Source organism: Primulina tabacum, chromosome 5, assembly GCF_025594145.1.
Source record: "Primulina tabacum isolate GXHZ01 chromosome 5, ASM2559414v2, whole genome shotgun sequence".
Taxonomy (NCBI): Eukaryota; Viridiplantae; Streptophyta; class Magnoliopsida; order Lamiales; family Gesneriaceae; genus Primulina; species Primulina tabacum.
This window is the reverse complement of record NC_134554.1, coordinates 3,844,003-3,955,427: the sequence shown is the minus strand read 5'-3', so window position 1 is coordinate 3,955,427 and position 111,425 is coordinate 3,844,003. Positions and strand designations below refer to the sequence as shown.

Here is a 111,425-nt window from a genome sequence, read left to right as displayed (position 1 = left end):
TGTTAAAGTATTTTGGAAATAACATATTTTAATGGGAAAATGTGAATTTAGATAATACAATAAAGTTGACAAGGACTACTTTAACATTCATGAATCAAACAGATGTGAGTGCTGAAATTTGAAGATACATATGAAATATTATATGGTAATTTAAGAGATCTAAAATCTTAAAATGTCATCGATAAGTTAAGTGATTTGGAAATAATATTCTATTTTAATTTGAAAAATGTAATTTAGATTATGCAAGTTTTTCTCATTGCGATTTTAGTACTTTGTGTTGTCAAATTTTAATTTTAGTTCGTTATCTTGAATATTTTGTTTAATTTTTTTCTTCTTCCAATTTTGCTTCTTTCTTGGTCGTAATGCTAACTTGACGCTAATGTGATCGTGACACTCATGTGTACAGTTTTACGTCTACATTACTAATTAAAAAAATTAAAATGGACAAAAGTTTAAAAAAATGGATAAAAACCAATTTTAACAATGTATAAGATCAACATTGCAAATAAACAAATATAAGATGAAATTATAATTTTTCGAACTAATGAAAATAACATATATGGTGATTATATATTATTATAAGATTATTTAACAATCTATTCTAAAATAGTAATCTTGATTCATGTAACTGCAGATCTTATTATATAAATAAACATTTTAATATTTTCTGCTTGAGATAATTTGATGAGTCAATTAAAGACGTGATGTTACATTTATATTAAAAAAATTGAAATTCCATATCCTAAATAAGTTATATATATAAATACAATTATCTCAACATTGGGACTATAATGTAAAATTATCGTGATTGAAGTTTCTAAAACTATATTGCATTGTTTTGATAATATTTACATTTTATTAATCAAAAAATAGTTTTTTTTAACCTAAGTTATATACAGTACGATGCTTTAATATATATTAGTACACAGAAACGTTTAATAGATAATAGTCGAGAATCACCCTTTTGTATCTTTTTTCTTTTTAGTCTAGATTATGAATTTTTTATTATAAAATATTTTAAATTAATCGGTGATATAATTTATTTGTTAAATTAAATATAGAGTATATATAGAGATATAGATAAAATATAAAAAAAGACAAGATTATTTGTATATACCCCCATGTAACTTTGAAGCTAGATTATTTAAATGGTACACACGAGCTAGCTAGATAAATTTCTGATAAGACAAATTACAAAGTTAAATATAAAATTTCTTACTGAAATTATTAATAAATTGAAGTCTCTATATAAAATCTGATATTTTCTGGTATATGCCTATCAAAAAAGAGTTGGCTACCAAGATTTTCCACAGCTGATTAATTTTGGTAAAAAAGAATTCTTTTTTTTTATTGGAATGCTGGATTATAGCGCTATTTATACTTAATATACCAGAAAATATCAGATTTTATATCAGAACCTTCATAATTTGAGTAGAACATTGTTTAACCTTGTATGTATATATATATATATAATTATATATATGTCTGTGTGTTTGTGTTGATATGGACATGTACCTAAATATAGAATATTAGGGGATAACTTTGTCAATGTGTGGAGTCATCAACAACCCTTCTCACGGCTTCTTGGAAATTAGACTCGTCAAATTCATCTCCCTAAGGACAAGAAAATCAAATAAGAAATTCTCAACTTTGATATCTTTATGGTTTCATCTCAATAATATTTTAGCAGTCAAATGATTGAGAAGTTCCAAGTAATTTCTTTCTCGGATTTTATTTTAATGGTGCCGCCGGCTAAGAATTTGTGATAACCCCGGTTGGATTAATTTTTTATCCAAGCCTTTTTAGCAACATGATTTTTAATTATTTGATGTTTATTTAATTTTTTATCCAAGCTTTTTTAGCAACATTATTAATATTTTTTATTTTTTGTATAGTAAAAATGATGTTTATTATAATATGATAAGTAATTTAGTGTTATAATACATTAATCATTACTATTATATATTGCATCACATTTATGAATTATAAGCCATGCAATAAGCCACCAAATTCACAAAATAATAATCGACGTACCTCAATTCTCAGTCTCAGAACCAAGCCATGCACCGAATCTGATTCCGCCATTCTTGCGTTTGATTCAATAGACATCAAGGTAAGATTCCTTTGCTGTTTCAGGAACTCCAGAATCCCACTAACCAAATCCAACATTCTGCATTCTCCTCGTACTGTAACACTCAAATCCAAGATTCTTGCGTCTGATGTCGATTCTGGAACACGATTCATTTCAACATTTACCCTTTCTTGAACTGAAGAAGAAGATGAAGGCCCCTCCACAGATTCTTGTATTATAGGTTCTTTTCGATTCAAAAGCCGCCCCTCCAATATCTGGTTTCTTTCGCTGAGTTCTTCCACTTTAGATTTCAATGAACTTAGATACTCCGTAGTGCTGGTAAGAACAGAAGCTTTATCCTTCTGTAGAGAGGAAAAAACCCTTTCGTTCATATTTGGAGATGGAATCAGAATTTGATGATATGTTAAAAGAAAACAATTCTATTTTACTTGAATCAGACGTACCTTTGCTCCTACAGGGATTAATGATCTTAGAAGTTGAAAGCTTTCATTTAACTTTTCGCGGCGTTTCCTTTCGTTAATCATGTGGTGCAACTGAGCAGGGGTAGGCCGATTTTCTTGAATAGCCAACTCCCGACTTCTTTTTGAATGCAAGCTTCTGTAGAAAACAACAGATCTTCTAAACATGCTACTCTTACGATTTCGAGCTGCAACGGGGGCTAAAGCCATTCGATACCTTTGAAATGGAGTAGCATTTTGGCTTACAGGACTGACTTTGAAATTTGGTGCAATATTCTGAGTGGGCGAAGAAGTTGAAGAAGAAGATAAAACAGCAAGAATGGCTTTTGTCATGGCAGCATCTGCACTCTCTGTCGTAATTGGAAAATTTTGAATTTGGCTTGCATCTTGGATGACTTGATGGTGAGACGATGAAAATGGCAAGCTTGGTGCCAAAAATGGAATCGAATTTAGAGCATTTTCAATGTGGTATTCTTGAATCATTGCTTCTCTTTGCGGTTCTTGAACCAAAGAAGAGGTGGGAATATTGAACATTAAAGGTGAATATCGTTCCGGGCTATCAAACGATAATGACCTTAACGATGACGACGACGACGAGGGTCGGTTTTGATTCACAGCTGGTTGAGGGCCTAGTGCTGATGCTGCTTGTTGCGAGAAATCGATGACCTGGAATATATTATTCATAATTTCCATTTCTAGACCTAGCTGATAAGAAAAAACACTGGTTTTAATTAATTTCATGCACCAAATGTAATGATGACAGACTCGGTCTAGACCAAGAAATTTTACTTGTTTTTCTTACCCGAGGTTCGTTGCGCATTCCTAGTTCAATCTCTCCCTGGACACAACTCATGAATACAACAGTCTATACATACAAAAAGATGAATCAGAACATGAAAATTTTCAGATATACGTACGGAAAATTACCTTTTAACTCATAAATTTTGCTTATGAGTGCATGAATATATGTGAGCACACAAACCTTAATTCCAGCTTCTTGATAGAAATCCAGCTGCGCTTTACTTGATGCCATTCTTTGAAAATCATGCTCCTTTAGCTCCACGTAAGGAACATGGTTCATAAAAGCAAACCCTGGAATTCGCCTAAAGAAAAGATTGTAGTAACTAAAATCGACAATTTGAAGACTAATAAACTATATAAATTGTGCGCACGCCTTCAGTTTCACCATAGTCTCGTACTAGCGTATGCCATACCCGGTATCCATATAATTCATCGACTGAGAATATGCATCGAAAAGCCTCCGGGCTAGGCTTCTAGACGATGAGCTCTGCTGTTGGCTGCTGATTTCTTGATAGATTCCATCCAGGAACGACAAGAAACTGTAATAAAAAATGATACATCAAGATGATCAGTTAGGTGGTTCAGAAATATATATCTGGTCGTAAAACAATTTTATCGATCGACCGACGATCCTTCTCACTTGTATGATTGGGGTGGAAATGACCATAAGCAAATGTAACAACTGCCCACAGATTGAATCATACGTAGAAGGAAAGAGGACCTGTCTCTTTTATCGAAGAGAAAAATGGAGTCCATTGGAATCAGGACTTAGGGTTTAAGGTTGTCTTGTCATACATTTAATCCTTGTACATACACACACACACACACGTATATATATATATATATGCACACAGGTACACTTCTAGTCCATGGTCTTAGAATACAAAACATACAGAATATAGTTAAAACAGACAAGGGGCATGAGGTGTGTGAAGAGGAGAATTGAAAAGTATTGATGAAAAAAGGAGATGGGACTGTCATTATTAACAGAAAAAGCAAGCAAACAAGCAGCTGGAACATGAAAAGTATGCGAGAGAAAGGGTAGTGGTGGGGTGGGGGTGCGTGGAAAAGTATGAGGCAGGTCAAAGTCTTGATTCAAAGTGGGGAGGCAGGGGTTCTTTTGTCATTTCATTAACTTATATATTGTGGAAATTACAAGTGTTTGGATTAATTTCATTTTACTCCTGAATTATGGTTGAATTGCAAAAAGGCTTCTCAACTTTATGAATTTATGTTGGCTACTCTTGGCACATTGGCATTTCCCTATATATGTATTATTATTACCATCTTTAAATATATTTATATAATATATATATATATTTATATATTATCATCATATTTATATTAATTTACTAATATAACATTACTGTATTATTCGTCTCAGTTGTTCTCCTGGTCGGGAAACTAAGTCAAGAGTGTCTCGTGGAGGGCGACCGAGTATACATGTACGTATAAATTTTGTAAGTCGTCATTTCATTATTACACGAACCTTTGACTTTTTGAGAAATGGCTTGATTGCCCTAGTCTACTTTTTGTCATACAATTCCAAATATCGAAAATCGATTTCTTTTTATGCACAATGATTGTCGATTTCATTTCTAGCTCGTCAGTCAAACTGCATGGATTCATAATTAATTTGTTGAATCGGATCGATTTAGGGTTTTTTTGCAACCATTATTGAATAGTAATCATTTTAAAAATCAGTTTTGTGTGTTTCTTAACTATATATTTTTTGTAATCTTCTGTTTAATTTCATCTAAATTTCAAAGTTGGTCATGCTATGATTTTGATTTTTCAAAAATAATTATGATATTTTGATAAACAAATGAAAATTTCTTTGGATATTTTTACCTGCAATACTTTTGAAGAGAGATTTTGTTATACAATTAAGAGAATTTTTACTAGAAAGCTAGTATTATACTCATTTATTTATCAAACAATATAATTTTAAAATTTTGAGCTTTACTTTTATTTTCAAACATTATCATCCACTTTTTTATCTTCCCACTTCTTTACAATCCATATATTTAAAATTTTCTAAAAGTATAATCTTTTTCAAATACTTCCTTAGCATAATTTGTCCAGTTCTCTCATGAGTTAATAAAAATTATATTTTTCGTCATATTTACGATTTTGGTTATCTATATTGTCAATTTTTAATCTTAGTCTGCTATTTTTTGTTTTTTGTTTCTTTTTTAAAAAATTAATCAATTTTCTAGCGTGACAACAATATGATGCTAATCTGGTACCAACATGGTGTTGACGTGTGGGGTTCAACCTCCGCACCTTCTATGTAAACAAATACTAAAATTGCCAAATAATAAAAGATACATTACTAATACTGAAATTTGATAAAAATATATGACAAAAATCATAAACAGACGAACGTATAGAATTAGAAACATAGTTTTCTCTATATATGACTCTGTGTAAAATCGTATGAGTTTGTAATGGTATTTATTTTAGATTTCATGATTGTTTTAAAATTTTATAATTGCAAATACTATTGTAGTTAACTTAGACATAGTTTGGTACACATGATATGATAAACATGTGATATATAATACAATGATAAGTTTAATGATAAATAAGATGTAGGATATCATATTTAATGTTTGGTATGATTTTAATAAGAGTGATTAAATTTATATATTAGATTGTAATGACAAAATTAACATTATCATAAAAAATTTTATAATTTCAAACTTGTTGCTTGAGTTCATATTTCTTATCTGTTCATGTGCCGACAGTGCTTGCATTATTTATTTTTTCTTTACCTAATTTTATATAATATATAATATGATAATTGAGCCCTTAATTTTGTGAGTCAAGTCAAATATAAATTTTTAAGGTTAATCGAGTGATACTAATAATTTTATTGAGATTTATACAAATCATTTATATAATTATCTCGAGTTCATTTATATAATTATAATTTTATATAATATATAAAAATAAATAAAAATATTTATTTGATTTTTATTTCTACCTACAAGTGAAATGAGATAACAATAGGGTTTATGATTTTTATATATTGAGGGCAATTAAGACATTTATGGTGTTTTTATCGTTAGATTAAAATTATCACATCTCATAAAAGGGATATTTTATCTCTATGTAAAATTATTTATCACGGATCCATGATATCATCATTGGGCTTTCTAAAAAAGTACCAAACGTGAGATGAAGAAGATTATTTATCAATCTCTCTCTTATCCCGTATACCAAACTATACCTTAATATATAAAAACAACCATAAATTCAAAGCTGAACTCGTGAACCAACCATCGAATAAATCTCGATGGGGCCACACTAAAGCTTTAGCTTAGTTTTTATTACCCTCGGTGTATACAATAATTTATTTTAAGTATTTTTAAACTTCTAATAAATAAAATGTTTGAAAATTATATATAAAAGCTGTGAATAACTTAAAATAAGTATTTGCAGACACTTCTAAACTCGATGAGCTCGAATTTTACCTTTCCTCGATCTAAAGATCCAGTTCACGAAGTCGAGGGTTTTCTTATTTTGAAATCCAAATTTTGAAAAGTAAATGGCTAATTTGAATAATAATAATAATAATAATAATAATAATGGGTTCTAGGAAGCTTCTAAGACAATTGTAATATAATTTTGTTATATTATAGTTCAATCAAATTACGGAACAAATTACATATAATTGATGTGGGGTCGACGGAACTCTCCACCAAATCAACAAACATCTATTTAACTTAATTTATTTATTCAAAGGTCTTTTGACTTTTCAACACATTGATAGATCGCTCAAGTTAAACATTCAAATCTCGCGCTTGAATTTGAAATATATGAAATTCGATTATATTAAATTCAAATAAAATTTCTAAATTTGCTGTCAAAATTAAATGCAATAATTTTCCTTTAAGATCGTTTTCAAACTCTATTTTAGGAATTAATTAAACAAAAAGAGTAGCGATTGCATTTGGAGTTTGGGTTGGTGCTCCAACCCAACTTCAAATGCAATCTCCATTTTGGAGATTGCAATAGTGATCCTCCATTTTTAGAGAATCACTATTCATATAGAGATTCCATCAAATTACTGAAATGTCATCATAATAATTGCAAAATAGTCCTTTTGTATTTTTATGTATTTGTTTTGCTCCATTTTATATTATTATATTTTAATAATACATAATGTAATTATATAATTATATGTGTGTGTTTTCGAAAATGAAAAAAAAAAAAGAAATGAAGTATTTTGTAATATTTTTAGAGGATATGGGTTGGAGAAGATTTTTAAAAATAGAGATCCGTGATCTCTATTTTAAAAAATAGAGGATGAAAAATAGAAGATATATGTTGGAGATGGCCTAAATGCGTTAGTATGTGTATGGCCCATTGCTCTAATATTAGTCGGACTACTTTTCAATCAAAACTTAATTAGTTGACATGTATTTAATAATTGACCTGGGAAAATGTCATGCGATCACACTCATTTTGCATTCCAATCATATGTTTGATCAATTCCAAAATTAAGCAATTTTTGCTTAATATGATCATTATAATAATTTTTTTGGAGAAATATATGATGTTGCTGAAATCCGGGATGGTAGTTGGGAAGTCGGATATTCACTTGGAGAGCTCGGATCGGACCTTCGAAACCTGAAAACACAAACAAGAACGTTAGAAGGGTGGCCGAAGGCCTGTTCTGACGTAGCCTCTCCGACGCTCAAGTCAGATAATAGGAAACAAAGATAATAGAATGAAATCTAGTATTTATAAGAGAAGAATAAAATCCTGATTTGGCAGATCTAGATTATCAGAATCTCGAACAAGATTAGATTAAACATTTGTGGGTTTTACCTTTTTGTACTTTAATTCTGTGGGATATCCTTTAATGTCTGAGTAGAACCTCCCTATGCAGGAGCCTTTCTATAGTCTGGACCCTGTGGGAGTTTGGCCGAGACATTTCCAATCAACACGTTACCATAATTTAAGAGGTTGGCCACCTCTTTCTGATTGACGAGATTACGGGCGTTTGAGAGGTCGGCCTAGATGACCTCCCAGATGACCTACCACCAGCTTCGTATGAATGAAGTGACCTCATGATGAGCTCTGTCACGAAGATGGCCTTCCTGGACTTTCTGAATACCTTTGTGGGCTTTGTTTTTTTAGGCTTTCGAGAGTGAGCCGAACCTATCCATGGGATATCAATATACCAAACATATATTTTATTAATTCCAAAATTTTCAAAATGTCATTTTCTACTGTAGTTTTAGAATATCGAAAACATGACCAAATAAAGCAATTACTTTTTCATTTGGTTTCAATTTTACACTTAAATAAAAAAATTTAAAGTTGATATAATTAAGATTAATCCTAAGAAGATTAATCTTAAACTGGATATATAACGGTTGAGAATAATTTTTAACAATTAAAAATAATCGTTTATTTTATTTTCTAATTTTACCATTTTTACGCATAAAGTCAACATCCTATCGTTATATAAAAAAATATTACAAATTTTATGTTAAACTGGATTGATAAAACGAAATAAGTACAAATACGACAATAAAAAAATCAACAAAAAAGTATTAAAAAATGCGGGGGTGTGAACAAGACAACTTAATATTTGAAACATTAACAATAGATATAATTTAATTCTATAAAAAAAAATATTGAAAATTAATCTATTTAATCCTTTAAGTTGTCATGTTTTTTTTTTCACTCTATCTTATTAAAGTTGTGTTCAGTCCTCTGTGTTTGATTTTTGTTGGTTTTTAGTTTTATTTCATTGGAGTGCTGACGTGGTGTTGGAAATAACATCATTTCGGATGTCATGTCACCATTTCTCAGTACTAACAAGGTTTTTAGCTTACTTTTTGAGATAAGAGTACTTAATAGCTAATTAATTATTTTTTTTATAGAGAGTTTTGTGCATTGTATGAATTTCACAAATGATTCATAGATTGTGGAAACCCGAGAGTGGCAACAGATGCATGCATGTTTCAATGTCAGGGTGATATCGAAACGAGTATTCAAACTTGAAGGCAAGAAGATACATTCCAAGTAATAATAATGGGATCGCATAGATTTCGCTATAAATAAATAAGAGTATGTCTTTTGTGAGACGGTTTCACGAATCTTTATCTTTGAGACGGGTCAATCCTACCGATATTCACAATCAAAAGTAATACTCTTATCGTAAAAAGTAATATTTTTTCATGGATGACCCAAATAAAAGATCCGTATGACAAAATACGACTCGTGAGACCGTTTTACATAAGTTTTTGTTAATAAATAAACGAGTATTCAAACTTTAAGTCGTTTTTCTTATCGATTATCTTTCTGTTAATATCGATGTATATCGTCTGAGATCAAAAAAGACGTTAGTGTATTTGATTTGGCATAATATAAAATTTTCGAGCTTTGTCGACGAGATTTGAGAGAATAAAACCCTTCCCTGAACATCAAAGCAATCACAATCACATAAAAGACCAAAACATGTAATTTATATCACAATCAAGTTTTTTAAAGACTGAGATATTATTATAAGCACAACGACATTAGATGAAACACAACTGAAATTTCATCTAAAAACAGCTATTCGACGTCGAATCCTTTCTCCTGAAGCTCGGCGATAATCTCATTCTTCATTCTCAACCACAGTTTCAAAGCCTCCTGCTCCAACTTCTTGTCCTGCAACTCTTTCTGGAAATTGTACGAATCTCGATCGTTTTCGATTAACCCTTTCGGACCAATGGTGGTGCCAATCATCCCGCCTCTAGCAATGAAATCATTCATGGCTTCTTCGTCGCCAGGGTAAGGAAACTTGCGGCGCTCGTAGAGATGCGCGAGCTCTTTCTCTTCTTTTGGCCTCGGCTTCAGGGACCACCATCCGAGAGGTGAGGTCTCGTTCAATAACCATGCCACGCCGAAAAGTGTGTAGGTGCAGAGCAGAGCTTTGCCCACTTGTTTCCAGAAATGATGGTCTTCTTTCCCCAACCCGATTTTCCTCAAGTATTTATCGGCGTCGAATGACTTCGCCAGTAACATCCCTGTAATTGAAATTAAGAAACATTCACGCTTAGGAATTGGGTAAAAAAAATAGCAGCAGCAAAACAAATTTCGACTGGGCCGTGAAATTCTCTGTTATGACACTTAAAACAGCTAAAAAAATTAGAGGATCAAGAGAAAAAACCGCAGAACTTCAAATGTCACAAGCCCAAATAACACATAATGATTGCATAAAGTCATAGTCTTGCCTGGTTCTACAAACATACCAGACATTTTGTCAAACAGTTCATAGGCGAATGTTTAATTGCGATTAGGGATTCTTCACGGGTATTAAAAACTCCAAATCGTTTCGTGAATTAGGGAAAATATTACCTGTTATAGGATCTCGAAAGCGCTTCCGAACCATGGATGATCAAAGGGAGTTAAATCAATGGTCGCCTAAAGCAAATGGTCTGTGGTGGCTTATTCTTCAAAGGGGGACGATGATATATCAGTTACTCAACAAATTGACAAAACAAGGGACTTTTTGGCAGTCTCTTAAAAATATACCTAAAGTAAAAAAAGAATGACGAGTCTATACGATATAAGGATTCGATTTTTTTTTTTTTTAAAACCTAATATAATATAATCAATCAAAATTATTTTTTATTATTATTTAGTTTAGTAGTTTATCCAATATTGAATTGATAATGGAGATTAATAATAATAGTGTTGTAAGACTCATTGATTACATGTTTGGAAGTTGGAATATTTTTGTCTACTAATTATAATTGTACATCGAGTAGGTCTCTTATGAGACGGTCTCACGAATATTTATCTGTAAGACGAGTCAACCCTATCGATATTCACAATAAAAAGTAATACTCTTACCATAAAAAATAATATTTTTTCATGTATGACCCAAATAAGATATCCGTCTCACAAAATACGACCTGTGAGACCATCTCACACAAATTTTTATCTTATACGTCTCATCTAAGCCCTCCCCTCACTAAAAAAAGGTTTGCTCAAGAGAAAAATACAAAGAAGCACGAGTTCCTTACTTTTCCCAAATATTTTAGGCATATTCTTTAATTTCAAATCTACGGATATAAAATTTCCTTTTCATACCCATGAGCATATGTGTACATGTTTTGTTTTATTTTATTAATTTATTTTGTTATATTTTTGATATGTAGTTTGATAATCATGTTAACTTTTTTTATCAATCAACAATATATTATTTATATATTGAATGTAATAAAATATATTAAATTATTTTTTTTTGTCGAAAAACATATCAAATTATATATCTAATAAATAATTTATTTAATACGACGAAGTATATCAAATTATATATATAATTCAACTTCACACAAAAATTAACACTATGGTCGACCCCCAACAAAATCTATTATTTATCGTGCCCAAATCTCTAATTTTCTCAAATCCCCGCCACGCCCGATTTTACGTAATTTTTTACTCGGAAGAAGATGGGAGCAGAAAGTAAAGACGATGGATTGAAGAAATTGGAGTATTTATCACTGGTTTCAAAAGTGTGTACCGAGTTAGAGACGCATTTAGGCTTTGGGGATGAGGTGTTGGCCGAGTTCATCACGGACATTGGTCGAAACTGCGAGACTGTGGATGAATTTGACGGGAAACTGAAAGAGAATGGCGCGGAAATGCCGATTATTTTGTAAAGACGCTGCTTACTGTCATTCACGCGATTTTACCGCCCAAGGCATGGTCGAAATCAGATGAAGGATCAAAGGAGGGAGGTAAATCTGCATTCTCGGCTTTGAATATTAAGGATGGCAGGGAGAGAGTGAGGGAATTGGAGAAGGAGATAGAAGAAGAGGCAAAAGTGCGGAGGAGAAGGGAGGATGATGATGAGGATAATATGTATATGGAGAGGGATAGAGACAAAAGAGAGAGGCGGATGGATAGAGAGAGAGACACAGATAATGATAGGGGAAGGGAGAGAGACAGAGACAGAGTTGATGATAGGGCAGGGATAGAGATGGCTACCACGGTGACAGAGGTAGGGGGAAATACAGGGACAGGGTTAGGGATGGGGACTGGAGTAGAAGTGAAAGGTATAGGAGAGGTGAGTACGATGAAGATAGGGAAAGCGAGAGGAAGGGGTCGAGGGAGGAGAGGAGGAGTGGAGAGCCGGAGTTATACAAAGTTTATAAAGGTAGGGTGTCAAGGGTGATGGATACTGACTGTTTTGTTCAGCTCGAGGGATTTAGGGGAAAATAGGGTTTGGTACATGTCTCTCAGATGGCAACCAGGAGGATTGCTAATGCTAAGGATGTAGTGAAGCGGGATCAGGAGGTATATGTGAAAGTTATATCTGTTAGTGGGAATAAGTTGAGTTTGTCAATGAGGGATGTGGATCAGAATAGTGGAAAGGATTTGTTACCCTTGAAAAGGGGTGAGGAGGAGGATGTTTTGAGAATAAATCCTTCAAGTTTAAACTATGGTGTAGGTATGAGGGGTAGGATCGGTCTTTCAGGGATCAAAATCACCGAGGAGGAGGTTGTTGTGCAGTCGCGAAGGCCGCTTAAAAGGATGAGTTCACCGGAAATGTGGGAGGCTAAGCAACTTATAGCCTCAGGTGTTATGGGTGTAAAGGAGTATCCGATGTTTGATGAAGAGACTGATGGTTTGCTTTATCAAGAGGAATGTGCAGAAGAGGAACTTGAGATTGAATTGAACGAGGACAAGCCTGTCTTTTTGCAGGGTCAGAGTTGATACTCGATTGACATGTCTCCTGTGAAGATATTCAAGAATCCCGAGGGGTCTTTAAGTCGTGCAGCAGCTCTTCAGCCTGCTCTAATAAAAGAGAGGAGAGAGGTTCGGGAACAGCAGCAAAGAACAATGTTGGATTCCATTCCAAAGGATCTGAATAGGCCGTGGGAAGACCCGATGCCTGAAACAGGGGATAGGCATCTTGCTCAGGAACTTAGGGGTGTTGGATTGTCTGCTTGTGATATGCCTGAGTGGAAGAAGGGTGGGTACGGTAAAGCTCTGACTTTTGGGCAAAGATCCAAGGTTTCCCTTCAGGAACAGAGGCCAAGTTTGCCCATCTACAAGTTGAAGAAAGAACTTGTTCAGGCTGTTCATGATAATCAGGTTTTAGTTGTTATCGGTGAGACATGATCCGGAAAGACTACACAGGTAACACAGTATCTGGCAGAGGCGGGATATACCACCAAGGGTTGTACTCAGCCTCGAAGGGTGGCTGCAATGTCCTTGGCCAAGAGAGTTGCTGAGGAGTTTGGTTGACGTTTAGGTGAAGAAGTTGGATACTTAATTCGATTTGAAGATTGCACGGGCCCGGAGACCGTAATCAAGTATATGACTGATGGCATGCTTCTGAGGGAGATTCTGATTAATGAGGATTTATCTCAATACTCGGTAGTGATGCTTGATGAAGCTCATGAGATGACAATTCACACAGATGTCCTTTTTGGATTGTTGAAGCAACTTCTGAAACGGAGAACTGACCTTCGTTTGATTGTCACATCTGCAACTTTGGATGCAGAGAAATTTTCAGGATATTTCTTTAACTGTAATATCTTCACAATTCCTGGAAGAACTTTCCCCGTTGAAATATCATATACACCAAGCAACCAGAAAGTGACTACCTAGATGCATCCTTGATCACTGTCTTACAGATTCACTTGACTGAACCTGAAGGCGATGTACTTCTGTTTTTGACTGGCCAAGAAGAGATTGATTATGCATGTCAGTGTCTCTATGAAAGGATGAAGGGTTTAGGAAAGAATGTCCCTGAGCTGATCATTTTACCAGTGTACAGTGCCCTACCCAGTTTGGGAGCTCTGGACGAAGAGGGGCTGCTTACAGAGTTGGGAAGGAAAATGGCGGAGTTCCTTTGGATCCTCCTCTTTCCAAAATGCTTCTTGCTAGTGTTGATCTTGGTTGTAGTGATGAGATTTTGACAATTATTGCAATGATCCAGACTGGGAACATCTTTTACCGACCTAGAGAAAAACAAGCTCAAGCAGACCAGAAAAGGGCGAAGAAAGGGCGAAGTTTTTTCAGCCTGAAGGAGACCATCTAACATCACTCGCGGTGTACGAGGCCTGGAAAGCAAAGAACTTTTCTGGTCCGTGGTGCTTTGAGAATTTTGTCCAGTCTCGATCATTGAGGAGAGCACAGGATGTGAGAAAACAGCTTCTATCCGTCATGGATAAGTGCGCCACTCAGTTCTTTATTACTTGTAACCTTCATTTTAGTTTGCTGTTCTTTGATTGACCATGAACCGTGGGTGGTTTTGGAATCTTGCTTCTGAGTTTTATTTTGTATCGTATGCATGAGGTAGCTAGCTATTAAAATTCTTAATATACTCTTTTTTTAATTATTTCCGATGTACTATGTCTCTTAATACATTTTACTATTTGTGTTTTGCCTTTCTGATTTGCCATGTGACCATAATATTTTTCTTCAAGGCTTTTGTTTATTTCAACACGAAGGTTGTTTGTTTTCTCTTTCTTGTTTAATGCTTTTGTTCGAATCATTCCGTTTTCATCTTCTGAATAGTAGTTCACATCTTAATGATCCTACTTCTCGTCACTGTAGTTGAATGACCTTATTAGTTTTCTTTGATTTATATTTTAATCCTTTAAGTTATATAATATCTCAAACCTGTTCTATGCAAATAGGTACAAATTGGATGTTGTTACTGCTGGAAGAAATTTCACAAAGATTCGGAAGGCCATAGCTGCGGGTTTCTTTTTCCATGCTGCTCGGAAAGATCCACAAGAAGGGTACAGGACGCTAGTTGAGAATCAACCAGTTTATATTCATCCAAGCAGCACACTTTTCCAAAGACAGCCTGACTGGGTTATCTACCATGAGTTGGTGATGACTACGAAAGAGTATATGCGTGAAGTTACTGTCATAGATTCGAAGTGTCTTGTTGAACTTGCACCAAGATTTTTCAAGTGTCAGATCCTACAAAAATGAGCAAACGTAAAAGACAAGAGCGGATTGAACCCCTCTACGACAGATACCATGAACCTAATTCTTGACGTTTAAGCAAAAGGCGCGCTTAGGGTTGCTCCGTCGTTGTTGCTGGTCAGTGACTCAGTTCGCTGTTCTATTTGTTTTGTTTTGTTTTGTGCTGATGTAATATTTTTCTTCTGACCCGGGTCAAGTTTGAAATTGAAACTTGGTAGATTTTATTATCTGTAGATAGGTAATTATAATTTACCAAGTTCTGCTAGTTTTCAAATTTCTAGTTTTTGGGTTGGGATTATGTTCCCTTGTTTTTTTCTTTTTAATAACTAATATAATTCATTTAGAAGAAGGGGAGGTGAGTTTACCCACCGAATGACCGATAGATATTCATAGGAACCACCTTGAGTATGTTGCGAAGAAATTTCTTGTTCAGAGACATGATTTATAATTATATTGCCTGTATGTTTGATAGCTGTTGCTAGTTTTGGCGATTCAGTTTGCACTTGGCTCTAGAAAAGAAAGGTCAAATATTACAACCTAGTAGTTCTACTGTTTTGGCCTGGGATCCAGAAATTGGATGAGTCATGTCAATTGTCACCGTAGTTTTTGATTAGCCTTCGTTATCCATATCACTTCTATCTACATTTGGGAGATCCGTTATTTCTGGTCCTATTCATCACTTTACAGTCAATACAATTTAGTTCTCAAACTTCCAGTTTCTTTACATGTTTTGCCCATGCCGTTGAATTGCAGTCAAGTCAGACAGTAATGGCTCATGCGCCTGCGCCCGCCCATGCACACACAAGCCTGATTAGATGGAATACTACTGCAGTTTCGGCATGAAATTCAGTTCTTCCCGAAAGGCGGAAAATTTTGGCCCAAAGCTCCAGAAACTTCCACTTTTGCACTACAACAGCTTCTGAATGAGGATAAACACGGAGCTAACTGCTCTGTCTGCCCAAACTAGATAGAACTGATTTATCAGCTCCACTGCATCGGGATCTTTACATTTCCAAATCCACTAACAAAGTTGTCGCGTAATTTGATCTTGTTGATCCTGAACAAATGGTGATTGACTTTTGCCAAAATGTTGATAAAGTACCTGCAACTTGTACATTTTAACATATAAAGACGAGCCATCCTTGCAAGTGCTGCAGTTATTTCTCACGTTCTTTTGGTTCCCAGTTTCCTGTAAAACTGAATTATGGCTGCGAGGACCAGATGCTCCTTGTACATGGGTGATATTTTGTTCAATTCCTGAAGAAGTTGAACAGGAAGAGACGGAATTCTGAAAGGAAAAGGGTGTAATTTGGAGAAGAAAGAAAAAATAGTTGTTTCTAAGAGATTATTGTACTGGTTTTAATGATTTTTTTGGCATAATCTCGTGGTACCTATTTAATGTGAATAACTAACTCAAAAATTTCTTAATAAATGCCACATCATCATTGATATTTTAATTACCGAAGTCTCTCTCGTTTACTCGCCTCCTCCCTTTTTACGAGGGAGCTACTTGTAACAAGTTCCTGTTGACTGTTATTTCAGAAAAGTGAGATGTGAGTTTATACTCAGGAGTACGTATTTTTTGTGACGATTTTGCAAGACGAGTTAATCTTATTGATAATCACAATAAAAAGTAATACGCTTAGCATAAAAAGTAATATTTTTTCGTGGATGATCCAAATAAGAGATCTGTCTCATTTTGTGAGACATAAGTTTTTGCCTATATTCAGATATCGAAAATGTATTTATTAATTATGGAAAGAGCTTCACCTAACCCGCCAAAAACGTTACCTGAGTTATAGTTTAGATTATCCTAATAGCCTTATTCAATAAATTAGTTACAATTGAGAACAAAGTTTGTGGGACAAAAAAACTACAATTGAAAATTGAAATGAGGGTTAGTGGTGATGAGTTCTTTAAACTAATTCGGCGCTAGCATTGACGAATATAACCATTTTTCATTTTAAAATTGAATTCAAATTCAATCGCGTAATTGCAGTTTTTCATCAGCCAAATTCGCAGCCAACACATCAAAATCACGACGGACAGGCTATAGTAATATTTTGAAAACTAACTTTATTCCATTTATTCGTAATTAGTAATATCATAAATTCATAATTAATTATTCAAAACCATCAGACAAGATTGAAAATTCTTTGTCCTGGTGATAATATCATTTTGGGATCAAACTTCATCTTCATTTCTTGAAAAACACTCCATTTTGGCCCAAAATGCTTTATCCAATCTTTCCTGGATTTGTAATGCGGAAGATATTGCTTCACCTCGATGCCACCTTCTTCACAAAACTCCATTATTTCATCATTTACCTTGTCGAATATCTCTGATTCGTTCGACATGTAACTAGTATGCAGCAGCCCTAAAGCGTAGAAGATATCTTCATCTGGTGTAACGGCAGACATTCGATCTTCCCATCTGCGAAATTTGTAGCAATATTATAATTAATAAAGTATAGGTTTAAGAAGGAATGAACATAATATATATTTCAGGATGTTGGTACTTTTTTCGGCTAAGTGGATAGAAAAGAATGGGTCCGGAGATGAGATTACATCTGTGAACTATATTGAGTAAAACGCCAGTGTAAAAATCCGAAACCCGCGATTTTGGCACGAAGAGATTGAGCCATGGATGAGCTTCGATTTTTTCTTCTTCTGTACTTTGAGTACTGTCTCTACTTCCAACTCTACTGAGGAAATCAACGAATGAGACATCTTTCTTGAACATGAAGCCCGGAATGTAATTCAATTCTTTTAGCAATGATTCGAGTTCCTGCAAGACATTAAAAATCATAGTAATTATTTTGGGGGCAAAACCTCTACAATAATTAAACTAGAAACACTAAGCTCGTTTACCTGATCAATGGCATTAAGATCGTGATCGTGATCATAATATTTGACGAGTTCCAAAGAGTAGAGGAGGCCTTGAGTGTGGCGAGATAGCGAAAATATTTTGGATTGATGGGAAGGTGAGTAAAAGGAAGACCTCCAATTATTCGGAGAACTATGATTTGTGATGAGGGATCCCTCAACATAATTTGGGCCATTAGCAATTGAGATGAGATGCTCTTGATCTTGTGTGAATTTGGAGAAGTCACTGTATATCAATCTCACCCATTTTGCCTAACGAAACAAACATTAGAAAAGATATACTAAAATTCATAATTACCTATGTTGTCATTTCTTTTCTTTTTCATTTTTTATTTGTTTAATATATCTATTTATTTATGATTAACTAGCATGGTCATGAGCCTATACCAAATGATCAAGTTGATTAATTCTATACACCAAATAATGATGAATTTAAAGAAGTTGAATTGAATATTTCCGATTAATGTTCGAATATTAGAAAAAGAGAAGCCCTGTAATGCTTACCCTTGATGGCGCTTTCTCTAGTACTATTCTTGCTCTGGTTATGACGCCAAACTGCCCTAAACCCCCTAGAACTGCATAAAATAGCTCAGAATTTGTGTGTTTTGAGCAAGTCATTAATTCCCCCTTACCTAAATCAACATGTAGAAGAGAAAATTCATCAGTATGAGGGTAAATTAAGCACCAAGACTAGAGCAAACACACTGTTTTTCAAATAAAAAAACATGTTAAGATGTTCTTTTTTTCGTTTAGGATGATAATGTCGTTGTTCTTCCTACAAGTCAGTCATTCACCCATGCTACATCAAAGACAGAACTAGTATGAATAGAAAAATTTACGTTTTTGAAAAACAATAATTGAATTTAAATTTTATTTTTATTTTTATTTGGAGTCGCGAGAATCCTTTTTAATGTACAGGCCCGTGGAAGATGCTATTGGTTCCAAATAAAAGGACGGAGACAGACAATGACAAACTATGTTATCATGTTCTCCGATACCCGCGACACACTCTGCAAGACCACACTTCCATCTACATGCAATATCTTAAAAAAAAGATTATGTGTGTGTGTGTACTTGTACATGCATGCATGCATACATACATACGTATACGCATGTGTGTGTACTTGTACCAGTTATGACATCCATTTCAAGAACATTGGAAATTTGAGGACCATGTAGAAAGGATTGCCCACTAATCCCTCCATTAGACAGCGTTCCCCCAACAGTTAAGTGTAGATAATCAGTCCATGAAACAGGCGCAAGCCCATGTTCTAACGTCGCGAACAAAATGTCGATCCACCTCTGCTCTCCTCGGACGTCTGCATAAAACCCTAATGAATCCGGGTTCCGAGAAATTTTAACGCCATTTCCGGTAATTATTCTCAAAGATTTCATATCAACCACCACCCCTCCACGTGCCGAGGCCTGTCCTCGTACAGAATGTCCACTCCCTCGTGCAGCAATGGTGAATGGAGTAGAAAGATTGTTTGCAAATTTGATTACCGTTATTATGTCATTGATGGATGATGGATAAAGAACTGCGGACGGGATTTCTTGGCCGAGGTTCCCGTAGTCTTTTGAGTTGTTTTTAATCGAATCAGGATCGGTATGTAGCCTAACTGAAATTTCTAGTGATTGCATGTGGCTCGGGATGGAATTTGAAATCCACGGATTTTGGTCGAATCCTGTGAGGAAAAACGAACTTGTGATGGTGAAAAAGATGAAGTATATATGAAGGAAAATTTATGAGTATCTTACAGCTATAAAATATAAGATTTTGCTCTTGTAATTTCATTTATTCATCCTCCTCTCCTCCTAATATATAAATCCTGGTCAGGCCAGCTGGTGTGAGATATGGAATCATAATTATATTTTCTAGAAAATAGTTTTAATCTTTGAAAAGAGGTACGTACGTATGTATGTGCAAATTACTCGATAAATCCACTTCCAGGAAAGCTGCAATTTTTTTTTTTTTTTTGGGGACATATGGTACATGAATTATTTGATCCAAAGATGTGAAAAGACTAGACTTACTGTGACTTTTTCATGACGTTATACTTAAGTCATTCAAATTTTAATACACCCGTATAAAATAACTCATTAGAATCGTATCAATTTTTTGAGACAAATTTTATATTAGATATATAAAAAAATATTACTTGTTATCTAAAAAGTACAACATTTCACTTAATGTATGGATCTGATCGACCCGTCTTACAGATATAAATTCGTGAGATCGTATTACAAAAATATCTTTTCTTTCATAATTTGAACTTCATCATGATCTGCTGGGAACATGAAGTCCGATGAATCATATTTGCTTTCCCTTTCAAAACATAATAATGCTCAGATTAGTATGAGATCAAGAAAAGATGGTTGGCTTATTTCTCGATCAATGCTATAACATATGCTTATCTTTTTTATTGTTTGAATTAAAATATTTTCATATATATATTTTTTCTCTCTTTAATCTTCGTTAATGCATCACATTTGTTTTGTTTCATTTCGTCAATACTTTTTGTGTCCCACGGTAGCTAGCTAGTTGGGCAACAATGCTAACTCTTGATCGGATGCATGCATGATAAAGGTAGTCAATTTTCAACTTCCCAACCAAATAAACAAGGATAAAACTGTATTTTTAATCATATACTAACGGCTTAGGCACACACGTTGTGTGTGACATAATATTAGATATTTGAAATATTGTTTAATCAATTTATATAATGAATATTGGACATTTGTAATTTGATATGAATATTATAATTAGTGTGTTCGTACATATTGTTGTGTATGACAAAAAATTTATTTTTCTAATAAACTTATTTACAATTAAAAAAAATATAATAGTATTATGGTAGAAAAAAAGGTTTTTTGCGTTAAAAATACTAACCGTAAGATTTTTTTTAAATTGAGAAGTTTTCAAATGTGTTGGTACGGTTAGAACTTCCATTTTTGGGGAAGATCTCAGACATAGGATTGACGTGGTTAGAATTATTATATGTAGTGTTGAAGAGGAGGGTAAAAAGGGAAGATATTTTGGTGTCCTCCACAAATAGTTTTTCCAACCTCCTCACACTTAATAATATAATATAGATAATATAGATATATATATTTACTTTTATGCAATTTAGTCATTTATAATGCCGAATTTAATTTTATTATGCTATATATGTTTTTTTTTTTTTTTGTAATTTCATTACTTTTTCGAACCATTGACGTGGTAGTGATGCGATTTTAATGTGACATCGACATAGTCTGACGTATGTAGTGTCATATCATCATTCTCGATGAAAATGATATATAGAATTAACAATGGGATTTTACAACATAAATTACCAAAATCTCAAGGAAAAAATATATATGACAAAAATGTAATATATATATTCGTTCTTGAAATAGATTTTCTATCCAAAAATAAACAAACATCAATATATTCTCAGGACCCAAGCATAGATTTGGGTCAAATCGGGAAACATGACGTGGAAACATTATAGATTATTAACTCGGATATCTTTGATAATTTGACAAAACGACCAAGCTATTAAATAGTTCATTTGTTTGTTCTTTGTCGAGAACATAAGAAATTGTGCGGGATCATGTGATCTGATCGTGACCGTTCATTTGTCCAAGAAAACGATATATCGAACGTACGATTCACTAGCACGAATTTGAAATCCATGGTAATGATTTAAAAATAACTATTTAATATTTAAAATTCATTATTTAATATTTTTATCCAAACAAATAAATACACATGTTATTTTAGATTTAAAATTTCTAACCTTCAAATCTATACATCTAACTACAATATTATGTAATTGGTTCGAAATTAACATAGAAAATCATATATTTGGATTTGGTTTTGGTTTGACCTTTAGATTGAATTGTTTGAATTGGATAAAGTTGATTGTAACTTAGTCATCAAGCTATACTAATACAATTATAAAATAAATATTCATGGACCCAACACATTTAATATATATTTACAATCTGTTTGACAACATGAAACTGGAGAGAATTTGGATGGAATTTGGAATTACAAATATCAAGCTTAAGCTTGAGCTTGAGTTTCCTGTTTCGCTTGAAATAATTGGATCGAAATATCTGCTGCAAAATTCAATTAATTTTTAAGAGCCTACGACGACTGATGTAATTATGCGTGTGTATATTTCACGCATATACGATCTCATATGGACATATTCAAACGTAAATCAACACAAAAATATGCATAACTCGATTGAATATTAATTCAAACTCCTGATGCGTTTCACGTAACTTTTAAATTTTTTTATTATAAAAAATGAAACTTTAATTTCTTATTTATATGAAGAAAAAGTAATTGAGTTTAGTCGTTCCTCCGTATTGTGGCACGTGAAATGATAACCTAAAAGGACAGAAATAAGAGAGAGGAGCATCTTTTATGCAACTTGCACACTTCACATCACAACTGCTGGACATAGAGATTGGTGGGTGGGTGCTGTGTTCGTATGTGCTTTACAGGCCACAATGTAAATATACGTTTTTTCGGTGTTCTGAAAGACTTGTGCATGACCGCCTAAAAAGTTTTACGATACTTTTAGATGTTGTTGAAAAAATCGGTAGGTCGTTTAGGCGGCTCAAAATCCTCTAGACGAGCGTTGATTTACTATGTTGATTTTTTAAGAATTTATCTTTTTTAACAAAGATTGTTCGACGTATTTTTCAATTAATTTGGATCGGTTAAAGATGATGAATATGATATTGATTTTGAGTTTGAATTCGATACAGATGAATTATTGGAGAAATATGAAAATGAACAATAAAAATAAGATATTTAGATATAAAAAATCTGCCCAAGTGCCGCCCGCCTAAGCACCTAGAAGACACTAGGTGGTAGGTGGCCGCCCGCTTAACATCTCTCGTTTTCTAGAACACTATATATATATATAAAATACTCATTGTTGTTCTTATTATTATTTCGAAATTGATGTTAGCTGAAGCTGCCCAAAATTAGAATCCAACAATTCACATATAAAATTTTGAAAATAAGAATAAAGTTGGATATAAGTTTTAGTTTCGTGATAATTTATAGATCAATTTTGAGTCTTATCACACTCTTAACATAGGCAAAAACTTATGTGAGACGGTCTCACTTGTATTTTGTGAGACAGATCTCTTATTTGTGTTATCAATGAAAAAATATTACTTTTTATGCTAAGAGTATTACTTTTTATTGTGAATATCGGTAGGATTGACCCATCTCACAGATAAAGATTCGTGAGACCATCTCACAAGATACATATTCTAACATGTATTTGAAATTTGGGCTCTGGAACAACTAGAAGATCGGGTCGAACTTTAAACGGGTTTTTTATTCGTGTTTTAGTTCAGATAAATGTTTTGGCCCAAATACCAATCTCTGCCAATAATTTTTAGGGCTTAATCTAATTTCTGTTGGCTAAGTCCAAGCTAGCAATTATGACCAACACAATATTCTCGAATCGTTATGACTAAATTTTACATTTTTTAAAAAATGAAACCTTAACATTGTAACACTCGGGCAAGTATTCAATGTAGGAGATTAAATGATTTTTAATTATTTTTATAAAACTTTAAAGTGTAGAAGTATTCAATCAAAACTTTTATATACTTTATAGAAGTCTAATTGTATTTAAAATAGACGTTTGTAAAATTTCAAATGTCAAGCGATATTCAACGTTGACTATGAAAAATTCTACAAAAATTTAGAGATATTCAATTTACAAATATATAAGATTATATGAACTCAATAAAAATCTGTAAAATCTATAAAATTATATCATTTAAAATAATAATTTAGATTAAAATCGAGACAATTCTAATCCTTTTGTTCATTTATAAATTTGGAAATTTGCAGCAGTACTCTTTAGCAATTATATTTGTTGTATTTCGGGAGACAATTATCCTAGAGGGCGAGTACTCTTGTAGGGCAATATGTGCACACAAGGTATTATTCTTACCTCAATTATTATCTTAAATCAAATAAATGTCTTAAAATATATTGGCCATATTTGTGCGTGTATTGTGTGTAAAACTTATACTTTTTCTATAAAAATTTATATGTAAGTAAATAAATTAAAAATCCAACTTTATTGTTAGCTACACATATTGAGTTCAATATGTTCACTCGATGTACTTTTTTTTTTATATATAAAAAGTACAATATAGAGTAATAAAGGGTAAATAATAAGTCAAATCTAGTTTATAAATCAGAAAGCTAAGGGATCTAAATGCACTAAACAAGCCAAAAGCAAAGCCAGATTAAAGTAAAAAATAAAATTATGTGGGGGTGGAATATAATGAATATTTCATATATCAATATGATAATCAACTAACGCATAGTTTAGTACATTGATAGGATAAACATGTGATATATAATATAATGATAAGTTGATGATAAATAAGATGTAAAGTATTATATTTAATGTTTGGTATGATTTTAATAAGAGTGATTAAATTTATATATTAGATTGTAGTGAAAAAATTAACCTTATCATAATAAATTTTATAATTTCAAAGTTGTTGTTTGAGTTCATATTTCTTATCTGTTAATGTGCCGACAGTGCTTCCATGATTTTTTTTTTACCTAATTTTATATATTATATAATATGATAATTAAGCCCTTAATTTTATAAGTCAAGTCAAATATAATTTTTTAAGGTTAATTGAGTGACACTAATAATTTTATTGAGATTTATAAAAATTATTTATATAATTATCTCGAGTTCATTTATATAATTATCATATTATATAATATATAAAAATAAATAAAATATTTATTTGATTTTAATTTCTACTTATTAGCAGATATTTATAAAAATAATTTATATAATTATCATCTAGTGATACTAATTTAGAACTTTATATGGTTTATGATTTTTATATATTGAGGACTATTAAGTTATTTTTAGTGTTTTTTATTATTAAATTAAAATTATCACATCTCATAAAAGAGATTTTATTTTTTGTATAAAATTATTTATCACAGACCCATAATGAAACTTCTAAAATTACTAAACATGTGATAACGATGATTATTTATCAATCATTCTCTTATTCAATATATCAAATTATACCTGATTGTTTATATATGAGAAATGATTAATTTATTTTTATTTTTAGAAAAATAACGGTTCGGTTTTGTTTTCAAGTTGTATTATTATTATTAGTATTTAATTGACACAAAACTCCGTGACAGACACGCTCCATTGTAGTTAATTAAAATCGCTAATTTCCACATTCCTAACACTGAAGGATATTAAAAACTGCCATCAGCGATACGAAGTCAACTCAGTTACAGAGAGTTGACTCCATGAATTAAATGGCGTCGTAAACCAAACCATTCAATGCATTTAAAACTGGCACCAAAAATGAAAGTTTGCTTCACAAAAATCTTCTGAAAGAATGGGAAAAATGACAACGATAATTCCAGCGTTACTGCTGATTTTAATGTCGCCGGCAAATGGGTTTTATCTTCCCGGGGTTGCTCCTCGTGATTTTCAACTGGTAAAAAGAAGTCTCTTTATCTGTTTCTCTATGCCAGCAACATGCATTGTGTTTGTATGTGTTCTTGCGTGGAAAGATTGGATCTTGTTATATTGCTGATGCCTAGGTTTTGTGTGTGTGTGTGTGTGTGTGTATTCATTCGCAACTTGACGAGTTGATAATGTGTTTCATTTAGTTTTCACTACGATAGTGAAACAGATAGTTTTGCTTTTGAAATTATGATTTGGATTTTAATTGAAGGTCGAAACGGAATCGATTAGCTTGGTCTCCGCTATGATTCCGCATGGTCTCATTTTTGGTGATTTTTTTTATTTCTTGGAAGTGGGCTTGAACAAGGTCTTATTTCATTTTGAAATCAAAACCGAAACATGCTTCAGTAGCGGTTTTCGGGGGATCCCAAATTCCGTTTTGAGTAGGCATATTCTCACGAACTGATATTCACAATAAAAAGTAATACTCTTAGCATAAAAAGTAATATCTTTTCATGGATGACGTGAATAAGAGATCCGTCTCACAAAATACGACCCGTGAGACCGGCTCACACAAGTTTTTGCCTTTCGTTTTTGGAACTGGAACTAGAACTGAAACATGCTTTCTTTTCCGGCTTTTGGGAGACAATATTGATTTCGGTTTTGGATCTAGTACTAGTGGTGGGAAGTTTGTTTGTGGCGAATGAGTGAAACTCGTGTTTCTTTTTTATATGATTTTTGAAATTTGCTTGAATAAGGTGATTCTCTATGTTAATATTTGCAAATTGCAATGTATTGTATGAATGTTTATTGTGTTTTTTGAGCATTCGATTCCATAGTGACTCTATATAGTTTTCAACAATCATTGATCCTTGTCATGTCTGGTTCCCGGTGGTTAATCAAGTCTCTCTATAATTTCATTCTTATCCTGATTTTCAACCGCTTTTGAAATTATATAATGATCTTCTCTGTTCTTCTTTCTCGTTCCTTCTCCTGACTTTAATTCGACGTAATACATAAAATTGTTCAATAGAATAACGTACCATCTAGCTCGTGAATAGGACGTAATCGTTATACGTTGTTGCTTTATGAATGATGTATGGCCTCTACTTTTCTTCAGGGTGAAACTCTTGAAGTAAAAGTGAACAAACTTTCATCAACAAAGACACAGCTTCCATATGACTATTACTTCTTACGTTACTGCAAACCTCAAAATGTTAGGAATGGAGCAGAAAATTTAGGAGAAGTTCTTCGAGGTGACCGGATTGAGAATTCCGTGTACACTGTGAGTATATTCATCGTATTGGTTGTTCTCTGTAAAAGTAGTTATGATGATAAATTGTGTGACATTGTGGAATTTAAATCTGTTACAGTTTAATATGAAGGTGCCACTGTCTTGTAAAATAGCTTGTCGAGTAACTCTTGATGCCTCAGCGGCAAAGAACTTCAATAAAAAGATCGACGAAGATTATCGAGTCCACATGTAACACTGTTCTTCATAAGTTCGTCCGAGTACTTCTCTTCCAGTTTGTTATGTTTTATTTATTTTAGTTTTGTTGGTGCAGGATTCTGGACAATCTTCCAATTGCAGTTGTTTGGCAAACGATGGACGGAAGTCAGCAGAAAATTTATGAACGTGGGTTTCGAGTTGGATTCAAGAAAACTTTTTCTGGAGTAAGATTCACTCATATAAACTACATTATTCAAAAAATATATCTAATTTTCTGTTTTTTGATTGGCTATCGTTTTCTTGATCAGAGCAAAGACCAGAAACATTTTATATACAACCACCTGAGCTTCAAAATAAAGTATCACCCGGATCCAGATGCTAACACTGCCCGTGTTGTCGGGTTCGAGGTCTTTCCACAAAGGTGTGTCATGTATTACTAAGCATTTCCTTGACCAATAATATAAAGTTTACATGCTGTTTTTAACTCACTGTATTTGCAGCATCAATCATAAGTACGAGAAATGGGAGGAGAATATCACTAAGTTAACAACATGCATGCCAAACACCCAAACCAAACTAGGCATACTTCCCCAAGAAATTGATGCAGATAAAGAGGTAGTATTCACCTACGATGTTTCATTTGAGGTATGAATATATCTTTTTAAATTACAAATTTCAAGTTACACTACCGATTTTCCTTGTTCGAACGTTATAATTGTAACGTCCCTTTTTCAGTCGAGTGTTATCAGATGGGCGTCAAGATGGGATATATATCTTTTTATGAAAGATGACCAGATACATTGGTTTTCAATAATCAATTCATTGATGATAGTCCTTTTCTTATCTGGAATCGTAGCTCTGATCATGATGAGAACCCTTCACAAAGATATTGTGAAATATAACCAGTTGGATCAAGATGAAGTGCTGGACGAAACCGGGTGGAAATTGGTGCATGCTGATGTCTTTAGACCACCTAACAATTACAGTTTACTGTGTGTGCATGTTGGAACTGGAGTCCAAGTCCTCGGAATGACTTTCGTGACTATAATATTTGCAATGCTCGGTTTCCTCTCACCTTCAAATCGAGGAGGGCTGATGACAGTCATGGTTTTCTTGTGGGTCTTTATGGGTTTATTCGCTGGCTATTCCTCGAGTTGTATGTACAACATGTTTAAAGGCTCGGAATGGATGAAAATACCCCTTCAAACAGCCGTCATGTTCCCTTCTGTTCTTTTCACCATTTTTTTTATTCTGAATGGCCTAATATGGGGGGAGAAATCTTCAGGGGCCATACCCTTCGGAACAATGTTTATACTCGTGCTCTTGTGGTTCGGAATATCGGTGCCCCTGGTATTCTTAGGCAGTTTCTTGGGCCAAAAAACACCGTCTTCTGATGACCCTGTGAAAACGAATAAAATTCCTAGGCCGATCCCTCCTCAACCATGGTACATTCATCCGGTTTTCGCTATGCTTTTTGGAGGAATTCTTCCATATGGGGCAGTGTTTATCGAGCTTTTCTTCATATTAACATCTGTGTGGCTGAACCAATTTTACTACATTTTTGGGTTTCTCTTCTTGGCTTTCGTCATTCTTTTCATCACATGCGCTGAAATAACTATTGTGTTATGCTACATTCAGTTATGTTGTGAAGATTACCGGTGGTGGTGGCGAGCTTATTTGACTTCTGGCGCGTCTGCTCTGTATCTTTTTGGTTATTCGATCTTATATTTCTGCACGAAGCTGGAGATCACGAAGTTGGTGTCGGGTATCTTGTACTTCGGTTATATGTTTATCATTTCTTATGTGTTCTTCATTCTTACCGGAACCATAGGCTTCTGTTCATGCCTCTGGTTTGTGCGGAAAATTTACTCGTCTGTCAAGATCGACTAGTTCGATATCGATACACAGTGAAGAAAAACTTGATATATTGTACTAAAACACAGAAGTCTAGATTCTATGAATGTAGATTACTATTACACATAAATGAAAATTATGTCTTCGGACAAATTACATTTTCATGTAATGCTTGCACCAGTTTCAATAGGATATATAGTTTTCACAGGACACCTGGGCCATGGTTTTGGACTCAGCGGTCCCAGGCTTTCGGATCACGGGCCTGGCGTTGCTGCTGTGGCCACTCAATCATATCGCCAGTGAGAGAGTCGGCAACAATACCATTAGCACAAACTAGATCTACGCAGGAAATTGGTGGGTGATATGTTGTATTTGGAGGGGATGAACATTTGGACAAAAAAAAAAAAAAAAAAACTTTTTCCGTATGAATTTTGTATATTCTTATAACTAATTCAATGTACCATAGGTCAAAACCAATATGCATATATGTAATACTTGGGGCGATACATAGAGTAGAGAGGTGGAGGAAACAAACAAGGGGGCAAAATCGACATTTCATATGGCTCAAAGGGCAATCAATATATGGCCCCTGGGATTTTCAAGAACAAATGTGAAAACTACCTGCATTTGGACATATATAATTATATAAATATTTTTGATAATGAAGATGATAATGTTTTCGTCTGTCTCCATCAATGTTTCCTTCCCATAACATTTACAGAAGTCACTCTTAGCCTACATATGTTATCCATCTTGTCATCATAAAATAATTACTTATATCTCACAATTTATATAATATATATCGCTTCATCGCACATTTACATAAATACGGATGAGGTTGCACACATATATTAGATGTATAATATTGATATACTTTATTACATCTAATAAAAGAGTTTCATATGACAACCATTTGGTTTGGTTTGATACCGATATAACGTCATCATGTTCAGTATCACATCATCGTTCTATTGAAAAATGACTAAAATGATAAAAAATAAAAAATACATAATTAAGATTGAAATTTAACATCAAAATCACAAAAAGTTAAATTTAAAACATTAAAAATGTATTTTCTCTTGATGATATGTTCGATAAGTAGTGATTTGCTCTGAGTTTCATTAATATGTCATTATTAATTTTTTTAAGGAAAAAATATGGCCTTATTTTCACAATATTTACAGTGGAAAATGCCACGTGTATTTATTTTGGAAAGGAAATGCAACGTGTATTTTGGTATAACAAGCTAACAAAGTTGCTACGTACACGGTTCACTCTTAATATATATATATATTAGCCTATCAATGTACGTATGTATAATTTTTTTAATTAATTTGATTTATATTAAATAGATAATAGATATAATATAATAATTAAAAAAATTAGATGGGTCATATTTATTTTCAAATTATTACACATTAAATTTGATTTGATTATGTTACATACAATAATTGTGAAAGTTAATGATGAACTAAACTACAATTTTAAGATAATGAATAAAAAAGGCAAAATCAATAAAATGTGCTAGGTTAAGCTACAGACAATTTGCATTAAAAATTTGATATTTTATTAATATGTAGATGTAAATGCAATTTAGGAATAATTAAAAAAACATCACCAAAAGTATTCATCCATCTCCCTTTATTAATAATATACATGCCTAAATAATTTTTTTTTAGATAACATATAATTATAGGAATTTTTTTTGTGCATACATAAATTATAGTTTTGTAGTGTTTTTAAAACTTTTAATATAGTTATTTATGTTGAAATTACAAAATAACTATATATATGGTTATTTCAATTTATAAAATTTAAAATTGATTTCAGTACAACATAGTTAAAACGTTTGTTCTAGTTAGTTATCCTGACAAATTCGTATCCGCTAAATCATAACGAGGTTTCTATGGAATCAGAAATCTTGTATATATGGAATTTGACAATCTTTCCTTTTAAAGTTAATTTTGGATATTGAGTTAGATTCAAATTTTAATCTTAACATATATATATATAGTTATGACAAATTTCGGCATTAAATCAATAAAAAAAATCATATATTATCATCATTCTATGTTTGTTTTGTAATAAATTATATAAACTAATTATGTTTAAATAATATTTCATTTATTTCAATTGTTTTTAATTCGTTCGAAATTAAATAAAGTAGAACAAATCTCAATCAATGAAAGTAACATGCTTTCAAAGATATAAGAAATTTTTTTTTTTTGATAAATATCGTTCAAATAGAATGTTAATGTTTAGAAATAATAAATCTCACAATTCCAATACTAATTAAAAGATTTTAAAAACAGTACGAAATCTCACTAATCTGCCTTATGATGTTGATGTATTGCTCAGAAACTGTTGGTTCTTATTTGTCTATTCTATTTATCCCATCAAGAACTTGTAATAAATGTAAACATGGGGCGATTGTACAAAATCATTTATGATTTGCTTAGTTGATAAAAAGCTTTTTTTTTTTTTTTTTTTTTTTTTATACCGAAGTTGATATATAAGTATTTTTTCGCTAATCTATATCAAAATATTTAATTGAAAAGGACAGTATATAATTTATTATATCTCTATCTCTATATTTTGCTCTCATTCCTAATTTTGTCCATCTAGTTTTGAGTGGGTTAATTATATCATTCAATTTTTTCATTTTGTCCTAATTTCGTGTTGCCCGTTATAGTTAAGAGTTGACGATGAACGTATGTTGTATATAGCGTTGGATATGGATGACATGGTATTATATACCACTAACATGACGTTATAAGATACCGTGACAAAAAATGATTAAAAAAAGAACTACTTAAATGACTAGAAACTCAAAAATGGGCATAAAGAAAAGAAAAGAAAAGAAAAGACCGGGATCAAACTGAATCCAAAAACCAAAAGACTGAATTCTCATAATTACTTCGAATTGCTATTATGAATGCTGAGATATAATCCCGAATTAAGGGTAATGCATGGAAATCGGCATCGATATGTTACATAAAAAACTATTCAACTAAAGAATGAAAAACTAAAATGGTACCAAGGGAAGAATTGATCAGGACCATTTTTTCTCAAAAACTGACACGAAGAAGACAGATTGGCCATAAATAATGATGTTGGTGATGAACTGGAAGAATATATGAAACGAGAAACGCTCAGGAAAAAAGTGCGATTTTTTTAAATGTGGGGAAGGGGGGGTGTTGCTGTCTTTTTGTCTGTCGTATGGCATATAATTAATGACTTTTGTCAATACTAAGGATCCATGATCAGAGGATGCAGCCATGCAAGTAGCCATTTCCTCTTCACAAATTCTGCAACTTCTAGCTGAAAGATGCACCTTTCTTACACACAACGATACAAGATTAATCAATTCTCTGCGCAGAGACCCAGCATCAGTGATTATTTCTAGCTCTCCGTCTTGTCATTGCCTAATTTATATAGTCATTTTATAAAACTGAATGATATATATTCAGTTTTCGAGGACTTGGATACATATAATCATTGATTCGAGTAGTAAAAAAGTGAGGGAGATACCCAAGAATTGCAACCCTAACTAGGTCTATCAGATCATGGGTTACGCCTAGCTATTCACTCAAATTTCTCTGTCTCAGATTTCTTTTCTACAAAACTTTTGAGTGCTCTATCCCCATAAAGTAATAATGTTTATTAAAATTAACTACAGAATGAGTGACGTTTACACGAAGTGCAGGTTTCCTCTTCTAAAAATTGTTAATTAAGTTGCTTTTTATTCACCCAAAAACAAAATATAACAATATCAAACTTAAAAATAATATTTTAAAAAGTATGTAAAAAAACATCGCGCTTATATGTACAAAAAAATCAATCTATTAAAAATTAAATAAATTGATATGAAAAGTTGCACCTCGAATAAAAAAATCTTAAGAATAAAAAAATCGTAAATTTCTTCTAGGCAAGTTTCGATAATTAAGTTATCCCCCTCGAATCACCCGTCTTGTGTTGCACTGGCATAAAACTGTTCTATTAGGAGAGATGCCCGAGTTCGATTCCAAGTGATAGCGAAAAACCTTCGACCCAATATAATTGTTTTTTTTTAAAAAAATTATATCCACAATTAATGTTATTAACACTTGGATTAATGTACTTGTAAAATGAGGCGGTGAAACAGAAGAAAGAAAATTAACGTTAAAATTATGTACTCTTAGACAAAATTTTAAGAGATAGGGTTCTGTCAAACGGTCGTGTTGTAGCATTCTCCTTCTTCCTTAGTTTTGTCCCTTTTGGACAATTTGTTTGGTCATCATCAAGTCACGTGAATCTTTAGTCACCTCTTTATATTTCAGGATCATATCCAATTTTACATTAATTTTTTTTTATCATATTAGTCAGTGATTAATACGTATCCTACAAAATAATAAAAAAATATATATATAACATTCTAATAAAGATTTGAAATATATTTTGGGGTTTGTTTTCTTCGCTATAAAGAGCTTTAATCATTGGTGATCAGCCTACCCTTGATCTACCCTTGGCATCTCTCAACTTGCAACCATTTTTTCATCTCCAATTCTAGCTAACTCCAATATAATGAACTTAAACATTTCTCCTTCAAATTTCGATGTAGAGCAGATCAATGAAGATCAAGATCATTTTTCATGCCAAGTTTTCTTCGATGCAACCGATCGAGATCATACTAACTTTTACAATCATTACCAAATTTATCAGCCTCATCATCATCCCGAGGTAAGGCAACGCGTCTCTCTCAAGTTTGAAATTTCATTTTATAAGCTGTTTAGTTCGAAAAAATTAAGTTATTTGCATTCGCCTTGATCCATGATATATAGATGATTTTTTCCGATCTTGATCCTAGGATGATTGCTCTTCTTATCATGGTGGATCGCCGTATTACAACGATGGTACCAATATTAATAAGGTTGATAATTGCCTTAAATTAACTCTTTGGAGCGATCCCGTGAAGTGGAAGCCGTCCAGAGTGGAGCCGATGAGCAAGACGAAGGTGAACGAAGAGGAGGATCGGGTGACTATAAAAATAAACACCAGTGCCAGAAACAAGTTCCTTGAGGATCAGAAGCTGCGGCCATCTTCTTCTTTGGAAACTGAGTTAAGCAGCAATAGTTCTTGCAATATTGTTAACAACAGCCCCACAATTAGGGTTTGTTCTAATTGCAAGACAACGAAGACTCCTCTCTGGAGAAGTGGCCCCGAAGATCCCAAGGTATATATATATATTCTTCTTCTTAATATATATATATATATATATATATATATATATATATATATAGATCACCATGCATGCTGTGTCTATATGTATAACACAAACAGTACAACGGAATAAAGTTTTTTACTTTTGTGGCTACTGAAAAATCTCTTTTTATTTTTTGGTGATATTATCACATTACAAAGTGTGTTTGTTTTATTTTTTTTAAATGTAAGCATGCAGTCCCTTTGCAACGCGTGCGGAATTCGACAAAGGAAGGCGAGGCGGGCCATGGAAGCAGCTGCAGCGGCGGCCAAAACAGGCATGGCATAAATAAATTGTAAAATTATGGATGAATTTATACAAGTTAATAACCTGTGACGAATCTTTTGTTCATACTCATCCATAAGGCTTCCCATTTCCACTTTAATGAATTCAGTACTTTAATTACCGTGTGTTTTTTATTTGTACATTTAATTCTCATGCATCATGTTAATTATATACAAAAATTTGTAATTGAAATTAATTTTTATGATCTTCACGTGCTAAACATTTAAGTGTTACTGCATGAAATGAGGTTTACCTCGGCCGCGCTTGATTGATGGATTTAATTTGAATGATGCACGTATCTTTTATGTATTTGAAATTTATCGTATTTTAAAATTGATGGATTTAATTTTTTGATTTGAGGAAAAATTTCAAATGAAACCTATCTTTTATGCATTTGAAATTTATCGCACTGTTAAAATTGACGTAGATGGATTTAAAATTCACCAAAAAAATTTCATTCAAGCAAAATAAGTAATTTGAATTCAATCGATTTGAAATCCATCCTCTCAAATACATGAAGACAAAAACTTGTGTGAGACGGTTTCACGGGTCGTATTTTTTGAGACAGATCTCTTATTTGGGTCACCCATGAAAAAATATTACTTTTTATGCTAAGAGTATTACTTTTTATTGTGAATATCGGTAGGATTGACCCGTCTCACAGATTAAGATTCGTGAGACTATCTCTACTCATACATGAATTCGAGCACAAGTGTTTTAATCGACAAATTTATGTGCACACAGATTTTGATCAAAATTGTTTGAAACTCTTCGATCACACACCTGAAAAACAGTACATAACACATTAATTTTTTTTATTATTTTCCTAAATAATCTATTTTTAAAAAACATTTTTTTCTTTTTCTGTATTAATGAGAGACAGGATTACATATCTGAAAATATACACGATCCACCAAAACGATTTCTAGTTGTATGTATTAAAAAATAAAAATAAATGATGGTGAAATTATGGGCCGGTCCGGCCTTTATCAATTGGCCCATTTTAAAAACTCCCGGCATAAGGACCGTAGTCTTGCAGTTACAAGGCCTGATAGGCTTGACTCCCCCTACTTTTTTCCTTCGCCCAAGCAAGATCATAAAGCCAAAGAAAAGCTACATTAACATGGCACACATAATCAAATTTCTAGCACGAATTTCTTCTTAAACAAGCAAGAGAAGAGAAGAAAATGGAGAATCAGATTCCAGGTGGAGCTGCTGTTAATCGTTACAAGATCCTATGGCGGGTTTTTCTCATCGGCAACTTTGGTCTTGGAGGTTTGTCTCACTTTCTTGGGTTTTGCATTCGAGAAATATTGGCATTGTGAAGTAAACTTATGAATTACTTAGGTCTCTGCTATGATCTTTATTTGGTTTATTTATTTGAACTTTTCTTGCACAGTTATTTTTTATTGCTTTGAATTCTTGCACTGATGCATACCAGGTGTTTGTGTTAAAACTTACATTTTGATGTGCAAGATTTGCAGCATCAGCTTATTTGTGATTTTCTCGTTCTTATGTTTATGTATGTTACGCGATCATAAAAGGAAGCGTAGATAGTTTCCAAGATTGTGGATATGTGCAGCATAGTTACCACAATATGATCATACCTCGACAGACTTTGCACGGGTCTCTCACGGATTTGAACCCGCTTTGCGTATTGAGGTGGATCCAGCAATAGTGCGAGGTCTGACAATCCACTGACAAAAACCTTTCTAATTTTTTTGTACTCCAAGCCCATATCTCTCTCCCCACCCAAGGTCTATCTGCCATCCATCTAGCCAACATAATTATTTTATTATTTCTCCTCGAGATTTTAGTGAAATTCATATTTTGGGATCCATCAATAATTTATTTGAATAATGTCCCTCCACGGATTCACCTATGTAAGATGCAGCTAAAGTTAAGAGCTCAAATGGTTTGATCCCTCCGTGACCCTTGTATGAGAAGACTGATTTCATAGTTCTTGATAGGCAAAGATGCATATCAGGATATATATATCAAAGTTCCAATTTTTCAAGTATCCGGTTTTTTCATTAGACTTGGGGTTGCTCATGGCTAGCTTGCTTCGACATTTTAGAATTTTAAGTATCAGATTAGACCTCTTGGGGAAAGTAGCAACCATTTAATAAACCTTTAGTTATTACATTTATAGCTCGTTAATGCTATTCTAGAGCAAGAATTAGCAACATCCACCTTAATATGTTACCGTACTTTGTAATCTGGAACATTCGCGAAGAAATATATGCTGCTTGATCATATGGTTGAAAAATTTTCCATCCCACATATCAGTTATTACTATTATTGCAGTAGATCTCGATGCTTAACTTAAATCATAACTGTAAAGTCTATTACCCTTCCTTGAAACGTTATACTACAGAATAGCATGGACGAGGAAGCTTTACCTCGATGGTTGCTTTTCGAAACTGTAATCGAAGTGCGATTTTTGTTCCGAGACCAGATATTTCTTTTATTAACAGTAGAGATTGCATATCAGAAGTGACACGGAACTTGCTAGTTAGTGATTTTCCTACCATTACGGATGCAATTTGATTTAACTTTTGCCCACTTTTAGCTTCTAAATATTCTTTCTTTCTCTTTATATGAAGCTTTTGATATCTTGAATCTTGAAAAATTTAATAATTCATTTTTTCTTTTTCCAGCCTACATGTTTGCACAGGCAGGGAAGAAAGAAAGAGTGAAATTGAAACCAGAGGCCCCAGTTGAAGTTACTCCAACTCCAGCTCCAACTCCAACTCCAACTCCAACTCCAGCTACCACTCTCACTGACGAGGAACCTATATTCACCCAGCCTACTACAAGACCTGTAATTGTTCGACAACCTATCCCTGAGGATCAGCAACGTGAGCTTTTCAAGTGGATGCTGGAAGAAAAAAGGAAGGTGAAACCCAATAATCGAGAAGAGAAGTTGCTAATAGACAAAGAGAAAGCCATTCTTAAGGAGTTTCTCCGTTCAAAAAGTACGCCAAGTGTTTGAAGTGTGTTGGGCCATTCTTTGTATACAGAGCATACTTCGGTTAGTTGTATTGTGATTACCCCCTCTGTATATAGATTTCGTTATATCTGTGGCGTCATATACTCGGATTATATGACTCAAGGAGCATCCATCAAACTGTGTTCGATTGTTTCAAACTAAGAGAGCCGAACTTTTTTTGTATTTTCAAATTTGTGATTCAGATGGAGAGAGGTGATTTCCTTTTCTATGGACTGTAATGTGTTGTTTCATAATGTCTTAGTTTTTCCATCGCAAATTTCAAAACATATAAAGCAATTCGATAATTTTTTTCTTGATATATGGAGTCGTGATGAACCAAACTATGAAAATCACAAAAATGAGTGATTGCTTAATCTAAAATAGGTAATGCACTCCGTCATTGACCAGGTGATAATGAATCGGGGCGGTTCTATAACTATCGAATTCAAGTCAAAATCAATCATTTTCGATCTTTTTTCGAGCTGAAGTAGTGTTCAAATTATTTTCTTTGATATTTCATGAGACAAGTTTGAATATTTTGTTTAATAATATAATAATTTATTAAATAAATATGTTTAATCGACAATGTCAATCAAATGGGGAAAACACGGAGAAAAAGACTCGGATAAAAATTTAAAATTTGACCCTTGTTATTTACAGCTATTACGAATGAAGTTATGGTACAGTCAATATTTCTTTTTGGGAAGAATAGTTTTGACCTTTTCAGAGCTGAGATGTCCAATATCAGACAAATATATAGATGTAGATTCGAGGACTTTGAGGTTGTAAATAATTTGGCTGAAGTAAATGGACCCCATCAAAGGCACACTTATTTCTAAATTCCATCCAATCTCATCCACCCGGACACCCATCCCTTCTCATTTTTATTATATGTCACGTTTCCGATTTTCTAAATGCAGAATTTAGCTGATTTAAGCTCCAAGAAAGTTGAGTCCGACATAGTAATAGTTTCTTGGAGCCAATGCCGGGAACCATACAAGTTTCAGGTATCAACATTTAACTGCATTTCACTGCAAATTTCTTCTACTTTTTAACTCCATCTTGTGTTCTTGGTTTACTATCGTAGTTCTGGAATTCAAGGGCATTTCTTCTTCGTCAGACCCTTCTGCAACATCCGTCAAAGGTAAGTATTTCAAACCAGCACGGATGCAAGAATTCAATCATTTGGGTTTTTAGATAATGCATTAAATATGAATTTAATGAACTTTTTATTTTGTATTTTTTTACTGAAGGGTTTCCTCGATTATCTGTCTTCTTTACTGTTTTTTTTATTTTGATACCATTAGTTTCTATCGGAAAAAGATGTTACCGGACTCAGGACAAGGGAGATTTCTCGTTGTAATGACACTAAACTTGGTTAAAATGTTATTTCTTTAGAAATTTTGGCAGTATGATGAACAAAAAAGTACTGATTTTACAGTCCTGTTGCTAAACTTAGTGAGGAATTGGCTGTTACACTTGTGGATGAAGAAGGAAATGAAATAGCATATACAGGTGTATTTATCTTTCAGTATGCTAATTAGACTCAGGTTACCGAATTCATTTTTCCTGGTAACACTTGGATTGCTTTTTCATCGCATATAGGCATTAGGATCATGCAAATAATTCAGAAGGGTACATGGGATGATATTTTCTCGCTTGAAGGAGGCGGGCAAGTACATTTGAAGTTGCGATTTTTCCTGAACGAGGAAGAGAAAAATCGCATTCGTGTTATGGTGTGGTACCTCTGAATCACTCTTCATTCCTATGCAATGAATTTTTTTTATGTCATCTAAGTGTGTCTGAAAAACATTCTTGCATATACTGAAGAAATAAGCAAGGTGTCCTGATGTGTTGACTTCCAATTCGCAGTTTTGGTTGCATAGCTCAAGTCTAGCATATTTTATTAGACCACGTGGTCTACATGAGTGATATAATGAGTCGAGTGTCTGACCTGACATTAGATCATTGTCAAGAATGTTAGAATTATTTCAAATGTGTTTAATAACAATCCCATGTTCTTTTCCACTACAACAGAAACAGAAACACAATTTAATTCCTATCTTGTAATAAACTAGAATCATCATTTGTATCATCTCTCACCAAATTGTAAGCTTGCTAACTCGATCTTGTTCTTCTGAACTCATGGTATGCAGCTGAAACAAATAAGAAAAAGTTATCAATAAAACTTATAGAACGTTTAGTTTGAAAACAGAAGTCGCAAGCCGCGAACTTAATAGATTATCATCTTCTGTTTTTGTATGTGTCAAGAGAGAATCTGCGATGAAAAAGAATCTTGCAACTGCCTCCAACATTAACCTTAATCGTTCAGAAAGCACTAGTTCGACTCGTAATTCTGAAGAGAAGTCCAGTCATAGCGAACAAAATGTCTTGGGTTAGTTCTCATTTGGGGTATTTATAGTAAATGTTATAAAAGCTTCCTCTTTGGAGAAGTGTTTGATGATTTTTCGACTAATTCATTTTCAAGATTCACAAACAAATTTCGTAACAGAAGTAGTGAGCCGTGAAGCTGAAGCCTCACCAGCTGATTCACCATCGAGTTCTGAAGCATCCTTTGTTGGCTCACCGTCTAGTTACCAAAAGGAAGAAATCATCCAAGAAATTGAAACCCCAGTTAAGAAATAATCACTCGGTAACTTGTTTATTGACTAAGTAAATAAATTGAATATATTTTTGGGTTACACCTTATAGTCAAGCTCTCCTGTTTAGAATGCTGCAGATTGCAGTCAAGGTGCTTCTCTCGTCTCTTTTTCACATGTAACAGAAACACAATCGTCTCGAGTACCTGAAACCACACCAACTGAGAAAATTGAAACGGCATTGCCTATTGTAAATTCAAAGGATCCAGATCTCACGGAGAAAGTCCCCAGCAATGTGAGGAAAATGATAAGTGCATTTGAAAGTGGTCAATTTAAGGTGCTTGAATGATTTTTTAGTTTGTAGTTAGGTTTTTTTTGCCTCACATACTTCTTTCTGGTTACGATAAAAAATTAAACTTTTCCCAAGCAGGATGTGAAATCCCTCAAAAGGCCCACTTCTGTACTACAAGATGAAAAGGACGTCGCTCAATCTACCAATCAAAGTTTGAGAAAAGCTGAGGTTGCCCATCTGACTGAAAACTTGAGTCGAAACCTAAATGTCAGTGGACAAGAAGATCTGGTTTCGAGCGACTCCCTACCTTTTCCAGACCTAAAGGAGTCAAAGTCAAGTGTAGCACCATTGGAGTATAGTGAAATTACTTCAGAAGAACCAACTGTTGAAGAAAGTAATAGATCACCCGACGCTTTAACAAGTTCCAATATACTGGAGCAGGATGTGGAAAAATACTTTGAAAGGGCAGCATCGGCCCAACTTGAACAAAATATAGCTGGAAAGGAAGGTTCTTCGGAGGACAAAGACGAGAAGGGCGTCACCAAATTAACCGATCAAAGTTCAAGAGAATTTGAGGATACCTTTTTTACAGGATACTTGAATCAAATGATACCAAGTGTTAGTGGGCTAAGAGACTTAGATTCGAGTCACACTGAAGCATCTTTAGCACCTAAGGATTTGGAGTCAACTGTTGCTCCAGTGGAAATAAGTGGGGAAGAAAGTGATAGATCACCGTTTTATCTAACGAGGCAACCAGTTTCAGAAACAGCTACATGTTCGGGAAGAGAGTCTGAGGTACAATCTCAAGAAATAGAAGCTTATGATTCTTCTGATTCTTCAGCTGTAGAAGAAGCAGAAAATGAGACACAAACAGGACTTGAAGGTTCAAAAGTTATGGATATTCAAGGGACTTCAGATCAGAAACCAAAATCGCTGGACTTTGATAAAGAAGAATATAATTCCCCTGAAAGCTCTGGTTTGTGGATATTCCCGCACAATTTGGAAAGTTTATGTATTACAACTGCTGGCAACCAAGTGATGAAAATAGTAGAGCTTCTACATATTGAACCCAATACCCACCAAGAAAACGAGGTTTCTATGGAATCAGAAATCTTGGAGCAGGTATAATATCCTCAGTTTTGTAATTAAGATTCTACTGTCATCTCCTGCAAGGTTTCATTTTCGAAAAATTGCAAAAAAGCGCCTCAGCTACTTATATAGTCTTATTTTGAATTAGAGTAATTGCAGCTTCAAAAATGCATTTATGCATGGATCATAACATAGTTTGATATATGTATGTGTTAATGTTTTGTGTCAGCAACATGAAATACGTGAAGTAGACATTGGTAATATGCCAGAATCTGGTAGCTTTCCAGACGACTCATGTAACAGACTAATTGGGCAGGTAATGCTCTGATCATCAGATCATTGTTAGTTTGTACACATGAATGGTAGTATTTTCAGGTTGATGTCATGGTTAAATATATGTATCCAACTCAATCTTTCCTTTTATCATTAGTTTCATAGCGAATGGACATATGTTCAGCAGAAAATATGGCTTTTAATTTTTAAAATTTCATTTATTTGCAGGCTATCAAAATTGCTGTGATTCTTGGTTTTGGATTATTAGTTCTTCTCACCCAGAAAAAGGAACCTCGGTATTTTCTTTGTTAAAAGTCAACAATACGTACCCTTTTGGTTTCCTAAAAACAATATGGCTTGTGTTAAATCTCCCTTTTCTGCTCTGATAACTTTGAATGCTTTACAGGAAGAAAAAGTCTGAAGAAAATGATTTTCTCTGCAGTATTCCAAATCAAATTGATGAAAGAACATTAACCGTGTAACACTGTACGGTTCAACGGGAAATTCGTATATAGATGAGGTCTACTATATTTTTTCGTTTTGCTAAACTATGTTGTATGATTAAGCAACATAGCACATTTTTGGCTTCAAACTTTTCTCAATGGGTGATGTAGCCTGATATAGACAATACAGTCTACCAAAATTTGCATCATCTTGTACTATTTCTTTCCAACTAAGCCTGTTCATGCACTCTGCCTATCTTGCTTCTTTGTTTTTGCCTTTTCCTCTTCAATACATTTCTTTTTTTAAAAAAAAACTTAACATAGAAGCCTAAATACTCGTTATCATCATATCATAAAAAGTGGTATCTTTTAAAAATATTCGAAAAAAGAGAGTCGAGGGATGCTTCTGAAAACAAAATGTTAGAGAATAATTTAAAGGACATCTTGGCAGAAAATTATGCAGTCTTCTTTTAGTAAGAGGTGTTGGCTGTTGCTGTATTGCATCAAAATATATGGAAACTAAAATAGTCAACGTGCAATCCGAATATTTAGAATCTTACTCTTTATGCCAATAAATGTTATACAAGCCAGCTAGAATAATTGTTATTCACATAAATCTAATTACTATTTGTCTCCGGTGTTCTTTTGTCTAGGTACCGAATAGGATATTCTCGTACTAGGTCCGTTCAATTTTTTTCCTTTGGCAGATGAAGGGTGGGCGGGGGAGATGGGAATCAACCACACAACCCTGTTAAGACCAAGATTCAAGAAGAACATCCACGATGGCTGAGGGTTTAAAGGAGTCGAGCTTGATTTGAACATTGAAAATAATGTTCGAGTTGAGTTCAAGCAGTTTTTTGAGCCAGTTTGGTCAATAACCTGATTCATAGTATATAATCAGTATGTATCCAACATCATATATTCAATAAGGACTCTGCAAAAATTCTAACTCGAACTTTTAAGTTGAATGACTCATGAGGTTAGAGGTAGCTCAATTCATTTTGCACCGTAATAATTAATCTGTAGGATTTAATAAACTCTAATAAGTAAGCATTACATATAATAAAAAAAATTAATAACGTGCTTTGAGTTTTACATCTATTCAATTAGTCAATTAATTATTGTGTGATTATCTAAATTGTGATAATTACAATTTTAACGAAGTACATAAAAAATTCATATAATTTATTTTAATTTTGAGAAATATTTGAAATAAGCGTTTAATTAATAAGGTCCCCGTGGAAGATAACACGATCGATAATATTTAGAGAAAGTTATGCAGCACATATGTCATGCAATGGAATTCGGAATACAATTTGGAAAAAGAAAAAGAAAAAGAAAACACACAAATAATTTTTATAACGGAGAATGACAATGTTATTACAAATGTGGATTGGGAGAAGCCCCAAACCGACCCCTTGTAACGTAATAGAAAGTAGATTTCGGACATGGTAAGGAACTAAAGCTGACATTGTGGACTACTGGAATAGCAGATTTTGATGTATATCTACGTGTTAACAGGTTTGCCGTTTAATTTAGGGAACGGGTCTTGTTTGCTCAGAACCGCAACTTTGCTCTTGTGAGCAAAATACCCTTTCACGAGATTCTTGTATATTAGAATGGACATTATGCACTCCACCTAAGCAAGAAAAAGAGTATCAAAGAGAAGAAACTCGAGATAAATCGAGGGCCTAATGTTTGAGGAAAAGTACCTCATCAAGATCCATGTCGATCTCGAGCCATTTTAGCGCTTTAACAATTACATCTAACTTGATCTGGTGAGCTTTATTCGGATCCTTCTGCTTTTGAATGATGTAGCTGCCAGAAAGGTTCAAAATAGATGTTTAAACTGGATGCTAGTTTCATTTAAACTATGTTGATGTGTGGTAACTTACATTTTTTTAATCAATCGTTGGTAAACTTGGAGTTCTAACTTCTCTAGAACGAGATAAACCCCGGATCTCAAGAACCTGATAATGATATTTATTGTCAAGCATTCAAAGAGAGATTAATCATCGTAATACACACCGATCTGTGTTCAAGGAATCTGAAGATACCTGTCCTCGTGTTCCTGAAGGGCATGTCTTAAAAGTCGAAGATCACCTCTCCTGAGAGCAAGCACAACATCGCAGTACTGCAATAGTTTAAAGTAGTAAATAATTTATTTTGAGACAACTACCAAAGCATATTTTTATTCCCTAGGAAATATAACCGCCACGTTCATTTTACAGACATCACAAATAGGTAGCACATCAAGTTCATTGCACAAGTAATTTCTTAAATAGAGTTAATTAGGCTACTCAAAAATGTTATTCTCTTTGTGCATAAATCCATTGTTCAAACCTTTACGACTTAAACTTCAGGCTCTCTCTTTAATTGTTTGTCAGGAAAAAAGATACTTTTAACCATACTGCCAGAGAACTCGTGAAATCTTCTCTTAATAGGATGCATCAAATTGACTGCATAGATCTGATTAAATAGTGTTGTCCCAAGGCTTCAGAGCATTTAATGTTCAGAAATCCTTGAGATATTATTTTCTCACTGTTCACTCTTTAACTGAATGTGCTACTACCGTTTCGATATCTATCTCATTTTTTTCAACCTTTTCCTCCCGGTGAATGAATATATATTGTTTCTTTCCGCAGCTATAGCAATATTCATGAGGTGAAGATTATCGCCATCACAATGAGTGCTGAATTTCGCTGATAATGGTGAGAGATGCACCTTCAATGCATGTTTGAAAGAATCGATAGTTATGTCACAGAAGCAAAAGCTACAACAAGCAAACCAAAGGTATGGCGGACTAGTTATGTAATATAAAAAGATGTGCGACCATAGTTCTGGTGGTGTACACGTCCTCCAATATGCAAAACAACGATTAAGTAGAGAGTTCATACCTCATTCAAGTTAAACTTTTGAAGAAGTGAATCCCTAGGTAAAATGCCTATTGAAAGCTTCACTGGTATAAGATATTTCAGAATCATCCTAAATAACAATATCAAATGGTTAGTGAAGCAGCATACAAACGATCCAGATGTCTACTAAAAGCTTCACAAGTATAAAAAATTTCAGCATCATCCTGAAATTGGGAACTAAACAATGCAACTTAAGCAGCTAGAACTTTGAAATAAACAAATTAGATGAACTCTAGTAAAACCCGTGGTATTCCACAAATAATCAATTTCATACTTGCAAGAAAACTGTCTCGCTCAGAGCTAAGAGGAAGAGAAAGCTAAAGAGTGATATATTGAAAGGATCAGCATAATTGCGAATCACGCCTTTTTGTGCACTAGATCTACCGTTGAAATTTAGGTTCATAGTAACTAAACTAGGAAATAGGAATGCTTTGAGGTATTCCAAATTCTACCCCATCAAGATTTGTTAAAGACGTAAAAAAACGTAGGCACTAACCGGACCTTATGTTTTCTTCTTTCCGATCATTGCAGTGTGTTAATGCATATGATAATTTATGGTCAGCAGCCGGAAAGTTTTCATTGTATACCTCCAAACGACCAGTGTAATACATGTAAGTGACCTTATCCCTGACAGGAAACTCCTCGAAGTCAAAAATTCTAGCCGTCTCAATACTTCGTATCACACTGCGACATAAATGGACTGTCCCGAGCTTGAAATATATTTTAAAAAGTTGACAAGTTACATATAGAGCTCCCACACGTTTTGGTCCCTTTCCAGCAAGAACGCCAAACACTTTCATGAGGAAAGAGCCAGCACCTTTCAACTTCTCTGGGGTTTTCCCAAATGAAGCTAACTCTATATCAGCCTTCAAATCAAATAATAACAAAAACAGTTCACACGCCTTCTGATTATTCTAATGCTCGTTAATTTACACAAAGAGAGATACATTTTATAATATTTACCCTCTCAGCAAGAATCCTAATTTCATACGCAATAACATACAACGCTTCCAAAGCCCAGGCCGAATCCCAATTTCGAAACTCCTGAATAAAAGCACTACAATTTTCCATCATTAGGGCATTTACCACCAATCATACAGTTTATTCGTATGGAAAAAGTTCATCAACAGATCGACTTACTTGGATGCTCTTTCAAAAGCCATGTAAGATTCAACCAGATTTCCAAGTCGATAACTCTGCAAAGCCCGGAATATCGGTAATAGAATGTCTGTATACTGAGAATGCTTCTCGGATTGCCTAATCACTCTATTAGCATCCTGTCAAGAAGCAAATTAAAATATAACATTATTGATCACATATACAAGTGAAGAACGATCCACAAATACATATGGAAAAATAATATAATAAGCATATCATCCACCTGCAACCACAAATACAATCTACATCCTATAAGCAAAGTTTATTCTTTTCCAATACAAATTCCCACACAATTCGGTCGTAAGAACTGAACCACAACATCAAATTTACGCCCAAATCACTTCAAGTAGATGATGAATAACATCACATATTCATGCATTTTCCATAAAAAATAATTTTTTTTATAAAAACAATACATTTAACAAGCTAAATAAAACCTGGAAGACGTTGAGGGCATCGGCGAGGGAGAGGAGGGAGGCGGAGTCGGAGGAGACGGAGAGCAGCCGGCTCAGGGAATTACCATCCTGATATGAAACGGCATCGGAGAAGCTATTTAGGTATTCATTAATTCGTCGGTTGGCTTCTCCCATGCTCATGTATGCAGCCATTTTTTGCTGTGAAAGAAGCAGTAGTTCCCAGTGCTTGAGGAAGATGGAGATGGAGAAACGGTAAAACGACTTCGAATTAAGGAGAGATGAGGGAATGTGTTTTGTTCGATTTACCGAGAATTTATATTTGGGCCCAAAAATTAGTATTTGAGTTTTATTTTTGCTTTTATGCAAAATATAATTAATTTATTTAACAAAATATTGGATATTTCTTTTCTATTACCCCATACTAATCACAGAGCATGCCAAGGTTATTATTTTCTGTTGGTAATTTATTTAACAAAATATTGGAATATTTTTTACTCAAATAAATATATATTATGTAATATTATAACTAATAAAAATTAATTTTTATAATCTATTCTATTTTATCAAGAGTGAGGACATAACAGTAACTAACTAGGGACACCAACTTTTTCTTCCAATTTTACCCTATACCGTTTGGTTCATGGTATGAGATATATAATATGGAGATAAATAATATTTTGTAATAATAAAATAAATAGAAAATGATAGTTAATATAGTGTTTGATTTAATTAATTTGATTGATTAAATTTGAGATAATATGATATTATCATTTTGTCATTGTTCAAAATATTAATAGAATATTAATGATATTATTTATTAAGGGTAATATCGTAATTTTATATTATTGATTTGATTTATGTGAGATAAATTATTACGAATTTGATTGATGTGAAATAAATAATTAATAATTTGATTGATCGAGATAAGTAATACTTGTACAAAACAAGTGATATGATATGACTGTTTATATTAGTACTTACAAGTACTTGAACCAAACGGTACCTTATATGATAATAATATTATATTTTTGTTTTTTGTAATTTCAACCCACACTTTTATTTTATTTTTTTATTTCAACAATTCAAATATCAATTTAGTCTCTCTATAATTTGTCAAATTTCATTTTAATCAATCGATAATGATAAAAAAAAAACTGTATACACATGGACTGCGTATACAAAATAATTAGTAAAAAATAATATTTTCGACAGTTCGTCGTCTGAAAAAATAATTAACTAAAATCTCCCTTTTTTTCTTTTCCTTTGATGTAGCACACAAGTACTCTGACGCCTATAGAGCAAAAAGAGCAAATATATATTTCCCGCACAAACCCAACTGTAAAAAAAGAATTTCTTGTTCTTGACATACTTGTCTGTGTGTTTAATGGCCGATTTGATGAAATTGTCTTGCAATTCTATGAGCTTTTCTTCTTCTATTGTAACCGCTTTTTCTTCGTCTTTGAATTCATCTAAAAGGGCCCTTTCTTTCAGCCAAAGATTACACAGAAGGATTTTATCTGTTTCAGATATCTCATCTCTTGCTGGTGAATTTTTACCCCCAAATCCCTTCAAATCCAGCAAGGAACTAGCATCTTTCAAGGTAAAGGCTTCAACTTTCTTGAACTTTCATTTTGTTGTGAGCTTGGAGGATAATTTGCAATTTTTCGTTCTTTTAGTTGGAATTTAGTCGACTTAGAATAGGATGAAATTCTCTATTGATGCAAATTGTCTCTGTTACCACCTTTTTTTTCTTGATGATTTCAGATGGTGAGTTCTTGATTTTTACCATTGGTAACTAACTGATGTTACGTTGTGCACATGATCGTCAAGTTATCAGAATTAATGTTGTCTGGACGTATATCTGAGCAATGTTGTGAATTCTTTGTTGTTTTAATTGTTCCCTTCAGCGGTTCAATAAATAGTAGATTGGTAAGTTCTTACTGGTGGTTAGGTTATCTAGATAAAGATGCTATTTTTAATGCAACAGCTTGTAGTTAGCCCAATTTTTTGTTTGTTCACAAAATACAATCCTTCTTGCATGCTTCAGGGACATTTACCCTCAACCAAATAATACATCAGGGAGGGTTCATTTTCTCTGTAATCCACATTCTTGTAACCTGATGGTACTAGTATGGTCAATATGGATTTGGTTTAGATGAAAATGTAATGTATTAGGCATTTTGCCCTTTTTTTTTCTTTTGGAAAAATGACGAGTCTTCGACAAAGAAGGAAAATGCTTAGATGATTTTCTGTCAAAGTTCTTGTAAAAGTTTGAATGCCAGAAAATCGGCTTCAATATTCAATTGAAACAAAGCTCCGCAATTCGTATGTTTTTTTATAATTCACCTAATGTTTAGTGTTGCCATCGGTTATGCTTGCCGATTTGTCTGGATCTCATTAATTGTTTAATGGTGCTGAATCCTGAAACGAGCTCTAACATACAAGGTCGGTTTGGATGTATAAGAAGTACTTTATTAAATAGTATTTTTAAGTGCCATTTTTAAGAAAAACAAAAACGGTTTTATACTTGGATGGAGTAGTTAAAATAAGTTTTTTTAAAAAAATGTAAAATAAAAATGGCAAAAGCGTAGAAGCCAAATTTTTTGAGTTCGGACAGATTAAGCATATTTTTAAAAGATAAATCTAGCAAAGTATTTTTTTTTTCAAAAACCGAAAAAACTCTTTTTAAAAAAAGTTAATGTATCCAAACACACCCATAGTTGACATGTAGTAACCAATATTAGGGTCTGCATTGTTGATACAATTGAATTTATTCATCGTATTGTTATCTTTTTCATTTGATTTATTTTTTTGGTTCCAAGCAATGCAGGGTTATTGTAATGTTATTTTTTTCTGAAACCAAACTTTCAGTAAATGCTTGAAGTATTTGGACTTTTGGTTTTTAAATCCTTTAAACAGATTAATTTATAGATATTTTTTCCTCATGGATTGAAGTTTTTTTTGCATAACAACTTGTTTGTATTTATATTGTATTTATAGCATTTGTTCAGTTTTTTTGTTCTAAGTTTCCTGAAACACAACTCAGTAAAATCATCACAAGAAAATCTAATGACACGCAATGAGTGGCCAACAATTTGATCACTCGGTAGGAAAATGATCCACAAGTTCTGGATTATGCTTCAGATTTTTTGGGACAAAATGGTTTATATTCTTGCTACAGTCTACCTTCTGCGTTTGTTCTATGAGAATGGTGAACTCTTAACATTTTGTAATTTGTCCAATGAATATCACAATATCAAAAAATCATGAAACCATGCTGATTACTCATAATACATCGTTCTTTCTTCAGTTAATGATGTCTCTCCTCTTTGTGTTTATTATCAGATACAAGCAACTGTTACTGAAACTGAGCCACCCAAGTGGTGGGAAAGAAATGTGGGTCCAAATATGATAGATATTCATTCCACGCAAGAATTTTTGAATGCCTTGAGTCAGGCTGGAGATAAGCTAGTTATAGTTGAGTTCTATGGGACATGGTGTGCTTCTTGTCGGGCACTATTTCCTAAGGTAATATTCATTCAAGTATCTTACGTCTCTTGTGCAGTATAGGCTTTGATTGGTATTTATCCTTCTTTCAAGAGAGTGACAATGCTTTGCCTATGGAGGTTTTTTTTTTCATTTGTAATTACATTTGGTCGAACTTTGGAGCGTGTCTATTAGGTATAGAATCAGATGGAGTGTTGATACTGCTCTGATGTCATATACTCCACGATATAGGTCCTCTATTCATTCTTATGCCAAGTTAGATAGCGAAGGACATCTAATAATTAGACACACCCGCATGCATCGCGTCAAATTTATGTGATTTAATTGGAGTCAGGATGAGAATTCATGGAACTGGATGAAAACATTACTTCATTACTGAAATTAATTTACCAATTCCTGTGATACCCATGCCTCAAATAAAATACATCATTATATATGTTCTTGTAACTAACAAATCTTCAGAATTTTAATCTAGTGCAAAAGTGTAATTCTGTTTTCTGTTGTCAGCTATGCAGAACAGCCGAGGAACATCCAGATATTATGTTCCTTAAAGTTAATTTTGATGAAAACAAGCACATGTGCAAAAGTTTGAATGTAAAGGTTCTTCCTAATTTCCACTTCTACCGTGGGGCAGATGGACAGCTTGAGGCCTTCTCTTGTTCCCTAGCCAAAGTAAGTAAATCTGCTTCTGCATGGTTCTCCGTCAATTTTCGTCCACTAAAATTTTAAATACTAAATGTTTTATTGTTAAAACCCGAGGTTAAAAAATTTGCAGTTGATCACACTATGGCCATTGAAGATTTGGGTTAATGCTGTACTAAATTTTTTCTTTGGCATCTGCTGTACTACATATTTTGAATTGCTAATTGATTGAAGTGTCTTGGTGTCATCCTGATTGACGTGAAATTGATCTATTCTAGCAAGATCCACTGCGGGTTTCAATAAAAATGGAAAGGAAACGATGTTGACATGGTGATACCATGGTCTTTACATGGGTTTGTGGTAGAAGCATCAAAATGTTCACAAGTTTGTGCCATGGTGCAGAGTCACGCTTTGGTTGGCTTGTGGGTCTGTGGCGAGACAATCATAATTTGTTAATAAGTATTTATTATTTAAGTGCGAAAGAAATATGTAGACTCTTATTTCTGTGTATATTATATAACCTACTATATGAATTTTGCCCATATGATCATCGAAGAAATGACTTCCTACCACCAAAAACTTTTGGCAGTTTCAGAAAATAAAGGATGCCATTGCATTACATAACACGGCTCGATGCAGCATTGGTCCACCTAAAGGTGTCGGAGATCTCAACCTGGAAAGACTCTCGGCTCCAAAAGAGAAGCGACCCGAATCTTCTGCCACGTAGTACTTTTTAATCCAAAAACTAGCCGTTTATAGTTGTGCATTTGTGTCTGCCGTTCTTGAGGAATGCAATTGATTTATAATCCATTTTGTGTAATATGAAATGCTAAGTTGGAAGCAAAGCTTTACGGTATCTTCTTTCTGCATTCCTTGTATATATGTAAACACGTACGTATATAGAGGCTTGTTGCCATTTTGCATTCGATTGAATGACATTGATCCAAATCGTGCCTACAGAGGTTGTTTCTTGTTTTTGGATGCCTTCAATTACTTGTTTCCTTTTCTAGTTCAGCTGTTTTTTGCATGCTTGGGATTCGGTAAAATGCATTTTAGTTTCATTATTTCAGTTATTCATGGGTATTATCGATTTTCTAAAATTAGTCCAGTTACTAAATTTTGTGAAAAATTGGTAGCATTAATTTGGATTTTACGAAAATTTCAATCGATTCAATTACTTCAGAAGTAAGTTCGATTGTTTGGCTTTCATCACAAAATAAAATAAACACACTATTTCAGAACAAAGAAAGAAGTCGTATACCACGTAATGGAGGCGAGTGCCTCAAACTACTCCTTGGTGTATTCGAGGAACCTCTCCTCTATATACCCTCCAAGGTCCGCCATGAAACATCGGCTTCATTATGGTAACTTCTACCCCAGGGTGTTCTTCCCAAAACTTCTCCTGAAAAAGACTAAAGTAGCTCCGTTACTTGGGTATTTCAAATAAGTTACATGGGGATTGTTAGGCACATGAAAAACATTTCAGATGGACGTCAGATTTGTTAATAAACGGAACACAGAACTTTATTATCAGAGGAACACAGCAGAACACGTTACGATGACATATCGTATAAATGGGATAATTTGATGTCAAGCTAGAATACTCCTTGCTAAGCAGACTAAAGAAACTTTGTCTCCTCGGTGCTGGATTGAATATGAGAAATTTTTTTGAACAAAACTAAGTACGAGATTTTAAGTACACTAACTCGTAACATTCCTGACATTGCTTATACATCCATTGTATTATTTGGGCTGCAAGAATGAAGATCAACCATTCAGTTGATACGAAACAGGCATAAAACAAACACATTAGCACCGAGTGGAGTGCTGCTCATCAGTCTGGAGTACTAACATGATTTTCCTTCAAATTTCCGAGCTTCCCAGTATGTTTCCTGACTGACCAAAACTAATGGAGTACCACATTGGTAAAAAGTTAGAAACAGAAAACATGAACTAAGAAAGGTCATCGGCAACTCAGTGTTCGAAGTTGAAGGTTCGAAAAAAAAAAATATCGACCTCAATTTTCGAATGTGGCAGGAAAACAACTCGAAGAAAATCCCCCACTTGAAACGTCCCATGGAACCAGAGAAAGGACCTTCATAAATCATACTGAACTTGACACTAACTCAGTCATCATTAAAATCATTCACAAACAATACTAATACATATATGTATGGTTTCCCCAAAGCGTAAATTACTGCTAAGAACCTATGTAACAATCTTACTGAGCGACCGAATCGCAGATCAAATAAACACGAACAGTTGTCAAAACAAGTGGCTTCTTAGGATTTCAGAACAAGCTTAAAATAGGATCTTGAATGATAATATTTCTTATCTAGAAGTTTTATCCTTGGTAAATAACTCCTTGCTCTATCCATGTACAATTGAATGTTGTAAATCCAGGTTTTGCATTTTAGGCCTCAATATGAAGATTGTAGGATCCTACGATCCAATCCTTGAAATTGTTGAAACTATTCTAGGCTTCTAACTAGATATTATTCTTCAAAACCCTTGTTCCAGATGTGCTCTTTTATTCTTACCGCCGCATTTTGAACTTCCGTAAAATAAGTGATTAAATAGGAACAGGACTAGTTTGTAGTTTATGTTTGATACTTGCTCCAAAATGTGTGAAAATGTTTAGATCTTATGTGTGTAAGAATGATGAATTGAGAAACATGATCTTTAAAAGCATTGTTGTTGTGATGCTAATTTATAGTTTTAGAGGAAAAAACACTGAGGTTCTGTTTTTCCTTTTTCTGCTCTCTTTGAAGGCTACGGTGGTGTGCCGAAGTCGATGTGATGATATACAGGGGTGCATATGCTCATCAGTAGAAAACTTTGATTTGTCTTACTGCTTTCAACCCTTCGCTGATCAATGAACCACTGTTTCCACCAATCTAATAATGAACTAGCTACTCTTTATAGATTTACCTGTTCAAATCCCTCTTTTCGAGGAAAATCCAGGATAGTGCAGTATCGTTCTTTTCAACATGATTTTGTCCCAGGAGATCCCAAAACCAAGCCGAAAAGATACAAGTACCCTGAGTTCTATGATCCATACGGACCAAGACCCCCTCCTTCTGACAAGATTGTCCAGCTTGCTGAAAGAATTATTTTCCTGCCTCCGGAAGAACGTTTGCAAATTGGTCCTGCTCTCAGAGACACAAGCTAATGCTTCCTAAGCTACAATCTATTGCCGTAGAAGGAATGGATTTGAGCACTCAAGGTGGGGCACGTTCTGGGTCCTCCAAGGCCGAGGAGAAAAAACCTGAGAAAACCACATTTGATGTTAAGCTGGAGAAATTTGATGCAGGGTCTAAACTCAAGGTGATCAAAGAGATCCGTTCCTTTCTGGGATTGAAGGAAGCCAAAGATTTGGTCGAGAAAGTGCCTGTTATACCGAAGCAACAGATCACAAAAGATGAGGCAAATAACATCATATAGAAAATTAAAGCTGTTGGAGGAGTTGATTTTGTTCTGATAGTTGTTGAATGACCATGGCAATCTTTCGTTATTGAGGAAAATAACCTGTTTGACAATTGATATATACATGATTCATCCTCACCGCATCCCCTCATATGATTCAGGGATGAGTGAATGTAATTGATCCCTAGAAAAATATTCAAGCTTTGTTCATTATATTCATGTAGTTCTCTGTTTAAATCTTTATAATATTACAAATTCCTTTGTTATCTTGTCGAAATGTGTTTCTTTCTTCTCCTTTTTTCATGCTTAGGTGTGTGTCAACCTAATCGAATATAGCGAAATTCATTTATCAACTGAATCAAATATCGCGAAATCAAACTTAAATCTTTTACAAGTAAACTAAATTTATGGAGTTTTTTGTCAAAAAGATAAAAGCAGATCAAACCAAATCCAAATTTGTTTATTTTGGTCAGTTATCAATCAATCAAAATTTAACTAATTTTCGCACGAATTAAATTTTGTGTTTATTGCATTCTCATCAGCATATTTGTTGTATTAATTTTACACTTATGTCGCTTACATGTTATAATTTTTGCATTTGAGGTAAGCGTTAAAAATGCATTAAATTTAAGAAAAGTAATTGGTGCAACTTTGATTATTCCAACGGGGGCTGCGCTATTTAACCAAAATAGCGCAGTCCCTTCCTCCTGCGCCAAATTTGGCGCAGGGGTCTAAATTAGGAATTTGGCGCAGGGGTTTTTTATTTTTTTTTAATTTTTTTGATTTTTTATCTATATTTATTATTATTTATATTTAAAATTATAAATATTGTTTAAATAATAGTATATTATTGATTTTATTATTTGAATAATTAGATATTTAATCATAAAAATTATAAAATAATTTATTTACTTTAATTATAATATTTAAAAACTAATTTTTTTATGATTTTTAATTAATATAATTTAATACAAATACAAAATTAAAAATATATTAAATAAAATATAATGATTAATATATGTAAAATAAAAAGAATATTTCGAGAATATTCTTTTTGGTGTAAGATTTGAAGTAAATGGGTTGGAGATTAATGTTGTATTTGGTGTAGAAATCACACTATTTTAGTGTAAAATTTACACCAAAATAGATTTTATGGTTGGAGATGGTCTGAGTTAAGGGTTAAAATAATTTAGAATATTGTTCAATATTTCATAAAATCCAACACCCCAAGTTGATGGTTTCAATCCAACAGACAAACTACTTTTCAGGCAGGTTTACTTTATATTACGTTGAACACATTTCTTTATCATTCAGATATAAAAATTGCATAGAGATATATCTTTCAAAATAATTAATCAATGGAATAAAAAGCACGCCTCATCTAGCCTAACATCAACCATGGCCATGGGCACAGCTCTTAAATATATGAGCCGGTGAAACATTAACAAATTGATATTATTGAAACATGAAATCTTATTGAGAATCAAACCAAATTCAGCCACATTTTATTAATTCAATGATCTTATCAATAAAGATTTGTTCCATCTAATAGAGAGTAAATAAGTTACAAAATATTACAAAAAGATGCTTATCTATACTATTCTATTAAATTTGAGGCACTTAGAGTAACTAATTTTGGTGTCATGGTCTGTTTTAATAATTATATATATTAATAAAATGTTCAAATTTTAATGCAATGGGTTTAGGTTGTAGGTTCAATTCTCACAGATGTCATTTTTTTATTCTTTTTATTTTTTAATTTATATATCAAAATTACAGTGTAGTCCCTCACTATTTCTTATAATTATATTTTGATCCTCATTTAAATATAAATCAAATGAATTATAAAAAATATTATACAAGCACGCAACGCGTGCGTCGGTGTACTAGTTTAGATTAGTTTTGTAAGTCGGACACCCAATTCTTAACAAAGCTATGACAAAAACTTGCGTGAGACGGTTTCACATGTCGTATTTTGTGAGACGGATCTCTTATTTTGATCATCCATGAAAAAATATTACTTTTTATGCTAAGAGTATTATTTTTTATTGTGAATATCGATAGGTTTGACTCGTCTCATAGATAAAGATTCATGAGACCGTCTCACAAGAGACCTACTCCAAATCTATTATACATACGCGTGTGTATAATGAATAGCTGAATTTGCAAGCGAAACACAAATTAAATTTTGTACATGACAAATGAATATTCTCCGACAAAAATAGCCTACTTATTAAGTAGATTACGTTGCTAGGTTAAACAGACACAGAATATTGCATATATTCGCTTTACTATGAATATTCGGACATCATTAGCTGTTAACAAGTTGAAGTTGTCTGATGTTCTTAATTATTTAACTTTACGCTCTTCATATTGCAATTACCATATCCACAATTTTCTAATCATTTTAACAATTTAACTTGCATGGCAAATATAACGTTTAAATATTTTATATACGTAGAATTAATCTTTATTCTAGCCCTAAAATAGTAGGACTGAAATTACAAACACTGAATTATATTGGGACTAAAATGGCATCCACATCCCGGAAAATACATGCCTCGAATTTAAAAGATTTAAAACCAAAAAGGAAAAAAAAATCGATGAGAGATGTGAAATTCGTTAAAAGAGTGTATATACGGTGTATTTAGATGGTAGATTTGGGCAGTGAGGTACAGTTCAGAAAATTCGAACTCTTTCAAATTTTGACCATTCGTATTGTCAAATTTCAATTTTAGTCTTCTTTCTTTTTTTTTATTTGTGATTTTAGCTATTTTCTAGGTTACGCTGATATGACACTAACGTATTCGGTATCATGTAATCACTTTAATGGAAAAATGACTAAAATTACGGAAAAAATAAACATTGTCAAAAAAATGAAACATCGGGACTAAGAGTCTAAGACCCAATTTCGATAACATAATAGAACAAAATTGCAAATAGATAAACATAGCGGACAAAAATCTAGTTTTTCTTCCCGGAAAAAACTTGTGTAAGACGGTCTCACGGGTGTATTTTGTGAGATAGATCTCTTATTTGGATAATCCATAAAAAAGAATTATTTTTTATCTAAGAGTATTACTTTTTATTATGAATATCGGTATGATTGACCCGTCTCACCGATAAAGATTCGTGAGACCGTCTCACAAGAGACATACTCTTTCTTCCCAATACATGGAAATTAGAGAATATAATTTGAAATAGTATAGATTCAAATATGCAATTACACGAATAAATATTATGAACTCTTGAATTTTATTTGAATTTGGAAAGTAAAAAATGAAATTTATACGTTGGACATAAATTTTATTTCGAATTAATATAAATTTTAGTTGATTCAATAATTATTTTATACATAATGCACACATTTCACGTACACATTCAACCACCATATTTGATGTGGATCTCGTGGAGATTGAGATTATGAAGCTTTGAAAAATATGACTGTACTCCGTAGCAAACAGGTGTCCCCAACACTCATGTTTTTTTCCTTCTTTGAATCAATAATTGGCTCTTTTCCATTTAAAATATTTCATGATGTATATTCATGGCCCCATTAATATTGTCATTCTTCTTCTTCTTCTTTTTAATATTTATTATTATAATTCTTGATACATGTAATTTTTATATAAAAGGCAGTTTGACAAATAGATTGGCTTCATTCCAGATTTCAAACAGTACCTGTTTTTTCTGCACTACTTTTCTCTCTTTTTGACAACCCATTTTAATTTTCCTCAAAACAATTCATTATTTTTCGCAAACATTAATTAGCTATGGTGGCAGATAATGAGCAGTACTTGTCTGTTAGATTGTCGAAAGTTGCTGTATCAGAAACACACGGTGAAGATTCACCATATTTTGCTGGTTGGAAAGCATATGATGAAAATCCTTATGATGAATTGTGCGACTCCTCTGGAGTTATACAGATGGGACTCGCAGAAAATCAAGTGAGTTCTTTGTTCGAATATCGTAGAAATCTTGAGCCGAATTCGAGTTAGGACGGAGTCAAGATTTGATCATTAAATTTTTTATTTGTGGAGTAATCGTAAATGCATGTGTTAACCAAATCAAATTCAAGAAAGGCCGGGGATGAACATCAAGATTTCACGCTTCAATTCAAGCAGAGACCACACTTACTATATATATAATATGTTTTAATTATTCAGATATAAAATATAAACTTTTTCTATCTAGAATTTGTGCCAAATAAACTTGTGGTGGTGCGCGCGCCCATCATTTATGACTAGCTAGTGAACAATTGTTAATTGATCTTCTGCAGGTTTCATTTGATCTGGTGGAGAAATACCTGGAAAAGCATTCAGCAAACATGGGAAAGGAAACTTCCTCCTTTAGAGAGAATGCGCTATTTCAAGATTATCATGGGCTGAAATCTTTCAGAAAGGTACGCAAGAAATTAATCTCGATCGTCTGAAAAGGATATATACTTTGCCATATTCAATATAATAGCTAACATTCAAGCTTGCAAATTCAATATCTGCAGGCAATGGCAAGCTTTATGGAACAAATTCGAGGGGGGCGAGCGAAATTCGACCCCGATAAAATTGTTATAACAGCGGGAGCAACAGCAGCAAATGAGCTGTTAACTTTCATTTTAGCTGATCCAGGAGATGCTTTGCTTATTCCAACTCCTTACTACCCAGGGTATAAATATTTTTTAGTAATGTTATTTGGATAGTTACTTCAACAAAATATTTCATTACTCCCCCCACAAAAATAATTTCTTTTCGTATTCTTAATGTTATTTCTTTTCAATTTTTAAGTACATATTATGCAATGAATTATTGCGTAATTTATTATATACAATGGAAAATGTCACAAAATATAAATCACATTCAGTTTAGGTGCTTAAAATAAATTTCCAAAAAAAAAAAGCTACCCAAAAGGTTTATCCAACTCAATAATTGGACTATAATGCCACAGGTTTGACAGGGATTTAAGGTGGAGAACTGGTGTAAATATAATCCCAATTCATTGCAAAAGTTCAAACAATTTCGAAATAACTCAAGAATCTTTAGAATCAGCCTACGACGAAGCCGAGTCAAAGAACGTCAAAGTTAGAGGAGTCCTCATAACAAATCCCTCAAACCCTTTGGGCGCAACGATTACACGAACTGTTGTCGAAGGGATTCTTGAATTCGTTACGCGCAAAAACATCCATCTTGTCTCGGATGAAATCTACTCGGGATCAGCATTCTCTTCCGATGAATTTGTCAGCGTTTCTGAAATTCTCGAGGCGAGAAAATACCAAGATTCCGAAAGGGTGCACATTGTTTATAGCCTTTCCAAAGATTTAGGGCTTCCAGGTTTTAGGGTTGGCACCATTTATTCTTACAATGATCATGTCGTGAAAACTGCAAGAAGAATGTCTAGTTTCACTTTGATTTCTTCACAAACTCAACAGCTTATCGCTTCACTGCTTTCGGATCGAAAATTCACAGAAAACTACATTAAAACGAATCGAGAAAGGTTGAAAAAGAGGCAGCAAATGATTGTTTCGGGGTTGGAAAATTCTGGGATCCAGTGTTTGAAGGGAAATGCTGGATTGTTTTGTTGGATGAATTTGAGCCCTTTGTTGGAGGAGTGTACGAAAGAACAAGAACTAGATTTGTGGAAATTAATATTGAATGAAGTGAAATTGAATATATCTCCGGGATCTTCTTGCCATTGTTCCGAGCCCGGATGGTTTAGGGTTTGCTTTGCAAACATGAGCGAACGTACACTCGATGTTGCACTCAAAAGAATTCATGGTTTTATAATTAGTAGAAAATTTATGAAGAGAATTGATGGAGAATAATAAATTGACCCTTCTGTTGTTTTAATTTGGTTAAATTTTAATCTTTTTCTTTATTAATTAAGAAGATGAATTCGAAGAATGATGTAATTCTTCCCGTTATGTTTTATGCTACATCTTGTACTACCTCGATTAATGCCTGTATTTATCACGTATCCAAAGATTTAAGCAATTACATGTAATATATGTGATAAATATTTAATAATCAAAAAAAGTTGTGATGAATATCCTGCTTATCATGGTTTGAGATAGAAAATTGTATTATACTACCATGAAATCCCGATATTACTGAAAATCATGCATGCAAAAATATAGATTACATCTGAATGTTTGCAAATCTAGAGCATATGTGTCCTTGTTTGTACATGTTTTCAAGGTTGTGTGCGCTCAAAATTTGAAAACACGAAACGTTAATAAATTATTTTTTTCACAAGGTGTTATCGTCAATTTCGGAATTTCACGAGGGGAATATATGCAATTTATCCTTCGAAATAAGATAGTTTATGGAATAAGCAAGAGATTTGAACTTCATAAATATCGGGTAGTATCAAAATATACATGCTTAATTAATTTTTTTTTTGATTGAGACTTATCATGCATATTTTTTAAAAAAAAAAAGTGCCATAGATTTTGCGGTTTGAAAAGAGTGTGAAAACACAAATGTGTGACGATGAATTCTTTTCTTGCACTGCAAATTAAATTGGATATGGCAGTACGATTAGTATCGGCATCCAGCTTGCTAGCTATTCGTCAACCATCTTCTGAATATTCATTTATTTCATCATTTCACATTAATAATCGGCGGTTGATAAGCTATAATTTTGGGCTTGTGCTGTACAAAAATTTGGAAGTCAACCAGAGAGTTGTATCTTAGCTGGATAGAATTCGAGTTTTGACAAGTGTTGATGGCATATTGGCATGGAAGAAATTAAAGACCGTTTCCGGTACTTAATTATATATCATGGCATGATAAATCTGTTACGCAACTTAATTCCGACCGACAGAGAAACACAATTGTCTCTGTTGAACGAATATATGTTACTGTCAAAGCAGGACAGATAAACTAGAGTCGTCAACTACTTGAGACAATATCTAACAATTATACGGCTTTGTGAAATGTTCAAATCTTATCCAAATCTCATTTTTCTTAAAATTTTTAAATATATAATTTGGAATACTATATCTATTAACGACTTAAGTAACTTTTTTTTTCTGATCTTGAGATTTAGGTTGGACATGGACGTCCTTTTGACGTTATTAGCATGTTGAGTTTGAGAATCATTCAACCAATGTTGACATTTCAGCTGGCATCAAATGTCAATTTTCATAAAAAAGTTTTATGAAAATATCGATTTATGTAAAATTCAAAAGAAAATACCAAAAAAACACAAAATTATTTTAGTTTTAGGGAAAAAAAAATCATCCAATATTTTTAACGATACTTTTAAAGGTACAACTGACACGCACAATATGCAGTACTAACGTTTTAATGTACCTGAACAAAAAAAATTCCAAAAAAAAAATTTAATTCTCGACTTTACAAAAATATTTAGAAAAACATATAAAATAATTGTGGGTTTTGTGTTGCATTATTTAATTATGATTATGCTATCATAATTGTGCGTGCGCGGGCAGTGTCGTGTTTCTCATGCAAATCAAATTTGTAGTTCTGCACCGTTGACTATATGACTGTTTTGGCTAAATATTATTTTATGATATATGTGAACATTGTATTTTTGGTTTTGTTTGTTTGTTTTTTTTTTTGTTATATATATGACAGATTCCAGTTTGATTCATTCATTTTTTTATTTTTAATAATTTTAGTCATTTTCCATTGTAATTCTTGATCTGACACTATACACATCACCATTGCATACGATCATATAAACATCACGTCGGAAAAGAACTAAAATTTTCAAAAAAAAAAAACAAATATAGCGAACTAACTCAGAAATTTGATAATACAGATAACTAAAATTGTGAAACGACAAATATATAAAAGTAAAATGCAATTTTTTTTCCCTTAAATTATACATATTGGATATAGATGATTTAGTCGATCATATTACCTAAATAAAATCTATCTGATCTTTTTTGGACATGAGGCGCGTAAATTTTTTTAGAGATTGATAAGAAGAAAATTTTTACTTGGCTCACTTCAGTTCAAGCCCAAAATCAAAGTGGGCTTTGTGCCGGGGGAACCCAAAATGGATTAAATTTTGGAGCCGTAGTTCCGGATCAACCAACCAACTTCAAGTGTCACGAGGCAATGCTTCAAATAAAATTGCATTTGGGCACTTGTACGGTTGCTTTTTGCAGTTGAGATACGTTAGGCATTTGAACCAAACGACATCCTAAAGGGAGATGAGTCTCCCCACTAGTAAGATTTCCATCCTCTGGGTTTCTATAATATACATACAGTAAAGCCTTGACATTGAGAGTAACTTTTGTAGTTAATCTTTGAAATGCTCTTCCACGTACACTGCCACTGCTATCATTGAAATTAGCCTTCTCACAAGTGAAGAGAATGGAAAATGGAGCCAAAGTTTTTTTTGTATTCCGGTGGTCTACATTTGTAACACTAGTTGAATTGGAACTTCTGTATGGAAGACCGAACCAAATAAAATTAATTTAGAAATAATATAATCTGAAACAAAACATGATATAAAATTAATGAAAAAAAACCAGTTATAATAGCATCCCACGTGTCATGTGTAATGGCGTGTCGGGTTAAAAAGTACAAAGTTTTGTTGTGAATGTTGGTTGGGATCACACGTGGTAAGTATAGGACACGTGGGCTTGAAATAAGAATCTCAATACATAATAAAGCAACCATTTCCAGTCTCACTCGCCTTCCGAGCATCCAACAACAATGGAAGCGGAAGCGGAAGCTGAAGCTAAAGCTGGCTCCTTGATGGATATTGGGTTGTTGCGAAACTATGATTTGTATCAGGTACTTTTTCCGAAATTGGGAATAGAATTAGTTTTCGGTTTTCTGTCCAAATTTGAAATTTAACGAGCTGATTCTGGTTTCTAGTAATTCATTATCCAAAATGAAGTAAATTCCAGAGTCACCAAGTACACATGCATAAAAACGTAATAAAAAACGTGGGGATTCAATTTTGGAGACTATCAAATTTTGTTCTTCTTGAGAAATAACATTTTATTTCTCAAAGCAAAAGTTATTTCGCTTCCTATTTCATGCGTAAATTAACAGTTCAATTTTGTTCTTTAGACTTCTTTATTTATATAAATTAATTAATTAGTTTTTTAAACCTCTTTTTTATTTTCTAAATGAAAAATTAAACATTGTTTATAACAATATTTTAATTGATAAAATTTATAACGAGATTATAAAATAATTATGAAATTAAATTCGTTAAAAGAGTCTTAAAAGTAATTGCTCATTAGACTATTAGTGCTAATATTAATCTAAGGCCGTTTCGCATTTCTTTTTGTTTATTTTTGACACAAAACTAATTTGCGTATCTTTGTTTGATGAAAGTATTTGCTGGAGACTAGTGTGTATCCACACGAGGCAGACTCTCTCAAAGAGTTGAGAGCTCTCACTTCAACTCATCCCATGTAACTTTCATCTGTTCATTAAATGCGAACTTACTCCATTTTCATCGGTGTTTTGGAACTCATTTTGTGATTATTCTTGCTAGGGCCGTAATGGGTACAAATCCTGATTCCGGTCAGCTGATGGGCTTACTCTTGAAACTCATCAATGCCAAAAGAACAATTGAAATCGGAGTTTTTACTGGATATTCCCTTCTTCTAACTGCACTAACCATTCCCGAAGATGGAAAGGTTACGTACACGAAATAATTCGATATTTGTATCAGAATGATTTTGGTTTACTGCTATATATAATTATTATATACGTGCTACAGATCACGGCCATCGATCCGGATCGAAGCTCGTACGAGATTGGGTTGCCCATAATCAAAAAGGCCGGTGTCGAGCACAAAATAGATTTTGTCGAGGCTGAGGCTCTTCCCGCGCTTGAAAAACTGTTGGAAGATGTAAGAACACTCTGCATGATTTTGAATTTACTTTCCCAAAACTTTTGTTTGATCGCTTACATTCACGATGCAGCACGACAATCACGATGCATTCGACTTTGCTTTCGTCGATGCTGATAAACATAACTACGTGAGTTACCATGAAAAGCTGTTAGGACTTCTGAAACCCGGCGGGATGGTTATATACGATAACACGCTCTGGGCAGGAACGGTGGCGATGCCGGAGGATTCTGTTCCACCGGGATTGTTGCCGTTTCGGAAACCTGTGATCGAGTTGAATAAATATTTGACCGCGGACACTCGCGTGCAAATTTGTCAAATTCCTGTGGGTGATGGGATGACCATATGCCGGCGTTTGTAAGAGATTCGGGTTTTACCTGGCTTATTGCAATGTTTCACGTGGTGTTGCTGCAATAAAAACTGAAGTTGGATTTGCTAAGTTTGATTATTGGGCTTAAATTTTCGGAAATTCATTGAATATTTTGGTTTTGGTAAAGTACTTAAATCTTATTCGCAAGTAAAAATAACAAATTAAAACGAAAATTTCCAATTCTAATTTTACCAAATATTGGCGAAGTTTAATGCTCGTAGTTGAATGTTGTTTCTAAATAACAAATTTTCTCGGCCGAAGGAATTGTTGGAGACAATTCAATAACTCAGGCGGAACATAGATTACGAAGCAGAGCAAAATCCTACATTTTTTAGAGAAATAAAAAAAAATATTTTGACATTGTGATTTAAAAATAAGGTGCGAGTCTCATCAACGCAAAGCACATTTAAGATGAACGGCATGAGTCCAAATTTCAATAAGGTGTGATACGAGGTGATTTTCATTAGTGACTCAAAACATACAAAGTACATGCATATGCACGTACATGTGCTAAGTGGACACAGTTCATGTGAGTTTATCAAAAGTATATTATATATAAATATATATTTATATTTATTTATTTATTTATCACACCCCCTCCTGCGCATATATACAAGAAGTTTCTTTATATCATATCAGCTTTTGCTTTGCTGCAAACGTTTCGGCCACAAGGAGAGGGAAGGCAATGGTTGCATCGCAACGTACCTGCCCAGGTAAGACAACTAATCAATATGTACGACCAAACCAGAGAGCATCCGGAACTACATATTTACGAGCTAGAGAATTGCCAAAAAAAAAAAAAGGAAATGATTTCAACCCAAGACGTTTGAAATTGGGACATTCACATACCTTCACAGACTTGGCTGAAACCCGAATTTTGTATTAAAAAAAATGTATGTTATCTTTAAAAACACATTAAGTTGTTGTACAATATAAAATATTATAATAGAATTCTTTTAATTGTGTTCGTGATTTTTATCTTAATAATTTTTAATTGTTTTTTTTACGTAAATCTCAATATTTTATTTTCATATTTGTATATAAAGATATCGCACGTGACATCGACAATCATATGATCATATACGTCCCGACCAATGGATAAGTTCAATTGAAGATAATATAATTTATATGGTGCGTAATATTTGTAAATTGACAAAAACTTATGTGAGACGGTCTCACGGGTCGTATTTGGTGAGAAAGATCACTTATTTGGGTCACCCATGAAAAAGTATTATTTTTTTATGCTAAGAGTATTATTTTTTATTGTGAATATCGGTAGAGTTTACCTGTCTCACAGATAAAGATTGGTGAGACCGTCTCATAAGAGACCTACTCTTGTAAATTTAATTTATTTTCGTTTCTTGCATGTGATCGATTTGATTATGTATATTATATGATTTCTTCTGCCATTGAAGTCAAATTTTTTTAGGGTAAAATAACTTTTGGTTGAACTTTCAAATCATGGAGTACAACAGAGCTAAAAAAAATGGGACAAGAGTCGGGATATTCAGAAAGTGTCCCATAATGTAAGCCTTTAAAAGCCATGCAAGTCATTCGGGACCTCTCGTACCCAAAGCTTGCCAGTTGCGCAAACCATGATTTATATAAAACCTGTAAACAAAATTCTTTTTTGGATTCTGATTTACCTAATAAAATTTATTTAGTGGTGGAGACTTAGAGAAGCGAGGAAAGATCCTTTTACGTGAATTGTATGCTGTTCTCTACAAGTAAAAGATGAGATTATTATTTTTGCTCCTGGCTTGAATTTTCGACTTTGATGTTTATTTCTATCAATCAATACTGAAATAACAAATTATGCGAGTTTTCCTATTAATATCTAAACCATGTTGATTTAGCAGTAAATATATTAGAACCAACTATAAAACAACAATATTTGTCTTGCAATCTGGATTCATAATGTTTCCAAATATAAGCTGAATAGGTTTTATGTAAGAAGTTCCATCGTGGGCTGGGCCAGTTGAATAAAAATTTGGATTACAAATTTCTATATTATTTAAGCGAAGGCCCAAATCGCAAACCCGAAAGTCCGTTACTCTCGACATGAGCGCAGAAAAGTCTTAACCCTAAAAAAACTTCCATCTTTCGCCTCTGTCGCTGAGGTGGTAGCTACTTATCACTCCGAGCTTTCTCTGCGTCTCAGGAAAATCGATCGATAATGGGTTCTGAAATATACGATCTAATTTCCTGTTTACCCTTGATTTGTATCTAGAATCGGCGCCTGATTTGGAATATTTTCAGGTAAGGTACACGGGTCACTGGCACGTGCTGGGAAGGTGAGAGGACAGACGCCGAAGGTGGCGAAGCAAGACAAGAAGAAGAAACCCCGCGGCCGTGCTCACAAGCGTATGCAATACAACCGCCGTTTCGTCACTGCCGGTAATCCTAACTTTGCACTTATTTTCCTTCATTTGTGTGAGCTTTGTTATTCATCGTGCATATTGAGTTTGATCATTTGTAACTTGAAATTGTTGCTTTGGTAGAGTTTATTTATGTTGCATATGAATTGAAGCATTTGAGGAATCCACCCAACTTGACTAGTTTTAAAATCTATAAATTTTGAATCATATAGCTGTTATTATATCATTTTCACAACAATCAAGGCTAATGCTTAACTAATTGGGATAGTTTGAGTATATACTTCGGAATCTATTAATGTAGTCATAGTTTTCAATCCTAATTCCATTTTTCAGACTGTGAGGGGCTTAGGAAATTAGGAATATTGAATTTGGTATCGAGTTATTTCAATGCAGAGCAAATCCTGTCTATGGGTGTATACTTTGATTTATGGGTACTGCATAAAGATATTATCTTGATGTTGTTTATCAGTTTATGCATTGGGAATTGTGTTTGACGTTGTCCCTCTTATATGGAATATCTGTAAAATTTCTTACCTGTGTTTTGGGTATGCTTTTTCGTTTCAAATCTCGTGTTATACTTCACATGTCTCGCCTTAATGGTTTATTGAACATGACAATGGCGAAATATGTTTGAAGATTTCATACTACATTTCGTAATATAAAGTTTCGCCAGGATTGATTACATTGTTTTCGTTGGGTTTACTTGCAGTTGTTGGCTTTGGAAAGAAGAGGGGACCAAATTCATCTGAGAAGTAAAGCTTGAAATTAGTCATTTCTTGTAGGTGTAATCTTTGGAACCGGGAGTTATTGTTTTTTCCTGTCATGTCATGGTGTTATTTTTGCTGGGCAAAACTTTTGTAGCAGTCTTTTTTATGGGATTTTGGCTAAACTGAACACGTTTATGTTACAGTTTTAGTGTTTTGAGTTGAATTGAGTTTGCCGAATGCTGAATGCTGAAGTGCTGGGTGATGAGTCGAGGAAATATTTCAAGTTTTTACAGGGTTTACCTCAATGATTTAAAAAAAAAATACTGTTTCAAATTATGGTTGTGGAAATGTCAAACGCTCCGTCGATCCCTTTATCTTTGCTCATGTTAGAATGAGAAGACGGGCGTGAGGCACCCCCATTGACTTTATTAATTTCAGGAACTTGGGTTTTCTTGATTGAAATTTGTTTACTATGTTACACCATAATGTCGCACACATAATGAGCTTCCGATTCCGTCACATATGTTACATTGCAAAAACTCTTCCGGGGATTCTTCAGACAATTATTGATTTGCTGCCGATTACGCAGACATAATGAGCTGCTTGCCATTTAGACGGAGGTCCAATTCTCTGATTAAATGATGATGGTTGACGGTTCAACTCATAATGCAAATACTAGGGAAGTCCCTATTTAAGCATAACTACAAATAATAGGGGAAGTCTATTTGAACATAAATATATTTGAAGTACCATATATAGTATATATTCTTATTCTCTTTTAATTACTTCTATCATTAAAATATAGTTTTCATTTCCAAAAGGAAAATAATTTTTCTCGTCCTGCATATTTGCTTCTCTATCATTTTGATCCATTGCGATGTCAAAATTCGGTATAATCAAGATATCTTAAACATGTTTATCATATGTTAAATAATTTATAGTATTTGACTGGAGTTGTATTTAACTAATTAATCAACGTACTTTATAATTTCTCAGGTGCATATAATTGGCGTGTGTAAATAATATATAATTGTCAAAACTTTAAAGGGTTCATTAGGAATAGGAATTGACTTAATCTTCGTTCTTGCAAGTGGAGATTTTTATTGCTTGAGATTTGACTAAGAAAACCATAAATTCATAAATAAATTATTATTTAAATTCTTATATTACGTGTTTAGCAATACTTTGATGAACACAAGCCAGCCTCGGGGCATGGCAACGACATATTCAATCGTGTGCATAGATAGATATATAGGGAAAATAATACTAATTGTTGTCGTATTTATTTGTTCTGTTATCCAACGTTATTGTTAAATTGAGTTTAATTTTTAGGACATCGATCGTTTTTTATTGGTTTTTTGTCTCATCATTGGTGCTAATTTAAAATTGGACATATCAGTTTTTTGATGATCAGCATCTTCCAATATATATATATATATATATATATATATATATATATATATATATATATGTATATATATATGTATATATGACAAAGTCTAAGATAAAATCTTGGATGATGTAATTTATTTTATTTACTTGTCGTAAGATCAGGAGTTGACTGCGCAAGAGCCAATATATAGGATGATGCATGTCTCAAATAAACAAAAAAATGTAAATTCTTATGCATTCAAAAAACATGCTTTCATTGATCCACGTCGTGTGCCTTCAAAATTTATAAATTTTTTCCTGATTATATTAATAGTTTTTGAAAATAATGAGTATGAATTAAACGAGCAAGACTGGTTGCTAATTCAAATTGTGAATAAAGTAAGAAACAATTGTAAAAGAAAACTTAAAACTTACAAAAATTATGAACGAGTTGAATACTTTTGAGGGATTGAGAGATATACAAAGGTCCATGCTTGGATTATAAATTAAATTTGTTTAATTAGTCCATTCATCCATTGTTAAATTTTCAAATAGTATGCTTCAGTGGGAAACGCGGAGATGGCAGTTAATTTATTCATAAAATATAGGACATGAGATTAATTCAAGGGGATTCATTAATAATACGCTGACTTTTTCTCATTGGATGGCGCATTAACTGTACATAATGCTCGTTACTTTGGGGAGAATAATAGTTTTGGTATTGCATATTTTTCATTTTTATTTTATTATTAATTAATTCACAATTTTATTACACTAATTGATTTTTTTTATTTAATTATTTCTCACTTTAATTCTGATATGACACTTTAATTTAATTATTTCTCGCTTTAATTCGGATATTGCTTAGATATTTGATGTCACGTCAGTATTATGATGAAAAATGACTAAAATCGAAAACAAATGTGCAAGTTAAATGACTAAAATTGTGAATTGACTGACGGTACGACCAAAAATAAAAAATGTACAGAGTAATGTGACCATACATGTTATTTTCTCATTACTTTTTAATAGCCAGAGACTCTATTATACTCGGCGAAAAAAAAATTATATATACATATATAATGCAGTGTATCCGTGTACAGTTTTAGTTGAGGCTTAAGGTGGGTAACTATATGTTTGATCTCTCCATGCATGTAACCTTCGTGACCACGTACATTACTTAATTCTATACATTCATTATCGTTGCAAACATTATGATTTGTTCCATTTTTAAATATTGTTTGCTGCTACTGCTTACCGGCCATGCAGACTTACTAAAGATGGTGCATCTGATTATCAAAAGAAAATTATAACTAAGCGACACAAGACTTGTAAGAAAGAGGAGTTTTAGAGTATAGATACTGCAAAACTTGAAAATATACTGAATAAAATTTAAGGTGGGTGGGTTTGTGTATACACTCGTCCAGTGGCGGAGCCCGAAATATGATTCCGTCCGAGCTAAAATTTTAAACTCTATAATTTTTTAATATATTAAATTGATCAACCCGGACTAATATTATATTATTCCAAAATTATATAAAATTTACATATGATTTTTTTAAAAAAATTGGGACACCAAGGCTAAAGCCCGGGTATAAAAGCCTTTGGATCCGCCCCTGCACTCGTCTTAAAATTAGGACCAAAATTTTAATTTAGCTGATCTGAACATCTAACACGTCTCTTTCACGTAGGAATTAAATACTGAAGCTTTAAATTTATAAGACATTAACAGGTAGCTCATAAGGATAATCCAACACATAATAGTAGATCTAAACTCTGATATCATATTAAAATTGGGAAGTGAATCTAACTTCACCACAAAAGTTAGGTTAAAAAAATTTATCAAAAATCCATATATACGAATCCAAAAAAACTAAAAACTGTCTACGTGAGACATCAAACATTTCGTAATATATTATGATATGATAAGACATAATTATAAATTATTTTAACTTGGACTAGAGAGAGACAACGTAAGTTTTTAGTATTACACAATTAATATTTTAAATTGGAGTACAAGCACTTGTTATTGATCAACACTTACTTAAATCCTCTAAAAACTTCACATCTGGTCAACATGCTTGATTACTAAAAAACATTGCAATATTTGGGACTCGTTTTTCTTGAGAATTAAAGGTATGCATTTAGCAGATGATCGTACTAAACTAATCCAGGCCCCAGATCTACTGGAAATAATGCATAGTCTTCTCCTGATCCATTTGACCATATTGATCCACTAGAATACGTATTGATGTCCTCAAACAAAGAAGGCGATAGCTGGCCTGAAACTTCTTCTGATATTGCCGGAAATCCGAAGTAATTCGAATAATTTCGTGGGTTTTCGACGAATAATGGAACTTGCAGCTGACGGTCTTCAAGAACTTGTATTGTTTGTAAATCAATCATTTCTGGATAGCAATCGGGATTAAAATTTTCATACCAATCATCAGAGTAATTAATGGTACTAGTTATCGATGCTTCTGAACTAGTTCTTGCTAGGGCCGTGTCGCTGTCGGCGGTAGTGGAGGTACTCGAAAGGATGGTTGTATCTGCGGCCATTAGCTTCTTTTTGAACTTGGTATTCCAGTAATTTTTCACGTTGTTATCTGTCCTTCCCGGAAGATTAGAAGCTATCACAGACCATCTGTAAATTAAATATTTAATTTACTCATAATCTTACACGAATACTCGTTAACTAATTGAAAATATATATTGTTAGAACTATTATATTGAATTATAGGTAAGTTGGTGGCTCATTAATTATAAATTAATAGCAAATTACCTCTCTAAATAGAATAATATATATGGAAAAAAAATAAAGAAATAGACTGAAATTTAAAAAACAAATACGAATAGAAGACAAACTTAATGTATACAAATTGTCTCGGCCATATACGGTTAATTAATTAACACCTGCTTCCAATGTTCTGATAGAGAGCCAAAATAATGTCATCTTCTTCCTTGGTGAACCCTCCATGCTTGATATCTGGTCTGAGATAATTCAGCCATCTCAACCGACAACTCTTCCCACAACGCTTCAATCCTAAGCAAATAGATCGCGAATAAAAAAAATAACGATCGAAAATTAATATTCGAAAATTTCTGCACTAACTAACCTGCTTTATGTGGTAGTGCTATCCAATTTCCACCGGTGCCGTATTTTTCGACGTAGTTCTTGAGAGTGCAATCCTCCTCAGGGGACCATGGCCCTCTCTTCACTTTCGTTTTGTCACAACAAGGTGATCTTCCCATGCTCGAATTCATGCAATTTTATGTAATGGCTATAATTAATGAGTGGGAAGAGGAAATGAATTTATAAGAAGGAAAGTGGTTGACTTTGTCAACGCTCTTTTCGGATAATTGGTCAATGTCGTCGGAAGTAACAAAATGTAAACATGCGTGGCTTTTGATCAGATTTTTGCTGAGATGTGTTCATATGGATCCAACGGATATGATCATTGGATTGTAACTTTAAAATATTCTTTTTAAAATATTGTGGAGAGTTTTTAATTTATGTAAATTTTCTTCGTATCATACGATGAAAGGGTCTTAGAGATAACTTATATAATTAAGTATTTCCCTCCTTTTTATGGCTCAAAAGTTTTAATATAGGTAAAAATTTGTGTGAGACGGTATCGCGTGTCGTATTTGTGAGACGGATCTTTTATTTGGGTCATTCATGAAAAGATATTATTTTTTATGCTAAGAGTATTACTTTTTATTACGAAGATCAGTAGTGTTGACTCGTTTTACAAATAAAGATTCTTGAGATCGTCTCACAAAAAACATACTCTTTCGTTTAAGAACAAAAAGTTAAATTAAATTTTGAATAGAAACCGTGAAAAAGATATCGGCTTTAAATCAAAACCGGAAATATAATTTTGATTTGTTTCTAAAAAATAATTTCATTATATAATCCAAAAAAAAATTCGATATAGATTTGTAGACGGATGGCTTGGATTCGAATTCATGCAACCGAGTAAATTTGAAGTATGGACTTCCCACTGAAACATGGGCTTCTTCCTGATGGCCCAGCTGTCTCTAGTCCTTATATTATTTTATTTACCACATGGCCCTTACGAATATCCAGGATGAATGTTGTATATTGTTGCTTCTCTTGCACAGTTCACAGTAGGTCCTTCAAATTTAGAATAATAAAATTTAATTTAAATTGTGATCCAAACAAAATAGAAACTCGAGCTGTCCCAAGATCTTGAAAAATGGTTACTTTGTTACGGATATTTAGGCTACATATATGGGTGGCATATATTTGCATATATTTGATTTCCTTAGATTAGGCTAGATATATGGGTGGCATATATTTTGATAGGATTTTTCGGCTTTCTAGCATGTATAAATATTGATAACAATGAATGAGAAAAACCAACACAGATTATCTAAAATAACATGGTATCAGAGCCAAATTAAATCCAAATCTTTTCGGCACTATGGCTGCCGCCACTCCTCCACCGCCGCCTGCAAAAATCGACTCCAGCTCGCCATTTTACTTAGGGCCACAAGGTCGCCCTGGCGATTTCATTACTCCCATTCGTCTGAAACTCGATAACTTTGATGATTGGTCTCATGCTATTCGCGTTGCTCTTTCCTCTCGGCGCAAATTCGGCTTTCTTAACGGCACAATCACGGATATTGTTCCTCCATGTACGAATGATGATTGGGTAACGATTCAGTGCATGCTTGTCTCATGGCTCATGAATACGATTGACCCCGAGTTACGTTCTATGCTCCCGAATTACGATAATGCAAAACGCTTATGGGACGATTTGCATGAAAGATTCTCGGTTGTGAATGGTCCACGTATTCACCAGCTTAAGGGCGATATTAATCGTTGTGAGCAAACAAAAGTTATGCCTGTTGCTGTTTACTTCAGTAAATTGAACGTTTTATGGGATGAACTTGATAAACATGAGCCTTTGATTTCTTGCAAGTGCGGTAACTGTACGTGTCAAGTCGGTAAGCAACACAGCCAATGACGTGATGATGACAGGTTGCATCAATTTCTTCTTGGCCTGTGTTCTGATTATTATGCACAATTGCGATCGACTCTCTTGTCACAGTATCCTCTTCCCACGTTGAATCGGGCATTCCAACAAGTCGCTCAAGATGAGCGGGTTCGGGGGATCACACGCATCACCGAAGAGAAACCCAATGCAGTTGGTTTTGCTGTGAAAATGGAGCCTCGATCCAAACCACGCCTCGACAAAACGACGAAGGTAGCCTTGACTTGTTCTCAATGCCATAAATCGGGTCATGATATTACAACCTGCTTCGACATACATTGCACTCAAGATTGGTACTTGGAAAAATATGGTTCTACCCTTGAAGGAAAAGGAACTTTGAAAGGCAAACCGTCAGCTTCTTCAACTAGAAATTCGGCAGGTCATGGTCGTAATGGAGTTCGTGCTAATGCTGCTACACCCGCAATTCCTCACAGTACATCTCCTGCCACCTTGAGCCACGCCCCTGCTACACAATCCTTTCCAAGTTTCTCTGCCGAACAATGGGCGGCACTCTCGGTTGCGTTTGGTTCTACTTCTCCTTCTTCTAACAGATTGCAGGGTAAGTTAAGTATGGCTGATTGGATAATTGATACCGGCTGCTCTCATCACGTTACCGGTAACGAATCATGTCTATTGAATATTAAAGCAATTTCTTCATGTCCCGTGCGTCTTCCAGATGGTCAGACACTAGCTGCCACTGAAGAGGGTGTCGTGCAACTAACGGACACCATACGGCTCCAAAATGTGCTTTATGTTCCTAATTTACAATGCAATTTAATTTCGATTTCACAACTGATTGATGATATAGATTGTTGTGTTCAGTTCGATTCTAACTCATGTGCCATACAGGACCAGCGTTCGAGGGAGATGATTGGCACGAGTGAGAAAGGGATGGACTTTACTACCTACGGCAAGGATTAAATGTTCAAACGGTTGCGGCTGTGGATGCTGGTTCGAAGACCTTGGAGCTATGGCATCATCGTTTGGGTCATCCTTCCGAGAAAGTAGTGAAGTTGCTTCCTTTTTTACATGAATCTAGGGGTACTTTAGATACCGGCTGTGACGTCTGTCATCGTGCCAAACATTCTAGAAACAGTTTTTCATCAAGTGAAAATAAGTCAACTCGGATTTTTGAGTTAATACATTGTGACTTATGGGGTCCATATGATGAAATATCCTCTTGTGGTGCCCGTTATTTCTTGACTTTAGTGGATGATTATTCTCGTGCCGTATGGGTTTATTTATTAATTGATAAACGAGAGGTATTTGAGATGTTTATGTCTTTTATTGCAATGATTGATCGTCAATTCTCTCAAAAGTTGAAAATTGTACGGAGTGACAATGGCACCGAGTTTGTCTGCATGAAAGAATACTTTGTAGCAAATGGAATATTATTTCAAACCTCCTGTGTGGGTACCCCTCAACAAAATGGCAGGGTGGAAAGAAAACATAAACACATTTTGAATGTTGCTCGTGCATTACGCTTTCAAGGAGGCTTGCCTATTTCCTTTTGGGGGGAATGTATTTTGGCCGCTGCACACTTAATAAATCGAACTCCTTCTAGCGTTCTTCTCAACAAAACTCCTTATGAAATTCTCTTTGGTTGTGCTCCTTCTTTCAGCGAACTTCGCATCATTGGATGTTTAGCTTTTGCACATAATCAACGAGCTAAGGGTGACAAATTCGCTACTCGAAGCCGTAAATGTGTTTTTGTGGGATATCTGTTTGATAAAAAGGGTTGGAGTTTATTTGACCTTGAGAAAAAGGAATTCTTCGTATCTAGAGACGTCAAGTTCTTCGAAAAGGTATTTCCTTTTTTGATTGACAAAGGCACAAATCTCGCCCCTGTTGAAGGTCCAGTCCCTTCCACTGACGAGTTTATTATTGATATGGATGAACATGGGACGATGCACGAGGGTATCCTTAGTAGCACGCCAATAGTGGAGCCTTCCTCTCCGGATACATCTCCCGCCAGCTCGGGAGAGGAACGACTGGGTCGTGGTTTTCGGGATAAACGCCCATCGGTCATCTTACGCGACTTCGTCACGAACACTGTTATCACCAAATGTCCATCCCTTTCTCATCCTACTCACCCATCTCAAACTCCCTCAGGTACGCCGTTTCCTATAGCCGATTATGTTGGTTGTGAAAAATTTACTGTGCAACACCGGAATTTTCTTGCAGCTGTAACTGCAGGGATTGAGCCACGGTCTTTTAAGGAAGCTGTTAAGGACATCGGCTGGTGTAATGCTATGCAACAAGAAATTCGTGCTTTAGAGGATAATGGAACTTGGACTATAGAACCATTACCTCCTGGAAAGAAAGCTCTGGGCAGTAAATGGGTGTACAGAATCAAATATCACTCTGATGGCAGCATTGAAAGATTAAAGGCCAGATTAGTTGTCTTTGGTAATCATCAAGTCGAGGGAATAGACTATAACGAGACCTTTGCTCCAGTGGCAAAAATGGTGACAGTCAGAACTTTCCTGGCAGTCGCAGCATCGAAGAATTGGGAGTTGCATCAAATGGATGTCCATAATGCATTTCTTCACGGCGATCTACACGAAGAGGTGTATATGAAACTTCCACCAGGTTTTCATTCTACTGACTCCAACTTGGTCTGTCGTTTGCGCAAGTCACTGTATGGTCTGCGACAGGCACCTCGATGTTGGTTTGCTAAACTCGTGACAGCTTTAAAAGGTTATGGCTTTCTTCAATCCTACTCCGATTACTCCCTCTTTACTTACACTAAAGATCTCGTCCAACTCAATGTCCTTGTGTATGTCGATGATTTAGTGATCTCTGGCAATGATTCCGCTGCGATTACAAGTTTTAAAGCATATTTGAGCAAGTGCTTTTATATGAAGGATCTTGGTGTGCTTAAATATTTTCTTGGCATTGAGGTGGCTAGGAGTTCGTCTGGGTTGTTTTTATGTCAACGCAAATACGCCCTTGATATTATTTCTGAGGTAGGATTATTGGGTTCAAAGCCGGCTTCATTTCCGCTTGAACAAAATCATCAATTGACGCGCATCATGGGGCCATGCCTCTCCGATCCAAAGCCCTATCGTCGGTTGCTTGGACGTCTTATCTGTCTGTCTGTTACCCGACCTGACTTGGCTTATTCGGTTCATGTGCTGTCGCAGTTCATGCAGGAACCGAAACAGGCACATTGGGATGCTGTACTACGGGTGGTTCGTTACTTAAAGAAATCACCGGGTCAAGGTATTCTTCTCCGCTCAGACAGTGAGCTATCCTTGACTGGCTGGTGTGACTCAGATTGGGCCGCATGTGCTCTTACTCGGCGTTCTCTTACTGGTTGGTTTGTGTTTTTGGGGCATTCGCCAATTTCCTGGAAAACTAAAAAGCAGCATACTGTCGCTCGCTCGTCAGCCGAGGCCGAGTATCGTTCTATGGCCTCTCTTACTTGTGAACTCAAATGGTTGAAAGGCTTACTTCTGAGTTTGGGTGTTCATCATCCAAAGACGATTCCTCTTTTCTGTGATAGTCAGTATTCTTTGTGACATTTCGTGTGTGATGCCATCCAAGAGGGTCTTATTGCTCCGTCTTATGTCCCGACATCTGTTCAACCGGCGGACATATTTACCAAAGCTTTAGGAAAAACTCGGTTTGAACTTCTTCTCGACAAGTTGGGCATTCTGGACTTGCATGCTCCAACTTGAGGGGGGGTGTTACGGATATTTAGGCCACATATATGGATGGCATATATTTGCATATATTTGATTTCCTTAGATTATGCTAGATATATGGGTGGCATATATTTTGATAGGATTTTTCGGCTTTCTAGCATTTATAAATATTGATAACAATGAATGAGAAAAACCAACACAGATTATCTAAAATAACATACTTCCATATTGCTACAGTGCCAATGGCTCGTATGGAACCAAAACCATATTTTGCTCAACGAGGGTTCTTCGAGTAATACCAGTTGAAGCATGGAATTTTTCCTGCAAAATGGGAACCGAAATAATTTTTTTTTTAAACTATCCAACACACCCAACTTTGCATGCATAATGAAGTGAAGCGAGTGGGGAATTCAATATAACAATTTCCCATAAGAAAATGACGAAAGATAGCACGAGTCCGTCACCAAACCCCGCTGTAAATATTATAGGCCTGCATGGTAAAAGCAAGTGGGGTGTTACAATCAATAAGTTGTCTTCAACAAAGGACAATAATTTAGGGATATTGCCTGTCGTTTCTGTCAGTACACCAGTCATACGTACTGCCCAGTCAAAACTAAACTATATTTAACACCACTTAACTTTCATTTTTTTTTAACCATCTTTGTTCTGGTAATAACTACATGGTCTTAGGTTTTAATTATTGCACCAAGCGTGAGTTGTGTTCATTTATTATTGATTGTTGTTTGTATTATTTGATCACAACATTTTGGTATTATTAATAGTTTATTTGAAATGATTGAAATAGTTTGATGTTGATTGATTGCATTTTATATATATTTGTTCACTTGTTATGAGTATAACTAATAAATACTAATTTGTTTAACTATTTAATAAATTGATCTTCACATCTCTTGCAAGGCTTATGTTGTTCGAGAAAGAATGATGGTGGTTTCTAAACATCAATAGAATCAAGTCATAAAAGAATTTGATGCAAATAATGTCATAAATTCTATAAAATTCACACTTCAATATGTCAACGATGAATCTATAGTTTCTTCCATTCGTCTAATTGGATCGATACTGGCTAGTTTGGAAGTTCGGCATTGCAAGTGCGCAGCTAATGGTGTCGCACATATTTTGGCCTCTCGCGGACTTGGCGATTCTACATTATTTGATCATCGTTGTTTTTAATAATTCGTGAATTTTTTGGTTGTTAACGAAATATTTGGAGTTTTTTTAAAAAAAATGCGTTAAGCAGTTTTAATTGATTTAGATCAAAGTATTAAAAATTAGTCATATATATATATTTATATATGTCAAATCAAAATGTTTAAAGGTTAATGCACCCACCCAAACACAAAAATTTGTTCATATAGACAGAGACAAAATTGAAGTTACCCCACTCCCTCCTCCAAAGTGTGAATAAAGAAAAAAGAAACGTCCCCACTGAATCCACTGTGCTTGTGAGTGTAGGAAATGGTTCATAGAACTATCCAATCAACTTATCCTTTGGTGGAAGGTAATCTCGATGTGTATGCAAATCAAACACATTTCTTGCCTTGTCTTTCTCTGTCATATAATATAATATAATATAAATTTACTTTATTGGGTGAGCATACATTATTAATTTATTAAAGTGTCTATATATGTGTGTGTAAATTTACCATACATTAATCTATTATAGTGTATGTTACCATTTGAAGCCAACAAATGTGCTGCCATATTGGGGAAATTTGAGGGTGAGAACCGCCATATTCTGATGTTTTGTAGACACAAGGACGAATTTGAGGAAGAAAAACTAATATAATATATACATATACATATACATACATATATATATATGTATATATTAAAATTATTACAACCTGCACTGTCCCAAAAGGATTATTACTTTTTCTTCCTTAAATTCGTCATATATATATATATATATATATATATATGGGTTGATGTATTTCTGTGGACTTTGTTTCTAGAAAAAGTCTTGAAATTGAACGCGATCACAAGTTTACTCGATCGAAAAAGACGGGGAGAGCGTTAAAATTGTGATCAGTAATAGCATATAGATTTTGTTAAAAATGTGAAGATTCCATCCTATATTAGTATAAATTTTTCAAGCAAATATATCAGGAAAGCAGTGCTTTTGATTAAATATATCACATCTGAGCTTTGAGGCGTCGAGTCATTATGGTATGAAAATATTTTGCACATTAAGAGGCAAACTTATTTAAAAAAAAAAAACAGCTAAAGATAAGAATCTATATCTGTATATATATAATTAAAAAAAACAAGTTTTTATCATATTCGAAAAGTTTATGGAAAAAATTACTTTTAGCATGCTATAAGAAATGAAATTTTAAAAATTTTGATAGACAAAATAATATATGATTTTTTATATACATTTTTAGATTTTTTTATTAGTAATAGTTCCACACAAGCAAGATAAAAAAAATTCAATTTAACAACAGAAAATTATTATTCTCATTCAAATGTTATCTCAAAGATATAATATTTGTATATAATAAGATTTTAAATTTAAATATATTCACTAGATTGTATCAATAATTTTAATTATTATTCAAATGCTAATAATTATTCATTTTAATTATTAATTACATAAAATAACAAAAACAAGTAAAATATGAATTAAAACGGTAAAAGACAAGTTTTCTGAAGTAGATGCTAGACATCCACTTTCTAAGCATTATTTCATGCAAAGACTTATCTTTTGTGAGACAGTCTCACGAATCTTTATCTATTAGACGGATCAACCTCACTGATATTCACAATAAAAATTAATGTTCTTAGCATAAAAAATAATAATTTTTCATTAATAACCCAAATAAAATATATGTCTCACAAAATACGACCCTTAAGACCGTACCAGTCAAGTTTCTGCCTTCGTAAAATGTATCAACCTCAATTCATTTAGGACAAGGTTGTATTTGGATTAAAAAAAATTCGAAACTCTTGGATTTAAATAATTTATGTAAAAAGAAAATTAAATTAATCTTCCTCTTTATTTATACTTCAATCATATTAATCACAATAAATATCAAATCAATATAATATCGAAATTATTTGACATTTTACTGTGAAATGTATGATTATAATGTAAATAAATAAAAAAAATATATAAAATCGTGAATTTATATAGAATGAATTATCCAGCTCATCATAGTGGTTCACTAAAATTATGAATGGGATGGCCCAATTAGAGAGGATGGATAATCACTGAAAGGATATTTCCAAATGAAGTCAAACAAAATCTTATCTCGAATAAAAGCAAAATCTAAAGGTTATCTGTCCCCCACGCTCCCAATCTCCAGCATCCTTAACCTAATCCCGTCCTTGTCTCTCACTATCCAGGCACTGCACATATTATAAATACTCTCTTTACCCAAATTTAATTATATCTATAAAAGCGATGCATGGAATTTCTTAATTAATCGATCGTTTTTCTTGCAAACTACGTCTTTTTCCGAGTATAATCTTGCAAGCAAATTTTGCCTAGAAAAAACATCGGAGAAATAAAAAAAAGTCCTACACATCCGACGTTTCGGTCAGCTAATTTCTCGAATAGATTTCAAAAATATTTGACACAAATTAAAATTCAAGCCGAACGAACCAAAATCGAACTTAATTATTTTGTTCAATAATTTTTTTGTCACTTACAAATCTAGATGTTTATTAATATAATATAATTATATATCAAAATAAATCAATAAAATTCACCAATAATTAATGCTTATTTAGTCATTATCAAAAACAATAATTCTTATTTCCAAAACAATCGAAATCCAACTTTAATTCAAATAACATTCGAATAAAAAAAAAACTAAAATTTTAATACTAAATAAAATTAATTCGCACATTAAATTTTGTACTGGAGCCTATTTCGATTATGGAAATTTTATCTTTTAAAACTGCATTGAACGATTCATCTGATTAAAACAATTATTTCATATAAATTTTATTTTAAAAAAAATGAACGAAATAATAATAATAAATATAATAGAAGGATAATTTTAAATCACATAATTCACAAATGTAATAATACCTACATAAAATATTTTCTGAATATTTGCAATCACGATAGTTGTGTATTTGAGTTTTCCATAGAACAGAGGGATTTTTAGAAAGCAGTAGTAGCACATAAAATGACATCAAAAAGAAGAAACGTAATAAGGTAAATATATACAGTAATCGACAACATAAACAAATAATCAGGGCATACACATAAATCTTGGTTCTTCGACTTTAGAAAATGCCTCACAAATTTGTTATCTTCTTGGATTTACTTGGGCCCCAAAAACTTACTAGTCTCCAATCTTCTTCAACCCTCTACCATCACCATCCATATTCTAACCAGGTTTAAATCAAATATTTACTGATGCAATAATTACCACATTTACCTACTTACAGAGGTGGATTCCAAAATGGCGATTTCTTTTCCAGCAATCTTCGAATCAAACCTATTCGAGTAGATCCGAAACCCACCCAACATCTGGGTTCTGATTCAGATCCAGGGGATTCTCCTTGCACAGTTTCTCGAACATCTTGGCCCTCAAATCCCTACCAGATTCGACCATCTGCATCACCGGAAGTGCCTCGTCGAAATAGATGATCCCGGGTCGGGTCAAGACCCGGGTTGGGGTCGTTGGAAGGCTGAAGTTCCCGGGTCGGGTCAAGTGCGTCCTCGGAGAAGAATTTCCACCCATCCATGAATGAGGCATGGACTTCACTTTGCTCAACTGCAGCTGGCGCATGGAAGACATCATATCGTTGACCGAGATGCTCATCGGAGACATCGGGGGCGACTCGGCCGGCGGAGAAACGGGGTCGAACGAGTCGGTGAGTGGATTCAGGACGCGGAGCTGATCGGGACAGTGAGCGAAGAAACAGACCCGGCGTTTGCAGTTCATCCCGTCTTTGCATGGTTGCGTACGATAGCGGGCAGGGTGTAGCCAGCACTCGAATACGCCATGCGCTAACTCGCAGGCGTCACCCTTTCTGCAGCTTCCCTTTCGAAATTCCGGGCACGCCGCGGCTGAGTAATGGAACTTCCTCGGGTCACGGCGGCGCGCTTTCTCTCCTGGGTGGGCAAACGGGCACTCCGTCCAATCATGGGACCTCCCGCGAGCACACTTACGCACTTTAAACTCGAACATACGGAATTGATCGCAGGAGTGCGCGTCAACCGGAAACTCCTCCATCTCCGGGAACCCGGCGTCATTCAAATTTGACGGCAGAAAACGCTGGAGCGCCGACAAGGAGTCGTAGTATTCGTCAACGAAATTGCTACCTTCACTGGAGGTAAATCGTACAGGGAGGGTGGTAGGATCGGTGAGAGCAGCTGTCGACGCCCACGGAGGAACGTACATATTTGCACCGCCATGGATCATCATTTCTCTGGCTGTCGGCGTATGTCTCAGTTTCTTCGTACATAAATAAATTGCAGAGGGTAGTTTTAATCGCGGTTATATTTGACTGAACCATGGTTGAGCGAATCCCTGGTTAAAATAATACTTTTCGTGAGATCTGTCATTTAGAATATGAAAGTTGAGTAAAGCACTGACACTTGTTCAAACGCACGGTGAATATTGCACTGTAGCGGATTTGAATGACGGGCAGGTGATTATGGGTAATGGGAATAAGTTTTTTAACCGAAGGTTGGGATAATGGCAGTGGAGGGTCACATACGTGTATACAAACAAGGCTGTGTGCTGTGGTGGTCTAAGGGATCCATGGCCCGGGAATTACGTGAGCATTTATTTGACAAAATTCCTATTCCTATTTATTTATTTTTTTATTATTATTATTTGTTTATTATGTAAATTTTAAAAGGGAAAAAATATTTGTATAAACCATAAAATATTTCCCTTTTCTACTGTTAACTTAAGTCATTTTGGATTCCAAAATAAATATCAAATTTGTTGCCCATTTCTTATTGATTAAAACTCGTGTGAGACGGTTTTGTTGGAGATTTAATAAAATAAATCTATAAATCATTTGATTAAACCCATATATCACAACACGTCAGGAATTCATGTCGAATTATCAGAAAATATGAATAACAGTAAACACGTACCAGAATCCATTGATTGATCTAGCGTCGGAGTTATGAATCTTCCAAGGCAACAGAGAATCGACCACCTTATTCTTGTCTTTGATGGGAGAAGGAGAGAGATCTAGAATACGTGTGCCGTATGTATTCTGAGTTATGTTCTCTGTGACTTGGGGACCATAACCTTATATAACCTTAGCAGTTTTCAACCCATCATAGAAGACCTAATTGGGCTGGGTTTCTACACATAAGTTGGACCATACCAATTTATTAAATACTTTGGAAACCCATAATTAATTAGATCACTTTATTGAGTCCTTTATTAGATAGCTTGTCCATGTACAATTAATTAACTTATCCGAACCCATAAAATAATTTCAACAATCTCCCACTTGGGCCACATAAGTTATCCAGATATTGTACATGCAAAAAACTGGATTGAGCTCTTGCTATCTAAACCAAAATATTCCTTAACAATCTGGTCTATCGAGTATACCAATATCGAACCAAAGCAGTCATCACTACATTTAAAATCACTAGACCCATCAATGATCATAATATTAGCATAATCAATAACATAGATCAAGTATGGATGTGTAGCATGAAAATACATAAATGTGATCACAGAATAAAACATGTATTTCTAACTGGTCCTCCTAATGACTCAAAGAGTCCAATGACAGACTTTCAATCAAATGTTAAACCGCAATGAAAGTCATCACTTTATTTCAGAGTAATTCAAATAAACATTAGTCTGTACAGAAACTTAAATCATGTCAAATGAGTCAATGTTCAAACCGAATACAAACTCCCACTGTACAGGCATATCAACTATATGGACAACACCAATGTGTGTCACATGCCCAAAAAATCTTGGGTGGCCAACCCATGACAAACGCATCCGCAATTATAGAGTTTGCAATAACATGCTCAATTGACACATAATCACTCTGAATTATTTCCTTCCAACTGAAAACTTCATATCAATATATTTTGACTTTCACAAGTTTCAGTTGTTCTTTAATGATAATATAGCGGCGTTATTATCACAATTGATCCTCAATGGTTTCTTAGACCAAGTATCATTACCGGTGATAAAATTCCACAACTTTATTCGGATTCCAAATATCCAACTATTTCCAAATATCAGATTTCCGATGTGTGAGCATAAAATTTTTAGTTCACTTTATGTACCGCATAACCCGATTAATAATCCAATATCGAGTTTCTTAAATATCTGCCCAACATTCTAATGATGTTCACAATATCTAAACAATGTTCTCTGTAAATTCGAATGAGATTATCACATGATAAAATTTATACCACCACATATGTATACATAAACATCAATATATTATTCTCAATGTTGACTTTCCAATTTACTCACTCCCACTAAAGTCAACATATGAAATTAATTTGCATTTAATTTCAAAATTTCATGCATGCATAATGTCAATGTCATTTAAAATATTGATATTCAATTTATCAAGCTTATCAATCAAAGAACTCATACCAAACATATTTGAATTTCGAAAAACTGAAAATACCACATGGATAAAGGAAAAACTTGATTTGTCCAAACATGCAACTAAAATCAAATTTCGTTTTTCAAATTCAAATACCATAAAATAAAAAAACTCAGTTCCTAAATAAAGCTTTAGAAAAAAACACCAACAGTTTTATTTTCATTTTTCATAAGATGTATCTTTCACCATCAGTTGGCAACCGGCTCCTTAGACAAACCTTTCTTTGCACGCCAATTGGCGTATTTGGGACAATCCTTCTTCACATGCCCATCAGTCCTTTTGCAAAAAAAACAAGTGATCACTTTATATTGTTTCTGTTGCTCCATATGTTGTGAAGTCCCAGAGTTTCCTTTCTTATTGCTCCATTTACTTTTCTTATTGATGCAATTACCTTGATAGTTAGCTGTCAAGTGAGCACTTTCAATCACATCTTGTTTCAATCTCTCCTCTTCCTGAACGCACTGCGCAATAAGCTCATTCAAAGTTCACTTTTCCTTCTGGGTATTATAACTTATTTTGAATTGATTAAATTGCGCAGGCAGAGAGATCAAGACCAAATGCACGACTATGTCTTCCGACAATTCCAACTTGAATGCTTTTAGTCGAGTCACAAGATTTGACATTTCCATTATGTACTCCCTTATATTTCCTTTCTCTTTGTACCGCATTGAGACAAGTTTATTCAGAATAGTACTTGTCTCGACCTTTTCGTTTGCAGCGAAACGATCTGCTATTTGAGTAAGGAACTTTTTAGCATCATTTTCTTCAGGAATTGCACCCCTTATAGTATCTGGAATGGAATGTTTCATAATCATCAGACTCATGCGATTTGATCGCTCCCACTTTTCCAAAGAACCCTTTAGATCAGCAGTTCCTGAACTTGTCAAAAGTGCGGGGCGATCTTCCCTTAGCGCATAATCCTAATCCATGCACCCGAGCACTATCATAACATGCTCTTTCCATTTCTTGAAGTTTGAGCCATTAAGTACTGGAATGTTGTTCAGATTGGCAGATATAGAAGATGCTATGACAAAATAGAACAAAAAAACTCACAATAAATATAGTTTATGCATATATTTGAATTAAATAAATCACAAAATATAAGCATGCTGGTGGTGGGCCCATAAAAAAATGTACCAAGCACAATATTGATATTTAGTCTTTGAACAAAAATAACAATTTTTAGGTGATACACTCAAACATCATGGTTATTAAATATTGATAATAAATCCGGCCAACAATATGTCTTTTTTTGGACCGACAATTGCATGGATGGATAAATCCGAAATTATCACATATTTTGTACCACATATTGTGCAAAAATTTGGCCAGAAAATGACATTTCTTTGGACCGATCATTTTCCGCATAAATTTAACACAATTTAATATCATATAATGTGTCTACAATCTGGCAAGAAAATAATCTTCCTTTGGGCTGATTAATTTCTGCATAGTTTTTACACGCTTTAAGACCACATAATTATGTGCTTATAATCTGGCCAAAAAATAACCTTCCTTTGGGCTGATTATTTTCTGCATAGATATCAACACATTTTTTTTAAGTCTGCAATCTGGCCAAAAAATAGTTTTCTTTTGAGCCGGCTATTTTTCGCATAGATATAAATGCACTTGAAAAAGATATATTGAATCTAAAATTTAGCCAGAAAATAATTTTCTTTTGGGCCGATTAATTTCCGCATAGATCTATATGCACTTTAAAATCATCTATTATGTTTGAAATTTGGCCAAAAAATAGTATTCCTTTGGGCCGACTATTTTTCGCATAAATTGAAACACAATTTATTTTGAACTTAAACAACATCTACATATCTCAAAAAATCACTTTATTACCATGTAATTTAAATTTAACAAAATTTGAGATACAAAATATCAACTTAAATTAAATTTTCACAAGAAAATTTAATTTACTTTAATTGGGCCAAATAAAGCATGGAGACCAAATTTGCAAAAATAAAATATTTGCACCTCATAATTATTCATCCACAAATATTTTATCGAAATAAACAAAGTTGATAAAATAATGAATAATTCCATATTAATTTTATTTCATGCATTTAAATCTTGAAATGGTCGAATTTAATTTTCACAAATCAGAATTGCGGAAGTCAAAATTTAATAAAAGATGAAAATTCTGGATTTTAAAATTTGGACAACCAAATAAGGCCTTAAATCACAAAAAAAAAACCCAAATTCGAAAAACCCTAACCCTAATCGCGAATCAGCCGCTAGCCGCCGCGGCCGCCGCCCGAACTCCGACGTACCGTGGCGAAAGGACAACCCATAAGGCGGCGGCCACCGGTGCACTGTCATCGATCAGAATTAGGCCCGAAATAGGCCGGAATTTGGCCAGCAAAAAATATCGCGCGAGATCGTGATTCATGATGATATCTAGACGAAATTCGATCGATACATGAACGTTTATGGCTAATTGATGGAGGGATATGGAGCGAAAAAGTGTGAAGAACAAAACGTCTATGGATTCGTCGTCGGAAAGTTGCCGGAGAACGGCCGATTTGCCAAAATCCGGCGACCCATACCCAAAATCGAAAATGGGATTTCGAATTTTTGATATTTTTTAAAAAATAATAATAATTCTAAAATAAATATGAATTTTGGATGTAAAATTCGAAAATACTAGATTCAAAGAACATAAATTTATTCAGATCCAAATTCAGAAAATTTTAAGAAAAATCATATCTGAATCCAAAAACTTTATAGACTAGAAAATTGCATCAGATCTTGGAATAAAACATACTTTTATGTTTCGATCCATCAATAAACAAAATTTCTCATAATTCAGCATGAACGTGGCTCTGATACCACTTGTTGGAGATTTAATAAAATAAATCTATAAATCATGTTATTAAACCCATATATCACAACACGCCAGGAATTCATGTCGAATTATCAGAAAATATGAATAACAGTAAACACGTACCAGAATTCATTGATTGATCTAGCGTCGGAGTTATGAATCTTCCAAGGCAACAGAGAATCGACCACCTTATTCTTGCCTTTGATGAGAGAAGGAAAGAGATCTAGAATACGTGTGCCGTATGTATTCTGAGTTATGTTCTCTGTGACTTGAGGACCATAACCTTATATAACCTTAGCAGTCTTCAACCCATCATAGAAGACCTAATTGGGCTGATTTTCTACACATAAGGTGGACCATACCAATTTATTTAATACTTTGGAAACCCATAATTAATTAGATCACTTTATTGAGTCCTTTATTAGATAGCTTGTCCATGTACAATTAATTAACTTATGCGAGCCCATAAAATAATTCCAACAGGTCTCATGATTCGTATTTTGTGAGACGGATCTCTTATTTGGTTTATCCATGAAAAATTATAACTTTTTAAGATAAGAGTATTACTTTTTATTTCGAATATTGGCAAGGTTGACCCGTCTATCAAATAAAATTTTATGATGCCGTCTCACAAGAGAACTGTTTTTTTTTTATTATCAAATTTGAAATACACTCCTTAATTATGTCATTTATAAATGACAAAATATTAATTTTAATCTACTATGTATTATGGCGTGATATCTTCAGTCGAGCATATGTCGTTGAATAATTATAGTTATATAATTATGTTTTTACGATCAATTTAGTCATTTTCATAAAAATCGTGTAATTAAATAGTTAATATTATGGTTGAATTTTTATTATTACATTGTTAAAATTTATGTGCAAGTCACAAAAGATTTATTAATCATATAATTATAAAATTAAATATAATATTTAATTAGTAATTTAACAAAATTTTGAATCCTAAAAATGTCTCGCCCAATAGATAAAAAGGACTAAAATATACATTTTGTATTTATAACTTCCATAAATAGTTATCCATTTAATATATTTATTATAAAATACAAAAAATTTTATGAGACGATCTCATTAGTCAATTTTATGAGATTTATCATCTATTTGAATTATTCATAAAAAAAATATTATATTTTTATACCAAAAGTTTCATCATTACAAATATGAATGTAAATAAAGACATGTAATATTATCTCATAAAACACATTTACAGATAATTATTTTTTTACTCTCAGAGACAATGCAATGGGTGGTGAAACTAAATACCATGGGTGAAACAAGATTCTCAATAATGACAAAATCATATTTTGACGAGGTAGGATGAGATATGACATTTATATATAATAATAATAATAGAATAACATACTACTTAATCTTGTAAAATATCATATAATATAATATAAACTAATTTTCATTTACTTGGACTAGTTATTTTTTATAATCTCATAGAAATGTCACAATAAAAACCAAATGTTATTTTAGAAATAAAAGTATTGTATTAGAATGTGTATGCCCCAACCATCAGTAGATAAACCATAAGCTTTCAAGGAAAATGTTCGCTTTAAACGGTTAAAAGGGCCAAAATATTACGACCCAGGATAAATGGGCCTAGAAAGTAACGAACTACAGGCCCAACTCTACATTTAGCTCGGCTGTTCATCGTCCGTTACCATTCATTTTATCGCAAGTGTTCTACCTAACTAAAACTGAAAATTAAAGGAATGGACCGGAGCCCCACTCATTATCGGGCTGTAGAAGAAAATGGGCTCACATATAATATATCCAACAGATTTAAAAAGTAAAAATAATAGGTTTTAATCATTGAAAGGGGTTGGATTTCATGTTTCCATTTGTTTCTTCGCAATTTCTCAGCTCAGGAGTTTTCAGACGATTTTTTAAATAATTATTAAATTAAATATAACTTTGAAGATTTGCGAAAAGCTAGGCAAATGTTTTGTTTTAAAAAGGTTCTTAAATATTTTTTGATATAAAGTGAAGAATTCCGAAGTATTTACTAGGTCACAATAATCGACCCAAGGTCGTATGGATGGATAGGCTCTAAAATTTTGCTGATGGGATTGAAAGCGAAATCTAAAGGGGCAGTGCTCACTTTTATTTTCTCTCTTCTTCTTCTTTTTTTTTTTTTTTGTTATATAAACAAGAACAAGCATTTCTCCTTTGAACATACAACGCTTGTTCTACACAAGTACAAACTTTTTTCTCTCTGAATCCCACATAATGGCTACTGGCAAACTAGTTTTCCGACCGGTTATTGTCACAGCTTCCTTCAACCCCGTCGATGACCGGAAACTCGGAACCAAGAAGAGCACATCCCCGAAATGGTGGTCCCCACTCTTCGGCTTTTCTTCTGACCCCGATTATATCGACAGCTCCAAGAAAGAGGCGGATCCAGAATTCAAACCGGTTCCGGCGGGGGTCAAGCTCGAGCGCGGCTCTTTCACGGACGAGAAGGCCAAGCAGCTCCGGAGGATGACGACTGCCACGTCGTCGTTCCATGACGTCATGTATCACTCTGCCATCGCCGCCAGGCTAGCTTCCGATTTCTCCGACGGATCCTCTCCGTGATTTGTGCTTACGGTGTCTTTAAATTTTTAAATCAGTTTCATGTATACATTAAAATTAGTTAGTAATATTATATACAATTTCAGGAATATGTGAATGAGACATAATAATCGTAAAAATAATTTCCATAAATTAGGATTGTGCAAAATTAATTTCTTCTAAATATCTGTACATCTTTTGGTTCAAATTTATCAATATTACCATATTTTTGCAATATCAAATATATTCATTTTATCATTAATATATGGTTGAGCTGATTCATCGGAACATATTTATTTTTAATTTAAATATTAAATGTAATCTACAAATTAGTGTAGACTGATCAGGTTGCGTTTGATTGGATTGATGTCAACGTGCATTGATTGTTTATTTCACGGTAATTAAATAATTAAATTAAAAATTACAATATTAAATATAATATATATATATATATATATATATATTTCATTATTTATTATATTCGTTACAATAACTAAACGGGTCATAACTATTTTATTAATACTTAATTACATATATATGATTTACCAGGACTATTTATAATTAAATATAAATTTATAATCCCCCTGATAATGGTATCGGTTAATATTTTTCTATTAAAATAATGTATATACACATCATTATGCTATGGGAAATGTCAATGTTTTTTTGTCAACAAGCTAAGAGTTTGAATTAAATAACAAAAGTTATACGTAACAGTTCCCTGAACCTTGAATTAATAATAGATATTTGTCCAATTAAAATCAATGGCTTAAACTTACACGGTGTCTTATTAGTTAGAATATGTATTTTGTAAGATGATTTTATATTTGTTAAACGGGTCGATCTGATTTATGATTACTTTGAAAAATAATATATTTGAAGTAAAAAAAATACTATATTTTTATGAGTAACATATCTAAAGAATATTGGTAGATACACAAATTATGATAGTTTTAAACATATTGTTTTCCCCAAAAATTCCCCTAATCTTATTTAATTCATTTACACATTAAAACTATATATCAAATAATCAAAGGATTATATTAGTGGAAAGGGAAACTTTAACCATTTCTTATTCCAAATATATATGGTAAAAACTTGTGTGATACGGTCTTACGGGTCATATTTTGTGAGACGGTCTCACGGGTCATATTTTGTTAGACGTATTTCTTATTTGAGTCATCCATAAAAAAATATTACTTTTTATGCCAAGAGTATTACTTTTTATTGTGAATATCTGTAGGGTTGACTCGTCTCACAAATAAAGATTCGTGAGACCATCTCATAAGAGACATACTCAATATATATATATATTTTTAAAAAGAAACGAGGCATTATATCTTATTAATGTAACACGCACACGCGTTGCGTGTAATCAATAGATATTATATATTTCATGTGTTTATTAAATTACAATATTAAAAGACAATTTATATGTAAAAGTTGTTAATTATTTATTTTAAAAAGTAAGAAACCGACCTCAAACAATTATACGCGGGTGAAAGTCAATTTTCAAAATTTGAAATTAAAATATCGCAACGTGATGGGTGAAATAATGTTGTATAAAATTAAATTGAAATTACTAAATTGCATATTTGATTTATTTTTAAATTCACATGGTTATATTTGGAAGTTCACTTAAAAATACCAGAGTAGTTGTTATACCCAACCTCTTGCTTTATTTAATATTACTTTATATATATTATATTATTAAACGTGAAACTCGTCCAATAACTTATCTCAGAGAACTCCAAAATATTGAATTAAATAATTACTCTTTTTATTATAATAAAAACTCATCAAGTCTATCAATATTTTACATAAAAAAAAATCTAAACAAATTATTTTTTTTAAATTAAACAACTCTTCTAAATTTAAAATAATTTCGTGTTAATTATTTAATATTATTTGATCAAATTAAAAATAATAATAATATATACAACACGTTTGTATTTTTTACTTATTTAATATTATAAATACAGTATAGATGAGACTTAAATACGATCGAGATTTTACGTTGATACGTGTTTCGTTGGAATCGGAAGAAGAGAATATTTTTCAAATGCCGAATGTGATCCTTGCAATGTGAATAAGAAGAGAATATTTTCCGCTTGTAAACAATCGCAGGAAAATGTCCAAATTAAATAATATTCCACTTGCCAGAATATGCCGTGTGAATCTAGAAATTTAGGATGCGAATAAAAAGACAAAATCCAATTTCGTGTATTTACCATAAATAACAAACAAAAATGGAACGGTGCTTTGTCTGAATGTATTCTTCGAAAGAGCTTCACGAACATGTGTATTAATATGGTCGGGTCATTTATTTTGACTCTTAAAATAACTTCTACTTGCCATTATAATTTCAAATTCGCCATTTCAGATATTTATTTCTTTGGACGTTTTTTTTTGGGGGTTGAACACGTGTTTCTTTCAATGTTGTTGCAAAACGAATAAGAAACAAATTCAATGTTTTGTAAGCAAAAATTGAATGAATAAAATCGAATTAGATTTTGATACAACTTCAATCTTAAATGTGGTGGATTCAAATACATTCATTTGAAATTTATCGCTCAAATCATTCTCCAAATCAAATATCTCTATCATAATCAAATTCATCGATCTCAACACAATGTCTATGATGGAGTTGTAGAAGAAAAAGTTAATTTTCATAATTTAAAAAATATAAAAAGATAAAAGCTATCCAGGGTTAATACTTTACACAGAGATAGAAAGGTTAATTCCTATTAAAATAATTTTTTTTTTTTTTAAAAAAGAGGAGGTAAAGTTATGGCCGCCTCAAATTAACATCTCTCGGGGAGAGTCTATGCTCCACCGGGAGCTTTACTCCCCCTACATCAAATAATTGACACGTGTCTCGTCTTATTATTTTATTTTGTTTATCTTTTTTATTTTTTTTTTCTTTTCTCTTTCCTAATTTATTGCTATTTTCTCTGTGTACTTTCTGAATTTCTCTTTCTTGGTTACCTTAACTTATCATTACAAATGTTGTTTTTTCTTTCTTAATTTTTTTTATTTTTCTATTTCCTCATTTATTGTTATTTTCCTTGTTTCCTTTTTATCCTGACTAGTGTCATACCTAGTATAGTATGACATAATATTTACAAAAAATGATTCATAATATTGTTGGTATCGAATGAACATTCATGAATTTTAAAACAATCAAAATGTGCTTACACAACACTCCAACTGTTTCAAAATAATGACAAGTGCATTTGATTTCATTAGTTTCCACATCAAATGTGACATTTTGGATCCTATTTGATTGTCCAACCGATCTTATGTCAAACTTCATTGGATTGCCCGTAAATGCAGGGGGATGATCAAACTCAATGTTTAAAGAATTCACTAACTCCTTTTCAAAGATTTTGTAGATTTCAATTGTATAAACAGATGCGGCATGCTGTAGAAACGGTTGATTTTTCACTACGAGTGTAGGCGTCTTATGTCGGCACTTATAGTCTTTTTCATTTTCTTTTATCCGCCACCGTTTCTGAATTTCTTCAAATCTATTCACAAATTCAAATAGAGTAAAAGTTCTCTTTCCACCATCTTTCAAAACAGAGTTTGTGCATTCACTTCTAGAGGTAGCCTTAAGCCCAACACAAAATTTTTTATTACTAAATGCTGTTGACCATTTATGTCGCAACTTGTACATTCCCCTCAACCACGAATGGTTTTCAAGACCAAACTCACCAATCATTTTTTTCCATACCACATCAAATTCTTCCTCAGAATCACAAAATTGCATACACTTCATAAACATGCCTTTAAATTCATGATTGACATTCAAGTTACCCAAATGTGAAGGGGCATTTTTTGAAATGTGCCATTGGCAAAGACGATGTTGTGAACATGAAAACACCGATTCAATAGCATTCATCATTGCTTGACATTGATCTGTGAAAATTGTTTCTGGTTGTTTTTCCCCATAGATTCAAGAAATGTCTTAAACAACCACTGAAATGAAGTCTCTGTTTCATCAGACATGAAAGCTAACCCAAACATCACATTATCCATATGATGATTTATGCCAAAATGGAGCACATATTAAATTATATCTATTAGTCTGATAAGTTGTATCAAAAGAAAGCACATCACCGAAATACTCAAAATCAATCCTAACTCGACTATCTCTGTAAAAAAAATTTGACAAACGACCATTTTCATCCATCTAAATATCCCAATAAAACAAGTCTTCCTCGTTTGATTTGGTTTTAAAATATCGTATCAACTCAAAAGCATCTCCATTTTCAACCCTCGAGTGTCCCTTAGGGACATAATTCAAATAATTATAAGCATTTTTTCGAATAAAACCTAAATTCTCCACTCCATGTGATTCTTTCTCCATATATGACAACACACTAGAAGGTTTTATCCCAACCTCTGACATTACTCTTAAAGTTTCACCTTGAGCATATGAAATTTTACAAGCCGATCTCAACAAATATCTTTGACTTTCATCAACCATTTCATGATTATGGTTAATTTCAAAAATTGTCACTCTCCAGTCTTCATTTATTTTCCTTCGAATCCTAAGTCTTGCTTTACATTTGATTCTTGTTTCTAGATTTTGATACAAAGGTCTATTGTTATCTGCACTTCGCTTTCCATCCTTTATTCCTTGAGATGAACATTCAAATTCTTTCATATAAAGATCTTTAGAACCACTAAAATAAGCTTCTTTCCCCCTTTGAGCACTAAAACCTCTAGTGTGTGCATACTCACAATATAATAAATAAGCATCATCAATACTTTTTATGGTTTGACCAATAGCTAATCTTTGCTCAAATTCCTCAACAGTTGATACATGTTTTTTTCTCAACATATGACGTCTCCTCATTTTCGGCCTTGCTGTCTTCATTGGTGCAAATGGTATTACCAATAACACCTTCTCCATCATTTAATATCAAATCTAACAAAAAATAGAGATAAACATTATAGATATTAAAAATCATCAATTAACAATATTATTGGATATATAAACGATCAAGTAAGATATTTTAAAAAATATGATACATTCTATCAATGTTGTATTTATGGGCATATCTGTGTTTCTTTTAAAAAAATTCTTTATATTAATGTACTGTTCATATAAATGAATAGTGAAAAATAATATTAAATCAAAAAATAAAACTTGACTATTCAAGAAACGATATCAACAAAACATTAAATGGTTATTTTGAAAAAGAGGACTTTAAATGGACTAAAAACTAATATAAAATACATACCTTCCATTAAAAATTAATGCTGCTGAATGGGAGAACTTTGGGTTGTTGAATGGCGGGAAGAAGACAATCGCATCACTTAATTGACGATGGTGAAGAATTACATTTTTTTTTATCGTTCAATCTTTTCTTCTCTTATTGTTCAACCATGGTTAAATATATAAATCTAATGATAAGTTAAGGTAACCAAGAAAGAGAAATTGAGAAAGTAGACAGAGAAAATATCAATAAATTAGGAAAGAGAAAAGGAAAAAAAAATTTAAAAAGACAAACAAAATAAAATAATAAGACGAGACACGTGTCAATTATTTGACGCAGGAGAAGTAAAGCTACTGGTGGAGCATTGACTCTCCCCATCTCTCGTGTTTCGTTGATATATGTTCTGGCAACGTTGTCTGTTTGCGGGTCCCACTGATTCCATCACCTTTTTTTTTTACAATTTTTTTATTGTTCAAAGTTGACCCGCTCTCTGGGGTTCTTAATGGAAAGTTCGTTTCTTGAAACAATCGTGCTTTTGATGAAAAATAATCAAACTCATTTAAGAAAAATAGATAAACAACTAAATCAAGATGAGAATCATGAAACCAAAAATTGATCCCAAAAAAAATATTAGTTTTTTTTTAAAATCGCGATTTGATCTCAACTTTTTTTTTTCTAGATGTACACTATTTTTTCAATATTCGATTTCGATTCAATCTTTGAATAGAGTCAATTATAAGTTACATTATCTAGACTATACCTCTACAAAATAAGATTTAAATAGAAAATCAATATTAGTAGTTACGAGCTCGAGTTTTTTAAGATTAGACGTCGTGTTCCAGACTTATAAATAAATCTGAAGAGCTTCTGGCATTATAAATCCATATGTTTTAACCCCGAACTGGCTTAGGCACGATATGATTCGAGGGATTGATTTTTATGTATGTATTTTGAAGAAGGGGATTGCATTTTTAGATATTACCCAGAAAAGATATCAAGGAAACAGCTGAAAAAGGAAATAAATAGAATTATTTTGGGCTTTGGATTGATAATGTGTGTGTTGGCCCTCAAGTTAGGTTGCCACGGGATTGGGCTTTAGCCCTTGTGTAAATAATCAATTAAATTTTTATCATCCCGATTATTAATGTGTGAATGCATTTGGATCTCTCGGTTCCTACGCCAAAATTAAGTACGTTTTTGGCATTGTTCCAACGTTGAAATTCTCATACTAGTGGGAGATAAATCTTAAATTAGGTTATCGAGCATTATTGTTAATCACAAGGCTATGTTTGGTGTGTAGGATAGGATAACTATCGAACAAAACAACATTGGCTAGAGTTTGACTATAAAAAAATTCAAATATGTTGGACTTTGTCTCAATTTCGATAAATTCGAACACGAATAATATATTTATCGAGTCAGCTCGAAAAATTCACAAATATATTCGATTCATTTACAATCCCGAAAAAAAATGAACTAAATTATAATTAGAACTCTGTAAATTATTAACTAATGAGGTAGGCTGGGTTGCATATGGAAAAATAAAATACCATCAAAAGCATATCTTGTCCAAGACAAATATGAAAACACACACAAAGTGTTGTCTTCGTAATTTTCTCACAAATTCCCTTTGACCAAAACAATTATAAAAAAACACACAGATTGTTGTTTTCGTAATTTTCTCACAAATTAGAGGCTTTCATTCGTAAACTGTTGGAATATTTTAAGACTTAATGAATCAAAATTAAATAAAAAAAACTCAAAAAAATGTTTCTGACGCCAAGGTATGCACTGAGGCTTCCTAAAGTGCAGCATTGGACAATTCAAGCACCAGGAGAGGCGCCAAAGCGCCTCCCTCGTGCCCTTGATTATTCCAGGGATGTGGGAGAGGCGTCTGACAACGTTGAATGACTAAACATTTAGACTTTTCATGATAGTTTGCATCCAAATAATGTCTCTTGATGTTTTTCATCAAACTTTTTGTATGAATTAACACATCTTTAATGAAACAATATGTCTCTAATGATTGAGATCTATAATATACGACCAAAGAACTAGGAAAAATTATTATTTTGGATCATCAGATTTTCTGCATTCATTTTGTCTTCTTCTCTGTTTCATTATTTTGAAAGATAGTACATTATATTTTATAGTTATTATTTTTATAATTTACAATGATGTTACTGTAAGGAGTTATATACTGGGTAATAATTGCCATAAAACGAAGCATTGAAGCGGAGGGAAAAAATTAATAAGATAATATCTAACACTTGCATCAACTCAATTTATTGTTTCTAGATTATGTCAATTATTGTGATTTCAGGCAAATCACACTTAACATAAACAACAAAAAATGTACAAATAAGAGTATTAACGTTTTTGCTAATCTATATATTTCTTTGTTTATTAATTAATTATAATATATCATGTAGTCTATTATGTCATATAACATTTTAAAACAGCATATATATGTCATAGTTGTAAGCCTCGTAACTTAATGTCAATGCAATAACAAATATACAAAATGAGACACCATTTGATATAAAGAAATAATATATTAAATTTTAAATTTACAAAATATATAAAAAAGCAGCTAAATAAAAAAGTCCACCTCCGTGACTCTGTAAGACCTCCAAGCAAAATCTTAAAATTATTTTTTAATTTTATTTATCTATATATCGATCTATCATCTTTATATTATTTATCATTCATCGTCTCTGACATCTTATTATATCTAATAAGATATTTGGAATCATGTATAGCGTCAAATATGCCAATAGGTATTGGAAAACGAATTACATTTTATTTTTCGGGATAAAATTGACGCTGACGCACCGAAGATACGAGACCGACAATCATACAACAAGCACCTCACTAATTTCCCAACCCCGTTAATCTCACGCTACTACAACTTTCTTCCTTTTTTCTCTATTTATAAGCGCATACAGCCAAACACGCCTCAGTTTCTGGCACGTCTGGGAAGATGTCGTGGCAATCTTACATAGATGACCACTTGATGGCGGACATAGACGGCTGCCACCTCACCGCCGCCGCAATCATCGGCCTCGACGGCACCGTCTGGGCTCAGAGCTCGAATTTCCCTAAGGTTTTTCTTGTTTCCAGTTTTTCTCGCTGCTCTGTACCACATTTCTTATTTCGAATGTCGGATCTGAAATTCTCGTGGATGCCTGCGTGATTTGAACCAGCAGATTCGTTTTTTGGCAGCTGATTGTTTTTATTTTGTTTTGTTGGTATTTTGATTCGATTCGACGCGATTCGTTCGATCCAGCTACTAAATGAATTTTACAATTTTTTGGATCCTGATTGGTTGTATTTTGATTTGGTGATATTTATGATTGCGTGCACAGAATGAATATATGAAGTACAAATATAGTTTACTGAATATTGCTGAACCAGTAACTGTGCTGGTTGAGCATTTAACAGTTATGTAATGGCGACGGAATAAACTTTTCCTTCCTGAGGAAATCCTGGCATAAAAAAGTGTTGAGTTGGCTACTATGGATCGCTTGATAGCTATCTCAACTCCTTCTATTGCCATAGGACAAATTACACCTAAAATTTTGATTTCACGTTAAATCTAAAAGTGGAGGTAACTACCAAACCAAGCGCGCATCACTTGGTCTGCTCACGGGTAAAATTGATCTGCAGCAATGCGGGAACTTTCAATAATGGTTGCACATGTTAGCCACTTCAAAGTATACTTCATTCAGTTAATTGCAGTACAACTGCAAGGTCATAGGTGGAAGTGCTTGTCTTTTAGATCATTTAAAGCAAATTTTTATAGTGGCTACATCAACTTCCAAGGTTATTTTTTCAACAAACCGATTCAGCGTGCTGGAAATAGAAAATGGTTGTCAATAGGAAAAGAGGATGACAATTGATGCTTGGTATTTGCAGCTGCACCCATTTTGTACGAGCATGCTATCCAACTTGTGTGGTCGGTCTAGTAATTTATTGTTGATTCATTAATTTTCTAATGTGAAATTCATGTTGATGCAGTTTGAGTCTGAGGAGATAACTGCCATCAAAACTGACTTTGAAACTCCAGGCACATTAGCTCCTACTGGGTTACACCTTGCGGGAACCAAGTACATGGTAATCCAAGGTGAGCCCGGGGCTGTCATTCGAGGAAAGAAGGTAGTATTTTCCTACTCAAATTCATTGGCTTGCAAGCTTATCTGTGCTTTTCTCTGAAGAGTCTTGCAGTTTGTTTGAATTTAATATCGAGATTAGGAAAGTAAAGGGAAACCTCAACAATTAAATTCAATGTCCTTGAGCAAAAGAATATCAATTCAAAATATTTTCTACATCTTGAATGATGAAAGGAAGTAAGAAAATAAGGAACAAATTGAGAAAGAACATGTTAGCACAAGCATTCCTTTCTATTTTGTGTTAGACCAGCCATGGAAATTCATTTAAATTATCTTTTTTAATTGAAAAAGATACAACTTTGGACAACATGTGGTTCAAGCGTCGTACTGATGAGTTTGGTCAGCAATTTTTTAGATTGTAGTCAAGTGAAGAATGGGACCGTAATGTTATCCTACAGTTTTGGGATTTTTTCGTGAAGGAAAAAAATGCATAGGTGGCGCACGTTTTACTCAATAGATAATATGTGGAATAAACATGATTCTGTTGAAAACAATATCTCCAAGAACTGAAGGTAGCCTTTGACATGCTGCCCTTGAATGTACTTATGGTACAGGGAGCTGGTGGTGTTACAGTCAAAAAGACCAGCCAAGCCTTGATAATTGGCATCTATGATGAACCCATGACTCCAGGCCAGTGCAACATGGTTGTTGAGAAGATTGGTGATTATCTCATTGAACAGGGTCTTTAATTGTTTGGCAAGCATTCTCCGCGTTTCATTTTTCATTAATTTTCTGTCGTCACTCAATCTTTTGTTCTTGCATGTTATTGAAACTCGATTTCTGCTTTTGGAATGTTTTGTAGCGAAGCTTTTTTATGCGGTTTTTATGTTCTGGGTTCTTGGTGATGGCAAAAGCAGTTTGGTATTCAGGAAATGATATATAGTCTCTGTGCCTGAAATCAACAGCAATGTCTTTGCATTTTGTGACGATGAAAGTTGTGGCTTTATGCGGCTACTTTATGTATTTTTTAGTGGTTTGATACTGTTCCGAATTTTTATAGACATCTTTCTGATATACAATTGGTTTCTCATATAATGGTATTTTGGCTTGTAACCAAAGAAATCGCCCTGATATTTGACAATAAACGCGGGTAAGATAGAGTGATCTAAGTTCCCTTTTCTTTGCAATTTTATTCCTGAGATATCCCGATACACCGATTGGACATCATATGCAGCGGGAAGACTTCGATTGCAATCAGGCTACAATTTCAATAAAAATCGTTATCATTAGGCTATACTAGCAATAAGCACATTAACGATATATGATTTGATACTTGGATCTAGTACACGCATGCCGTCGTTTCCTGCATAAACGGAAGGCGGTAGGAAGCTTATGTAGGAGGAGTCGGTTGTAAATAAATTGCTCATAATTTTACTTGGCATTTTCTTTAGTACACCAGTATTCTCCAAGTTCTCGTGTTTGAGGAATAATCTCTACACTTTTTTTTATATGTTTCTTACGGTAGAGGGAGTATGTATTATCGCAGTATGTATAAAAAATGGGGTGTGACAATTGTAATTTCATGAAATTTACCAGAAGATTGTTTCAAATTCCAAAAGACGATTTTATTTTATTTCACTATCTCCTATGTCCCGAATCTTGAATTGCCTAGAGCTCCTATTCGCAAGGTGTTTCAATCTGTAATCTCTATTTTTATGAACGAGATGCATCTTTTCTTAAAATAATTGGTCTTTTCTTTCAGTCATTACTCTAAAATAATGATAACAATAATTAAAAATTACGGCAGCAGTAAATCGCAAACACTTTTCACAGAAGATAAAATAAAATAAGTGTTCATATTTCAAGTTTTCCAAAATTTAATCAACATCTTGTCGCTAAACTCTAAATTGGATCGAAGAATTTCAATTATTTTTAATTTATCTGGATTTTCAAAATTCAAGTGAATTTCAAATCGATTCTAGGTCAAGTAATCAATTCTAGTAATAACCACGATATATTTTTCAAATATAATCAAGACGTGGTGACCAATAAGCTTACTGATCTCAATTTAATTCGAGATAATCACCAAAAATAGAGTTGTTTTAATGTTTTCCAATAAACATCGTTTGAAATTCATATATCAAATATTTCTTAAATCAAATAACTTATTTCAAATCAAATATAAATCAAGCACAACCTAATGGTATAATCATCCATTTTTTAGGGCAACTTCTAACATGGATTTGGTCCTCGTATCTTGGTTTACTTTTATTTTTTCAATGAATCAAAGCCAAAATAAAATAAGAGAATGTCTGCCAAGATATTTGGTAGGGATTCCCTTTTAAAAATATATATATATATATATATATATATATATATGTATGTATGTATGTAGAGAAGTTCATCTGTTTTCCAAATATATAAATCGGAACGCGGATTGGAAAATTATAGAGACAATGGTGTGGGGCCACAGGAGTGTGATTATTATATAATAATAGACCACCGCACCATTCCTCTCCGTCTCCGTTCATTTCAACAATATCCCTCTTTCAACTCTCTCGCAGTTCAATCCAATTGTTGCAGCATGTCGTGGCAATCTTATATAGATGATCATTTGATGGCCGACATCGACGGCTGCCACCTCACAGCTGCAGCTATTCTTGGCGTCGACGGCAGCGTTTGGGCCCAGAGCTCCAACTTTCCTCAGGTTGTGCTACTCTATTTTCATTCTACCTTCGGATCTGTAACTTCCATTGATGCTTGGTTGTGATTTTACACCTTCTGAGAGGAGATCTGTTTGCTTGTTTAGTTGGGTGCCGTTAGGCGTCCAGTTGTTCGATCCCGACGTGAACTGGTCTTTTGTTTTCTGATTATTTATTGATTGAACTTATTTGACCAGTTATTTTCAGATTAAATTTTTCTGTATGCGGGCAGAAGTTGATCCAGGAATTCAGTGCGACGAGGGGACTAGATAGTTAATTTTGTGGTTGAACTAAAGCTCGTTGAATTGCTCCGCCGTTTACAGTTGGACCTTTTGGAGGAACATTTTAGTCGATTAGGCTAGCTGTAATATTGAGAATTCATGTTGGAATGAAAATATACTTCGGACACCATAAGTCCACGTCCGCCACTATAATTGATCATGTTTGATTATTTTCAAATGCCGATATCATCGTTTCTAACTTATGCTTAGTAGGAAAACGTGAGCGATAATTCATAATAAGATATTTCATCGTTACTCTGAACGTTTCGAGATCAAGGCATATGATTTGTGGATGTTGGATGATTATAATTTTTTTATTAATATTTTAAATCAATGCCAATGTAGTTTAAAGTGGAGGAGATTTCTGCTATCAAAACGGACTTTGAAACTCCTGGTACACTAGCTCCTGCCGGATTACACCTTGGTGGGACAAAGTACATGGTTATCCAAGGCGAGGCTGGAGCTGTCATTCGAGGGAAGAAGGTATCCGTTTATATTCGAAGTAATTTGTGAGCTTATTCGTGCTTGTTTCCCGAGTCTTGTTATATGAGTGAATATATGATGCAGTTGATGAATTTTGATGCGGACATTTTCATTCAAAATGTCAATGATTGTGATAAGGAAATGTTTGTAAAATATGATGGTTGTATACCCCACCGGTGATTATTTGGCACCAATCGAAGGAAACCAATTTCCTTCAGAAATTCCAACTGAAATTTTAGGTTGCAATGGAGACTTAAGACAGTTGTGCAGACCATGTTGTTGTGAGTATCACGAGTTTGGTTTTAGAGACTTGTAACATGGCATGGGACAAGGTCTTAATAATTTCCTATTCTTGTATTTCTTTTTTCCGTTGGGCTCCGGAAAGATGGATGATATTCTGTTACTAAACATACACAATTTGATGTAGCCTTTTGAGATTTGCCTTTGACACCATATTAATTTAGTTGCATTCATTTCTTAAAAGAATGTGCTGATCCATTGCAGGGAGCTGGAGGTATTACAATCAAGAAGACCGGTCAGGCCTTAATCATTGGCATCTATGATGAACCGATGACTCCAGGTCAATGCAACATGGTTGTGGAGAAGATTGGTGATTATCTTATCGATCAGGGTCTGTAATTATCTGGTAAGCATTCTCCTTTTTGCTTTTTGTTCATGTTTAATCTTCTATTAAATAATATCTTTGGCATCTGTATTACCTTTTTTCTGAGTTTCTGGTATTGGAATGTTTTGTAGTGAGGACCTTTATACAGTATTTGAAGTACTGGATTCTTGGACATGACAAAAGCAGTTTGATGTTTGGCAAGTTTTTTTGTATTATCTGTGTGTCTGAATGGGACAGCACGGTCTTTTTACCATCTCTATTTTCTAAAGTTGTTCTTATGTTCATGTGTTAAATTATGTGTTTCTGACTGTTTTTCCCAATGATTTCAATCGTACAGACATTTGGCTTTGCACATTCTTTTCTTAAAAAAAAAATATTTTTCTGTATGTTATATCAACTTCGATATGGCTTCCATGAAGTAGTTTTAGTTATTAGCGATGAATTTACATACCACTTTACGGTAATTTTGCTACAAGTATGTGTTTAAACATGCATGTATCACAGCGCCTGATGATTTCATAAATTGAACTCTTTTGCACATCCGGCGTGCCCTCATGCGCCTCTTGTCAGTATCGCCATAATCTCATTACAATCGAACCTATGAATCATGGCTAGCCCTCGGCGTCCAGGTATTACAAACACAAATTAAATTCTTTGGTCGCCCTACTCTCGATGTCCCAATCAATCATGTGATATCTTATAATCTACATATAAGTTCCATGATTTGGTTCCCACTAGGCTGACTAGGTTGCATTTTCATCATGCCGGTCAGCCATGGGTCCGATGATATTCAGTGAACCTTTCTTGCGCAATTAGAACTGGAAATTTTGTAGGACAGGAAGATTGTTAGGAATAGCTGAAATTTTAATTGCTAACAACTCGTAAATATGGCTAGGTCCGTGGGGTGTGGGTTGTCTTAAATCTGGGCCCTTGAACATATTTCCAATCATAATTCCGCCGGGAAAAGTGTTATCCTTGGATTTTGAGTGAGGCGTTACTTTCTTAATTCAGATTAATTATTTAGAGCCAAAAATGTTACAGGTCTTGATATTGTCTTAAGTTCGAGGTGTGTTTGATTTAAATCGAAAAAACCATAAATCTAAACGGAGGAAACTAAAAACTGAACCGAAAACTGAAATTTTAATTCGGATATAAATTTTAAAACATAAGTTTATATGACTTGGTTTCGGATTATATATGTCAAAATCGAACGGATAGAAAAAAAGAAATTTAATTAAATTAATATTTTTATTTTATTTTTTTTAAATTATATTTTTATGAAATGATATTTAATTAATTAAGAATATTTTTGTTATTATTCAGTTGTTGGTTTTTTATTTAATTTTTTAAGATTTTATGTGTAAAATTTTTAGTGAAAAATTAACTAAAAGGATAATATATATATCATATTAAATTTGTGATCTTTAGAGTAATTACTTTAAAAAATCGTCGCTCCAAATTTATATGGTAATTACTTTAGTGAATTATCTTAAAAATTCTCAAATGCAACAATATGTTTTTACATGGCAACAGTTAAAATTTCTAATAAAAAAACTATTTCGAATTTTAATATTATTTATATTTTATCATAATTTTTGGTATGGGTTTACAAAATATTGTCAATTTCTTTAAAAAAATTTTTTAGAATAATAGGATGTAAAAATATTTACTTACGAAAATTTTATTAATTTTGAGATAAAATTCAAAAAAAGAATATTAAAATTTAAAATTGATATTAAGATTTTTTGTTTTTAATTTTATGATGTCGTAGTTATTAAAAACATAGTTTCTATAAATTAATATATTATTAATTAAATTTATATTATGTAGACAATTACTTGATATTACAATTAATTTATATATATATATATATAATATATATATATATATATATATATTTATAAATGAAGATAGATAAATACGGGATATTACAATTAATTTATCTCTATTTTTTATTTTGAAGAATGTTACCACAATTTATGTGAACTATGAATTTGATAAATAACATTTTGTTTAAAATATTTTTTTTAGTTGTCTATTTATAAGAAATTATGAGTAATTCAAAAAAGTTAATTTTCAAATTATATTAAAAAATAAAGAAGATATGAACTAAAATAAAATAAACAAAATTTGAAAAAATATATTTAAAAAATTTAAAATAAAAGGAACACGTGGGTTTTAAATTTTAATATCTGTTTTGAGTATCTTTCAAATTTAATAATATCAACGAGTTTAATTATACTTTTATGGGTAATTAACCGTTTAGATAATTGAAACGGTAAATTGGGAGAAAATACCCAAAGTTAAAATTTTTTTTAAGTTCAGTCCCTAGTAATTATATTTTAACTATGTACTCCATAGTGAGATAATATCGTATTTTCACCTCTTAAGTTAATATTATTTTTTATTTTAAAAGGAAAAAAATATAAACCAAAATTTAGCTTTAAAGTGTGCTACACTATCGAAGATCTAGTACCACAAATTCATGCAGACTATGTACCAACTTAGATTTAATTAATATCATTACTCTAAATAACTAGAACTATATCATGTACCATATGCAAATTTACTGTAGTGATGTGAAATAAAATATAAAATTAAGTTCACCACTTATCGTAAATTACCAAGCAATCCGTAACTATTATCACCTCGTGACGTCTTGTTGCCGCAATTCAAATATTTTTATTATCAATTTTTTTTCCCAATATGAACAATTGAAGTTGTGTACAAATTAGTTTGAACATTTTTTTAATATAATTGTTATGGTATCGTACGTTTCTGACAAACGATATCTATAAGATGATATTGTCGTTGTATATGTTAAGGTGTATCACAAGTTCGTGTTTATTGTTCCACTGTCTAGCTTATAAAGTACAACGTTTTGTATCAAATTATACCGCTTTTATCGAAGATCTAGTACTACAAATTCATGCAGATTATATACCAACTTAGATTTAATTAATACAATTATTCTATCAAACAACAGTTACTAAATCATGAAAATCGATGGATATGAGTTAGAGATTTACGTGAGAAATTATTTAGGAATAGAAAAAAAGTGATGTAACAGAGGAAATAAAATTAAATACGAAATAAAATTGAATTAAATGGGAAAATTAGATAAAATGTGAAATAGTGAGTGAACTCAAAAAATTTTTGTGCATCATGAAATAAAAAATACAATTTTATGACATATGGCTCAATATGAAGTTGAGTTTATGATTAGAGACTTATCTCAACTTCTCCCTAATTGAAACTACTAAAATGGATTTATCAAAAATACAAAATCATTTTTTTTGTTAATTATTGTCAATTTTTAATAGAGAATTTAAAGATGAAATATAATTTTTAAAAATTGGGGCATAAATAACATTTTATATATATATATATATATATATATATATATATATATATATATATATATAAAATTGAATATTGGAAAAAAAATTATATATATTAAAATTATAACTAAATTAATTATTTGAAAACTTAACTATTTATATGTAACAAATAATACTAAATATATTATATTATACACATTTTATGTGTGTTATAATACTAATATTATCACTATATTATAAAATTAAGATTATTAGAATATTAAATTTGATATGGCCTATAGTGTCTATCACAGTAACTTATTATTATTTTTTTTTCCAATTTTAGTTTAATACATCTCGGCTACATTTTTTCACATTTATCTCAACGTATTCGATTACGTATTTGATATATCCAATTATAATGTATTTAACATAGAAAATTATATCTAAAACGATTATTTAAAAAATAAAGAAATAAAAACAATAAATAATATTTTTATATGTTACATTATATACTCGCAACACGTGTTTATTCCATAATTGTAAAGCTAATCGTTAAACAGTCGGCAATCAATAAAACTTTTTGACTCACTCGAAATTTTAATGGGTTTCACACGTTTCTTTTAGTAATTTAATTTAATGAGCCATATAAATCAAGAAAGCGTGTACGGGAACGTCATTTTGAATCTTTGATAACAATGTCGATTCTCGCTCCCGAAATCACATGCCCATAACATACGAGCACACAAATTTGTACAATTCCAGAAGAACTTCCTCCCCTGCGCAGTTCAAATAAATTAATAGCACAACAAAGAACTATCGTTACTTGGGTCTCTACAGCTTCACATTGAAGCCTATAACCTCATCATGGCTGGCAACGATTATTGTAGCTCAGCCCAAACCACTGAAAACCACAAATGACGCCATTAGCAACGAACCCAGAATGCGGAAGCAGCCGTGTGGTACAGATGATGAAGATTTTATTGAAGTGGCCGTTGTGTTGGCTGCTGCAGCAGTTTTATTATTGCCCCTGCAGAAGTCAGGCCACGAGTTCAAGAGATATCAATAAAACAAAGTCATCAAATGTTTTCGTTATAACGAAAATCGCATGTTTATAAATATTCTATACCCGAATGTCGTGTAGACGCAGTTATCATAGCCTGCCAATACAGAATAAAAAAGGTAAGTTTTCCCCGAGGAGTCTCTAATAAAACATTCACCAAAATACAACCTGGGTAGGGGTAGATCATGGGACGAGGGATCATGGGAATTTTCAGATATTTTACATATAAATCCACTAAATCATCCCACCGTATCCCCCTCCTGGATTCCTGAATCTGTCCTTGGACTTGAGATCAACACAAAATGCAAAACCAGAAGTTTTATTACATACTTGGATTCTTGTTTGTCCTGAAACCTGCTCCTCCAAAACTACAAGCAATATCCGTAGCTCCATTCTGCTGAAAATAGCTATTAAATGCATAAGAAGCATGGGATAACAAGTTATCTGGCTCAAAACAAGGTTGGCTTGGCTGAATAGCGGAACAGTCCACGTTTCCAGATCCACAAGCCCAATCTACACCGTGCTGTAAATCAGCTTCTGAAGCAGTAGAGGATGCAACACACCACGTTCCATTCGAACTGGTGATGTTCCCATTTGTGGTCGTATCCACAGCACCAGCCCCCGTGAAATCAAGATTATAAACACTTGTCTGATCTGGAAAAAACAGACCCCAGTTCCTCTCTGATTCCATGCCAGGCTTCCTATTCTCGTTAAACAACGAAAATATGTACACATCAGTTTTGTCCCCTGGTTTTCCAGGAGTACCAGTATTGTTTATAACATGACGAATCAGGTTAGTGTTGTAAGTTTGAGCATTATCTGCAGTGGCAGCAGTCTCACTTGGGGTTCCTTTCGAAGGCCAACCAGTCTCAGTTACTGTAATCTTGATAGTTCTAAAATTCAAAGCCATTAGAGCGAAGTTAATCGCGTCAATCTGCGCGTCAAACATGTTTGTGTATAATAACCCGGTGTTCGGATCGATAACTTCTGAAGAAGACTCAAATAGAGCATAGTCCAGTGACACATTAGTAGCAGAGTCCCTATAGGCGTAATATGGGTATATATTAACCAAAAAGGGGGACTCATTTTCAGCGAGAAACTCCAGCATAGGTCTGAGAAAAAACGCATGCTTACTGGCGAATGCGCCTGCTGAAGGTGGGAATGATCTGGACAAGACACCTAACGAATGGGTACTCGAGACCTTAATCCTTCTATGAAGACCGGCTTTTCTCAGGGCCGTAAAGACATTTCGCATTGCAGGAACAACCATTGCAGATATGTTGTTTGGAGCTTCGGTCACTTCAGCACCCACAGTTATGTAAGTTATCTTCGTGGCTGGATAATATGGCAAGATACTGTTTTTTAACCATGTATCGGCATTTGATTGGAATTGGGAAAACGGTAAGAGGTCTGAGTTGGGAATACCGATCATCAGATCAATTCCTGTATTGGAGAAGGCCTTGAGAATTTGAATATTGGAGTCGTACATCCTCACGTGTTTGATATTATGAAGTTGAAGCAGTTGGACTACTTTGTCTGGGGTGGGGAGATCATCGGCATTTCTTCCATAGCATACGCCAATAGTTCCGGCTCTGCAAATGCCTACAGCAAAAATGTAGAATACTGAGCAGTAAGCATATATAAGCCAAGGCAATGCAATTGTAGACAACCAGATTTCGCAAGAATGTGATTTTCTAAAATCATGAGAGCTCGGAGTCTGTTTCAAGTTTGGCTACTATTTTTTTTTTCAAATTTCACACCCAAAAATCTCAACTTGCCAAACTTCATATAATCTCAAACCTTTCTGACAAATTTCTGAATCCGTAACTGGTTTCGGTGTAATATACAACATTACAACCAGCATTATCACGACTTCTATAGAATTACACCAGCTTGCGCTGGTTAGTGTCTTGGAAATAAGCTAGCCTACTCTTGATCATTCATTGAAAATTCGTAAACATTTAAGGAAGAAACTGCCTTTTGTATAATTCAAATATTTCCTCGATACTTAATGCGTGGAAAGATACGACACTATCAAAACAAAGACAGGAATCAGAGACTTTAACAAATTACGCAAGCAAATGGATACAGGATGATATTCTCGTATGAACCTTTTAGTCCAAGAATTCCAAAATCTCATACTCTTGGCTCAAATCGAAACTACGAAATGCTTAGAGCCTATTTTATCTACTTGTAATAAAGAAGTGCAGATGAAGCACCATAAAATAACAATTTCCCCCCGTAAAAGAAATGAACAACTTTAAAAACAAAACCCAAGAACAAAAATGCTTTCTTGGACAACTCTCAAAAGTCACAACTCAATTAACCAGAATCTAAGACTCTTCAATCTCAAGAACAGTCGCATTTTGCACCGAAACCAACATAGGAAACACACAGTGCAAAATGGGAAGTAGGCACATACCAAAAAGCATCGGCATAAAAAAAACTGCAGAAACCAGCACAAACCCACTCCCCATTAGCAGCAAATCACTTCAGATCGCGAAAAAACTTCCTCACTTTCAAGAATCTGTACTACGCAATACTTCAACAATCTCTTTTTGTTCTCCTCCGACGGCTCTATCCTCAGAAAGTAAAGCTCGAGTGAGGGAGAAAGGACAGTAGCAAGTGTCGGGCAGTGTGTCAGCAGGGTGCGGACTTGAGAAGGATTTGTGAAATGGGGTTAAGAAAAAGCGCCTCGAATCCGCAGATTCGTTTGGACAGTAGAGGCATGTCTGTTCCCCACATTTACAAAAAAACAAAAAAACATGAGAACTCAACAAACTGCACGCACTGTTCCTTAATATTAATGGGCTTTTACTCTGCTCCTATTCAATTCTTATTTTTAAAAAAATTAAAATAAATAAAAAATTAGAAATTTCAGTTCAATATGAAAAATGTAGAAATATCAATTTATCGATTAACTAAAATATAAAAAAAATATCTGGCATAACTAAAGTCTAAATGGAACAAAAACCACAAATTTGTTTATACAAG

The 111,425-nt window shown here is 33.4% G+C and overlaps 17 protein-coding genes and 2 pseudogenes across 28 annotated transcripts; 12 read left to right on the top strand and 7 right to left on the bottom strand.

The window, feature by feature from the left end:
• Positions 1-1,478: 1,478 nt before the first annotated feature.
• LOC142544597 (putative transcription factor bHLH041) lies at positions 1,479-4,185 on the bottom strand. 2 transcript variants are annotated; one of them, XM_075651629.1, is made up of 7 exons: positions 3,992-4,185; positions 3,765-3,890; positions 3,533-3,653; positions 3,353-3,415; positions 2,536-3,255; positions 2,035-2,433; positions 1,479-1,614 (listed from the first exon to the last, which is right to left on the bottom strand). In XM_075651629.1, exons 1-7 carry the CDS (start codon positions 4,105-4,107, stop codon positions 1,546-1,548), a joined length of 1,614 nt encoding a protein of 537 aa, XP_075507744.1. In that variant the 5' UTR covers positions 4,108-4,185; the 3' UTR covers positions 1,479-1,545. The 2 variants fall into 2 exon arrangements, with proteins under 2 accessions (XP_075507744.1, XP_075507745.1); XM_075651630.1 differs by having other exon boundaries at positions 4,073-4,185.
• Positions 4,186-9,822: 5,637 nt separating this feature from the next.
• LOC142544596 (uncharacterized) lies at positions 9,823-10,884 on the bottom strand. Its single transcript, XM_075651628.1, has 2 exons — positions 10,717-10,884; positions 9,823-10,385 (listed from the first exon to the last, which is right to left on the bottom strand). Exons 1-2 carry the CDS (start codon positions 10,748-10,750, stop codon positions 9,931-9,933), a joined length of 489 nt encoding a protein of 162 aa, XP_075507743.1. The 5' UTR covers positions 10,751-10,884; the 3' UTR covers positions 9,823-9,930.
• An 844-nt stretch (positions 10,885-11,728) lies between these two features.
• On the top strand, positions 11,729-15,410 carry LOC142545632 (putative pre-mRNA-splicing factor ATP-dependent RNA helicase DEAH5; annotated as a pseudogene).
• Positions 15,411-17,404: 1,994 nt separating this feature from the next.
• On the bottom strand, positions 17,405-19,950 carry LOC142545631 (cytokinin dehydrogenase 3-like). Of its 2 annotated transcripts, none has more exons than XM_075652914.1 (5): positions 19,331-19,950; positions 18,705-18,832; positions 18,186-18,452; positions 17,834-18,102; positions 17,405-17,748 (listed from the first exon to the last, which is right to left on the bottom strand). In XM_075652914.1, exons 1-5 carry the CDS (start codon positions 19,839-19,841, stop codon positions 17,451-17,453), a joined length of 1,473 nt encoding a protein of 490 aa, XP_075509029.1. In that variant the 5' UTR covers positions 19,842-19,950; the 3' UTR covers positions 17,405-17,450. The 2 variants fall into 2 exon arrangements, with proteins under 2 accessions (XP_075509029.1, XP_075509030.1); XM_075652915.1 differs by having other exon boundaries at positions 17,485-17,748; positions 17,883-18,102.
• Positions 19,951-25,504: 5,554 nt separating this feature from the next.
• LOC142545629 (transmembrane 9 superfamily member 7-like) lies at positions 25,505-29,370 on the top strand. Its single transcript, XM_075652913.1, has 7 exons — positions 25,505-25,724; positions 26,814-26,978; positions 27,067-27,176; positions 27,259-27,367; positions 27,452-27,564; positions 27,644-27,788; positions 27,879-29,370. Exons 1-7 carry the CDS (start codon positions 25,623-25,625, stop codon positions 29,031-29,033), a joined length of 1,899 nt encoding a protein of 632 aa, XP_075509028.1. The 5' UTR covers positions 25,505-25,622; the 3' UTR covers positions 29,034-29,370.
• A 4,038-nt stretch (positions 29,371-33,408) lies between these two features.
• On the top strand, positions 33,409-34,550 carry LOC142545635 (uncharacterized). Of its 2 annotated transcripts, none has more exons than XM_075652921.1 (3): positions 33,409-33,716; positions 33,844-34,209; positions 34,428-34,550. In XM_075652921.1, the coding sequence occupies exons 1-3, from the start codon at positions 33,561-33,563 to the stop codon at positions 34,533-34,535; spliced, it is 630 nt and encodes a 209-aa protein (XP_075509036.1). In that variant the 5' UTR covers positions 33,409-33,560; the 3' UTR covers positions 34,536-34,550. The 2 variants fall into 2 exon arrangements, with proteins under 2 accessions (XP_075509036.1, XP_075509037.1); XM_075652922.1 differs by having other exon boundaries at positions 33,414-33,716; positions 34,435-34,540.
• A 1,008-nt stretch (positions 34,551-35,558) lies between these two features.
• LOC142544595 (uncharacterized) lies at positions 35,559-37,740 on the top strand. The gene is made up of 2 exons (XM_075651627.1): positions 35,559-35,796; positions 37,182-37,740. Exons 1-2 carry the CDS (start codon positions 35,709-35,711, stop codon positions 37,514-37,516), a joined length of 423 nt encoding a protein of 140 aa, XP_075507742.1. The 5' UTR covers positions 35,559-35,708; the 3' UTR covers positions 37,517-37,740.
• Positions 37,741-38,343: 603 nt separating this feature from the next.
• LOC142545628 (uncharacterized) lies at positions 38,344-43,171 on the top strand. Of its 9 annotated transcripts, none has more exons than XM_075652905.1 (12): positions 38,362-38,520; positions 38,601-38,657; positions 38,821-38,872; positions 38,973-39,028; positions 39,119-39,249; positions 39,785-39,908; positions 40,002-40,147; positions 40,244-40,450; positions 40,544-41,527; positions 41,724-41,810; positions 41,996-42,063; positions 42,174-43,169. In XM_075652905.1, exons 1-12 carry the CDS (start codon positions 38,496-38,498, stop codon positions 42,247-42,249), a joined length of 2,013 nt encoding a protein of 670 aa, XP_075509020.1. In that variant the 5' UTR covers positions 38,362-38,495; the 3' UTR covers positions 42,250-43,169. The 9 variants fall into 9 exon arrangements, with proteins under 9 accessions (XP_075509025.1, XP_075509024.1, XP_075509020.1 ...); XM_075652906.1 differs by having other exon boundaries at positions 38,955-39,028; positions 40,026-40,147; XM_075652902.1 differs by having other exon boundaries at positions 38,955-39,028.
• Positions 43,172-43,545: 374 nt separating this feature from the next.
• On the bottom strand, positions 43,546-46,995 carry LOC142545627 (enhanced ethylene response protein 5). Its single transcript, XM_075652901.1, has 9 exons — positions 46,721-46,995; positions 46,266-46,402; positions 46,089-46,182; positions 45,627-45,991; positions 45,108-45,195; positions 44,268-44,344; positions 44,106-44,180; positions 43,923-44,028; positions 43,546-43,849 (listed from the first exon to the last, which is right to left on the bottom strand). Exons 1-9 carry the CDS (start codon positions 46,889-46,891, stop codon positions 43,718-43,720), a joined length of 1,245 nt encoding a protein of 414 aa, XP_075509016.1. The 5' UTR covers positions 46,892-46,995; the 3' UTR covers positions 43,546-43,717.
• A 948-nt stretch (positions 46,996-47,943) lies between these two features.
• Positions 47,944-51,821, top strand: LOC142545626 (thioredoxin-like 2, chloroplastic). Its single transcript, XM_075652900.1, has 4 exons — positions 47,944-48,299; positions 50,045-50,227; positions 50,714-50,878; positions 51,438-51,821. The coding sequence occupies exons 1-4, from the start codon at positions 48,084-48,086 to the stop codon at positions 51,573-51,575; spliced, it is 702 nt and encodes a 233-aa protein (XP_075509015.1). The 5' UTR covers positions 47,944-48,083; the 3' UTR covers positions 51,576-51,821.
• Positions 51,822-53,119: 1,298 nt separating this feature from the next.
• LOC142544594 (uncharacterized) lies at positions 53,120-54,469 on the top strand (annotated as a pseudogene).
• Positions 54,470-57,960: 3,491 nt separating this feature from the next.
• On the top strand, positions 57,961-60,089 carry LOC142547210 (1-aminocyclopropane-1-carboxylate synthase 7-like). The gene is made up of 4 exons (XM_075655378.1): positions 57,961-58,221; positions 58,554-58,676; positions 58,776-58,936; positions 59,216-60,089. The coding sequence occupies exons 1-4, from the start codon at positions 58,048-58,050 to the stop codon at positions 60,087-60,089; spliced, it is 1,332 nt and encodes a 443-aa protein (XP_075511493.1). The 5' UTR covers positions 57,961-58,047.
• Positions 60,090-62,929: 2,840 nt separating this feature from the next.
• Positions 62,930-64,613, top strand: LOC142544593 (cation-dependent phenylpropanoid and flavonoid 8-O-methyltransferase 1-like). Its single transcript, XM_075651626.1, has 5 exons — positions 62,930-63,039; positions 63,592-63,671; positions 63,755-63,899; positions 63,983-64,114; positions 64,188-64,613. Exons 1-5 carry the CDS (start codon positions 62,959-62,961, stop codon positions 64,473-64,475), a joined length of 726 nt encoding a protein of 241 aa, XP_075507741.1. The 5' UTR covers positions 62,930-62,958; the 3' UTR covers positions 64,476-64,613.
• A 1,893-nt stretch (positions 64,614-66,506) lies between these two features.
• On the top strand, positions 66,507-67,792 carry LOC142544592 (small ribosomal subunit protein eS30z/eS30y/eS30x). Its single transcript, XM_075651625.1, has 3 exons — positions 66,507-66,664; positions 66,744-66,881; positions 67,572-67,792. The coding sequence occupies exons 1-3, from the start codon at positions 66,661-66,663 to the stop codon at positions 67,616-67,618; spliced, it is 189 nt and encodes a 62-aa protein (XP_075507740.1). The 5' UTR covers positions 66,507-66,660; the 3' UTR covers positions 67,619-67,792.
• Positions 67,793-70,905: 3,113 nt separating this feature from the next.
• LOC142544591 (transcription factor RAX1-like) lies at positions 70,906-72,236 on the bottom strand. The gene is made up of 3 exons (XM_075651624.1): positions 72,057-72,236; positions 71,854-71,983; positions 70,906-71,584 (listed from the first exon to the last, which is right to left on the bottom strand). Exons 1-3 carry the CDS (start codon positions 72,202-72,204, stop codon positions 71,101-71,103), a joined length of 762 nt encoding a protein of 253 aa, XP_075507739.1. The 5' UTR covers positions 72,205-72,236; the 3' UTR covers positions 70,906-71,100.
• Positions 72,237-81,769: 9,533 nt separating this feature from the next.
• LOC142545623 (zinc finger CCCH domain-containing protein 49-like) lies at positions 81,770-83,168 on the bottom strand. Its single transcript, XM_075652898.1, has one exon. It carries the CDS (start codon positions 83,014-83,016, stop codon positions 82,084-82,086), a length of 933 nt encoding a protein of 310 aa, XP_075509013.1. The 5' UTR covers positions 83,017-83,168; the 3' UTR covers positions 81,770-82,083.
• A 15,523-nt stretch (positions 83,169-98,691) lies between these two features.
• On the top strand, positions 98,692-101,057 carry LOC142545622 (profilin-3-like). The gene is made up of 3 exons (XM_075652897.1): positions 98,692-98,951; positions 99,866-100,003; positions 100,572-101,057. Exons 1-3 carry the CDS (start codon positions 98,829-98,831, stop codon positions 100,704-100,706), a joined length of 396 nt encoding a protein of 131 aa, XP_075509012.1. The 5' UTR covers positions 98,692-98,828; the 3' UTR covers positions 100,707-101,057.
• Positions 101,058-102,404: 1,347 nt separating this feature from the next.
• On the top strand, positions 102,405-104,453 carry LOC142545621 (profilin-3-like). The gene is made up of 4 exons (XM_075652896.1): positions 102,405-102,664; positions 103,286-103,423; positions 103,928-104,069; positions 104,180-104,453. Exons 1-3 carry the CDS (start codon positions 102,542-102,544, stop codon positions 104,060-104,062), a joined length of 396 nt encoding a protein of 131 aa, XP_075509011.1. The 5' UTR covers positions 102,405-102,541; the 3' UTR covers positions 104,063-104,069; positions 104,180-104,453.
• A 3,543-nt stretch (positions 104,454-107,996) lies between these two features.
• On the bottom strand, positions 107,997-111,163 carry LOC142545620 (glucan endo-1,3-beta-glucosidase 13). Its single transcript, XM_075652895.1, has 4 exons — positions 110,854-111,163; positions 108,762-110,033; positions 108,498-108,528; positions 107,997-108,398 (listed from the first exon to the last, which is right to left on the bottom strand). The coding sequence occupies exons 1-4, from the start codon at positions 110,906-110,908 to the stop codon at positions 108,260-108,262; spliced, it is 1,497 nt and encodes a 498-aa protein (XP_075509010.1). The 5' UTR covers positions 110,909-111,163; the 3' UTR covers positions 107,997-108,259.
• Positions 111,164-111,425: the final 262 nt, after the last annotated feature.

What these genes read in the sequence shown, in the direction of transcription:
- LOC142545620 (XM_075652895.1), bottom strand. Translation starts at nt 110,908, where the DNA reads ATGGGGAGTGGGTTTGTGCTGGTTTCTGCAGTTTTTTTTATGCCGATG. An exon ending in CAGGACAAACAAGAATCCAA is followed by an intron (nt 108,529 to 108,761) that starts GTATGTAATAAA and finishes CTGTATTGGCAG; the next exon opens with GCTATGATAACTGCGTCTAC. An exon ending in TGCGTCTACACGACATTCGG is followed by an intron (nt 108,399 to 108,497) that starts GTATAGAATATT and finishes TGACTTCTGCAG; the next exon opens with GGGCAATAATAAAACTGCTG.
- LOC142545622 (XM_075652897.1), top strand. Translation starts at nt 98,829, where the DNA reads ATGTCGTGGCAATCTTACATAGATGACCACTTGATGGCGGACATAGAC. An exon ending in AGAGCTCGAATTTCCCTAAG is followed by an intron (nt 98,952 to 99,865) that starts GTTTTTCTTGTT and finishes ATGTTGATGCAG; the next exon opens with TTTGAGTCTGAGGAGATAAC. An exon ending in CTGTCATTCGAGGAAAGAAG is followed by an intron (nt 100,004 to 100,571) that starts GTAGTATTTTCC and finishes CTTATGGTACAG; the next exon opens with GGAGCTGGTGGTGTTACAGT.
- LOC142545623 (XM_075652898.1), bottom strand. Translation starts at nt 83,016, where the DNA reads ATGATGATCCATGGCGGTGCAAATATGTACGTTCCTCCGTGGGCGTCG.
- LOC142545626 (XM_075652900.1), top strand. Translation starts at nt 48,084, where the DNA reads ATGGCCGATTTGATGAAATTGTCTTGCAATTCTATGAGCTTTTCTTCT. An exon ending in GTCGGGCACTATTTCCTAAG is followed by an intron (nt 50,228 to 50,713) that starts GTAATATTCATT and finishes TTCTGTTGTCAG; the next exon opens with CTATGCAGAACAGCCGAGGA. An exon ending in TCTCTTGTTCCCTAGCCAAA is followed by an intron (nt 50,879 to 51,437) that starts GTAAGTAAATCT and finishes AACTTTTGGCAG; the next exon opens with TTTCAGAAAATAAAGGATGC.
- LOC142547210 (XM_075655378.1), top strand. Translation starts at nt 58,048, where the DNA reads ATGGTGGCAGATAATGAGCAGTACTTGTCTGTTAGATTGTCGAAAGTT. An exon ending in TGGGACTCGCAGAAAATCAA is followed by an intron (nt 58,222 to 58,553) that starts GTGAGTTCTTTG and finishes GATCTTCTGCAG; the next exon opens with GTTTCATTTGATCTGGTGGA. An exon ending in GGCTGAAATCTTTCAGAAAG is followed by an intron (nt 58,677 to 58,775) that starts GTACGCAAGAAA and finishes CAATATCTGCAG; the next exon opens with GCAATGGCAAGCTTTATGGA.
- LOC142545631 (XM_075652914.1), bottom strand. Translation starts at nt 19,841, where the DNA reads ATGCAATCACTAGAAATTTCAGTTAGGCTACATACCGATCCTGATTCG. An exon ending in TAGAGAAAGCGCCATCAAGG is followed by an intron (nt 18,453 to 18,704) that starts GTAAGCATTACA and finishes TTGTTTCGTTAG; the next exon opens with GCAAAATGGGTGAGATTGAT. An exon ending in ATCTTAATGCCATTGATCAG is followed by an intron (nt 18,103 to 18,185) that starts GTAAACGAGCTT and finishes AATGTCTTGCAG; the next exon opens with GAACTCGAATCATTGCTAAA.
- LOC142544595 (XM_075651627.1), top strand. Translation starts at nt 35,709, where the DNA reads ATGGAGAATCAGATTCCAGGTGGAGCTGCTGTTAATCGTTACAAGATC. An exon ending in CGGCAACTTTGGTCTTGGAG is followed by an intron (nt 35,797 to 37,181) that starts GTTTGTCTCACT and finishes TTCTTTTTCCAG; the next exon opens with CCTACATGTTTGCACAGGCA.
- LOC142544592 (XM_075651625.1), top strand. An exon ending in CCGCCGTTTCGTCACTGCCG is followed by an intron (nt 66,882 to 67,571) that starts GTAATCCTAACT and finishes GTTTACTTGCAG; the next exon opens with TTGTTGGCTTTGGAAAGAAG.
- LOC142545627 (XM_075652901.1), bottom strand. Translation starts at nt 46,891, where the DNA reads ATGGCTGCATACATGAGCATGGGAGAAGCCAACCGACGAATTAATGAA. An exon ending in CTTCAGGAACACGAGGACAG is followed by an intron (nt 44,181 to 44,267) that starts GTATCTTCAGAT and finishes TATCATTATCAG; the next exon opens with GTTCTTGAGATCCGGGGTTT. An exon ending in CAACGATTGATTAAAAAAAT is followed by an intron (nt 44,029 to 44,105) that starts GTAAGTTACCAC and finishes CCTTTCTGGCAG; the next exon opens with CTACATCATTCAAAAGCAGA.
- LOC142544597 (XM_075651629.1), bottom strand. Translation starts at nt 4,107, where the DNA reads ATGGACTCCATTTTTCTCTTCGATAAAAGAGACAGGTCCTCTTTCCTT. An exon ending in TTTCCACCCCAATCATACAA is followed by an intron (nt 3,891 to 3,991) that starts GTGAGAAGGATC and finishes TTTTTATTACAG; the next exon opens with TTTCTTGTCGTTCCTGGATG. An exon ending in ATGAATTATATGGATACCGG is followed by an intron (nt 3,654 to 3,764) that starts GTATGGCATACG and finishes TCTTTTCTTTAG; the next exon opens with GCGAATTCCAGGGTTTGCTT.
- LOC142544591 (XM_075651624.1), bottom strand. Translation starts at nt 72,204, where the DNA reads ATGAATTCGAGCATGGGAAGATCACCTTGTTGTGACAAAACGAAAGTG. An exon ending in AGCACTACCACATAAAGCAG is followed by an intron (nt 71,984 to 72,056) that starts GTTAGTTAGTGC and finishes CTATTTGCTTAG; the next exon opens with GATTGAAGCGTTGTGGGAAG. An exon ending in TATCAGAACATTGGAAGCAG is followed by an intron (nt 71,585 to 71,853) that starts GTGTTAATTAAT and finishes TTTAATTTACAG; the next exon opens with ATGGTCTGTGATAGCTTCTA.
- LOC142544593 (XM_075651626.1), top strand. Translation starts at nt 62,959, where the DNA reads ATGGAAGCGGAAGCGGAAGCTGAAGCTAAAGCTGGCTCCTTGATGGAT. An exon ending in GAAACTATGATTTGTATCAG is followed by an intron (nt 63,040 to 63,591) that starts GTACTTTTTCCG and finishes GTTTGATGAAAG; the next exon opens with TATTTGCTGGAGACTAGTGT. An exon ending in CTCACTTCAACTCATCCCAT is followed by an intron (nt 63,672 to 63,754) that starts GTAACTTTCATC and finishes TATTCTTGCTAG; the next exon opens with GGCCGTAATGGGTACAAATC.
- LOC142544596 (XM_075651628.1), bottom strand. Translation starts at nt 10,750, where the DNA reads ATGGTTCGGAAGCGCTTTCGAGATCCTATAACAG. An exon ending in CTTTCGAGATCCTATAACAG is followed by an intron (nt 10,386 to 10,716) that starts GTAATATTTTCC and finishes TTTCAATTACAG; the next exon opens with GGATGTTACTGGCGAAGTCA.
- LOC142545635 (XM_075652921.1), top strand. Translation starts at nt 33,561, where the DNA reads ATGAACTTAAACATTTCTCCTTCAAATTTCGATGTAGAGCAGATCAAT. An exon ending in AGCCTCATCATCATCCCGAG is followed by an intron (nt 33,717 to 33,843) that starts GTAAGGCAACGC and finishes TCTTGATCCTAG; the next exon opens with GATGATTGCTCTTCTTATCA. An exon ending in GTGGCCCCGAAGATCCCAAG is followed by an intron (nt 34,210 to 34,427) that starts GTATATATATAT and finishes TTTAAATGTAAG; the next exon opens with CATGCAGTCCCTTTGCAACG.
- LOC142545628 (XM_075652902.1), top strand. Translation starts at nt 38,496, where the DNA reads ATGCCGGGAACCATACAAGTTTCAG. An exon ending in GGGAACCATACAAGTTTCAG is followed by an intron (nt 38,521 to 38,600) that starts GTATCAACATTT and finishes TTACTATCGTAG; the next exon opens with TTCTGGAATTCAAGGGCATT. An exon ending in AATCAGAAATCTTGGAGCAG is followed by an intron (nt 41,528 to 41,723) that starts GTATAATATCCT and finishes GTTTTGTGTCAG; the next exon opens with CAACATGAAATACGTGAAGT.
- LOC142545629 (XM_075652913.1), top strand. Translation starts at nt 25,623, where the DNA reads ATGGGAAAAATGACAACGATAATTCCAGCGTTACTGCTGATTTTAATG. An exon ending in TTGAGAATTCCGTGTACACT is followed by an intron (nt 26,979 to 27,066) that starts GTGAGTATATTC and finishes AATCTGTTACAG; the next exon opens with TTTAATATGAAGGTGCCACT. An exon ending in GAAGATTATCGAGTCCACAT is followed by an intron (nt 27,177 to 27,258) that starts GTAACACTGTTC and finishes TTGTTGGTGCAG; the next exon opens with GATTCTGGACAATCTTCCAA.
- LOC142545621 (XM_075652896.1), top strand. Translation starts at nt 102,542, where the DNA reads ATGTCGTGGCAATCTTATATAGATGATCATTTGATGGCCGACATCGAC. An exon ending in AGAGCTCCAACTTTCCTCAG is followed by an intron (nt 102,665 to 103,285) that starts GTTGTGCTACTC and finishes ATGCCAATGTAG; the next exon opens with TTTAAAGTGGAGGAGATTTC. An exon ending in CTGTCATTCGAGGGAAGAAG is followed by an intron (nt 103,424 to 103,927) that starts GTATCCGTTTAT and finishes GATCCATTGCAG; the next exon opens with GGAGCTGGAGGTATTACAAT.